The 142,098-nt window shown below is 34.0% G+C and overlaps 14 protein-coding genes, 1 long non-coding RNA gene, 1 other non-coding gene and 1 pseudogene across 28 annotated transcripts; 9 read left to right on the plus strand and 8 right to left on the minus strand.

Moving 5' to 3' along the window:
• The first annotated feature begins 20,435 nt into the window (after positions 1-20,435).
• On the plus strand, positions 20,436-26,115 carry LOC110643675 (uncharacterized). 6 transcript variants are annotated; one of them, XR_002492698.2, is made up of 10 exons: positions 20,436-20,772; positions 20,972-21,307; positions 21,457-21,529; positions 21,672-21,784; positions 22,195-22,279; positions 22,432-22,504; positions 23,689-23,744; positions 24,529-24,594; positions 25,574-25,644; positions 25,713-25,781. XR_002492698.2 is itself a non-coding variant. In XM_021796133.2 (10 exons), exons 1-10 carry the CDS (start codon positions 20,585-20,587, stop codon positions 25,791-25,793), a joined length of 1,185 nt encoding a protein of 394 aa, XP_021651825.2. In that variant the 5' UTR covers positions 20,436-20,584; the 3' UTR covers positions 25,794-26,115. The 6 variants fall into 6 exon arrangements, 3 of the variants coding, with proteins under 3 accessions (XP_021651825.2, XP_021651826.2, XP_021651827.2); XR_009140678.1 differs by lacking the exon at positions 25,713-25,781 and adding an exon at positions 24,088-24,237 and having other exon boundaries at positions 25,579-25,644; XM_021796133.2 differs by having other exon boundaries at positions 23,689-23,787; positions 25,713-26,115.
• A 1,511-nt stretch (positions 26,116-27,626) lies between these two features.
• Positions 27,627-33,378, plus strand: LOC110643662 (uncharacterized). The gene is made up of 2 exons (XM_021796120.2): positions 27,627-28,664; positions 32,649-33,378. The coding sequence occupies exons 1-2, from the start codon at positions 28,379-28,381 to the stop codon at positions 33,017-33,019; spliced, it is 657 nt and encodes a 218-aa protein (XP_021651812.1). The 5' UTR covers positions 27,627-28,378; the 3' UTR covers positions 33,020-33,378.
• A 91-nt stretch (positions 33,379-33,469) lies between these two features.
• On the minus strand, positions 33,470-36,031 carry LOC110643664 (putative pentatricopeptide repeat-containing protein At3g25060, mitochondrial; annotated as a pseudogene).
• A 505-nt stretch (positions 36,032-36,536) lies between these two features.
• LOC110643661 (probable methionine--tRNA ligase) lies at positions 36,537-42,053 on the plus strand. The gene is made up of 14 exons (XM_021796119.2): positions 36,537-36,676; positions 36,765-36,909; positions 37,996-38,149; positions 38,253-38,408; positions 38,504-38,734; positions 38,869-39,012; positions 39,274-39,364; positions 39,520-39,626; positions 39,699-39,813; positions 40,663-40,781; positions 40,871-40,936; positions 41,034-41,162; positions 41,257-41,397; positions 41,504-42,053. Exons 1-14 carry the CDS (start codon positions 36,553-36,555, stop codon positions 41,627-41,629), a joined length of 1,848 nt encoding a protein of 615 aa, XP_021651811.2. The 5' UTR covers positions 36,537-36,552; the 3' UTR covers positions 41,630-42,053.
• Positions 42,054-42,229: 176 nt separating this feature from the next.
• Positions 42,230-42,302, minus strand: TRNAK-UUU (transfer RNA lysine (anticodon UUU)). Its single transcript has one exon. It is a non-coding gene; the product is annotated as a tRNA-Lys (tRNA).
• Positions 42,303-42,384: 82 nt separating this feature from the next.
• LOC110643669 (uncharacterized) lies at positions 42,385-49,764 on the plus strand. The gene is made up of 13 exons (XM_021796126.2): positions 42,385-42,583; positions 42,663-43,368; positions 43,856-43,940; positions 44,067-44,156; positions 44,353-44,426; positions 44,800-44,884; positions 44,994-45,083; positions 45,524-45,654; positions 46,706-46,787; positions 46,865-46,912; positions 48,770-48,842; positions 48,957-49,060; positions 49,406-49,764. Exons 1-13 carry the CDS (start codon positions 42,406-42,408, stop codon positions 49,523-49,525), a joined length of 1,866 nt encoding a protein of 621 aa, XP_021651818.2. The 5' UTR covers positions 42,385-42,405; the 3' UTR covers positions 49,526-49,764.
• Positions 49,765-51,627: 1,863 nt separating this feature from the next.
• On the minus strand, positions 51,628-55,404 carry LOC110643673 (uncharacterized). Its single transcript, XM_058129114.1, has 6 exons — positions 55,106-55,404; positions 54,152-54,213; positions 53,772-54,041; positions 52,961-53,031; positions 52,807-52,869; positions 51,628-51,946 (listed from the first exon to the last, which is right to left on the minus strand). Exons 1-6 carry the CDS (start codon positions 55,210-55,212, stop codon positions 51,902-51,904), a joined length of 618 nt encoding a protein of 205 aa, XP_057985097.1. The 5' UTR covers positions 55,213-55,404; the 3' UTR covers positions 51,628-51,901.
• A 6,332-nt stretch (positions 55,405-61,736) lies between these two features.
• Positions 61,737-68,028, plus strand: LOC110672536 (RPM1-interacting protein 4). Its single transcript, XM_021835338.2, has 4 exons — positions 61,737-62,167; positions 66,632-67,207; positions 67,472-67,663; positions 67,769-68,028. The coding sequence occupies exons 1-4, from the start codon at positions 62,162-62,164 to the stop codon at positions 67,796-67,798; spliced, it is 804 nt and encodes a 267-aa protein (XP_021691030.2). The 5' UTR covers positions 61,737-62,161; the 3' UTR covers positions 67,799-68,028.
• A 1,155-nt stretch (positions 68,029-69,183) lies between these two features.
• LOC110672490 (uncharacterized) lies at positions 69,184-71,835 on the plus strand. Its single transcript, XM_021835282.2, has one exon. The coding sequence runs from the start codon at positions 69,854-69,856 to the stop codon at positions 71,639-71,641; it is 1,788 nt and encodes a 595-aa protein (XP_021690974.2). The 5' UTR covers positions 69,184-69,853; the 3' UTR covers positions 71,642-71,835.
• A 1,646-nt stretch (positions 71,836-73,481) lies between these two features.
• LOC110672533 (uncharacterized) lies at positions 73,482-76,298 on the plus strand. Of its 2 annotated transcripts, none has more exons than XM_058129115.1 (6): positions 73,482-73,651; positions 74,114-74,400; positions 74,484-74,556; positions 74,706-74,821; positions 75,383-75,635; positions 76,075-76,298. In XM_058129115.1, exons 2-5 carry the CDS (start codon positions 74,158-74,160, stop codon positions 75,608-75,610), a joined length of 660 nt encoding a protein of 219 aa, XP_057985098.1. In that variant the 5' UTR covers positions 73,482-73,651; positions 74,114-74,157; the 3' UTR covers positions 75,611-75,635; positions 76,075-76,298. The 2 variants fall into 2 exon arrangements, with proteins under 2 accessions (XP_057985098.1, XP_057985099.1); XM_058129116.1 differs by having other exon boundaries at positions 76,078-76,298.
• Positions 76,299-77,680: 1,382 nt separating this feature from the next.
• On the minus strand, positions 77,681-81,827 carry LOC110672534 (oleoyl-acyl carrier protein thioesterase 1, chloroplastic). Its single transcript, XM_021835337.2, has 7 exons — positions 81,257-81,827; positions 80,302-80,435; positions 80,099-80,212; positions 79,520-79,615; positions 78,420-78,507; positions 78,241-78,309; positions 77,681-78,153 (listed from the first exon to the last, which is right to left on the minus strand). The coding sequence occupies exons 1-7, from the start codon at positions 81,590-81,592 to the stop codon at positions 77,887-77,889; spliced, it is 1,104 nt and encodes a 367-aa protein (XP_021691029.2). The 5' UTR covers positions 81,593-81,827; the 3' UTR covers positions 77,681-77,886.
• A 10,334-nt stretch (positions 81,828-92,161) lies between these two features.
• LOC131169483 (uncharacterized) lies at positions 92,162-93,507 on the plus strand. The gene is made up of 2 exons (XR_009140423.1): positions 92,162-92,663; positions 93,239-93,507. It is a non-coding gene; the product is annotated as an uncharacterized LOC131169483 (long non-coding RNA).
• A 6,781-nt stretch (positions 93,508-100,288) lies between these two features.
• On the minus strand, positions 100,289-105,005 carry LOC110672530 (uncharacterized). 2 transcript variants are annotated; one of them, XM_021835333.2, is made up of 2 exons: positions 104,342-105,005; positions 100,289-101,851 (listed from the first exon to the last, which is right to left on the minus strand). In XM_021835333.2, exons 1-2 carry the CDS (start codon positions 104,578-104,580, stop codon positions 100,459-100,461), a joined length of 1,632 nt encoding a protein of 543 aa, XP_021691025.2. In that variant the 5' UTR covers positions 104,581-105,005; the 3' UTR covers positions 100,289-100,458. The 2 variants fall into 2 exon arrangements, with proteins under 2 accessions (XP_021691025.2, XP_057985100.1); XM_058129117.1 differs by having other exon boundaries at positions 100,289-103,098; positions 104,342-104,478.
• Positions 105,006-105,551: 546 nt separating this feature from the next.
• LOC110672537 (DNA-directed RNA polymerase subunit 10-like protein) lies at positions 105,552-108,886 on the minus strand. The gene is made up of 4 exons (XM_021835339.2): positions 108,679-108,886; positions 107,768-107,826; positions 106,443-106,537; positions 105,552-105,916 (listed from the first exon to the last, which is right to left on the minus strand). The coding sequence occupies exons 1-4, from the start codon at positions 108,712-108,714 to the stop codon at positions 105,891-105,893; spliced, it is 216 nt and encodes a 71-aa protein (XP_021691031.1). The 5' UTR covers positions 108,715-108,886; the 3' UTR covers positions 105,552-105,890.
• Positions 108,887-109,547: 661 nt separating this feature from the next.
• Positions 109,548-115,829, plus strand: LOC110672519 (FHA domain-containing protein FHA2). The gene is made up of 3 exons (XM_021835320.2): positions 109,548-110,307; positions 114,285-114,451; positions 115,399-115,829. The coding sequence occupies exons 1-3, from the start codon at positions 109,581-109,583 to the stop codon at positions 115,606-115,608; spliced, it is 1,104 nt and encodes a 367-aa protein (XP_021691012.2). The 5' UTR covers positions 109,548-109,580; the 3' UTR covers positions 115,609-115,829.
• A 590-nt stretch (positions 115,830-116,419) lies between these two features.
• Positions 116,420-119,188, minus strand: LOC110672483 (uncharacterized). Its single transcript, XM_021835276.2, has 4 exons — positions 118,911-119,188; positions 118,709-118,822; positions 117,443-117,547; positions 116,420-116,888 (listed from the first exon to the last, which is right to left on the minus strand). Exons 1-4 carry the CDS (start codon positions 119,011-119,013, stop codon positions 116,620-116,622), a joined length of 591 nt encoding a protein of 196 aa, XP_021690968.2. The 5' UTR covers positions 119,014-119,188; the 3' UTR covers positions 116,420-116,619.
• Positions 119,189-121,119: 1,931 nt separating this feature from the next.
• LOC110672518 (ethylene-responsive transcription factor-like protein At4g13040) lies at positions 121,120-129,154 on the minus strand. Of its 6 annotated transcripts, none has more exons than XM_021835315.2 (7): positions 128,884-129,154; positions 127,333-127,476; positions 126,886-127,022; positions 125,913-125,997; positions 123,175-123,355; positions 121,696-121,817; positions 121,120-121,613 (listed from the first exon to the last, which is right to left on the minus strand). In XM_021835315.2, the coding sequence occupies exons 2-7, from the start codon at positions 127,373-127,375 to the stop codon at positions 121,477-121,479; spliced, it is 705 nt and encodes a 234-aa protein (XP_021691007.1). In that variant the 5' UTR covers positions 127,376-127,476; positions 128,884-129,154; the 3' UTR covers positions 121,120-121,476. The 6 variants fall into 6 exon arrangements, with proteins under 6 accessions (XP_021691007.1, XP_057985102.1, XP_021691010.1 ...); XM_058129119.1 differs by having other exon boundaries at positions 127,333-127,445; positions 128,884-129,123; XM_021835318.2 differs by having other exon boundaries at positions 126,892-127,022; positions 128,884-129,123.
• Positions 129,155-142,098: the final 12,944 nt, after the last annotated feature.

Consider the following 142,098-nt stretch of genomic DNA (forward strand, 5'->3'; position numbering starts at 1 on the left):
TTGTGTCATTTTATATCTATTTTCTTCCCCAATTGGTGCCATATCAATTGGACTTGTAAAATTTCAGTTTTGGTCCTTCAAAGTTGACTTGGTCATGCTGCCAGCAGCATGACCATACACCCTCCGAATTTAGTTTCAATTCCAACAATTCAAACACAACTCATTTGGTCAAAAATGACCATTTTTCACTTCATAATAGGTCAAAGATATTATTTAATCATTTCTTATATTTTTGGTTCATAAACCCTAAGTCCCAAAACCCTAGTTCACAATTTCTTTGCATTTAACCAAATCTAAACATTTCAATCTCATTACCACATTCACATAAGCTTGCCTAACATAATAAATTCAATCAAAACACATGCTTTTCATCACAAACCCTAGCTCCCAGAATTTCCATCTAGTCCTCCAACAATTAATTTCTTTTCATTTTAAGTTTATTTCTAAGTTAATTAAGCTATAACACAACCAATTCAACTAGAAAATCAAATTTAGTTTATTAACCTTAGTGCATAATTTTCTTTCCCTTCAAACCTCTTCCTTTCTTCTTTCTTTATTCTTCAATCACCTCTTCTAGTTGCCAAAACAAGCTTTAACCATGGTAGAGTAATTTTCTATGGTAAGATTTTTGGTTTTTTAAGCTCAAAGATGAGCTTTCATGGAGGTTTTAAGGGTGAGAGAGCTTTGGGAGAAAGAGAGAAAGAGAGCTACGGGAAGAAGAAGATGGATCTCTTTTTTATTTATTTATTTTTTTCATTTAATGTGTATTTATGCAAAATTTGACTTAGTCAAATTGGTTAATTAAATTAAAATTAATTTTGATGTCATATCTTATGTCATTTGGTGATGTCATTATTCAATTTTCTTTTTTTTATGTGTTTTTTTTAAATATTTAGTAAGACAAAATTATCCTAAAATTTAAATTTTTAATTATTAAGTTTATTGCATCATGCATGATGTCATGCATGATGTAATAAGCTTTTTCACCTTTTCCAAATTTTTTTCTTTTTCTTTTTCATATATTTTTTTATTAGCTCTTTAATTTAATTATTGATCCCAAAATTTTCTTTTCTCCGATTTTATTTGACAGTTAGGTCAGGAGTCAGCTCTCGGGGTCAATTGACCAAATTGCCCCTCGCCGGTTCATCCCGGTTTGTAAATAATCCAATATTTCTTCCGGCTCCCTGACCTAATTATTTGGTAGCTTAACAGTTCTTTTCGTGATTTTCTCTTTTCCACTTTGTGTTCATAAGGGTCCTAAGGACCGCAGCGTCACATTTTACGGTTGAAATTTGAGTTTAAAATGACTTGTGATCGTTCAGAAGGTCACCCATCATTTGTGGCCTTTCGGCTTGTTTAACCTCTTATGTTCTGTTTTTCTTGTTTATACTTAACTAATTGAACATTACTAATTATTTGTATTTATGGCTTCTCTAGTTGTCTTAAGTATGGTTCTAATCCCCTTAATTGTCCAGACCGATTCCGATCACCGGAACAGTGAAATATACCAGGCTATACAAATAGGGGTGTTACAATTCTCCCCCCCTTAAATAAATTTCGTCTCGAAATTTTACCTGGTCTTAATCTCTGAACAGCTATGGGTGCTATCTCCTCATGTCCTCCTCTCGTTCCCAAGTAGCTTCTTGGCCCGAATGATGGTTCCACAACACTTTTACCAATGGTATCTGCTTGTTCCGTAGCTGCTTCACCTCATAAGCCAAAATCTTTATAAGTTCTTTCTCATATGTGAGGTCTGGATTCACTTCAATTTCTTCTACTAGTAGTACATGAGATGGGTCTGATCGATACCTCCTCAACATAGACACATGGAAGACATTATGTATCTTCTCCAACTCTGGAGGTAGTGCCAAACGATATGCCAAGGGACCCACTCTTTTCAAAACCTCATATGGCCCAATGAAACGAGGACTTAGTTTTCCCTTTCTGTCGAATCTCATAATTCTCTTCCAAGGAGAAACCTTGAGGAAAACTTTCTCACCCATTGCATACTCAATATCCCTTCTTTTCAAATCAATGTAGGACTTCTGACGGTCTGATACAGTTTTAAGTCGATCTCTGATCACCCTGATTTTCTCTTCAGTCTGTTGAATAATTTCGGGTCCAATCATCTTTCTTTCGCCCACGTCATCCCAACACAATGGGGTTCTACATTTTCTGCCATACAAAGCTTCATATGGAGGCATCCCAATGCTTGATTGGTAGCTGTTGTTGTAAGCAAACTAAATCAAAGGCAAGTGTGTATCCCAACTACACTCAAACTCAATCACACAAGCCCATAGCATGTCCTCCAAGATCTTAATTACCCTCTCTGACTAGCCATCTGTCTGTGGGTGGAATGCAGTACTGAAGTTCAATCTAGTTCCTAGGGCTCTCTGAAAACTACCCCAGAATCTAGAAGTGAACCTAGGATCTCTGCGATACAATGATAGATCGGCACTCCATGAAGTCTCACAATCTCATCAATGTACAACCTGGCCAATCTTTCCAAACTGTAGTCCATTCGGACTGGCAGAAAATGAGCAGACTTAGTCAGTCTGTCAACAATGACCCATACTGCATCATGACTCTTCTGTGTCCTCGGAAGTCCCATCACAAAATCCATTGTTATTCTTTCCCATTTCCATTCTGGCACTGGTAGTGGATGTAACAACCCAGTTGGTACTTGATGCTCTGCCTTTACTTGCTGACAAGTCAGGCATTTGGATACAAACTCTGCCACATCTCTTTTTAAACCCATCCACCAGTAATGCTCCTTTAGCCCTCTATACATTTTTGTACCACCAGGGTGCATAGCAAAAGGAGACTCATGTGCTTCCTTCAAAATGATCTGCCTCAAATCAACATCATTAGGAACACACATTTTGCCCTGGTGTAGCAATAGACCATCATCTCTGATTGAGAACTCTGGTTTCTTGCCCTGCCAAACTTCTTCCAACAGCTTATGATACCTTTCATCTTTCTGAGCAGTCATTCTGATTTGATCAATTAACATTGGCTGTACATGCCATGCAACTACTGTCTGCCCCTCATCATTAATCTCTAAACTGGCATGTAATGATCTCAACTCATGTACCAAAGACAAAGGAGTAACCCGTAGACTTGCCATAGTCTTGCGACTTAGGGCGTCAGCCACAACGTTAGCTTTCCCTGGCTGATAGTCTATTAAACAATCATAGTCTTTTATCAACTCTAACCATCTCCTCTGTCTCAAATTCAACTCTTTCTAGGTGCCTAAATACTTCAAACTCTTATGATCTGTGTAGATGTAGCACTTCTCCCCATACAAATAATGTCTCCAGATCTTAAGAGCAAACACAATGGCTGCAAGCTCCAAGTCATGCGTCGGATAATTTCTCTCATGCGGTTTCAGCTGGCGTGATGCATAGGCAATGACATTTCGATCTTGCATCAACACACAACCTAACCCATTGTGGGAAGCATCGCTGTAAACTGTATATTCTTTACCCGGTGTAGGTAAAGTTAGGACTGGAGCCTCAGTCAAACATCTTTTCAATTCATGAAAAATTTGCTGGCATTTGTCCGTCCACTGAAATTTCACATCCTTTCTAAGTAGCTTGGTTAATGGAGATGCCAACATGGAGAATCTCTTCACAAATCGACGGTAGTATCCAGCTAACCCCAGAAAACTGCGAATCTCTGTGACATTTCTGGGTGGCTTCTAATTAAGGACGGTTTCAATCTTGCTAGGATCTACCTTAATACCCTCTGCTGATACTATGTGCCCCAAAAAGGATATCTCTTTCAGCCAAAATTCACATTTCGATAATTTGGCGTATAGCTGTTTCTCCCTCAAAGTCCGTAGTATAATCTATAGATGTCTATCATGCTCTTCTACATTCCTCGAATAGACCAATATATCATCGATAAATACCACAACAAACTGGTCGAGGTATGGTCTGAAGATAGTGTTCATCAGATCCATAAAAGCAGCCGGAGCATTAGTTAACCCGAATGGCATGACCAAGAACTCATAATGGCCATAGCGGGTTCTGAAAGCAGTTTTAGAAATACTCTGCTCTTGTACTCTTAACTGATAATAACCTGATCTCAGGTCAATTTTGGAGAACACAGTTGCACCCCTCAACTGATCAAATAAGTCATCAATGCAGGGCAATGGATATCTGTTCTTTATTGTAACCTTATTCAACTGTCGATAGTCAATGCATAACCGGAGAGTGCCATCCTTCTTCTTTACAAACAACCCTGGCGCTCCCCAAGGTGAAACACTAGGGCGAATGAAGCCCTTATCAAGCAGCTCTTGCAACTGTATTTTCAATTCTTTTAGTTCTGCTGGTGCCATTTTGTATGGTGTTATGGAGATTGGGTCCACACCAGGCATAACATCAATTTCAAACTACACTTCTCTTTCTGGAGGTAATCCTGGCAATTTTTCAGGAAATACATCCGGAAAGTCACATACAGTAGGAATGTCCCTCAGTGCTGGACTCTCCACTTGGGTGTCTATCACATGTGCCAAGTACGCCTCACACCCTTTCCTAATCATTTTTCTGGCCAGTGCAGCTGAAATGATGTTTGAAGGCAATAACTGCCTCTCCCCGTGTATTACTACATCACCATACTGGGGGAGACCAAAAGTGACTGTCTTCAGTCTATAGTCAATCATGGCATGATGCCTGGCTAACCAATCCATGCCCAAGATAATGTCATAATCTCTGAAGGGCATTTCAATTAAATCAGACAGAAAAGTGTGTCCTTGGATCATCAAAGGATAATCCCTATATAACCTATTTACCCTGACCTCCTGGCCTAATGGACTAGTTACTAGCACATCATAGTCCATTGGTACACACTGAATAGCTATAGAACACATCACACTAGCACTAACATACGAATGTGTGGAGCCAGGATCAAATAACACATGTACATCTTGGTCAAGGATGGAAAAATTACCAGCTACAACGTCTGATGTTTCAGCCTCCTCCCTCTGACGCATGGTATACACTTTGACTGGTGCGCCACTGGGTACTGGCTGTTTAACAGTGCTTTGACTTCCAGGCATGTTACCAGGACCCCTACCTCTGCCTCTACCTCTAGCAGCTGACTGTGACCCTCTAGGTGCAGAGACTTGGGCCGATCCTTCAGATGTAGCAGAAGGTCCAGACCGGCGCGGACTAGTATAATCTTTAGCGAAATGTCCGCTCCCTCCACAGTTAAAACATGCACCGGTAGCTTTGAAATAAACCCCACCATGAGTTCTCCCACAAGTTTCACACTGTCGTATTGATAGAGCTCCTTGGGGTGCTTGCTGGGTCTGCTGACCAGACCGGGGTGGTCTTTGGCCAGAAAATCTGCCTCGGCCAGATCTACGGGAGCTGGATCCCCCAAACTGTTTCCTTTTGCCAGAACCACTCTCAGATGCTTGTTCCGTAGTCTTTTCAGTCTTTTCTTTCTCTTGTGTACCCTTCTTCACTGCCCCTTCTGATTCTATCCTTTCCAGTTCTAGGGCCTATGAGATCAACTCAGCAAAATTCTAATGTCGGAAATCCACAACTTGCATTCTCAAATTCGGCCTTAACCCGGACTCAAACCTCTTACATCTATCTCTGGGGGTGGAGACTAAGCTTCCAGCATAATGACTTAGCCTTGAGAAGTCTCTCTCATACTCTGCTATGGTTCAGTCCCCTTGTTTCAAACTCAAGAATTCTTGTAATTTCATATCCACATATGCATCGAGAACCCACTTCTGTCTGAATTCCCTCAGGAAGTCTGTCCATGTCAGCACAGGTGGCTCAACCAAGCTGTGGGGGATGGTCTTCCACCATTCATACGCATCCCCTTGGAGAAGAGATACTGAATACTCAAATTTTAATTCTTCAGTACACTGTAACTTTCTGAAAACCCGTTCCATTCTTTCCAACCACTGTTCTGCCTCCAGTGGATCCACAGTGCCTTTAAACTCGATGGCCCCAAATTTCATCAATTTTTCATATTGCCGAGCTGAGGGCTGTGGTTGTGCTAAAGGTGCTTACATCTGAACTTGGGGTGGCACATTACCCGCCATTTGTTGAAAAAACGCAGCCATCTGCTGTACAAAGCGAGGAGGCTGGTGGAGCAGAGCTGGAATAGTGACCCACTCACGTTACGGAGTCTTTGGGGCTTCCCCTTGAACCTCAGCCTCAATAGATTGTTCTTCGGAATGATCTCCTCCTTCCATTCCGTTTTCCCAAAATTTCTACTTCCTGAGATCAAACACAAGGAGGTTGACCTCTGTTAGTGCATATTCATGATGTAAATACGTCATATGTATCAATTAAAGACACTTGAGCAGTTGTACTTATCAAAGAAATATTCATACACATAGTCAAAATTTATTGAAAAACCATGCTCTGATACCACTAAAACATGTCACACCTTACCCCTCTGTAAGGCATAACATGATCCCGTAGAATACTTAATGAACTACCGAACTTCACCTATCGATAACTCATTAAGTACCCTATAAGGGATTTTAAAACAAATTTTTTTTTACATTTTGGGAGTGGTGAGCATTTTGGTAGGAATTAAAAACCATTTATTCAAAGTTTAAATACTAGTAAAATTTTTTGTCCATTTTAATTTTTGCTGTAAATTTTATAAAAATTTTGACAGAGTTCCGTTTGTAATTAGAGAAAACAGTTCTTCAAATACCTGAGAAAAACACTTTCAAAAATTTTTCACAACTCTCAACCTCCAATAAACCTCAAATCAACTCAATTCAATTCACTTCAAAATAATTCCAAAATTCAATCAAAATTTATCATCACAAAATATTTAATAATTTCAACACATGGCATAAAGTATGAAATTCACAAGTACAAATATTTATTTACAAAAGGAAATCCAAAAAAATAATATTATTATAATTTATTTTATAACTGCTCAACTTTATATTGATACATACAACATTTCTATATTTACATCAAAATTAGCTACAAGGGTATAAAATAATACCCATACGAAATGATCGATGTGGTCCACAATTCGATAGCAGCTCACTCTGCTGCTTTCTCCTTGCTCTTATATGCGACAGTAAAATAAGCTATCGCTGAGTATATAAATACTCAGTGGTGCACAATAAAAATTTAAAATGCAATACATAAATCGTTCATTGATGAAATACTATTTGAATACTTCTCAATCACATTTCACAAATATCAAAGCTCATAATAATACCATTTAGTCAAATAATCTATTAAACACAGTGTTGCCAAAATCATATACACTTAAGCCATGACACAAAATTTTCGATCAATACCGTGTTGTACACCACGACAAAGCAATCTACAGCCCCATTAATCAAAATCAATGAGGGAGGTGACTAGCTAGCTAATGAGTACTCATCCGATCTCAACCTCAACTGGCAAGCCAGAGAGGGAGAAAAATAAACGATCTCAACCCCATAAATGGAGGAGGAATAATGTGATATTGTCATGCCAAGTGTGAACATAAAATCAAATCAAAACAATTTATTCAAATAATTTATTGAAAATCTGGTAAATTTTCAAAGTCATATTCACAATCATAAATGGCAACACAATTCGTAATTAACTCAAGAAAAATCAAATTTTCAAGAATCATATATTTAAACAACAATTACTGTGCATAGACCTGACGTGAGTCGCCTCTAGGCCTTGACTCAGTCTCTCAGAGCTTCCAAGTCTTTTTCAGCTGAAACACACAATTTCACAGTGTTTCAGTACCATAACTTAGCATAAATCTAAAAATAAATTTCACTTCATTTTTACCTAGCTTTTATGTGCTAATTTCGACGTTCTCGAAGTTTTTGTGTTTCGAGTTACTATTCACTATACTATTCAAGTCAAATTGTTGACTTTTTAAGGCTTTATAGGTATGGGAACTCCAACCTCACCCACATACCACATTTTGGTCATTAACTTTGTTGGTTTTGGTCATTTTCTCAAAACTTAAGTCCTTTTGGCAAAATTGTCAAATTTTCAGTTTTGGTGTTCCTAATTACACTGTTCCATTGGTCAATCTACTATTGGAATTTGATAAAACTTCCTTCATAGAAAATGTTCCTTATTGTCTTAAGTTTATTCTCATTTTTGGATCACCCCAATTGGAGTTTTGTAGCTCAAGTTATGGCCATTTAAACCATGGCTGCCGGATTGGGAAACAACCCAGATTTTCTGGGCAATTTTGGTGCTGGCAGATTTGGGTCACCAACTTGGGGTGGCCAAATGGCTTGGTTGCTGACAGAATTTGGACTTGTGTTCTTCATGAAAGTTTTAGGTCTATATCTCATCTAACCACTGGTAAAATTTCAGGTCAATTTGACCTGCCTAGCTCGAGTTATGACCAAATGAACAAACACTGTTCATTTGGTCAGTTTGCACAGTGGCAGACTGCACTTATCCAAATTTGGTCAATTTGTTCACTAGGTTTTGGTCACTTTTTGGGCATGGTTCCTAAATGAAAATTGTGTCATTTTATGTCTATTTTTATCCCCAATTGGTACCATATCAATTGGACTTGTAAAATTTTAGTTTTGGTCCTTCAAAGTTGACTTGGTCATGCTGCCAGCAGCATGACCATACACCCTTTGAATTTAGTTTCAATTCCAACAATTCAAACACAACTCATTTGGTCACAAATGACCATTTTTCACTTCATAATAAGTCAAAGACATTATTTAATCATTTCTCATATTTTTGGTTCATAAACCCTAAGCCCCAAAACCCTAGTTCACAATTTCTTTGCATTTAACCAAATCTAAACATTTCAATCTCATTACCACATTCACATAAGCTTGCCTAACATAATAAATTCAATCAAAACACATGCTTTTCATCACAAACCCTAGCTCCCAGAATTTCCATCTAGTCCTCCAATAATTAATTTCTTTTCATTTTAAGTTTATTTCTAAGTTAATTAAGCTATAACACAACTAATTCAACTAGAAAATCAAATTTAGTTTACTAACCTTAGTGCAGAATTTTCTTTCCCTTCAAACCTCTTCCTTTCTTCTTTCTTTATTCTTCAATCACCTTTTCTAGTTGCCAAACAAGCTTTAACCATGGTAGAGTAATTTTCTATGGTGAGATTTTTGGTTTTTCAAGCTCAAAGATGAGCTTTCATGGAGGTTTTAAGGGTGAGAGAGCTTTGGGAGAAAGAGAGAAAGAGAGCTACGGGAAGAAGAAGATGGATCTCTTTTTTATTTTTTTATTTTTTTCATTTAATGTGTATTTATGCAAAATTTGACTTAGTCAAATTGGTTTATTAAATTAAAATTAATTTTGATGTCATATCTTATGTCATTTGGTGATGTCATTATTCAATTTTCTTTTTTTTTTATGTGTTTTTTTTAAATATGTAGTAAGAAAAAATTATCCTAAAATTTAAATTTTTAATTATTAAGTTTATTGCATCATGCATGATGTCATGCATGATGTAATAAGCTTTTTCACCTTTTCCAAATTTTTTTCTTTTTCTTTTTCATATATTTTTTTATTAGCTCTTTAATTTAATTCTTGATCCCAAAATTTTCTTTTCTCCGGTTTTATTTGACAGTTAGGTCAGGAGTCAGCTCTCGGGGTCAATTGACCAAATTGCCCCTCGCCGGTTCATCCCGGTTTGTAAATAATCCAATATTTCTTTCGGCTCCTTGACCTAATTATTTGACTGGCTTAACAGTTCTTTTTCGTGATTTTCTCTTTTCCACTGTGTTCATAAGGGTCCTAAGGACCGCAGCGTCACATTTTACGATTCGAAATTTGAGTTTAAAATGACTTCGTAGTCGTTCCCGAGAAGGTCACCCATCGCTGTGACTCTCGGCTCGTTTAACCTCTTATGTTCTGTTTTTCTTGTTTATACTTAACTAATTGAACATTACTAATTATTTGTATTTATGGCTTCTCTAGTTGTCTTAAGTATGGTTCTAATCCCCTTAATTGTCCGGACCGACTCCGATCACCGGAACAGTGAAATATACCACGCTATATAAATAGGGGTGTTACAATTACCTCCAGAGTTAGAGAAGATACATAATGTCTTCCATATGTCTATGTTGAGGAGGTATAGATCAGACCCATCTCATGTACTATCAGTAGAAGAGATTGAGATGAATCCAGACCTCACATATGAGGAAGAACCTATTGAAATTCTGGCATATGAGGTGAAGCAGCTACGGAACAAGCAGATACCGTTGGTGAAAGTGTTGTGGAACCATCATTCGGACCAAGAAGCTACTTGGGAACGAGAAGAGGACATGAGGAGACAGCACCCACAGCTATTTAGAGACTGATACTAGGTAAAATTTTGAGACGAAATTTATTTTAAAGGGGAGAGAATTGTAACACCCCTATTTGCATAGCCTAGTATATTTCACTGTTTCAGTGACTGGCGTCAGTCCAGACAATTAAGGAGATTAGAACCACATTTAAGACACCTAGATAAGCCTTGAATACAAATAATTAGTGATTGCTAGATAGTTAAGTATAAATAAGAAAAACAGAACATAAAAGTTTAAATGAGCTGGGAGTCACAACGATGGGTGACCTTCTTGGGAAGTGACTGCGAGGTCAGTCTTAACCCGAATTTTGAACAGAAAAATATGACGCTGCAGTCCTTAGGACTACTGAGAACATAGTGAAAAAGAGAAAATCATTGAAAAGAATTGTTAAGCAGGTTAAATAATTATGTCAGAGATCCGAAAGAAATCTTGAATTACTTGCAAACTAGATCAGACCGACGAGTGGCTATTTGGTCAATTCACCCCTAAAGGTGACTCCTGACCTAATTGTTCAATAACATCGAAGAAATGAAAATTTCGGAAGCGAGAATTAAGTTAAAGAACTATTGAAAAATTTAGGAAAATAGAAAAAAGAAAAGAAAAGTTTTATTACATCATTAGGTGACATCATGAATGATGTCAAAATTAAAATTATTTTACTCAAATTTTTTACTAAGTCAATTATGGCATAAATTGAGATAAAAACAAAATTAAAAAGACAAATTTTTTTTCTTCTTCTTCTCCAAATTTCCTTAGCTTTCTCTCTCCCATTTGTTCTCTCACAAAAAAACTCCATTAAAGCAAGAAATCAAGCTCTTTAACCCCTAAATTACCCATAAATTCCCCAAATCTCTTTGATTAAAGCTTGTTATCTTCACTTAAGAAGAAGATTGAGGAAGGAAAGAAAGGAAGAAAAAGGAAGAAATTGTAGAAGTAGAGATCAAACAAAGGTTAGTACTTAAACTTTACATCTTTTGTTAAATTTTCATATTCTTAGTTAAGTTAACCTAGAATTGAACTTAAATTCAAACAAAAACAATAATGGAAGGACCAAATAGAAATTTCAGCCAGCTATAGGGGGGGACTTGATCAAGATTTTGATGAACTTGAATGGTTAATTAGGTTGAATTAAGCATGTAGACAATGATTATAAACTTTAATTGCATTAGATTACACAATTGTGTAATTAGGGTTCTTAAGCATCTTGAAGATTGGGAAAAAAATTGGAGAAATGGTCAATTGGTGCAAATGACCCTAATTGAAGTGAGAAATGGTCAATTGGGACCATTTGTGGTATGTTTGAATTGGTAGAAACCAAGTGAAATTCGGATTGGTTAGGGTTACTATTCTGGCAGTTTGACCTAGGTCTCTTTCAGGGACTAAAATTGAAAATTTACTAACCCAATTGGTGTGAGGCCAATTGGGAGTGAAAATAGACACATGATGGCCCATTTTTCATTCATGGCCCATTTTTCATTCAGGAACCATACCCAGAAAATGACATTAACATAGTAAACAATTAGGTCAAACCCGAGTGTAGTGCACTGCCACTGTATCAAAATGACTAAATAAACAATGTTTGTTCATTTAGCCATAACTTGGGCTATACAGGTCCAAATGACCTGATTTTTGTGGCATTGAAAAGGTATGACATAGCACTACAACTTTTATGAAGAATACTAATCCAAATTATACCCATAACACAGTCATTTTGCCACTTAAAATTAGTGGTCCAAAATTACCAGAACCAAATTAGGTGCCCAAAAAATCTGGGTTAAACCAATCCAACCAGCCATGTTCAAATGGCCATAACTTGGGCTACAAAACTCTAAATGGAGTGATTCAAAGAGGGGAATTAAAGATAAGACAATAAGGAATAACTTTTATGAAGAACACTTTGTCAAATTTCCACAGCAATTTGACCAATGGAACAGTGCAAAATAGGACACCAAATTTAAAAATTTGAAAATGCAATTAGGAGACCTAAAAATTGAAAGGGAAACTAAAACCAACAAACTTGGTAACCAAAATGTGGTATGTGGGTGTAATTGAAATTTCCATACCTATTAAGCATAAAAAAGTCAACAATTTGACTTGAATAGAGTCATGAACAGTAACCTCAAAATGCAAAATTCAAATAACGTTAAATCAAGCATATTAGAGCTAGACATAAGTAATTATGAATTTATTATATGTTATAATGCTAAAACACTGTAAAATTATGTGTTTCAGTTGAAAAGAATACTGGAAAAGAACCTGAGATATCGAGTCAAGGCCTAGAGGCGACTCGTACAAGGTTTGTGCACAACATAAAATTTTTCTGTAAATTCTCTTGATAATTTGTTTTGATGCATAAATTGTGATTTATTTTTACTGCAAATTTGTGAATGAAATGAATATTATGTTTTTGACTTGAATTGTTGGAAATTTGATTGTATGTGTTTGAATTGTCAATAAATGTTTAGTAAAATGTTAAAATAGTTTTGAGACTACAGTGTCATGACCATATATCTGAATGCCTCACTAGCATGCCTAATGAGAGGAATTAGTTTTGAATTTTGAATTCCCTCTCTGGTTGAAGTGTTGAGGTGTGTGCCAGTAGAAAAAGAAATCGAATGGGTTCCCATTGTTTGAGCTAGCTAGCCTCGAGATTCCTCATAAGCCTTCGGCTATTGAGATGAACATTGTGCTGATGGCATGATATAACTGTGAGTTTTTATGAAATCTGTTTTGGGACTTCCAAAATAAGATTGTTTTGACTAAAATTATAAATTGTGTTTTGTATTTATTTTTCATTTTCAGTACCATATTTGAATAAATGTGATTGGATTTATGCATAAATTTTTATTTTAGTATGTTGTGCACCACTGAGTCATAGTACTCAGCGATGAGTATTTATCGCTGTCGCAGATAGAGAGACTAGTAGAGCAGCGGAGTGAGCTACTGAGGATTTCAGTGCTACTTTTGGACCTTTTATCGGGTATAATTTTATATCATGATTGTACATGTTTATTTTGATGTAATTGACTGAATGTACATTTATAAATTGGTCATGAGCAGTTGTACAGATTTTGTAATAATGTTATTTTGGATTTTCTGATGTAATTTAGACTGATGAATGTAAATTAATGTTTCTTGAATGGAATGTGAATGAAAACTATTTAGTATTATTTCTAAAATAATTGAGTTGAAAATTGATTTAAATTGCAGAGATTGGAGAAAATTATGTTGACTTGAGTTTTAATGGTGGTTGAGATTGGTTGAAGTGTTATATTGGAAGTGTTTTCTACAAGTAAAATTTTTGGTTTTTCTCAATTACAGCCGGCACTCTGCCGAAATTTTTCCAAAATTTGTGAAAAAATAAAATGGATAAAAATTTCACATAAATTTTAAACTTCAATTAAATATTTTTAATGCCTGCTAGAAATGCTCACCACTTTTAAAAAGAAAGAAAATTATTTTAAAATCCATTATAATGTACTTAATGGGTTATCGGTAGACAGAGTCGGTAATTCATTAAGTATACTACGGGATCATTTTATGCCTTACAGAGAGGTAAGGTGTGATAGCCAGTGTGAAGAAGACTTCCCTCCTTTAAGGCATAATGTTGATCCTATCAAGAAACTTTCTTGCAGGCGATTTATCCAGACAGTAGCTGTTTAACTTCATGGCTAGGTAATGCTACTGACATTTGCAGAAGAAGATTTGAATTGGCATACTCTTATTGCCAAAGCCTAGAACTCAATTATGTAAAACACTGACAAAAAGGTTGATATTGTAGTCAATAAAGCAAGGCAAATAAAATGCAAAGTGGAGACTTTAGAATAACAGTTCATTAAGATCTACATGGATCTTTAGATTAAGATTGACCACCTTGATAAGTACCTTTAATTACTCATACAACAAAAAAGCTTTGGCCAAGAATTTTTCAAAAGGAAGTAGAATTGAGGAAATTAAATGCCCAAGTAGTGCAAACGGAAGTTGATCTTTCTTATGCTCCATAGATGTATGCTGAAATGCCTCTCCAGTTTGCTCCTTCTAGAAAAATGAAACAGTCTTTATCAGCCTTTTCTAAGCCTCAAATTACACAATATATAGCATTAAGGCTATTATCCTATCCTTTGCCCTAAGAAAAAAAAAAAAAGAAAGAGATCCGACAAAAGACCAATGGATCCTCCTAATCCTCCTCCTGAGATGACTATACAACCAACCCAAGACAATTCTGATTCTTCTTCTGAAATATGCATATCAGAATTTGACTCAGAGAAACAGTTAGCAGATATTACAAATTTGCTTATGATGGATTCTGCATGAATTGGTCCGCCTGGATCAACCCAAGCGTCCAATCAGCCATTTACTCAGCCATCTACTTCCGAAACATCACAACCTACTATTTCAATAGATAATTCTGCAGTAGTTCATGAATTATTCCATTCTCAAGGAGGTCCATGGCTTACCTTAGATGATATTCCTCCTTCTCAATGGAGAAACGGGATAGTCCCGTTTGGCACATGGATGACACACAAAGAACAAAAGAGGGAACTACTATGCCTATTATTTTTCGAGAATTTACAGTAAGATTGATAGGAACTCTTCATTCTTGGTGGGTATCATTAAGAGAATACAGACAGGCTTACTTTTACACTATAGATAATACAGCAAAAGTTCTTGGCATTATCCACATGGAATTTCTTGGAGATGCAGGAAACATTCTTACTGATTGTCGAAGAGAATTCCATGAAAGGAAGTGCTGCTCATTAAAGCAAAGACATATTGAACAACATTATCAAAAGATGGCTTATCTTCTTCATATGCTAGCCAGAAGAGACGATATCAATCTCAAAACCACTTACATTTCTTTCTTGCCAGATAAACTAATCCCAGAAACTAATGAAAGAATAAAGGGAAGAGACCTGTCCGATGTAACCTTAGGGGAAATTCATTAATTCTCATTGGTTACATTGGAAAAGCTCTATGATCAGAAGTATAACTGGGAGATGTTTGTGACTAATTCAAAAAAGCTTGGAAGAATTTGCAATGAATCCCATTCACAGATCAAATGCAAGGAGAAAAATTGCATTTATAAGAACAAGAAGAAGCTTCACTATAAGAAGTTTAGATATGGCAAAGGCAATAAACAGAAGAAAGACAAATTCTAGTTTTTCACAAAAAAAGGCTAACCGAAATAGATCATCAAAGTTTGATAAATGTTACATTTGCAGGAAAAAGAGGCATAACACAAAAAATTGTCCTTAAAATCCCAAGAAAAGAGTAAGGATGATCCAACAAATACATCAAAGTTCATGCATAAGCTTGGAGGATGCTGATGTTGAATCTTTATTCTCAGAACAAAGCAAGGCCTATCAAGATACTGTCTTTACTCTTGAAGAGCTCCCAATGGATCATGAAGATTCGAATCCTAAAGAACTTTCTTTAGGAGAAGAATATGATTTCCATTTCAACAGCATAAATACATTACAACAATGCTTCTTAGCCCAATCAGCTGTTCAAAGTCCTCTAGTCTAACTTCATGTCCTACCATCTAAGTATGAAAGACCAATTTCAGTTATTGGTTTTATGGACACTGGTGCACACAGGAGCATAGAATATTTTAGAGCTGCAGACGGAAAGGTCTTTAGAATTGATCTTATCACTAAAAGTTCCACTGGAATTTAGTTCTTCCCATACTGCATAATCTGGATAAAAGTCATCAGAATGGATCTTCATGGAAAGGATTTGCTAATTGGATTTTATGCATATCAATAAGCATAGAAGCTATAAATCCTCCCTAATGGTTTAAAATTTAAAATATTTTTTAAGCTATACACTACAATTCCAAAGTTATTCTCTTTATGAGGCACTAGAAGATTTTTAAGAATACATAGACTTGTTTTTGCCCTTCTGTGATGACTCTCATGTTGATTTTCAGTAAGCAACACCTCTGTGAAAAAATTAAAATTTCTTTATTAAAATTCCCTTTAAGCTTAATAAAGACATCAATCCTACAAAAGCTACCCATCTGGGTATGACACCATTAGACCTCGCTCTTGCCCAACAAGAATGCCAACAACTTCTATAGCAATGTCTCATCAAGCCAACTGATTCAGAATGGGCGTGTTAAGCTTTTTATGTAGAGAAAAGATCAAATAAGATTTGTGGCAAGAAAAGGCTTGTAATTAATTATAAGCCTCTGAATCATTTCTTGCGAGATGATAAGTTCCCTCTTCCAAAGATTGGCTCATTATTCATTCATCTCCAAGATGCCTACATATTGTCAAAATTTGATTTGAATGTGGGATTCTGGCAACTAGGCATAGAACCAGCAGTTAGATACAAAATAATGTTTTGCATCCCAAATGCTCAATATCAATGGATTGTTATGCCATTTGGCCTTAAGGTAGCACCCTCGCTATTCTAAAAGGCTATGGTCTGAATCTTCGAGCCTATCTTGCACTTGGCCCTAATTTATATTGATTTTTACCCTTTGCAATAGATACTGCGGCCCATAAACAACATATGGACCAATTTCATGCTTTGGTCCAAAAATATCGAATAATGTTATCAGAGAAGAAATGTCATTTAGGCCAAACCGACATTGAATTTCTTGAAATGGAATTTAAAGATGGAAGATACCAGCCCGGTCCACATATTGCCAGAGAATTGCTCAAGTCCCAGATGAGGGTCTTATCGTAAAATAGATTCAACAGTTCCTTGGTATCATAAACTACTTAAGGGACTTTATTCCTCATGTTTCCAATTACACTAGCAAACTTTCAAAGATGTTGAAAAAATAGGCTCTAGCTTGGAACATGGAATAGACTACAACTGTTAAGACTCTCAAGCAAATCGCTCAGAATCTGCCACCTCTCAAGATTCCATGTACGAGCAAAAGTATTCTTCAGACTGATGCAAGTGATGAATACTAGGGTGCCATCCTCTTTAAGGAAATGGATGGGAAAAAGCATATATGTGGTCATGCTAGTAGACAATTCAAAGAATCATAAAAGCACTATCACACGATTTACAAGGAGATATTGGCCATTAAAATGGAATCAATAAATTTGAATTCCATCTTATAGGCCACTATTTTCTGATCATGATGGATGATTCATCTTTTCCTAAAGTGTTAGATTTTAAGAATAAGACTCTGCCTGCACCACAACTTTTGAAGCTCAAAACCTGGTTTGATAAATACAATTACACGATTCAGCATGTAAAAGGAGAACACAATCTCATCCCTGATCTCCTTACAAGACCAAAAACCTGTTCTCTTATCATCTCCAATCATTCCATCCCACTCATCCTCATGGCTAGTTCATCACCATCTTTTAGTTCCGCATTACCAAAATTTCTCATTCCTGCACTAGAAATATTTCCTCTAGGATTCACTCCAAACATGAGTTTGGCCCAAATCGTTGCGTATGCAAAAAACCACTTATTCCATTTCCAGAATCTGTCAAACGTCCTTTACCAAAAAAGGGATAATTACACTTATTTCCAGCTAGACACTCCTTTCCTGACAGTATTCAGCTTGAATCCTTAAGAAGAATTGCTTTTCAAAGAAAAATGGTTTCTGTGGTGAATGGTAACGTTTTATGCAATCACAGTAGAAGTCCTTGTTGTGGCACTAGACAACTTCCTATGTGATATGGCAAGCCAGAGGTCTCAATTATGGCATTTTTTTGAATGGTTTCAATCATTATCTGATTGGCACAATGACCTCATAAAAATCATAGAAGAAAATTATCTTGAAAAAAGATCACTCAAAGAAGCCACATAAGCCTACTCACTGTTTATCTTCCATCGTCCTTTCTTCAGGAATCCAGAAGGAATGCTAAGGAACCAAAACTCAATATATGAATGGCAATCTTATTCGCAGACCATAAAAAACAAGCTAATAAACTCTCCTCTTTAAAGAAGACTCTTGGCATATCTCTGCGAATTCAACAACTACCAACCCAAGGCCCAAATAGCAAGATCCATTTCCATAGGCCCAAAAGTCGAGCTCGAAGAAGTCCCTAATTATAACATCAAATTTCAAGCTCTCAGGATCCCACAGAAGAAGACGAGATCAATATAGTTTTGGCATCAGGAGACAAGGGAAAGACCCCATTGAAGTATAGTCTTGACAAAAGAATCTTTTTGGAAAAAGCATTGGGTCTGATGACTCAAATTATTACAATCTAGGCCCCAATCATGAGCCATCCAGCTCAGGTACAATAACCAAGAGCTGATAAAGTTTATGTGTCAGAGCATCCTATGCTCATTGTTTGTACTACCCTAGTGTGTTGTCACTATTCAGTATGTTGTTACTCTACTTTTTCTTTTTTAAAAGGTGTGTGTGTCCGAGTATCCAATGCTTACTGTTTGTACTACACTTGTGTGTTGTCACTTTCTCTTTATTAAAGTGATTCTTTTGAATCACGGGTGTGCTATAAGAACTCTAGCTCCTCTTCTATATAAGTAGTGCTTTGTATGGTTAAAATTCTCAGAATGAAAATAATATCAACTCTTCTATAAACTTTTACATGGCCTTCTAAATCTCTCTCTCTCTCTCTCTCTCTCTCTCTCTCTCTCTTGAAAATCTAAAATTGTATTATGTTCTTATTTCTTTCCACAGAGGCATAAGTTTGCTCTGCACTTACCTCCTTAAGAGGATCCTGAGCATCAGAAAAATACCAGCAACAAGATCCATTGCTATGGTTCCCATAATTAAATCTTAATATAGTAATACAAAAAGGGCACTGCTTGAGGTCTGTTATTTGCCATAGATGGTGTTATTTAATCTTGCATTACATGAGTATTATTGTACTAAGGTTAATTAAGGGCTCCTAGCAAGTTATAGTATCATTATACATTAAAAATTAAATTAAATTATCATACAATCATATTTATTTTATTTTTCAAATAATTTTTTATTTTAAATTAAAAAAATTAAAAAATTTCATTTAAAGCATGAAAATTCACAATAAAAAAAATTAATTAAATTAAATTTTATAAAATTTTATATTAAAAAAAAGAGGATAGTGGCAACGATGGCCATTTGATTTTGCATATGAATTACAGGAAAGACCCCATGTTTTCACGATTGGATGTATTTTTATGTGAAATTTTAAAAACTCACATTAAATAATTTGAAAAAAAATACACAATTTAAAATATGATATAATTTTGGCTATTTGACTATCTTTAAAAAGACTCGGGCTCTATTTGTTCTATTTGTTTTGAAAAAAATATATATTTTTTTATTTTTCATTATCTGGGATACTTAAAAAATATTAATAAAAAATATTTTTCTAATTAAAAAGAAAATTAAGAGAGTATTTAATTTGACTTATAAATTAATCAAATCTACTAAAAATTATAAATAGATTAGTATTTGATTTATCTTATAAATTAAAAAAATTATTTAAAATAAGAATAAAAAATATCTCTTAATTATGACTTATCTATTTATTTTAAAATTATATTTTAACTAAGCAAAAAATTATATTATCTTAATAATTTTTTAAAACATCAATACTATTCTTACTTTAATAATCATAGCACAATAAAATTTTTTTTTATCATTTTAATAAATTAAATTACTTTTAAATACATTTTAACCAAATATCTTAAATTATTTAAAAATTAATTTTAAATAATTTTATTAAATAATTCATTATTTATTTTTAAATTAATTTATAAATTAAAAAATATATTTTAAATTAAAAATTAAAAATAAGTAATTAAGTCAAACATTCAAGTTATTTTTAGGACTTTTTCTTTTAAAACAGAGATACTTCGGAAACTTTCACAATTTTATTGAAATTTTTAAAAATATTTATATATATAATATAAATATTTATTATTAATTTAATATTATAATTAAATAATAAAAAATATTTTTATAAAAAATATATTATAAAAAATAATTTTTATGTAAAATAATTTTTATATATAAAATTATTTTTTACAAAACAACCGAAACCCCAAACACTTAAAATTATTAATTTTTATAATGTAATACATCTCTCAAGATAAAAGTTTTTTTTTTTAATTTTAATACTTAATATGTTTAAGTTTATTTATAATTCATGGATCCATATAGATTCCTCCACTTACACTATAGAATATGCTTCTTCTTTATCCTCTTGCTGATCAACCTGGCCACATGGACCCAATATCCTCCTTACGTCCAAAACAAAGAAGCCCCACTTAAGCTGGTCCAGGTGCCAGAGAAGCAGAGGTTGAGTGCACTTCGCTGCCCCTGCCAGAAACCTCGCATACGCAGAGGGGAGCTCTATAAAAATGGCTCCAGTGTTGGTGTTAACACATGGCGATGGCGCTTCCTTAAGAAATCTCCCCAAACCATCAACTAATTCCTTCTACAGACGGCCATTCAAGCACACAAGCTCTCTCAATGTTCCTTGCAGGCTTTTACCACCGCATTCCACTAACGTTTTGCTTTCTCGCTTCTTTAGACCATCACTTCTCAGGTAACGGTACAGTTTCTGTTTCGGCGACTTTGATTGTTTGGTTGCTGAGAAAAGCGAGGAAAATATATCTATTGTGTCATGACTTCGAAATTGATGTCTGTGTTTGATTATAGAAATATAATGATGATTAATTGTTTTCTTTGAATTAGTGAATTTTTCAAGGCATTAATATGCAATGTGTCTCGTGTCATACAAGCAGGGTCAGGAGCTTTCAGGGAGAAGATGCTGACAATTTTGAAGTTACAGAAGAAAGTTTGGATGGACAAAATAAGGGTGCCAATGAGAAAATCGGAAATCAGAAAAATAATCTTAGTGCTGAGGGAAATTCGTTTCTATTAATATTAGCAATTGCTGTGGGCGTAGCTGCTATAATTACAATTACATCAATTGGTCTCAAATGGCCTAGTGTTGGGTCATTCTTTGGTGTTCAATCTCTGGCTGAAAGTTCAACATCTTCTGCCCTTGCTTCGCCCCCTGTGGGTTTCACTTTCAAAGCTTTTGGATACAGAATCATACTTCCTGAATATGCACCAGGGTATGTTGCTGTTATGCAACTATTTAGGTTGAGTTCAATTATATATGTCTTCAAAAGGAGAGAGATAGATGGCCTTGCCTCTCTGTGTATGACAAATTTCTGTTAAATGGCACTATTCTTAAGTTTCTCCTGAAATTGCTGCATTGAAGGTGGATATATTTTTGGTTGCTCATGGCTGCTGGTTGTGGACTATTCATCAGTGAGGAGGCTTTAAATATTTGGGTCTGTCCTTTCTACCGGTACTTCTGTTTTGCTAACTCGAGCATTTTCTTTAGCTCTTCAGATTTGGTTAGGTTTTTGAGTTCTGTACAAATAGTGTTTAAATTCTTACTTAAGCTTTTTGGTGATTTCCTTGGATATTTAGGTTGGCATAACCTTATCGCGGATGCTGTCAGTGGATGGAACATGGCAATCTTTTGTTGAGTCGTTCTCCAGAAATGCTCCATACATAATGTCTACAGTATTCTGGGTGTACTGGTTAGTGTCAACTTCACTTTTTTATTTTGTACATCACGTGCTATTGCTGTAGGATCAATAAATGGATTTTTCTGTGGCAATAATTCTACACCCAAATGAAGTTTTAGAAGGCTTTGTTGCACCTTGAAGTTCACTCGAGGCAAGGTTCAATTAGAGTACCTTTAGGGTTGAGCCTTAGCTAAAACAAGGATAAATCCCACAGTGATTATTAGTCATCAATTCAACAAATGGAGAATTATAATAATTTTAGATTGAACGAAGTAGCTGTTCAATATAAACAAACCAGATTTATGATTTTTGCTAATATGTTAGTTGTTTTTAATTTTTTTGACGCTGCTGCTCTGAATTTTGACTAGTTATGGTAATAATTTCCTTGTGAGTTATGAATATGTTGCAATATGACTCATCAGGGGAGTCTGTATCAGTGATATGATACCATTCTACCTTGGGAAGCTTTTCAGGGAAAGCGGGGCAACTGATGATATTTGTTCAAAGGTTTTCTCTGTTCAATCACATCTAGATGCTTTTCTTGGTTAATGAACAGATGTTACCTAGTTAATATTAAGCTTAAAAAATTCATTTTGCAACTAGCCTGTCTTCTGTTGTTTTCAAAATATTTGTTATGATAACATTGATGATGGCTATAGCTAGGGATTGGTGAAGAGAAGGTATCGAGCATTACACATACTGTGCAACAATATGGAAATCTTGCAGGCATTGGTGAGTTATAAGAGCCCAGTCAAATTTTGCAAATATTTGTATTCTCAATAATGTTAGGATCAAATGATGAATTATGAAATTTATGTATATACTCATTGCTATCAATGTTAACAAATGTGGATTATGGTATTCTACAATGATTTATCTTTTAAGGACATTTTAGGTGGTTCTTAGATGATTATACAATAAATAAATTTATTGTGGGCATTCGGCTGTTACACTGCTGTTGCTGTATTTGGACAGTGGCACAGGCATGTGTATGCAAGTGCAATCACCAGATGGTCCCTGTTTATTCAATCCTCTAAAAGTTACTTTGATCAGATAATTTTTAGATCATTTCATTTGGATGCTTTTGAAGTACATTGAAAATTTGACCATGCAGTAGAAGTTGGTTGGAGGGTGAGTGTTGGTGCAATGGTGAGGTTGCTTCTTTTTGATCAGAAGGCCATAGGTTCAAGTTGTGGAAAGAGCTTACTGCAAACAATGAGGGGAAGACTCTGTATAGCCTCACAAAGCAGAGAGTCCACTAGGGATGCAACCCCCCTCTTTCTCCTCTCTTCTCCCCCTGTTTTTTCTTTTTAATGGAAGTTAACTGTTTATAATGTATGATAGACAACTCGGTTTCTTATGGGGAAAGCCATAGTAATGCTGTAAATTTTCACTAAGTTCATGTCTTTTCAAGATGACATTGAATTGTTGAAATACTTGCAATTGTCTTGGGTTCTACCACATGTATTTCTTCTATGAAAGCCACTATTTTACAATGCCCTATCTGCTGTCTTCTGACTATCTTTGCTCCAGCCTAAGGTGCTTGTCCTTGTATCAGGTGCTTGATCTTAGTAGTCTCAAGACGATATTTCCTACCTATTTCTTGTTTCTTTCTTTCAATACAACTTGTATTCTTAAATCTAGAGAATTTTTTAGGCTTTCTTTGTGTTTTTCTTCCCCATTTTGATTTAGATCATCCTGTACCATCTGAGATGCTTTCTATTTAAGAACTTAACAGGGTGGTACTGCTTTTCTTTTTCCCTTTGGCTATTCACTAATGAGACATGAATTGGTGGAATGCTTTTGATGATTGGAAACTGATTTGAATGTTTTATCAATATTATTGTGTATGCATGATTGTACAATCTGTACTTCATATTTATTTTCCTTATCCTTCATTGTATTGTGGCTTGCAGTGGAGCGGTTTTCACTTGGAGTAAGAAATCCTACAGCTTTCCTAGCAGGGACGCTGGTTAGTGGTCATCATTTGTATAAAGACTGCGCTTGGGAAATTGGTTTTCATTCTCTTACCACTATTAAATTAATAATATTCCTTATGCTTGAGTGACTGCTGGTTTTGACTCAGTTTATAGATTTTCTTGATTTATCCCATGCTCTTAATTTTTTTCATCTATGGTTCTCTGTTCTTTTAATATGGCTGAGCTTGGCTTTTTGACATTTGCTTCATTGGAGTACTGCTTACTTTAGTGATTTATGAGCAAGCATGATGACAGCCAAATTTAAAGCCACTATTATGTTTTCGGTTCATATTATGTTTTCTTGCATTGAGCACACCTATTTTAATTCTTTCCTAGCAAGATGCATGCCAAATGAAGGGAAAAGGGAAGCAATTAATTCTTAATACACTAGAAGCTACTCTAGATACTCTTTGGATGCTATAATGAGTGAATTACCACTGTTGGAGGTGCTGCGTTCACATGCTGTTCATGTTTCTCAAGAACATGGTATGCTGCTATTATTCCATAGGTCATAAGATCTATGTAATCCTACCTAATGATGTGCTTAATATTTAATTGAGTTTTTGTTTATAAATAAATCCTCTCAAAGGCACTGAACCATTGAAAGATATGTTTTACAAAATATATAATAAAAATATTGTCTGATGATCATGATGATTCACCTGCAACATTTATCCTGTCTCAAATGGACATTCTTGCTATGAAATGAGGTTTATTCATCATATTCACATTTCAAACATGTTTTATTGGTCACCATGATCTGTTATCTAAATGCAGGGTATATCTCCGGAGTTTTTCTTTGCTGGAGTTTGCTGTGGTGGCTTGATCACCCTTCCACTACAGGTATGCCTATTTCCATAGAAAAACATGCTGTTTCTATAGTGTTGCATGTATAAATCGTTTTGCATGTATCTTTATAAAATATAGTCTTTAATTGTCTGATTTCTATCTAACAACCTCCAAAGTTCAAACGATAAAGATTACTCTATTTAAAGCACTAGAGACAGTCAGCATTCACATACAATGTGTATCATATGTATTGTTTTATCTCAGATATAGAAGACAAAAATTTATGGCAAGCTTGATATGCACCATGAGAGCTAATCTCTGAATTCTCTGTTTATTGTCAATCAAACATGAATAACCTCTAGTTCCAATGTGGTAATGTCCAGTTAGGTAGATACAAGCACTATGGCATTATGGATAGGAAAACATAAATGTAATAGGTATAAAAAGAATTCCTAAAATACTAATAATATGTAGGACTGATCACCTAAAAAGTCTGGAACTATATATCGATTAACAATATGACCTGAACAAAGAAAAAGCTAATTGTTACTTAATTTTTTTGTTAGTTATGAATAGCTACTATGGCTACAATTTGCTATTTTGTAATTCAGGATATAATTGCAAATTGGCATAAAATACTTAAAATATTTTTTATTCTTAAAAAAAAAATACAAAAACTCCAGATGACCTCTTAAATACTAATGCTTAAGAAAACCCTAAATATCATATATTAGTAATTATATAGGGATAGTTCCTAAATTCATTTCCTTATTTGCATAAAAATGTCTTTACATTTATCATGGTTTTATGCAGGCAGCATAATTGTCCTGCTTGAATCTTTGGTTTAACCTATTTTATTGCACTTAAGATGACAGGATTTCAATGGTTTGACGAGTTCTGACCTAGCTAATCAAATAGTTGGAATATTTATTTTCTTTAGTTGTGGTCTTGTTTTTCTCGGATAATTCCAATAGGCTAAGTCCTAACAGCAGCCAGGTGCATTGCTAATGCTGCCTGTTTCTTGTTTGTCAAGCTCAGCTAGGTATTGGATTTCTATTGAGGGAACGCCCGGTGGTTGCCCTTGCCACTGTTGCCACAGTAGTGGTAAGCAAAGTTCTTTGCATCATATCTTATTTTTATAATGCTGGTATCTAATTGGTAAAATTATGCAGGGCATTTGGACCATATTTCCATATGCTGTGGCTGCTTTGACAGCATTATTCCTTTACGTTAGACGCCGCCGCTCTACGTAGTAATTTCTTGGTCAACCCAATACTCTGAAACTTGGTAAGTGTAGAAGCTATGGAATTTACGAGTGCACCCTTACTACAGCCAATGGTATACTGAATGGTTTTGCAATGTCTGTTGAAAACCATCTTGTAGTTTTCTATTTTTAACTTTTTCTTTGTATGCTAGATATAAAATTACCTTCTGTATTTTTCTTCAGGAAGAATGATTTATATTTATTTAATTTATTAGCTCTAGAAAAGGATTATCAATGTAATATTGAAGATTCACTGTGGCAAGAACAATTATGGCTTGTTGGGTTGCACGTGATACAAATGCACTTCAGCATCTGCGAGTAGGGTTTGTCAAAATGATATCAGAAGCACCAATAGTATGCCAATGCTTGTCTGTATAACGTATGGGTGGGTGGTGGTTATTTTAGGCACTCCTCCAATACCATTTAGCTAATAATGGCAGCTACACCTGAATTTTCCTACTAGCTTAACTTGTTTGATGTGTTCTGGCCCTTTCTTGAGCCCTCAAATCCAATTCCTTTGATCCAACTTCATGAGGCCTAATGCAACCTCATGATATATGTCTGCGAGAAGGTGATTTCTTAGGCAATTTAACGCATTCTTGTTTGCCCCTTGTTTGGATACTTCAAAATTAAGGCAGCTAATCAATGGTCCTCATTAGCATTATCACCTAAAGTTTCTTTCGAATTACATCAGGGCATATGTAGCAAATAATGTGCATAACAAGCAGTCGATTTGAGTGTCCATTGGAGCACTTATTTATCAACGGTAGCAGAGTTTTCTTTCCATCAACGAGATTCTTGCTCTTTCTGTTCCTCAAACCATCAAACTAGGCGTTGTCATCCTGAAAGAAAGAAAGAAAGAAAGAAGAAAAGAGGATTACTGTTTGGAAGCTTGCAACCACCACCACAGTTATAGCTTGGGAGGTTAAAAACTTGATGAGTAATCTCTTAAGAGGACTCATCTTGGATAAAACAAAAATTTTCTTTTCTTGCCATTGACCGAACAGAGACATGTACTTGTATAAATACTCTGAAATGGCCTTCTGCTAAATAACTTACTTGATATCATCCATAAAAAGCTCCTTTCTCCAAATACGCCAAAAAGAACAAACTTTCACAAGGACTGCTAATATTTCTCATTTGTATTGATCTAGAAAGCGATTCACATGTCTCAAGCTGCAAGATATGAGACCTGAACATTGAAGGCTTCTTTCAGCTCTGCCAAAACCTCTACAACATTAGGGCACTTTGAGTTTTCATCTGTCAAGAACTAGTAGAGGGTAAGAATAAGATAACTGGCTATCATGATAGCCTGTAGTGCCCTTAACGACTATAGTCACATGACTTGAATATGGTTGCATCACTTGTTTAGAAAGGCCAAAGTCACAGACCTTTGGCATTCATGTCCTCGGCAGCATCAACAGCAATTTTCAGTCTACGAACCCAACTTAAAGAAACTTTTTGACAGTTTGAAGATAAAATGGTAAATTCTCAGGCACAGAAAACATTTAACTAATGCAGGATTCTTATGGATTCACAAATATACCATAAAAGGTAATGGGCCAATGATCCACCAGGTAGATTCTCAAAAACTAGTATTTGCAGCTTTGATTCGACGGCAAAAAATAGCATAATGTTTTTTTAATATCAATAAAGTATTATTCATTATTTTTTAACATTTTAATTAATATTTTTTAATAATAATTATGAAAAATTAATCAATATAAATAATTAAAAATAAAATGATATTTTTTAATTTTATACAATAATTTGAAAATTTTTAAAATTTGCATAATTTACGGGCGAATGATTTAGTAGTATTACAGGCTTCGAGACAAAAATCGGGGCATGGGGAGAGTGAAGATAGGGAGGTGTGCCTGGTCGCTAGTTGTCAGCTACACCCAGCCAGTTTTTGAGACCACAGCGACCACTCTTCCAGGTTTAAAAGCTTACTATCATCACCTTACCCATTACCAAACACTCCCTTAACATGCAGTCAGCCTCACATGAGCGTCTCTGCTTCTGGGTCTAATTGCTGCTGTCCTTTTTCACCTCCTAATGCCTTTTTTCTCCACTCTCATTGGATATTTTACCCTTTTGACGGATACCCATTTGGGCTGCCAAAAAGCAAATTTATATGCTAATTCACCTAATTATCCCTAAACCCCACGCATTAAGTTTTTAGTTTTCTGGGAGCAAAAGAAGCTTGTGAAAAGTTTCCATCTTTTTGCTTAACTGAGCTAATTGCACAAATCTGTAAACTTGGTACCTCTTCTTTTGAAGATTAAACCTGATTTTGTGAAGCAGGTTTCTTTTTTTTTTTTTTTCTTATAAAAAGTTCATATCCACAGTTTGTTCTGGATTTTTCTGGTGCTATTAAGCAAAGTTGTTCCAGTTGTTTCTACTCTTACGTAAAGAACAATTAGGTTTCAGTGCAAATAGCTTCATTTTGATTTCTGCCTGAATCTATGGATCTGTAGGCTTCCAGCACCCACTCCCCCCTCTCTCTCTTCTTTTTTTTTTTCCTGAAAATAGAGCTAGCTCTGTGGTTGGGCATTGTTTGTTGAAGCAGAGATGATTCAGTTGTTATTCTTAGTTCTCTTTGCTGAGGGAGTTGTGGCATTCTTATTACTGGTAAAGATTGGTCCCTTGAGAGAGTTAGTGATAAAGAGTTTGGATCAGCTGAAGATGGGAAAGGGTCCAGCTACGGTCAAGACCATTGCTGGTACTATGTCTGTGATTCTCCTTTCAAGCCTTATGAGTATTATTAAGATCCAAAACAAGGGTGCAAAGCTTGGCACCATGTCACCCATGGATCAGGTTCTATGGAGAACCCACTTGCTAGAGGCATCACTCATGGGTATGGTTTTATTCTTTTCTACCTTAGTTTACTGGTTTATTTACTGTTCTTCATTTACTTTATTATGATGCTTGTAGTATTGCTTTATATGGACAAGATTGTGCTTTCCAATTTAGCTTATTGGGTAATTGAACTTTATTGATGTTGAGTATGCACATTATTTATTACTGAACTATATACCATTGACACAAACGAAGAAAACTAAATAATCAGAGCAAAATATACAATATACGAGCTTCATTGACATTAGGAGTTTGAGGTTTAGCAAATTAAAGATGATAATTTTTTAGTAGACAGAACCTTTGATTATATCCTATTACGTATGAGGCTAGGACGTGGAAATTGCTGCTGGGAGTTAAGTTACTGAGAAATAGGTTAGAATGAATGTGAGTCCAGTCTGCATGACCTGTTGGATATGCTTCTTTGTCTAATTATGTCTTTAGATGTAGGGCCATGGCCAAACTCAAATGGCTAAAGGCTTCTTCAGGGGCGTGTATTGATCTTTGTGGTGCTGAAATTTGAGATGAGAATCATAGACGACATTTCAAATCAACTAGAATCTGTGAGATTCTGGAGAGATTAGATATGTACGGAAATTGGCAAGCATAAAATGACTTTCATGGAGAGAGAGTATGTTCTCCAATAGTATTTTTATGATTACCCACCAAGTTTCACTCTGTTTTTTGCTTGGAGAAATTAAAATTTTTCCATCTCGTATTGGCATTCGGCAACCATTCTTTTAGAAGAGTTACCATGCTTTTTAGCGGAGAGAGATCCAGCGAGGGGCCAAGGGGGGCACTGGGGCCCCCTAGAATTTAAAAAATTTTCACGGATATATTAGTCAATTCATGAACTCTCAATTTTTTTTTTGTGCACCATCTGTAGACTGTAGCGTGTGGTTCATGATCTGGTGCATTATGTTATTTTGATATCACAGACTGGTCTTTATTTTAGTCAAACTGAAAAATTCTCTGTTCAATAAATGATTTTGCCAATTGGCATTAAGCCTCTTCATTATGAACTCATCAGTTTTATCTTTTGACCTTATATGACTGTGAATTGTGTGGCAGTTCCTCATCTTTCTTAATATTGGCATTTCTTCTCCTATTTTGAACACTAGATGGTAAATCTTTAGCATCAAAGGTTCACTTTATTCAGTTTTTTTACTATTAGATAGATGGATTTGTCCTTGAATCAGATATAGATTTTACAAAAAAAAAAACTGATATAGGTTTTACATTTCACTTGTAACTGATACAAGAACCCTAATCGTTGCTTGTTTTACTTAGATGTTGAGAAAGTTGTGGCCTTATGTGTACTCTGTCGTTTCTTTTTTTCGGTCACGGGCTTCTTTATCATTTAATTTCGTAATTCAACAGTAATTTTACCATTAGCCTTAAAAACAGGACCTCTATTGTTTGGTTGAGAAATTTGATTGGCAAATGTGGAATTAGGAATACCCTTAATTTTTTGTAATTTAATTGTAACAACTTATTAACTTTTTGTAAGAACTCTCTCGTCGACTTATATTTATTTCTTATATGTTATTTTTATAAATTATATATTTTAATCCCGTCAATTGAATTTCTGCATCGGTCATTGCTTTCCAGTAGCCTTAAATTCACTTACTAGATATATCATTTGCCTTTGATCATTTATATAATTTTAAGTTATTTCATAGCTGTAACTAAATTCTTTTTGTTGGCATAAATGCTTTTTGTTTTTTGATGAATTTTCTGTCGATGGAGTGTGCAAAGAAATAATTGAACTTTGCCCCATAATGGTTTAACCCACTTTGGTCTTTGGTGATATTGACCAACTTTGAAATTATAATAGGGATGAAGTAGCCTATTCTAAGTATCCTCTGTTCTTCTTCGATGAAAAATGCCATTTAATTTTTTTATTTGAAAAGGAGAAAAATCAGTAGGATTTCACACTTTTTTTATTTGGCGAGGTAAAAACACAAATACAGGAGACATCCAAAGTTATATAAACTATCGAGGCATTGAATTGATGAGTCACACAATGAAGTTATGGAAAAGAGTGATTGAATGCAAACTTAGGGACACTACTAAGATATCAGAGAACAAGTTTGGCTTTATGCTTCATAGATTTACAATAAAGCCTATCTTTTTGTTAACAAGATTGATGAAAATTTATAAGGAGAAGAAAAAGAATCTATACATGGTATTCATTGACCTAGAAAAGGTATATGATAGAGTAACGAGTGAAGTTCTTTGGTGAGTAATAGAGAAGAAATTATGGGGGTGGTTACAAGTGTAAGAAAAATGGGAAAGGATACAAATGATTTTCCATAACAATGGGTTTACATCAAGGATTAGCTTTAAGTCCGTACTTGTTTACCTTAGTTATGAATGAATATTCAAAATGATGTCTCATGGTGCATGTTACTTGCAAATGATGTAATCTTTGTGGATGAAACCATTGAAAAAGTTAAATAAAAATTGTAGGTGTGGAGAAGGACTCTTGAGAATAAGGGTTTTAGCCTAAGTAGAATTATGATAGAATATATAAATTGTGAGTTTAAACTCTCATAGAAGGAATGGAATGGAGGTTCAATTGAATAGAATTTTGATACCAAAATACAACCAATTCAAGTATTTAGATTTTATCATCCATAAGAATAAAGTAATAGTTAAGGTTGTAACTTCTAGGATCAAAATAGGATGGATGAAATGAAGGAGTGTGATGAGCATGCTATGCAACCATAGGAAGCCCGATAAAGTGAAAAGTAAGTTCCATAAAACTATGGTCAAGTTAGCTATACTGCGTGGGAATGAATGTTAGCATATAAAGATCCAACATATGTACAACATGAGTGTGGCTGAAATGCGAATATTAAGATGGATGTCATGTATTATAATAATAGATAATATTAGGAATGGCTACATTAGCTAGAGAGTACATATAATACACATTAGAGATAAAATGAGAGATTATCGATTAAAATGTTTGGTCATGTCCAATGTCGAGCATCGAATGCCTCAATTTGGAAATGTGATGAATTAATTCAAAAAAGTGAGAAGGGAAAGGGGAGACTTAAAATGATGTGGAGAGAAGTAGTATCAAAGGATTTATAATTTTTGAATATTGATGAGGATTTTTTGTCTCAAATAGAGCCGAATAGCGGACCTCAACTAATTTGGGATTAAGGTTTAGTTGTTGTTATTTTTATTTTTGTAAAAACACAAATATAAGAGGGAAGGATAGCTGTATAAAAATCCTTCTGTGCTTCCAAATGTTGAGTACACTCTAGGTTTATGTAATTTATGCTTTGTTATTTGTTGCAGAAAGGGAAATTGTGGACTTTAATCCTTTTAGTTTTATAGCTGTTAGTAATGAAATAAAACATATATTGTGTTATCTGATAGATATTTTAAATTTAAACTCCCCTAACCCAGGGAAAATAAACCTGTTTGTTTTACCTTATTTACACCATTGTCTCTACATGAATGGGTGATAAGGCATGCCTCTCTTTTTTAGCCATATATTTGGCATATTAAAATTTTGTATTAGTAAGCCAGCTTGAGGACATCCCTGACTGTGAAAAAAAAAATATATATATATATATATATATCTTATTAGTCATTCATCATGGGCTTTTGGTTGATGTTCTCCTTCAATACGAGCTTTTCTGTTATTCTGATCTTACCAATTATGGCATGAAGCATACCTCAAGGGTAGGCTGCTTGCCTGCTTGTATCATATAAACAATGGAGTTTTTAGTTGATCACATGCATTCCATGATCAACTTGGGAGCATTTGGTTATCTGCGAATCTGATATAAATCAAACTTAAGTGAGGTACTTCACTTCAGGCTGATAATATAACAATGTTTATGATTGAGCACATTCAAGCCAACTCCATTGTCAGCAACTAATTATTCATAAACCGTCCCCCTCTTCACCACTCTATCTTTTAGTTAAGCCCATCATCCCTAAAATCTTGAACTTGATCTTGCAGGTTTTACACTATTTCTTGGCTTCATAATTGATCGTATGCACCACTATCTTTCAAAACTTATTGAGTTGAGAAGCAGCATTGGATCTTCAAAAGAGGAAGTTGAAAGGCTTCAGAAAGAAAAAACGGAGCTTAAAGGGAAGGAAGAGACAGCTTCCAAGGAAATAAAAGTACTAAAGGAACAAATTTCTAATCTATCAGAGAATTTGAAAAACCTGAAGTCGGAAAATGAGGAGAAAGACAAGCAGATTGAAACTGCCGAAGCCCATGTTGTTTCCCTTCAGAAACAATCTGCTGACCTATTACTAGAATATGACCGTTTGTTAGAAGACAACCAAAATCTTCAGGCTCAAGGTCTGGGATACAAGAGCTGAGGAAATTTTGAAAAAGTAATTCGGGTTTTATGAGGTATTTTGTTCACTGGTGGTTTTGCAGAAAACATCCCCATTTCGTGGAAATGGCCTTTAATCGATGCATCTTAATTGGGTATAAGGCGGCATTAGCATGGCTTCGATTGACCAAGATCAGAAATTTTGTAATTCTTCAATCTAGAATCTTTGGTTCTGCCATCTTTGTTTTCTATTGTTCATAGGGACTTTTCTTGCCATTTACTTTTCTCCAGCTGATATGGTTATGTAATTTAGATCGTTGATGGCATTCATATTTTTGAAACGGGTAAGAGATAGTTGGAACTATTCATAAATGTATCATGCTTCCTCTTTCTTTCTGTGCACCTGTTTGTTTTTTTTGTTAGTGTGCCCAAGTGTCTGCAATTACAAACAGTGGACTTTGGCTAGCAAAGCCATGGAAAAAAGTGAAGCAGATGACCAAATTTTTTTCCTTTATAGTGGAAGTCCCCATGTAATACCCAATAATTCAACAGAAAAAAAAGAAACCACTTTGTACCTATGTTGTGCAGCCCTAGTTATCAAGAGAACAAGAAAATCCCGAAAAATCTATTCTACAACTTGGGATTACACAAAGCTATAATTACCAGATAATTGGAAACAACGCTCCTTCAAGCCCAACTCACAGCAATCTATTCTACCACATCCTACAGGTTTTGAATGGGGATACAGAACCAGCAGGCACATCAATCTGTCTCCACGGTCTACCTGGCTACATATTCTTGATCAGTGTCAGACAGCAAGATAATTCCAGGACAAACATCAAAGCCTCAGTTTTCAGATGGAAAGCTGGCCCATATCGCATGGCAGTGAAGAAGTAAATGCCTTTCATTTGCATGGACTTATTTTCATTTCCCAGGCTTTGCTTTCTTTCTCCACCCACATAAAAGTTCCACTCAAATGAACGAACATCTGGCTGTGACCGAGTTTTCCAGTTCCAAAGGTATCCACTGTCCTCAGCAGACTCCTGTAACATGGGAGGCAGATTTGGAGATCAACAGTGTCAAATATCTTATTGACAACATATGCATGTAGAACTAAATCAGGAACTGCTAGAACCTGCTAGGGTTCAAGGACGGGGATATAATGTCCAAAGCTCCATAAGAAGCGTCCGATCATGTGATTGGAAATTTGGGCTTTCTGCTACAAGGATCTCAAAGTGATTGCACAAAAAAATGTCTTCAATCTTCTTCAATGTTATGATGCACCAACCCAGTTTCTGGGACACTTCTGATAGCTCTCATCTCATCATTCAGAATACCCAATATTTGCAAGCTGTATTCATATTGATAATGGCTCTTGTCTTTCATTAGAAAAGCTTGGTGCTTCCCATTCTCTTCTACTGCACTATAACCAGGCACTTTCCTCATTCCTGTGTTTTTCATGAACTTCCTCAAAACAGCTGCTTCATCTCACTTCTTGGCCATGGAAAAGAAGTTAGAAACCAAAACATAAATTCCCAAGTCATCCGGATTTGACTGAAGAATCTTCTTTGCTGCCACCTCTCCAATCAATAATTTTCTATAATTATGGCAACCTGACAAAAGAGTAGCCCAAATGGCAAGCCCCAGTTCAATGTGCATTGATTCTATTAGCTGATAAGCATCTTCCACTAGTCTGTTCGGCTCAAAAGATCAACCATACAAGCATAATGCTTCTTATCCGGCTGAATCTTAGATTCATTAACCATGAAATGAAACCAGTGTTCGCCTTCTTTTACTAGTCCTTAGTGGCTAAAAGCTGAGAGAAGAGAAGCGAAAGTTGCATGTGGATTTAAGTTTTTGTTTCTCTCATCTGAAGGAATAGTGAGAGAGCTTCCTTCCCCTCTCCATGGATTCCATAGCTGGCAATCATTGCATTCCACAATATGTCCCTACAATCTATTTGATCAAATAAGGTACGTGCATAAGAAAGTGCTCCACATTTTGCATACATGTTGATCAATGCAGTGACTGAAACTTGCTCAAACTGCCTTCTAACAATATATCCATGTAGAGATTTCCCCCATTTCAAATATCCCACTTGTGAACATGCCAAAAGCGCATTGATAAGAGAACCAGTATCTGGTTTGAACCCAAAACTCTGCATCTCGACCAACAATGCAAGGGCGATTCCTACAAAACCATTTTGAGCGAAGCCAGAAATCAATGCTCCCCAAGAAATAACATTCTTACGTGGTATTTTCCCTGAAGACACGTGAAGCGAGCTCCAATTGCTCATCTTTAGCGTACATATCAACAATGCTAGCTTCAAGAAGGACATTGTCCAGGGCCTTCTCTCTCCTAACCATATGCACATGAACAGAAAGAACCAATTTTGAATCACCAAGACCACCACAAGCCCGAATTAACCCCGCTATAGCAACTTCATCTCCTTGAATACCCTCTTTCTGCATCTTGCTATGACCATCAATGGCTTCCGATGCCCGCCTGCTTCGTAGAAATCCAGCTATCATAGTAGTCAAACTCACAATATCCTTTTTCAACATTTTATCAAACACCACCTTTGCTTCATCCATTTTCCCGCACTTAGCGTACAAATTCAAAACAGATGGCGCAACAAACACATCACGCCCATATCTAAAATGCATAACCTGATGTCAAATTTCCTCTCCCGCTTCCAGCTCCATCAAGCTTGAACAGGCCTTTAGTGCGACTGTGAAAGTGGAGCTATCGGGTCTGACCCCCTCAGTTATCATATTATCGTAAAGATTTGAAACTTCTCCAGGATAAATTCGAGAATATACGATGATCATAGAATTCCATGCGTCCACGCCTCTTTGAGTTAAATTGTCGAATATGTGGCGGGCAGAAACGAGGTCGCCAATGCATGCATATGATGCGATTAGGCGACCAACGGAATTCGAGTTAGCGGAGAAACCAGTTGTGAGCATGAAAGCGTGGATTTGGGCAATCTATATTTTGTCTTTGCAAGCAAAAGGAGAGGTTTGAGGCAATTTGGCCATAAAAGTGGCCGCATTTATGAATTATTAGGAGCAAAAAAACCTCACTTGTTTGCTGCGTCGGTACCTGTCAAGTAAATGAGAAATGAAAATAGAGAGAAACAGATTTCAAAAGGGATTTTGGATTTTCTATCATTATTAGGAAAAAAGGTCTTCTTTTTCTTTGTGAGAGAATTCTTAATCAATTTCCATGATTTCTTGTTAAAAGATGGAAAACAATTCCTTGTACCTGCTTTGCTGAGTGTTGATGGTTGACGTCAATTTCCCACTTGCTCAGCTACTGTTTTTCCAAAGTGATTGTGAAATGGATAAGAATCAATTCTCTCAACTACCCAATTTTCTAATTGGCAGGGACTTTTGTGAAGGAAACGCAAAACGCTTCCATTAAGACAAGCGAACAAAGCTATATTCTACTGGGTTTGGATTCCAGGGCTTGTGTTCTTAAGTAGTTGCAGATCCTTGGTTTGTCCTCAACATTTTACTGGGTCTGTTTTTATCGTTATCCTTCCGCTCTGCTGAAAGACTTGAAAACTCTAACATGGAAGATCAACAAGGAAGCAAAAATTTGCCGAAGCTTCCTATTCCAGGGAAAAGAAACATACTCATCACAAGCGCCTTGCCTTATGTTAATAACGTCCCTCATCTTGGCAATATTATTGGCTGTAATTATTTTGTTCTCTCCTTCCCTGTTTCTGTTTTATGATTTGTGAAGGGTAATTCTTGTATATTGAATATTGCTCGTGTTATCAGGTGTTTTAAGTGCTGATGTGTTTGCTCGTTATTGCCGTCTCCGAGGCTACAATGCTATATACATATGCGGAACTGATGAGTATGGGACAGCTACTGAAAATAAGGCTATGGAGGAAAATTGTACCCCTCAGGAGATCTGTGACAAGTAAGTTTTACAGATATTACGGAATTTTAGATTATAAAAAATAAAGAAAGAAAATGGAAATTGTTTAGTTGTGACTTGTAAGCACTTGGTAAGTTTATAGTGGATGATTATTTCTGATTCTGATGATTATACTTCAATCACAAAAGGCCTTTGATGGAAGAAACTGGGCTTCGGTTGTATGTAGATGAGAACTTGGAATCATATCAGTTGGTTTTTGAAGGAATTATCTTCCTGAAAATTTCTTAAAAGACTTCAGTGTTGTTAATTTTGCTTCCCATGATCCCATGCTCAATTTGAAGGGAATTTTTCCTGTGTCAAAGAATGCTATGCCTGCATTTTGGAGATAATAAAATTATTTTGAGTTTAACATAAATAGCTGTACTTAGACCAGGCCAGGAGCTGGTTTAGGCTCTAAACCAGAACTGGACCAGCTATAGGGGGCCGGTTTTGGTCCCTCTCCCAAGCTCTGAACCAGAAATGGCGGTTCAAACCATCAGTTCTGGCTTGATTCAAATCAGATTTTTTGTTTTTCAAAAAATAGGTGGTGGCTTTAGAAGGCACCATTTGGAACAAAATGTTTTCTAATTGAAACTGAAACCATCAAAACCAGAACTAGAATTGAACCAAACCAGAACCGGCTGGAACCATGGCCAACCGGTCCAGTTCCTTTTCATCCCCTAACCAGGTTCTGAACCACCGGTTCTGGCTTGAAACTGGCCCAGCCAGGACTGTCTAAGTGGACTTACCAAGAGCTACAGTGCTTGGGAAAGATGTTGCACTTGGATTTAGAAACAGTACATTTTCAGCTGACCTTAGGAGCAACAGGATGTAAAACGGGAGATGGTACTGTAGTTGTAACTGGAAACAACTTTGATAGTAAAATGGGACTCACTGAAGTATCATATTCTGTTTGATACCTAAAATTCTAAAAGATTATAATAATATCTATTGGTCTCACTGTGGATCTTCTGACAATCTTTGTTATTACCACATTTTGATTTTCTTACTGTAACACGTGGTTTTTTCTGCATAATGACAATTAGCTGCAGAACTTCTATTTTCTAACTTGCATTTCTTGCTTCTTAGATATCATGTAATCCATAAAGAGGTCTATGACTGGTTTGACATAAGTTTTGATGAATTTGGGCGCACATCGACTCCTCAGCAAACTGAGATTTGCCAAGCAATTTTCAAGAGGCTGATGGAAAACAACTGGCTTTCAGAGAACACAATGCAGCAGGTGTGTTTTAATGTCACAGCAGCAGAAGTTTCATCATGTGTTGCTGTATGTCCTTCAGTTTCACTGTATTCTACTATGAACTTGAAGTCCAATAATTATGCAGCTTTACTGCGATACATGCGAGCGTTTCTTAGCAGACCGGTTTGTGGAAGGTACCTGCCCAACACTGGGTTGTGATTATGCTTCTGCACGTGGGGATCAATGTGAAAAGTGTGGAAAACTTTTAAATCCCACAGAACTTAAAGATCCTAGATGCAAAGTATGAAACCTTGAACATATTTGTTCTTATACAAGAATAGTGTTCTCTCTCTCCTCTCCATTATTCTTTTTTCCTGATTCTTGTCTTGTCAACAGTTATGTCAGACAACTCCAAGGATTCGTGACACTGACCACTTGTTTCTAGAGCTCCCATTACTGAAGGATAAATTGCAAAACTATATTGATGAGACTTCAGTTATAGGATCTTGGAGCCAAAATGCTATTCAAGCTACATATGCATGGCTTAGAGATGGACTTAAACCTCGCTGCATTACTAGGGATCTGAAGTGGGGGGTTCCTATTCCACTTGAAAAATTCAAGGATAAGGTTGTCTTGTTTACACTAGAATTGACTCTCTTATAGTATAGCAGTATATTTTTCTAATTTTCTGCACCACGTCAAATTCATTATTTTTTTTTTTCAAATTGGTCATTTTTTTTCTCCAATCATATGGTTTTCAGGTCTTCTATGTTTGGTTTGATGCACCTATTGGATATGTATCTATTACTGCATGCTATTCACCTGACTGGGAAAAGTGGTGGAAGAACCCTGAACTTGTGGAGCTGTATCAGTTTATGGGCAAGGATAATGTGCCATTCCATACTGTAAGAATATATTGCATACATTCCTGAATTCATTTCATGTTACATGCAGATTTTTTTTTCCTTGTTCTCTTATTAATCTAGCTATTGTTAATTGATTTGTTCATTTATTTTAGACATAGTTAGAATTTAAAATGTTGGTATGAAACTGGTTCAGAATGAATTTTCATGAGACTGTAAAATTGGCATGCTTATGGGTTTATTTGGTTTCTATGCAAACAATTGAGGTCAAATTTGTGTCTTGCTGCTTGATATATTTTCCAGGTCATGTTTCCATCTACGCTTATCGGTACTGGGGAAAACTGGACTTTGATGAAAAGCATTAGTGTTACGGAATATTTAAATTATGAATCAGGTATTCCTTTCCTGTGCAGAAGTGGCTGGCTTTGCATAAACTATTCCTATAATGTTAGCTCATGGCAGTGATATGCAGGGAATGTTCCTTTTAAATGAAACCATGATGCTTTGATTCTTCAAAGCTTTTGATATTTATATTGCATGATGCTGCAGGAAAGTTCTCCAAGAGCAAGGGTGTAGGAGTTTTTGGCAATGATGCAAAAGATACAGAGCAGCCTTCTGAAGTCTGGCGATATTATTTGCTGGCAAACAGGCCAGAGGTGGGTTTTAATTTTTTTACTCCAACATTTGGATTTGTTGCTTGAAAATGTTGACAGATTTATTTTCCTCAGGTCTCAGACACAATATTTACATGGGAGGACTTTCAAGCAAAGTTAAATACTGAGTTGATAAATAATTTAGGCAATTTTATACATCGAGTATTGAGCTTCATTGCCAACACTTCAGGTTAGTAGCTTCTTGCAACAATCAAGTTCTTGAGTACCTTTTCAAGAGTTTGCTGGCTACATGAAAAGGTATAATTGTCACCTGGCAAACCTAGGTTCGAGTCCCCACTCCCCCATTCGCTAACTCAAAAAAAAAAAAATGTCAAGAAACATGCTTCAACATTTCTTATGTATGTTGCAAGATCTCTCTAAGTTTATTAGATTCTACATGGGAATGAATAGGACATTTTTTATCTAGCATTACTTTGTTAGCAAGTTTAATGGGATTTTAAGGTTTAATAATTTATGTTCTATGTTTTTACTCATGCCTCTCTAGTTCTTCAGTTTCTTTTAGGCATTGGCACACAATAGAGACCTCATTGAGTATCTTTTGGCTTGTAAATCTTTTGATGTGTCCCAGACTTCTGATCTGAACCCTGCAGAGAAGAGGAAGAGTTAGTGTGACACTGGAAGTGTCTCTGGCATTCACACTTGGATGGTAAAGTGAGTCACAGGGCTCATAGCTAGGAGAGAATGGAAATTAGAAAGAATAATCTTACCTGGGAACCCTGTCCATCTTATATATTTACTTTTATTTGCTCCCTACACCAGTGCTTGGTTTCTAGAAGAATCCAGAAGCCAGTATAGCTGGCCCCCTAGCTGTCTTTTCCTATTTCTATGGACAGATCACATATCGTCAGAGCATGCGTTTGTGTTATACTTGGGTTTGGCTACATTATCCTTTGGTATAGCTATAGTATTACCGAAGGATAGTGCTGTTTGGACTTAACATCTTTATTTCCTTCAGTATTTGATTCTTTACTTTCTTCTGTTGTTTATCACTAAATGTTTGAATTATAATTTTCTGCAGGAAAAGGATATGAAGCTGTCATTCCTGATGCTCCAGGGGCAGATTCACATGCCTTGACAGTAGCATTGGCAGAAAAAGTTGGTAACCAGGTGGACCAATATGTAAAATCCATGGAGCAGGTGGTTTCATTCACTGTTCTGTGACTTCACTATTCTGTGCTAGATTCTTTTACCAACGAAATAAACATATGTGCTCTGAGGTCATGTAGGTTAAGCTAAAACAAGGATTGAAATGTGCAATGAACATTTCTGGTGAAGGAAATGCATATCTGCAAGTAAGCTTGTAAAAGCTTTATATGTTTCATTGATATAATTACTGATTGTTCTGGCCATCTTTAAATCACTTGCTGAAATCTTAAACATGGCATGTAGGAGAGCCAATATTTTAGGATGTACGAGGAAGATCAAGCTTCCTGCTCTATTATTGTGAAAACTTCAGTGGGGCTGGTTTATCTTCTTGCATGTTTGTTAGAACCTTTCATGCCATCATTTTCTGTTAAGGTATGAATTAAGGCCTGCATTATGGACAATCTTAGATTGTGATAAATTTATCCAATGTTTCACAAGATATTTCTGTTTTCGTGTGAGACTAAAGGTGTTCAAGCTGCTTAAGCTGCCTCCTGAAACAACATTTTCACTTTGGGAAGAAAAAGATCTTGAGAGGGTACAAAAACCTTGGGAACTTATTCCTGCTGGTCAAAAAATTGAGAAGCCATATCCATTATTTAAGAAATTGGTAACAATGCCATATCAGTTTCTTCTTTTTGTAGCATACCTGTCGGCACTTAGCAGTTAGGTTGACAATTGCTAATCTATGCATTCATTTACATTTGGTTGTGTAGACAGACGATGAGGTGAAAGTTTTCAAGGCTAAGTATGCTGGAAGTGGGGGAGCTGATAGAGCAAAGATAGAAGAGGCGGCAAAGAAGATGACTGAGAAATTGAAGAAAATACATATTTCTGAATAAAAGAACTGATTCCTATAAATTGATATCTCATCATCTCATACTGCTGCAACTACATTTCTGCAACTAAGAAAATTTGTAAATAGCTATTACTGCCCGTCATAAGTAATAGAAGATGGAAGTGCTAATGCTGCTTGTTGACACCTCTCTACGGGCCACAGCTATTACCAGTACTAAAAGCATGAAACTATCAGCTTGGGGAAACATTCAAGTTCAACAGCTCCAGTGTTGACACATCTCTATAGCTCAATTCAGCAAACTCTGGTATTTAAATTATGTTAGTAAGAAGCTGCCGTGTGTAATCTGTAGAGTGTGCCAAGTAATGCCAAATAACACACTTTGTAGTTATGTTTGTGCCAAGTGGCACACCAATTTCTAATGATAAAGTGATCCTCCATAATTTTAATGTATGTTTTCCATTTTTTCAGCTATATTTTTATTATTAATTAATAATAATTAATATATGTTAAATAAAATTTATTAATTTTACTGAATGTATGCATACTATTATCATTAATTAATAATAGTTTAATTTTTTAATTCATAGCATTTCAGTGTAAATCTATGTTTATATGTAAATATTTTTAAATAAAATAATATTCACGCCGTCTGTGGGAATCGAACCCACGACCACATGGTTAAAAGCCATGCGCTCTACCGGCTGAGCTAAGACGGCTTGTTGATTTAATTACGAAATTTTACGATATACAGAAAAATGAGTGTACGTGCTATAAAGACAGTTTGAGCTCAAACCAGAAGGTCGTCTAGCTGCTTCGACAATGGCTGACATCTCAGAACCTCGTAATCCCGCCGAACCCTCATCTGAAATTTCGGAATCCCCCGAAACGCCACCGCAAGTTCCCGCACCGGATTTCGACCCTAAAACCATGCGTACCACAAAACCCGGATTGAAACGCCTCTTCCTCGCCGTCTCAGTCCTTCTCTCCTTCCTTCTAGGTCTTTCTCCTCTCTCTACACACTCTTATTCCTGTGTGATGCTTTCGCTGACAGTAATGCAATTTTTTTTTCTTTGCAGGTTTCCCGTTCTTGTGGAAATCAGTGGAAATCTACCGCTCACCGCTCCCATTTGAAGACATGGATATGCTTTCCAAGGAAATTGAATCGAATCCCTTGCAATTCCCATGCCAGTTCCAAGCCGTTTTCATCGATTCCAATCCTCAATCTTCTTTCTCTGTTCTCAATCCACATCGCATGCACCAGTCAATCCTTGCACAAATGACCAAACTGACCCCACAAACCCCTCAATGTGGTACTTGCTTTAGTAATTTCAATCTCTCTGTCACTGTAGACTTTATTGGTAGGGATTGCACCCAATCTCTCTCTGGTAATCCATCTTGCTTGTATAAATGTGGTACAATTTCTGCTGTTGGTTTTGATTTTGGTGATGAAGAGGGTGTTGATGATGTTTTGGAGTCTGTGTTGGGAGATCGTTGTTCGGGTTTTGGCGGGAAAGTGTATAGCGTGCTGGTGGTGAATCGGGATGATGTTAAGGGGGTAAGGACGGTGGTAGGGAAGTATCGGCATTCATGGATTGTGGGGAGGAACTTGGAAGCTGAGGCAATGGTGGAGAGAGTGGCAGAGATATTTGTGAAGGTGTTTGCCAATGGAGGCAGGGAGGAAGGATTGATTCCTGGGGAGTTTATGCCCGTAGGTGCTGATGGAAGGGTTGTTCTATCCTTTAATTTGCTCAATGCAAATCCACGTGATTGGATTTATGATTGGTAAATAAGCTTGTCATTTCTTTTTGAAAATGGAATTTAGATCACCGGTGAAATATTGAAACAAAATTTTCGTCAGATATTGGTGGAAATAGGAGCAATTATGGTAATTATGTATTTGTTTCTAATTTGGTAGAATCACCTTGGAAGTTATGTCAACATAATTTACTACTGAAAATTTTTCTTGTTTTTTCAAATCGCGTTTCACTACAGCTAGCTTGGATTATGTTTGTTTCATTAGGAACTGTTTTGTTTTGGAAGTACTATTTAAAGAAATAAACAGGAATAGATATCTCACTGACAAAAGAACTGGTGTGAATATTATACTGGGTATTATTTAGGGTAATAAGATAGCCAGCTTGTAAACTTTCTTAATTTATGATTCCAATTTCTAACTTTTAATTGGTAAAACATCTAGTAAAATTTATGGGACTTAGATATTCATGAAGTTTGTGCATTCCATTTGTCTTATACTCCCTTTTATTTGCAGGGATTTTCAGACAATAGATGAGACTTTGTTGGCCCCTGTGATTGAAGCATTAGGACCTATAGCCAACATAAGTGTGGAAAGCCAGGTAATAAATCATATCCAGTCTTGTGCAAAAATTAGTTTTTATTCAATTGTTTGTGTTATAGCAATTTTGTTGGTGGTTGTATCTAAAAGATTTTTTTTCCTTTGTAATGTTCTTTCTTTTGGATAGGTTCTGTACCATACACCAAAGTCCTCATTTTCTTCCTGGGATGAAAAGTTGGGCAGCTATATCTTTAGTGTGAACGATCTTCCTTTCTTTGTATGTTTCTTGTAACCTCCTGACAATGCTGTGATATATAACCAGACAAGTAGAAAACTGTGACAATTTTATTAATCTTAAAATATTTTTGTAACTCTTGGACGCTTAGATTCATTTATGTGAACTGGCTAACTCAATATCTAGATGAGAGAGTTCACAAATTTTTCTCACTAATCTTCTCAAATATTGTGAATAGGTGAACTCAAATGAGTGGCACTTAGATACTTCTATTGCAGCTGGTGGGCGATCAAAGATATTGCAATTTGTGGTGTATATTCTTTTTCTTTATTTCCTTTTGTTCTTTCAAATTAAAGCATTTGTCTTAGTAATATAGTGTGTTAATATATAGTGTGTTAATATTAGTTTCTGGTTCTTCTGATATGTGATGTGACCTAAAGATCTCAACATGTCTTTCGGTTGATTATATGTATTTCTTAAGGCAATGTTGACTAAGATCTTTGAGATCAAACTTTGATTTAAGCAAAGTTTCTTGTGGTACTTGTCATCACCTTTAAATTTCTGCTTCCGCCCATTATAGTGCTGTTAAGTCTTTCTTGAAATCTGCTGCTTTTATTAAAGGAGAAGTCCATCTCATTGAAAGCTGTTTACAATTTACATTAACGTTTGCCTGTTTTCTTTTCAGGTTTGTGCCATCTGCAAAGGAATGCCCTCTTCTTCTACAGCTTCCAAATGGACAGATTTCTGCAACAAATGGTTTTATCTCTCCAGTTAGTTATCATACCTTTGTTAGCTTCATATTTTTTTTATTAGCAAGTTCATTATTCTGGTGAAATCATTTCCTAATGCTACTGAATTGTTTCTAATGACTTAACACAGATGTGGGGAGGTATTATGGTGTGGAATCCATCAACCTGTTTAAAAGTTTCAGAAGATAAGCTTCCCAGGAGGCATATGATATCCACACAGGTTGAATGTTTTGTCCTAGAGTGTCCAGGTTTTTAAATGCTTAAAACTTTGTTTTACCTTGCCAACTTAAGAATAATTGCGGTATATCAAGTTCAGCGTTGGTCTTGTTTTAGTGAAACTTATTCTTTTTTCATTATATTTGTTTTATATTTTGTCAAGTTTGTATGATTTTGTCTTGGTTGCTAGTTGATTCATTCTCAATCCGGCAATAAAGATCAGAACATAAATATGTTTGCCATTTTGATGGTGTTCCAACTTTTTTAAAGGTGGAGGGTGGAGTTTAGAATGTGAGGTGTTAGGGGATTAGCATTAGTAGTTTATGCGGTCATCATTTATTATTTCTCTATTTGAATGGCTAGAAACTCATGTCCTATTAGTGTTGGTGGCTGCTATTAATCTATTTATGTTTCTCAAGTTTGATACATGCACATTGTGAACAGGATCTTAACAAGGTTTTTGAAGTTTTCATGGGTCAGTTCCGGCAACTTTTTGGTCTTAAATCTGAGAGTATTTATGTTGGTGCATATGGTGAATACAATCTATTAACTAGTGAAAGAGGCTTCACAGAATGGTAAGAAAATAGTCTTTTCACATGCATGTCTGATATAAGGTTCGAAATATGTTTTGACTACTAATAAGGAGTAAGGGGCTGTAATTGTATGTTAAAGAGAGTAGAATAAGAAGATATAGTTGAGATGAGCTAGATGAGGCAGTTAGATAAGTCAAATAGTTGTTAGAGTGATGGGAACAGTTAGTTAGGCAAGAGCAAGTTGTATAAATAACTGTTATGGCTGTAACAGAGGCTATCCAAAAAAAAACAAGATTTCAGTCAATTCTTCTCTCTAGATCTCTCTAAATCTTCTGCCCTTTCTGTTTCTTTTCTCAACCCAGTCTATTTTTATCTCTTTTTCTCCCTATTTATCTGTTTTGAAAGGCATTACGGGTCATGTTTGCTATGATGCTCATATTTGTTATCTATGAAATAAATTATTTAGCAATAATGATTTTACTGTGCCATTAGCTAAAATCTGCAAGCAGGCTCCAACTTGCCTTAGAGGAATTTTAAATCTAATTGGTTTTGTCAGAATGATTCACATTTATCACGTCACCTTGTGTCAAATGTATTGTTTTTGAAAATTACAAAAGGCACATAGGTACTTGCTTTTTTTCAAATTGAGTTTATATTCTTTGACTTTTAAAGTTTCTTATTTTTGTCTAGTTTGAAACAACTATTTCCCCAAGGTTACATATATTATACACTTTAGTCCAAATTTGTAGGGGCTAAAATTTTTTTTTATTTAAAAAGTGAAGGATTAAATTGTAAATACAATAACAAAAGGTCGAAAGGACTAAGGGATAAGGAACTTAAAAGAATTAAGGACCAATGTAATTCAATTTGAAAAAACTGGGAGCTTAATTATATTTTGCTGAAAAATGTGGGTTCTTTCTCCTGTAATATTCCCTGCTGTTTTCTTGAATTGTATGGCTAGTGCATTCCATTGAGCTTTTTTTTTTACCTTGATTATGGCTTCTTTTTTTTAAAAAAAAATAATTTTTTGTAATGTAAAATATAATTTAGCCCAACTTGACCATATTTCATACTGGTTATTATTCTTATGTAGGGAATTGGATGTCTTGTCAAGGCAGCATACTTGTTTTAATGTTCATTCAAGTGCCACAACCCTTGGATCTTTGTCTAGATTGGTATGCTGGTGCATTGATAGCATGGCACCTTGATTCAGTTTGATCCTTGTTAGAATCTGATAAATTTCTTCCTGCAGGTTCAATCATTACCAAGGATGATTATCATGGATGAGATAGGAAAGCAGGTCAGTTGTCAAGATGAATACCTTCTCTCCTTTTTTTTTTATTTTTTCCTTGCATTTTACATGCTTCAAGTCTGTGATTTTTGGTTCACTATTTTATATCTGATCCTGGAGCTTAGAGGATTGAGAACTTATTTTACATTCTTTTAAGCATTAAAGCATGAGACACTTCTTTTTTCCTCTCACATTTTTCTTTTTCACTTTTTCTGTATGTTAAGTTTTCTGTCAATTTCAAAAGATGGAATTGATCCTTCAACTGCAAACAAGGTGTCTAATGAACTTTGTTGTAAGAGGCCTGTTATGACTAAGGATCACAGTATTTTAGATAAATCATGTGAATTACTAGATAAATAGAACTCTTTGGGCTGTAATTGGATCCAGTCAAGATTAATGAATACAAACTCTCTCTCTCTCTCTCCCTCTTTTCCTTGATCTCTCTCTCTCTCTCTTCTTCTTCTTCTTCTTCTTCTTCTTCTTCTTCTCCCCTTTCTTCCGTTTCTCCCTCCTTTCCTCTGTTTGTTGTGACCAGGTCACAACAATTGTTATCAGAGTCAGAGCAGTGCAATCCTAAGGATTGTTTCTGAGCTCTTTCACTTCCTATATGTTCTCTCTGTTTCTTTTCTTCTCTATTTCCTCTCTTTTTTTCTCTTCTCTTTCCCTCTATTTCTTCTTTTTCTCTCCCTTTCTCTTCTTTTCTCATTCTCTCTTCTATAACCTGTTCTTCATTCCTCTCCTAACTAATCTGCAACAAGCAACCATGGATGATGAAATAACACACATGATTCTTTAGAATCAACTCAAAGAATAACATCTATTTTAATCCTTCAAGATGGAGACCTAACAAAATTTTGAAGATAATTGCAAGAAGTTTGAGGCGATTTGAGAAGAAAATTGATGGAGAATGTAAGAGTTTAATCAAGTGATGAAAGCAAGATGTCAACAAAGATTTGATAGTCCAATCCAAGAAACTGTTCCTCCCGTTGACAAGAAGGTTCAACAAGTGTGCCCACCAATCTTGAAGCCTTTGGAATGTTCCAAATTGAGAGAAGAAGAGCAGGGTCATGAACTTTTCTGAAATTTCCAATTTTATTATGGGAATGATGATCAAGACCTTGCCAATAATCTAAATTCTTGCATTGAAGAAGGGTATCATTAAGAAAATAAGTAACAAGGTAAATGCAATTTTAAAACTTGAGGAAATAGATCAAGTTTTGAGTGCAGCAGTCCAAGATGGTAAGATTAGCCAGTTAATTCATAATCTGGAAATTCTATATCAAATCGATAGGTTTGCTCTCTTTGGGAAAAATTTTGGAAAGGACAAAGAAAGATTTTGGTGGAAAAAGAACATGCATGCATTATGCTTATTGTTTCGAGTTTAAGTTGAGGGGCTATGATTTTGAGTTGTTATCCTTAGACATTATGCCCTTGAAAGAAAATGAGTATGAGAAGTGGAGAAGGAGGATGAAAATGATTCTATCATTGGAGAGGGAAGATGCACAGTAGGTGTTTGAAAAAATGCCTTACCAGTTGAATAAAATGGTTAAGTGCAATTTCAGCCATTTTAAAGTGCAGATTGGACCTTCACATCCAAAATGTTGCTGGGATGATATGTCTTTTATCCACTCTCGAGAACAACAATGGTTTCAAAGGGGAGTGTAATGTTGTGAGTGAGATTTTTGTTATGACTAAGGATCACAGTATGCTAGTTTTTGACATTTTGGTTATATATGAATTAAGACCTTTCATGCTGCCAGCGGTTCAGTCCTTTATAGCTTATTTCATAAGAATGTTTGAGATTTTTAGCTTCTATTGTAGGACCATACTAGAACTGAACGTTTGAATTGACACCTCTTTGAACAGGTGAAGTTCTCTCTGGAATCAGCAAAATTGGCTCAAATTAATTCCACTATTGGATTTTATGATGCTTCAGCTGGTATGTTCCTAACTCTACTTTGGCTAAATTTCCTTGTGACATCAAATGGAGCTTTGCTGTCTGAATTTCAACATATTGAGGCTAGGCTAACCATTAGAAAACTTGTCTTGTCAGTGTCCTCAAGGCAGGCAAGATCTTTGGCAGAAGATGCCTTTTTCCACCCATCCATTATGTCTGTCAGCTACTACTCGTTTGAGCATTGTTTTGCAGTATACTCGGTATGTTTTGCAAGAGCTATTTTATTGCCATTTATATGAAAGAATTCCTGAAAGCAGTCTGTAGTATATAATTAGATATAGCTTTGATATAGATGACTTGTAAGGGATTCTGATTGATTCAATGGGCATTACATTTCTACCTGTCGATCGTTGGGCCAGTATGAAAGTGTGAAAATCATGTCAATATTTTTTTTCTTCAAGCAATCTGGTTTTCCACCCTCAGTATTTTCTAAATAAAAGTATGTTCATGAGCGCATAGAGGTCTGCTGAAGTGATTGTGTTGCAGCTAGGTCTAATGCAGTAAAACAACTATTCTCACATTATGTGTTCTTCCTGTTTGAGCAGCCCTTCTTCCTGCCTGTTGCAATGCATGTTCTCCTTGCGGCTTTAAGAGAATGGAGAAGATACAAGCAAGAAAATGCCAAGTACTTACTGTGGAAGGCTAAAGTAAAGGTGGTGCCTTAGTTTCCCTGAACATAATTTGAAATGAAGGTGCCAGTAGTTGGAGAAGATGCTTGATGACACAGAAGAAGCAATTTTTGGCCACCAGGGGACTGCATTTTTGAAAGATACATACTTTTGCTAGCTTGTATACATTATTTGATGTTGTTTCAGAGGACATCAGAATTTTCTTGGCATCATTGACAGTGGCTGGTTCATTATACTGAGGATTCACGAACTAGTTTTTGGTTCCTTTTGCAGTATCTCTCTCTCTCTCTCTCTCTCTTTTACTTAATATCAATATTGGGAGTCTTGTTCACTTGTGGAGAAAATTGGGATAGTTTTCTTAAAAAGTTTTTTAAGAAAACTAAAGTTTCATGTTTATGTGTTGGAGAACTGAAAATGATGAAGAAAATCCCTTATCTGTGAAAGGGAAGAGGAGGAGGGCATGTCTTGGGCTGCACAAGATGCTTCCCCTCAGTTCGCTGAAAATTTATTGTGGATGGCACTCAACATTCACAACTTTTCTAAGAAGAAAAGGGCTACTTTCTGCCAAGCAGTAAATTCAATTAGCGTGGCAAGGTGCCTGCGAAAATTCGAATTTCGCATGCCTAGACGCAGCGATGGAAATAGAAGTGTACAGGCTTCAACTTCTACAAACATTTTTTTGTAAAAACCTAACATCCTTCCTCCAAAACAGGCGAGTTATCTTATGTTTCAAAATGCTCTAAGTTCAATGAAAGCCAATATGCATATAACAATCTTTCAGGATCTCATATCGGCATGTCTATGAATTATATAGAAATAAAAATTTTATTAAAATTGCTATGATTTTAATAACAGTTTATTCCTATCCTTGATTTAGTTATGCGTGTGTTTTGTTTGACCGAAAGAAAAAAATAAAGAATATGAGTGTATGTTCAATACAAATTTTCACTTGCATCGGCATTGAACTGGCTGATAATAAATTTATGTTATGGAAGACCCAACTTTGAAAATCTGTCTTTTACCCCTTCCAAATCTTCCAAGAGCTCTAATGATATTTACTTGAGCTATTTCTAAGAATGCAAACAACGGTTTGGTTTCAAACTGAAGAATTGAAAATCAAAGGAGAGGATAAAAACCAAATCGAATAGAATTAAAGAGATCAATCAAATTGAAATAAAATTGATTCATTTTGATTCCATCTATTGGTTTTGAAATGTGATTTTGCTTTTACAAATGGGTTTCTGATTTTCAATTTCATTAGTGCAATAATATCAATTTTCAATTTCGACAAAGCAACAAGAGTCGAGACCACCATTTTAGAAATCAACCATTTCAACAAACCATAAGCAACAATTTCAACAACTGACTAGGGCAATCAACAAAAAATTCAACAATTCATCAATACACAACCAATCAATAAAAAATTCACAATCAAAAATATATTTCACCAATACCAAATTTACAGGCAATGATTGTGATGGAAAGGCAGAGAATGAAGCTATTTCATTGAGGACACGAGGAGAGAGGAGAGGAACATATGGTGAGTAGAGAGGTTAAGAGGTTGGAGACTTGTTGATGCTGCAATGGTGAGCCAGGGTAGCAGGCGATGCCACGACTAGCGAGAGTTAGGGATTGCAGGTGAAGCGACGCCGTGAAGGTGGGTTATGGTCGCTGGTAACGCTGCGACTAGCCAGGCTGAGGAGTTGCGAGCGAGGCAATGCCGTGATGGTGGGCTGGTCTAAGTGCACCAGATCTCCTACCTGTTTTCTGGCAGTATTGCTCTGATGGGAAGAAAATAAAGGGAAAAATCGAAAACTTGAGAAAGGAAAGAGAACATAAAAAATAAATCTCATTGAGAGGAGACACTGGGAAAGAATTGAGAGGAAAGGAACATAAAGCAAAGCAGTAGCCCTAACTTACAAAACGCACAACATTGAATTCAGTATGATTTTACCAAAAATTTTACAAAAATTAAGTCAAGCTAATTAAATCGATTTTTCAAAAATTAAAATCAAATTGAATTTCTTATTTATTTCAATTAGATCAATTATTTCGATTTAAATTGAATTCAACTCTCCTCTAGCTATTTCATAACCAGACTATGAGTTCATACTAAATACCCTGGAAGTACCCAAAAATAGCAAATAGAACATAGAATTTCATTGATCTAAAAAGTTCCTACTACTAATAAAAAAAATAGAGACAAAGAAGAAGAACCTATGGTTGGCGCAAGTTAAAAATTCAAAGGTTTCATATCTATAATGAGCCAGTTAGGCCACTTTCAGCAATGAACCAAAGAGAAAAACCAACAGGGAAAAATGTTACATCCAGGCATATATCAACCACAACACAGCCCTGCTAACTGGACTGTCAAACCATAATACATGCAAGTATGCACTTCCCTTCCCAATATCAGCCCCTAGATTCCAATGCCAAAATTATCTTCTTTCTTGGGCCCTGAAACCACCAATGAACCAAAAATGAGTTAGGCATAGAAGTGACAGGAAGGGAAACAATGAAAACCACAGGTATGAGACACTTAATCTGGAAGACGAGTAGAATTACATCAAAGCACACTTGGTTATCATGCAACCAAAGTACTTTCCAATTTCTAGCATTCTAGACAAAAATTCACACCGAAGTGGCTAGGTAAGAACCATGTTTATATCAATCATTAGACAAAGACACTTGCTCTCCAAATTGCAAGTAAGCAGATGAGACAGACTCTTGGGTAGGCAATATATTTTTTGATGATTAGGCATGTGAAAAAGGGAAAAAAGAGAGGAAATTTAATTATCTTGATATTTTATTTGGCATAGTTCATAACAAACAAATCTGATTTAGTTAGATTATTTTAACCACTATAAGCTAGAAGCCCAGGGTTGGAGTGCCTATCCTGTGGCATAGAATGCAAGGAGCTAAAAATCTACATCCCCCAACCCATGGAATATATGTGCACATGTGTTCATGTATGAGAAACCCATGCTGTTCAAATAATCCATATTCCAATTTTGTTTCAAAATTTTGATGATACAATTACAGACGTATTGATGAGTGTTCAACTGGTCTTCAATCATAATGAATAGGTTAGGATAAGTCTAATTGGCGTTGAAATAGGTTAGTATAAGTCTAATTGGCATTGAACTTCTTGATATTGAACAAAGATTTGAAAAGTCAAGTTTGAACTTTCATATTTCTTTAGTTCATAAAGAAAAGTCCTAGCCCTTCATCAATAAAAAGAACAAAAACACATTGATATATGAAAATGCACCACAAAAGATATGCATGTCATGTCTGAGAGACAAGCTTAAGTTTACCATTGGTATTCCTATAGCCTTGAGATCCTCATCATTCATGTGAACTAGAGCTGTCATATCAACCTGTGGAGAGTAAAAATAAAATAGGCAAGTCCCTGAAGATAATGAACAGACTCAACAAAGTACACATATTTACAGCACATAATTTACTTACTTCCTCAGCTTGAAAAGTAATGAGATATTTTTCAAGGCCTATTGATTGCAGAAAACCTTCTATTGAAGTATCTGCCTGCACCAAACATGTAGAACTTAGAGAAAAGAAAAGGAAGCGGCAGCAACAAGTGCATCTATGTGCAAATGCAATTGTATTTTGGCACCAACGTGATAGTTGTAGCATCGTTCCAATTTAATTCCTTTCACTAAAAGGACCTACCTCCCTCCCTCTCTCACACACATGGTAAAGGCACAATGTGAGGGGAATGTAAAAGCTTACAAATATGAGCTCTTCTACAGTTAAGACACAGCATGAGAGAATTGTAAAAGCATATGAAAAATCATAAATGCATCAAATAATCAAAAAATTGCATGTCTTTGATAACTTTTGTTTATCTATTTTGATGGAGTGGATAAATTGCATATCTGTAAAACAACCTTCAACTTTGATACAAATGCTTGAGATGCTTTTCAAAAATAATAGGTTCACTACTTGCTAAACTCACTACTTTGCAGTAATCTCTTTTCACTCGCAACATTAGCTAACCAGTTGTTCCCCTTTTTCTTTAATTTTTATCAAAACATAAACTCCCAAGTCATATGTCCAAATTCACATTTTTAGGTCACAATCATTGTATATACATAGAGAAAAATCGTTAAAAAAGAAATCTCGTAAGACAACCAGTAACAGAACTGTTTTTCTAACAGATCATTTGATTAAGGCAGCACATTATGATTTACATGAACAAAACAGAAGATGTGTAACTAAGATAGCTTTTCGCAAAAAAATTGGAGAAAGAAAATTTTGACACATGCCTTTTGCTGAGACATTTTTCTAGGAGCCACCCTAGCAACCTTTTTAATCTCTGGCTCGGAAGCTTCAACTGCAACACTTCTCCTAGCTAGTTTAGCAGCCTCCAGTTTCCTTCTAGGTGGATCAGCATTCACTGGTTGTGAATTCATAGTCCCAGATAGCTTTTCACGTAAATCCCGCATGCCTGACCCCTTTCCAATTTGTGATGATTGTGGAAGAGTCTTCTTTTGAAGCTTCAGTCGAAGATCTTGACTACTGACTTTGCGATCTTCACAAGCCATTAACAAAAAGTCAAAAACCAAATATAGTTTATTTAGTTGCATCCAACAATAGCATCAATTTTTAGTTGCCTGTGATTTTGTCACAGTCAATCCATACTTGAAGAGCGTGGTTCATCCTCCTCATAGAGATCATGTTCCCACTTATCATCTTCCCTCTGCCTATAAAACATATGGAATCAACTTGTTAATAGAGTTTTGACCTCACTAAAACAGGAGCAGTAAAGGATAATGAATAAACAATCTAGAGTTATAGAAGTGGAATACCATGTGATAAAAAGGAAAATTGTACACCCTTATAACCCAAAAGCACATGCCTAAACTTGGAAAGCAAATAGCAACACATACGCAACTATAAAAAGCATACATATATTCAAATATAAGACGCATACTCTCATGGTACTGTTCTTGTAGCTTTCAGCAAAACTTATGACATGGCTTGCATAATGAACAAATTTAAATTTGCAAATAAGAACTACAAAATGCTTTCACCAATGCAGAACCTTCCACGACAGAATCTACTGCTCTATTTGGTGATGAAGGATGTCCATCTCTCATCTATCGTATGTTAAAGAGATTCGAATATCAATCCCAAATTAGACAATGTCTGAGTCAAATAGCTGTGACCAATGAAAAAAATACAGGCGAATTTGAATGTCATGTACTAATGTTCAGCATACTAAATAAAAAGCTAAAACTCATGAGTACCCTGCAGCATTCTTTAAATCTATATTCTATGGCATCACACGGAGGGGGAGGGAGAGACTGGGGAAGGCAAATACATCGATATATCACCTAGAGAAACTCAATTCTCCTCAACGAAACAAGCCCACAATTTGAAGTTATAGAATATCGAAGTGAATGGTTCCCAATGAAAAATGCGACCTAGAAGAATTCTCCTTTGATAAAATTGAAGAAAACAAAACAAATTACCAAAATCAAATTTCACACAACCAAGCGAACATTGAGAATCGGCAAAAAAGCCAAATTACAGTAAAGGAAAACAACCCAGAGAAGGAAAATGGAAGTTGCAGTGATTTCCGAAAGTACAGACCTTTTTCCAGTAATTTGCCACCGGCGAGTAAAATCTTCGGTAGAATTACCATTAAGACGCTCCTTCACCGACCTCTTCCCTGCAGCCTCCACACGATCAGCATACATGTCTCTGAAATCGTTAAACCCTAACCCTAACTGAAGTATTGGAATTGATTTTGCGCGGCTCGGAATGGATGGGAGAGAAAAATCAAAGCCTTAACCCTTCATTGTAGGGGTAGAGGCACACACTAGTAATGAAAATGCTCTAATTCTAAGCCTTTTGGAATTATTGGACGATGCTCTGACAATTTTTTTTTTCTTTTTTATCATACTTTTATTTTAAAAAAAAATAAATAAATAAATGAGAGAAATTATTAATATTTAGATTTTTAATCTTTTATATTTTGCACCCAAAAATATTTTATATTTTCAAATATATTATAAAAATATATTAGACCATAAATTTTTTCCCATATTAAAATATTTTATAAATTAATTAAGTATGAAATTATAAATAATATAAATATATAAAGTGATAAATTAAAATTTAAAATACATGTAAAAATTTAATTTTTTTAATCATTAAACTTTTGATTAATTACTTTACATGGATCAATAAAACATGACATATAATAGTATTGCATTCATAGAAGGATAAAAATAAATAGAAAAGAAATTTGTGCATATGAAAAATAGACAAATGTGATATAGTTGGATTAATTTAATTAAATTTTAAGTTTTATATATAAAATGAGAAACAATATTTGTGGGTTGAAAAATATATATAATTTTTTATTTCAAAATTTTTTTTATAAAATTTATAATCTATTTTAATATAATACTCTCTCTATTTACTTTTATCTGTCATTTTTTTAAATTATTTTATGTATAATTATATGTTATTTTGAGAATACCAATGAGTATTAATTATATTTTTTTAAATTTTACTCTTATCTTTACTAAATACAATAATTATTTACAAAATTTCTTAAAATTTATTTTTTAATAACTTTTTTAATTTAAGTAAAATAAAAAATATCTTAATCAAATTAATAAATATTTTATTTTAATTTAAAGTTACATTTATTTCACATAAAATATTTTTTATATTTTTTTAGTGTTTAAAACATTCAGAAAAATTAGTCAATAAAAATATTTTTTTAGTCATTTTTAAATAAAATAACTTTATTTTAAAAAAATATTTTTATTTTTTAAATTTTAATAATTTTATTAAAATATGAATTATCATATATACATAAAATAAAAATATATTGTTAATTTAATATTATAATTAAATAATAAAAAATATTTTTATAAAAAATATTTTTTATTATTTAGTTATAATATTAAATGAAAAAATATTTTTTAAAATAATATTTTTTATAAAAAATCATTTTTTAAATATAAATTATTTTTTTAAAATAAAACAGAATTTAGATGAGTTAATTGCTGTGAAAAAAGACAAATGCAAATCAACGGAATGAATAATATATATTATTTTATAATATTTTAATAGACAAAATACTTATTTAGGTACTTAAAATTTGACCTAATAATCAAATAAACTTTCTAATTATTTTGAAAATAAATAAATTCATCAACTATTTAGTATGAATTGTATAACCCTAAACTTAACAGAGTTACACGGCGTTTAATATGAAAATTGCGTTTTCTCCATTTCCTTGCCAAGTGTCAACTATATTATGTTACAATTTTCATTTATGGCAAGGCTTTTTCTTTTTCTCCTTTTTCTCTAGTCTTTTATCAAATATTGAATTAAGTCAGTCAAATTTGACTCCACCATCCTTTTAAAAAATATCTTTTTTTTTTTGAAAAATAATTTAATTGCAGTAAAATTTTAGCCCAAAAATAGATAATTTTGTTGAATAAAACTTTGCATCGTTTGAATATTTAATACTCATTAAATTTATATATATTTGATAATTTTTAACTCAAAAGTTAATTTTCGAGTTAGATTCAAATTACGAAAAAAAGTAAAAAGCGTCTGTAATAAAATATAATATTACTTGAATATTTTACATTATACCCTTTTGAGGATTTTCAACTTATGAGTTAATTTTTTATTAGACTCAAAGACTATATAATTGATATATTAAATATAGTATTTTGTTTCTTTTATAATTTTTAAATGATTTTTTTTTCTAATATAGCTTATATATATATATAGTAAAATTAATTAATTAACTTATAATTTGAAACATATATTAATTAGTCTCTGTAATTTGATTTTGTTATCTTTTTAGTCCCTCTAATTCATTTTTTATACTAAAACTATTTTGACATTTTCCCCCTCATTTTCTTTATCTTTTTCATCTTTTAATAAAAAATAGTATAAGTGGTTTAAGTAAAAAGATTAATTTTTTTCTATATCTCTACATAATTAAGGCAATAATCTAGTAAAATTATTTTTAACTGAGAAAATATAAAAATAATATCTAATGAAATAAATGAAAATAATTTAACAATTTTTTAAAAATGCAAATTTATTTTTATTCTCTACGCAATAAAATTTTTATCTTCATCCAATAATATATTTTTCCAAATATAAGGACTAGTTATTTAATTTACTAAAATAGAGTGATCAAATAGCATTATTTTTTAAAATATTAAAATTGACTAATTAATTTTATTAAAATAAATATACTAAATAATAATTTAACTGACATTAAAATTTATTGACTAATTACAGATAAATTGACAAAGAATTAAATAGTTTAAAGAAAAAAAAGAAATAAATAATACATTTTCGTCCTTTTATCCTTTTTTCTATACATTTATCATTAATGATAAATGAGAAGACCTTAATATGCTTAGGATAAATTATCATTTTATTATTAAATTTTATCACTATAAACACTTTTATTCCTAAATTAATATTATTAATTTTTTTTCTAATTTTAATAATTAACCAAAAATGTTTGAAAGTTTTATTAAAACAAATAAATTTTATATTTAATTTGTGCAATGAAGATTTAAGTTTTTAATGCGTGAAAATGAACTTAAAAATATTCAAATGTAAATATCAAAATAAATAAAAGAATTAAATAGAATTTTTTGAAATTATTATTTAATTTTTATATTTTAATAAAATTAATTATTTTAATAATAATTGGCAACGATGGTGAGAGATTTTATTTAAAATAAATTTTATTTTAATAAATAAAATTAAATAATTAAAATAAAATAAATACATAAGTTGATACCTCGAGAAAGTGCGGCGGAACGTGTGACGGTTAACGAAAGAAGACGACGTCAAGCGAGGCATTACTGTTGCTGCATTTCGGCCAGAATAAATGACAGCATTTCTAACTGGCTCGGCTCACGTTTTAGGTTTAACGTTGCTGGATTGGGGCTTGGTCAAAAGTCCAATCTAACTTTTCAATTTTTTTTATTTTTTTTTTCAAATTTCAAAAATTGATAAAATATTCTTTAAATTAAAAAAAAAAATGAAAATTTCATCAAAATTTTTAATTTCATTTTTGTAGAAACCCTTGAAAAGTTAGGTCATCACAATTTTTCCCAACTAACCCTAACGCTTATAAGTATGATCTGTTTAGTGTTGTTGTTAAATTTATTATTAAAAAAATTATTTTTTAAAATATATTAATTAAAAAAATAATTTAAAATTAAATTTAATAAATTTTAATTATAAAATTATTAAAATAATAAAATATTTTTTTAAATTATTATTAAAAAAAATAATTTCAATCCTTCAAACTCAAAACCAATCAGATATTGTGAGTATATGTATGAATATACATATATGTAATTTCACCAATTCCATTTCAAATTCCATTTCAAATTTCACAAATTCCATTTTTATAAAAATTCCATTTCAAATTTCACCAATTTTTATAAAAATTGACCATAAAATTATATTTCTAAAAATAAATTTTATTTTTTTAAATAAAACAGATAAAATATGTAATTTAATTTAAATTCATGAATAAAATTAAATTTCATAAAATTTTGTGAAATTAAATTAACCAAACATAGTCTAAGGGCTTTTTTTTTTTTTAATGGGTCTATTCTATAGAAAGAAAAGTTGGAGAATGACAACTGAATATAATTATAAGCAAGTAGAATTATAAGAAAATAAAAGTCCCCATAGAAATAAATATTATTATTTTATTATAAATCCCTTTTCATAAGAAATGAAATAATTTATTTATTTATTTTCTAAGTAAAGAGATTTATAAAATTACTATATTTTTATTATTATATTTATACTTAATATAAAATTATATTAAAAATAACTATTTTCACTATTTTTCGCTACATTTCAAAATGTTCATTGAATATTTTCTACATAAATTATTATTATTTTTTATTTCCCTTTTTTTTCTTATAAATATCTCTCTCTATGTATATAATCGATGTGCTAGACACTTCTTCTGTCTAAATTTTATTTCCTAAATTTATATTTAAAATTAAAAGAAAAGGGAATCTCAAAAGAAAGAAAATAAAACAAATATATTGTATTTTTTAAAAGTTTTAGAATCAAATTTTTAGAAACATAAACAAGCTTGTTGACATCCTTATTGCAACTATTATTAAGAGAAATACATTTTTAAATATATTAATTAAAAAATATTAAAAAATTATTTAAAATTAAATTTAAATTAATAAAATAAAATTTGTCAAGTTATTGTTTTAACTACATCTTAAATATAATTTTTTAAAAAGTAAGTTTGGCCTTTCAATTTTTAAATGATTTATTTTAAAGAAAGTTAGAATAAAAGAATTTAATTATTTTTAACTTAACAAAATTTTAAAATAAATAAAAATAAATATAATTGTGTGAGAAATTCAATTGATTTTTTTTTTATTGCAAATAATTTATTCAAAAAAAAGTCTTACCAGGATAAGTGTCAAGAACTAATGGGGAAGGGTCAATATTAACATCAACCTTCCTATACCCAAGGTCCCAAGTCATACGCAGGCCATCAATTAACGCGCGAAACTCGCCTTGCATCGAGTTACAAGTACCAAGTCTAACAATAAAACCAGAGATCTAATATTCTCTGCTATCACGAAGAACACCTCCCCCACCTCCTCTACTTGGATTCCCCTTCGAGCTCCATCAACATTAAGTTTAACCCAATCATCTACCGGAGGGTTCCATGAGGCCGCAACAATAGTTTTGTATTGTTGGAAGTAGACAACCAGGCCGATTAAAATTTTTAATATTGAGTAAAATTCATGATTGTATTTTTATTTTTTAAAATTAATTAAATAATCCTTGAATTTAAAAAAATACACTTTAACTCTTTTATTACATTTTACTCTCTTTTTAACTAAAATTACTTTGAATCTCTTATTATAGCATTTAAATTTCTCACATATTTATATATAAGAATATAATTTATTATTTAAAAATTAATAAAAACATAAAAATTATATTCAAGACAAAATGATAAGGAACAAAGTATATAATAATTTAACTAAAATATTAAAATATTATGAAACTAAAAGAGTTGAGAATAGTGTAATTAGATTTTACAAGAAATAATAATGAAAATTTAAATATTGCTAAATATCAAAAGGATTTTAATAATTTTTATCAAAAAAAATTTTTTTTTGCTCATTCTATTTTTTTTTTATTTTTTATATTCCACACTTAATCTTGAAAGTGTTAAACGACTCGTACTTTACTTATTAGTTTTACTTATATTAATTTTTTTTTGCTCATTCTTTTTCTTTTTTTTTTTTTATATATATATTACACGCTCAATCTTGAAAGTGGTAACCCACACATACTAAATATTTGTTAATTTTAATTATAAGAAAATGACATATCTGATTATTGAGGTTTAACCTTTTTATATAGATATTGAATATAATTTTATTAGGGTTTAATTGAAAGAAATTCGATTAAAATGAGTCGGTTAAGAAAAATTTATTAAAGTTAGATTTAATTAAAGAAAATTTGAGTAAAATGAGATTTAAAATTTTAAATAAAATAATATGATTATTTTTAATAGGTAAAATTAAATAAAATATTTTTTAAATATTTTAGAATAGCACTGTATCAGATAGTAATATATAATCATAAAAAAATATTAATAAATTATAATTTAAAAATATTAAAATAAATTTATATTAACATATTTATTAATAAAAAAATTCAAATTTTATAAATTTTTATAATAACATTTTTAAATTTGTTTATGAAAAATTTTAAAAATAGAAGATTAAATTAATTAAATAAATACTATTGAAAAATATGAGATTATGAATTTAAAATTTAGTTAGAATTTAATTAATAAAATACAAAAGTGATGAAAATTTATTTATTTGTTGTTTTTATTGTTTACTTACTATTATTTATCAGAATTAATTTTTTTGTAATTAATAATTTGATACGTAATGATATTTAATTTAAAAAATAATTTTGGAAAAAAAAAAAGAAAGGTCAATAGAAATGTTTCAACAGAAGCAGACAAAGACAGACTATTCACAACTGACAAAGACAAACGCAGCTTTATTGTGAAGGTGGTCAGCCGCCATTAACAGTCACGCCGTTAGCTCTAAACCGAAACGGACAACTACCAGAAACAGACCAAAAAATGAAAATTTTAGCAAAAATTGCTATTACCAGTGTATGAATCGTTTCTTCCACACCAAACTGGCTTATTCTATTGGCTATTGAACAAAATTCAATAGTGGAGAAAGAAGATCGTATGTACTGGAACATACAGTGACTTGGTGAGGGAGACACTTGAAACCGAGAAGAAAGTGAGACGTTTCTGTTTTTTACAGAGAGAGGGAGAACATAGAGAATGGTCAAACATCACCGATGGCTCCCGTCAATGGTTTATAAACCTCTCTATAAACAAGCTCTTTCCCTGTCAAAAAGTCTCTCTGGACTCTCTCTAAAAACTCTCTCTCTCTCTCTCTCTCCGTGTGGGTAAAAATCTCTCTTTTTCTTGCTGGGTCGTTGAAGGCTTCTTTGATGGAGCTTTGAGCTTCTTTTGTCAGGAAAAGCGCTCAATTTGATTAAAGTTTTGTTCTTTGCTTTCTGGGTTTCCTTCCAACCTTGGTGGAGAGAGAAATGGCAGTAAGTTTAGCCCGTTCTCTTTCTCTTTTCAAACTATTGGTTATTAGTGTTTTTATGTTTATTTGGTTGGGATGTTTTTGTTGTTTGCTGTTTGGTTGCTCAAAAAATTGCAGAAGAGAAAAGAAAATTTGCCCTTCTGGTTTTTGAGGACCAAAGAGATCATCTATAATATTTGTGGATTATGTTAATTTGTATTGCCTTGATTGGCAATGTTAGGCTTTCTAATCAGGCGTTGATTGTTATATGGTTGGACTGGTTTTCTGTTAATCTGGGCTTGGTTTAATTGTCTGTTCATGGGTATGAATTATATGGATTGGAATTAGTACTGAATTTTTAACTGTACACCTGAATGAAAAAAATATAGCTTTGATGAATCCTTATAATATTGTAGAATAAACAATAATTTATGCAAATTATTAGGTAAATTGGCAGTTTGTCTGTCCAAGTTTTGTTTGTATTGCTTGATGTATTGGCTTGTAAGGGAATCTTGTAATGCAAATAAATTAAACTGAGAAAGTACATGCATACAAAATTACAAATTAGGTAGTTATCAACATCAGGCATAACCATATCACCATAATTGGGAAAGTATTACCAATCTAAAGAGCGTACATGATAATCCTAACCTAGAATATTGTGGCTGATAAGATGTACTTGTTTTGATTTGGTTTGTGAAAATGCTTAATACACATTTCTGTTGGACCATGTTGGCTTTAAGTTAAAGGAATTTTTTTCCCCTTGGACCTTTATTCAATATGGGGTATGCAGCCTAGGGATATCACATCAATGAGATAAATGAATTGCATAATTTTCAAGTTCAAGTTCATGCTGAAACATTATTGGACATGTATCAACTTTACTTGAAAATTTGAAGTCAGCTGCCCTTGTTTACAATAAAAGTTTAACTTGAGTTCCTTATTTAAAATGTCTTTTTGTTTAAGTTTTATGCAAGAAAACTGAATTTGCCTTTATATACACCTGTTAGTTGTCTGATATATCTTATGTTATTGGAGGGCAAAATGTGATTTCATTTGGGCATGTTAGGGTTATCATTTTTTTTAAATTGCAAATGTGCATGGTAGCTGCTTCATCATCTTCTTATTATTATTGTTATTGTTATTATTTCAAAATACACCTCGTTGGTTTATTGGCTGTGAATTTTTTTGCGCGTAGAACTGTGAAATTTGATAATCAAAAGTCTTATATCCCTTTGGTGCATGGATGTCTGAACTCTTTATAGAATACAATTTCTATAGGTATTGAGGAGAAAACAAGGGTTCTTTTTTTTTTTTTTTTGTGTCTAATGAAAATAGTTCTGCCTTGTAATATCTATTGTCAATAGCAAACAGCATGCCCTTTAGTTACATTTCTCTTTTAACATAAGTGGCATGCTTCTTTTCCTGGTTTAGTTTTCTGTATTCACAACTGGAGCCAGGGGACCTATCGCCTTGTTTCATTCACAGAAAGATGAGAGGAAGAAGAGATGGCATAAAAGGGGTTTCTCTTAGACACTTGTATAGTTTACTTCTTTTATCCTCTCAGTTCTTTTATAAGGATTAAAGAACATGTAAGAGTATGACAATTTTTGTGTTGTGTTAGAGTGATGATTGCTTGATTAGTATTTGATTTGATTGTTTAGGGACTTTAGGTGACGGTTACTTGATTAGTATTTCCTCTTTTATTTGTGAATATTACTTGATTAGTATTTCCTCTCTTATTTGTGAATATTGGTTAAGTCTAGACGATTGGATTCATTCCTATGCTTCACTAATTAGCAAAAATAGTATGTACTTTGGTAAACATGTTCTTCACTATTTATTTGATGGTTCTTTTTTCGTATTTGTTGAATTATGGAATTTCTAAAATAAGATAGCATCTCGGCTTTGGTGATTGGTATGGTTGTCTTTCCATTTTTGGTATTTTTCTGTTTCTGAGTAGTCTTAAGTCATTTGGCATATGTTGACAAAAGGTTGGATTATCATTTTCCTCCTAAAATTTTATGGTTTTGATGTTAGGGTTGTGTCCATGGTAGATGGTTATTGATGATCTCTTGTGCACTCAGTTTGTCTTTTTTTGATGTTTTATAACTTTGTTCTAGCAAAGTACCATATAAATTTTACTGGGTTCAAATAGTATATAGCCTATGGATGTGCGCAGAAGAACTTGTGAATCCCTATTTTTCTCAGCCTTAATTTTCCTTAGAAATTCTTTCATACGAAACTTCTTTTTGTTAAGAAGATGATGATTGTTTCTCTTCTAAGAGGATAACTTTTAAAGAAAGTTGAATTTTTTAGGCCTATGGGTTAAAGTTGGTTTGGTTTAGTCCGATGGTCCAACTGTAAGAAACACTGCTGGTGATTTTTCTGGAATGTCAATAATCAGCGATGCAACTGAAGGTTAGTTGAAATTGTCAAACTACCTCAAAACTAAAAATTAATGAAGGCATGAAATTGACAAGATTTACCATTGTGTTTCCCTATAGAAATTTATAATAAAAATATGGAAGTAGATCAATGATTTTGGATTGGATTTCCATACATCACCAAGGGGGCTGGGGGATGACTTATTTTCTTTTTAATAATTTTGAGTTTGCTGTAGTTATGCTTCTCCTCAAGCAAAGCAAAGAACATCATTCTTATATGGTATAGGTACTAGGTCAACATAATACAGATATTAGCAAAATAAGAACGGTAGCAAGAATCCAAATGCACAATGGGCAAAAGGGTCAAATGAAAGGATTGAGATGGTATGATTCAATTCAAGATTATAAATTTTATTAGTGGTAGAGAGAGAACGAAGATACATGCAACTGTGAACTTCAATTCATAAGTTCTCTAAAATTTAGCCCTTTGTTGATGCATTTTTGTCCTGGTTGCTAGTTCGCTACCTCTGAGGTGAAGCATGGATAGTGTAGATAGACCACGTATCTATCAGAAGGTGAATAGACTAATTACGCTTCACGGTGCACAAGCATACTTGATGTGTAGACGAAGGATTAGTTCTTTTACTATATTAGATGGATTTCTTACATTGGTCGTGCACTTGTAATTCTAGCTAAAAGAAGGTATTCATATGTTGACAGCCCAAATTTGGTCAAGTACAGTTAAAATGGTACTTGTTTAACAATTGAGTTATAATTTTGTCATCTTGATCCCTAATTTTAGTTTGATTTGTTTCTTTAACCATTTCTAATGTTACACTGATGAACGAATTTAGTTTGGAGACCGAGCTATATTAAGTCCTACATCTGTTGGGTATTGGAGAAAAATGCTTCATATGTGAATTGGGTAATCCTCCTCCCACAATTTGGCTTTGGGTTGGAGTTAGGTTTGGTCCATTTTATCAGCATAGTATCAGAACCAATCCTAGTCTCAACATTGTGTCACCAATAAATGCAATTCTGCAAACTTCAAGCTCTTGATGCTCAGTCCTGACCTCCTAGGCGTGAGAGGGGTGTGTTAAGTGCCACATTGGCTGGGCAATCCTCTTCCCACAAGGTGACTTTTGGGTTGGAGTTAGGCTCAGTCCATTTTATCAACATGCTGAAAGATTTTCAGGGGCCTAGAATAGGAGATATCTATTGAATTCCCTGGATAGAAAGCCTGACTTGTTTTTCTTTTATTGGTTTTTCTGATAAGCTATTTGAAATCCTGAAGAGGACTACACAATCATAGATTGCATATTAAAATACATGTTACTTATCCTCATCAGTACCTTTTTCTCCTTTTCAAGCTAACCGTTCCTGCTGACAAGAAAAACACAATCTCAGCTCAAGTTCTGATGGCACAGATGTGTGGAGTTGTCATCAAACTACAAGTTGAAGTAATATTGATATGTATTTTACAAGTACAGACATGAAATGTCTAAAAGCTAATTTACTAGATGGTGTTAATATTATTGTATAATCTCAGTTCAAACATATTTTCTAGCTATAATTTATTTTAAATTTTATTTTTTATGCATTTATGCACACCATTTCCCATAAAAATATAACATATTCAATCATGCATTCCTTATTTATTTTTTCTCCTTGCTTGCAACATTTTTCCTTCAATAGCAAATAAGTTATTCCGGCCTAAGTTGAGCTGTGAGCATGATTTGAATTGTTTTATTTCTGAGGCTTGTAGAGAGATGTAGTAGTTTTAATTTTAAATCATTAGCACAAACAGAATAAGACATGAATAATGTTCTGCATTGGTGGAATATGGCCTATATCATATTCTGCACTCTGGAAATAATATGGTTGTCATGGTGGCGCAATGCATTGCAGCCTCTCTGGCTCTTTCATTTTCAAATATTTGAAGCTACTTTGTACATGACTCACTGATCCTGGTAGATGAACTGTTATATTTTTTCATTGGTGAAAAAATAGTTTCTCTCTCTCTCTCTCTCTCTCTCTCTTTTTCTTTTCTTTTTTTTTTAATTTGTATTCTGGTAGGTAACAATATCTTGTTATTGTGGCAGCAACGTTCACATGTGCCAAAGTTTGGCAATTGGGAAAGTGAAGAGAATGTTCCTTACACAGCCTACTTTGAAAAGGCTCGAAAGGGTCGAGGTGGGGGGAAGATGATAAATCCAAATGATCCCCAAGAGAATCCTGATTTAAGCTATGATTATGCAGCTCCAGCTCAAGTTCCCCCTTCTGGAGGCAGAGTTGTATCAGAGGAACCAACAGGGCAGGGAGCTGTTAGACAAGCACATGAGCGTCAAAGGAGCAGGGAAGATGGTGAGCTCAGACGGTTTACTGAGTCTCCAGCACGCCATGATAACGTGAATCGGAGAGCTAGCAATGAGCCAGCACCCCAGCGTTATGGTGGCCGTGGAGTAAGCTATGGTGAAACCCACAGACGAACTGGAATACAAAGCGTACAAAGCATTGGGTCCGATAACAGCATGGAGCATTCCCCACTCCATCATAAGGCCAAGATCTCTGGGAGAGGTAGTGGGGCTCCATCTCCTGCTTGGGAAGGAAAAGGTTCATCTGACAGTAGCTATGGTACTCCTGGAAGATCCCGGTTGAAACCAAAAGGCGATGAAAGTGTAATTCTTCTTTCTTCAGCCCCATACTTTCATTATTTAAGTAGTCATATTTGAACTTGGCTTTTCTTGTTGACAATCTGACCTTTTCCTTTTGGGACAAATTTGCTTCTTAAGGCTACTTTTATGTAATGCCTTTCCTCTTGTCAATACTAAATCCTATACAAGGAACAAGGCTTATAATGAATTAATTTTTTGTTTTATTTTTCTTGGGTATCTTAATCTCTTACTAAAATTTGTTTCTGTCTGTTGTTTCTGACGTGACAGCCTGATAAGGGTGCTGCTGTTCCAAAATTTGGTGAGTGGGATGAGAATAACCCTGCATCTGCTGATGGCTATACTCACATTTTCAACAAAGTGAGGGAGGAAAGGCAAATTGGGGCAGGTAAAGTGCCTGGCATGCCAACTGAGTCATCTATGAGCAATGCTCGCAAGCAAACCCCCAGCAACAGCTCCAAGGTATGCCATCACTCTTTGTCTATATCTAATTGCACTGGTTCACATACTTGCCGATTATCTTATCATCATATGTGTTTTATTTTTTTATCTTTTTCAAATTTTCAGAGTTGCTGCTTTCCTTGGGGCAGAAAGTGATGTCTTGAGTACATTTGTGAAAAATTATGAGGTGTGTGGAACTTGTAAATACATTGAAGGCTCTCTTCACGCAGAGTAACTTCGAGTATATTCTCTCTATTTGCTTGGCATTTTGTGATGATAAGCAGTGTTTTGCTAGAAATGTGTTCCTGTTCTTTTTGGTTTATAGTTTCCACTTACTTGCAGATACAAATTCTTTAATTCTAATCTAGATATTATGTTTTCCTTTTTGTCTTGCTCTTCCATTGATTTTGAGAGATACATTGATGAAAACAGCAGCCTTGCGTCGTCCTACCAAATCTTTACAAGTATATAAAATTTTCACTTTTCACAGGCTTGTTGATGTTCATATTTGTGGTGAAGTGCTTTGCCACAATCTATGGCACAAACTCGTGACGCATCGCGACTCAAACAGGGAAATATATGTGCACTTGGGGCAAAAAATTTATGTTTCTGATGAACTTAGTTTGATCTGGATGTGCCATAACCATATTGAAAGAATTAAGAGTGATAAAAGTAGTGAAGCTTGGCAGTATAGCATTTTCACTTTAGAAGGGTCAAGTGGCCTCAAATTGAATAGTGCAATTGAGAGCTCAAGAGTTTGTTCAGTAATCACTAGTGTTGGACTTGGAATTTCATTAGTCCAAATGCTTGTAAAACTAGTATGTGTGGTAACTTCATGGCTTTAAATTTCTATCTTCCCTTATGATCAAATGAATTCTATGAAATTTATAGAATTAATTTGCATATTTGATTAATGAAACTTGGCTTTTAATTAAATGATGAATACTTGTTAAAACTTTAATTTTTGATAACATGTTTATTTAATTTTAATTGAGATTCAAATTCAAATATTACAATCTTAAAAACTATTGAGTAGTACATAAATGAGTATAAATTTTAAAAATAATACTCGTTTTGAGTTTTAAGTTAGTATTGAATATTTATTATTTGAAGATATTTATATAAATAATTAATTAAATATAAAATATATATTTTATAATAATATTTATAAATTTTATATATTATACTTTAAATAAATATAATAAAAATATATTTTATATAAATTATTAATTAAAATATATAAAAATATATATATAATTAAAAAATTTAGGTATTACCCAAATAAAGATAATAATAATAATTGAATTTAGAATTAATTCAAATAATTTATGATAAATTTAATCAAATTTAAAAGAAATTTAATATTAAATATAATAATTAAATTTAAATTTGGATAAAGTAATTTTTATGAATATCCTATGCTCATTACTTAATTTGAAAATTAATTTCAGAAAAAGTATATCCTAAAATCGATATCAGTTTTAGCTGGACCGCACATCTTATGTCAACCATCGGATGAGCATACTTTTGGTTAAACATGACGAGTTTTTAAGATGTTGACCCAATAATATATCAGGCCGACGCCGTACAAATACAAATAATAAGCTGGCGCCAAAACCTGGCGCTAAGTTGAAAATTTTAAATTTCATAAAACTAACGGTGAATTCAAAATCAAAACCACACTCTTAAGATAATTCCTTTCAAAAACACACGCACACTCTCTCTCTCTGCGTAAGATCTGGATGTTAGAGTTGAAAGGAACGGAGGGTTTCTCATTTTATGCACAAATCTCAGGTACTCCACCTCCATCTCTACCTCTAAAATTCAGTATCTTTTGTTCATGGGGGTTTCTATTTTAGTCCATTTCAGCTGCTATTATGTTGTTAAATTCGAAGCAGTTTCTGGGTAATCTTGCTTCTCTCGTAGTTTTAATGAAATTGAGTTATTTTTTAGCACTATCAAACATGACCCAATTCAACGCATTCTCTGAAGTTGCCCTTTTTTCATCTTCCCCTAAATTTCTCTTGGCTTAATTGAGCAGTTAGGGCTTAAAATTCAAGAAAAATGAGTGGATTATGACCTACCCATGTTGATCTCAGCTCTAATTTTCAATTTGAGCATCTGAGATCAGAAAAAGGACAGTTTCATATCCAGTTTTAGCCTCTTAAATATCAATCTTTTCTCTGTATTTGTGGCGCCAATTGTTTAATTATGGTGAGAGAGCAAAGGTTAGAGTCTTTTTACACTCGCCTCCGCGAATCAGTCTCGGCTTCATCACTCTCTCCTCTGCTTATATTTCCCTCAACTTCCGATGTTGATTCACTATGTGCTCTTAAAATAATATTTCACATCCTTGAATCTGATTCTGTCCGCTACTCTTGCTATCCCGTTTCTTCTTTTCAAGAAATTCATAAATATGCTGGCCCTGATCTGACTTCACCTTCAAGTGAACCCATTTCAATCCTCTTAATTAATTGGGGTTGCCAGCGTGATTTGCGTAGGTTACTCAATTTAGGTCCAGGGGCGCGTGTTTTTGTCATTGATAGTCACCGCCCCATCCATTTGCATAACCTGAGCGAGCAAAATGACAGTGTGATTGTGCTTTACACGCATGATGATGAAAATCAAGCTGATTTAGCCTATGATTTTGATGTTTCCGCTTTGGCTAATGCGAGCGAGTTGAATAGTGATGATGAGGGTGACGACAGCTCAGATAGTGAAGAGGAGGAAGACAGTGAAAGTGAAGGTGAAGAGGATGGGAGTGGGGAGTCAAGGAAGCGAAGGAGGGTTTCAAAGGAGAAAAAAGATGATCCAGTTCAGCTTTTCAGGAAATTAAAGAGGGAATATTATAACATGGGTACTTTCCATGGAAGGCCCTCAGGGTATTTGATGTTTGATTTGTCACATTCTTTGAGGAAGAACACAAATGAATTGCTTTGGTTGGCTTGTGTTTCACTAACTGATCAGTTTGTTCATGAAAGATTAACGGATGAGAGGTATCAAGCTGGGGTTATGGAGCTTGAGCAGCATATCAACAGTTCAGGTAATTTAGAGGCTGTTTCTATGGTGACTCTCAAAGATGGAACAAAGATTCGAGCACCTGAATCATCAAGGATAGCATATGAAGATGAGCCAAGACTTATGTTGTTAAGGGAGTGGAATTTGTTTGATTCGATGTTATGTTCTTCATATATTGCCACAAAATTAAAGACATGGAGCGACAATGGAATGAAGAAGCTGAAGCTCCTCCTTGCAAGAATGGGATTTGCGCTTGTGGATTGCCAACAGAAGTTTCAATACATGAATCTTGAAGTAAAGAGGAAAATGAAAGATGAATTTGAACGGTTTTTACCTGAATACGGGCTTACTGATTTTTACTACAGGAGTTTCTTGAGGCTTCATGGGTATAGCTCCAGGGTTTCTGCGGCAGATGTGGTCTATGGGGTGACAGCATTGCTCGAGTCATTTGTTAACTCTGATGGCTCTTGTGCTTCTAAGCAGTTTGGAGAGGCATATGATGCACTCTCCTTGAATAATCTTGACAAATTGAAAGCTGGAATGCAACAAGCGATCAAGGTACAGCGAGCAATTCTTAGACAAGGAAGTACAGCAATCACAAAAAGTGGTTCTATCAGAAGTGGAAGGAAGTTCAGATGGGTAAAGCTTGAGGATTCAGTGGATACAAAGTTGTTGGGATACCCACAGGCTTTGACTAAATTCTGCTATTTTCTAATGGATGCCTTGAGAGAGAAAGGAGCTAGAGCAAAGCCCTTGCTTTGTGCATGCTTATCACAAGAGCCAAACAAGATGTTGATTGTTGGGGTTTGTGGAAAACCTCGACTTGGAGCAGTTCAAGGAAATGCCTTTGGCGTTGCATTCAGAAATGCAGCTGAGGAGATTGGAGCTGAGTTCTTTCATGAGTTGTTTGAATCTTCATGGATTGTTTTAGATAAAGGTGCAGTTAATAATTTTATGATCAGATTAACTGAGAAGCTATGATGGAGAACTTTGTCTACCATCTAGATAACTCTCCCTTTTTTTTTTTAAGTTTTCCGGCTCTTTCCCTACAAAATTAGCTGTGTTCTTGGGGAAGGATATCATCTATGTTTGTCTCTGAATTTCTTAATCCTGCCATGTTTGAAATGACTCATAAATGCGAAGTCAGAATTGATTTCAGTCCAAGAATTTTTTTCTTTCTTTATTTTCTTCTAAAAAATTAGTAATTTTTCAGTGCAAAGTTTGACAGAAACTGCCACTTTTGTAGTTTTTTTTTAATCGGAAAAGAAGACTTCATTGATAAAAACACGAGTCAAAATATAAGCCCATGCATATATTGATCCCCACTATAATTTCAGTAGTCAAGCATGACCAAAGTCCAACAACTAAGAAACTTATTATAATTGGGCAAAGGATTCGAAAGAAGCTTTAGACCCGGCACACCTGAAGCTTGATGATGCCCTAGTCGACGCACTAAACTTTTAACTTACAGCATTAGGAGAAACTCACAGTCCATAACAAGATTGTCAAAGAACTTTATTAAAGAAGCAGAGCTTCCTCAGGAAAGATGTCTCCTTCACAGCAAGTAAACCAAGCAAGCTACAACAACTAAAAGAAAGCTAGGACCCGTGTATATGATGGTGGGAAATCGCGAGAGGGATGACAAAGCTCAGGACTCTCAATCTCATGTAGCCCTTAAGAAGATCGGTGCCCAAGATGAACTACAACCGCTTATTTGAGATGCCATCCAAGTAAGGAAACTCTTGATGCAATATGCACTCACATACAAAACAAAGAAATAGAACAACAAACTCCATCCAAGGAGGGAAACTAAACTTCGGATCTGGTAACAGCACTACAACAAAAATACAAGCTAAAAAAAACTAAAGAAAAGAGATAGAGGGGGAGGCTCGACGGCTAAAAGGCCGGACCTCCCTTAAAACTGAGAAACTAAAGATCGAGTTTTTGAAGTTTTAGAGGACAGGGAGAGAATTAGGTTTAGAGAGAAGTGAGCATCCACTTTTGCAGTTCAAAGTCAAGCATTTAATGTGTCTCATAATCCTTGCACTAACACGGTTGTTAAAGGTGAAAATTTTTGATGACATTTACGTAAAAATGTCCAATCTCTATAATCCTTTGTGTTGAAGTATTGAATAGTTTGTATGCATTGAATTTATCAAGTGACGGGGAATTAGGATATTTTGTCTCTCTCCAGTGTGGGTAACTGGGCCTGCAGTAGAAGTCTTTAGCATATATACTTTTATGAAGATCAGAGTCTAGTTAGTGTTGATCAAATGTGGTTAGCATATATTTTTATTTATATTTTTTAAAATTATTTTATTTATAATTATTTATTATTTTTAAAAAAATTAGAGTATTAATTATTTTAGTTTTAATTTTAATTTTATTTTTATTTTTATTAAATATAATAATTATTTTTATAATTTCTCAAAATTTATCTTTATTATCTCTCTCTTAAAAAGTTTTTAGTGACAGATTAATAAAAAGAAAATTATTGATATTAAATTATGTAAAATAAAAGATAATTTAAATAAATTAAAAAATAATTTATTATAATAATTTAATTATTTCTTAATTATCATAAAAATATTTAAGTGAGATGAGTTAAAGACTGTGGTTAAAATAATAATTCTTTGAAGAAAAACGTTTCACGGGGTCAACTGGCTAAGGCAGAGCAAGAAGCGCCGACCAAGACTATAAGAGATGTTGACAAATAACGCGCCGTAGATGCAAGGATATACGTAACAGCTTACGACTGCCGCCACGTGGACGTTGATGAGGTCTCACCGACCCGCTTGTCATACATAGACAAAACCCCAAAAGCATGTTTCTTTGCGTTTCGTACCCTTCGGTTTTTTCTTCGTCCTTTCCTTCCCTGAATCCCTGTTTTAAACCCTAGAAATTGGACGACGAAGAATTCAATCTCTTTCTGATCATCGATCTTTTATGTGTATACGCTAATCGATTTGGTTTGCGAGTGTTAGATTGAAGGTTCGATTTTCTGATTCTAGTTCTTTTAGTTCTAATCTTTTAAATATCTGTTATTAATCGGCGTAGTGGACTTTCGATTTGCTTTTTCCCCCTAATTTTCTCTAATTTGTGTATTTTAGATTAAGTTTGTTGTAATTAATATTGCTTCTTTGGCTTGATTAGGTCTCAGCGTTTTTCTTTCTTTATTTCTTTCTTTCTTTTTTTTTTTTAAATGGAAATCATAGTTGATTAATAGCATGATTTGTGAATGTTAAGTTCATTATTGAATTTCTAAGGGGAAAAAAAAAGATTTTGTTCATATTGAAATTTTAAATTTGGGAAGCATACAACATTAAAGGTAGGAACTTTTAGTGTAAATTGTACTGGGTGAATGATTCTTTCTGACTGTATTACTGCGCCATTAATCTGCGTTATTTAAAAGCCTTAATTGTTTCCCCTTTATTTGGATTTATGCATTTTTAGGTGTTGAAAGCTGGAAATTTTGATAGCAAGATTATAGATAGAGCATGAGTACTCAGGCTCAGGGAGTGAGGGGCCCTACCTTAAGGGGGTATCGCAGGAGGAAGGCAATGCTTGACTTGAATGTGCCTCCAAGTGAAAACAGGGATCAGGAAGGAACTTCAACTGAGGGTGTGCAACATGGAGAGGAAGCAAGTCAACAAGGGCAGCCTGTACCACCTGCTACAATCGATGTTGAGGCTATTGATGATGATGATGTTATTGAATCTTCCCCGAGGGCTTTTGCTGAAGTATGCTTTCTGTTTCTCTCCCTCTTCCCATTAGTGTTCCTATTCTTAATGAAAATTCTTGATTTTGTTTAATTTCATGTTAGGCTAAGAGTAATGCTCGAAGAAACAATGCCCAAAGAACCCATGGAAGTACTGTTGTAGTCGATGTAGATTCAGGTAATATGATATTTCCTTCACCTTTTGTATATTCTGTTTCACAGCAGTTATATGGTGGCATATAGTGCTTGTTCAGTGACATTGATTGGTTATGATGTTTCTATGTTTACTTGTTCTGTCAACTGAAGTGTGTATGTTGCTTATTCCAGGACGAACAACTAGGTTGACTTATAATAACCATAACAAGCGCAGACGAGTTCTACCAGACCAAACAATTATCAATTGTGAACATTATGTAAATTTGGAAGGCAGTAGCAGCTCCATGGTAATACCTGAAAGTGTATTCCTATGCTTTGCTTGTCTACCTCCTATTGGTCATTGTTTTCTTGTTGTCAGGTTTTAGATCGACATACTGTTGTTAAAGATGTATCATCACGCTTAAATACTGTTAAGGTTAAGGATTGGCTTGAGTCACTCCTAATTTATCTATCATGCTTGGTGGTTTTTCTGTGTTTCCTCTATATTTTTCTTTGGTGATTGAGTTAAAAGCTATTGCAAATAAGATTTTATTTGGGAAACTTAAATATGGTTAAAACATGCTAAAGTATGAGGAAGTGTAGCTTTTATGGCTGTTCAACTAGAATTTATGTAGGAATGTTGTAGCTTTCATGCATCTTATTCAATCTTAATCTTTGCATTAATGGAATCACTTTGGGTTCCTGGATTTGCTGCTGGAGTTATAATTGTATTTTATTTATCAATTTTATAATTAATTGCATTAGAGCATGGAAGAATATGGTATGACTAGTGATTGGACATGTTCATCTCACTCATTTTAAGGAATTTTTTTAAAGGTTTGTGGCTTACTGTTATAGTTCATTGGCAGAGAGATAATGTACCGTCACCACCTCCAGTTCCAAAGGAGCCAACCTTCAACTGTCCGATTTGCATGGGTCCATTTGTTGAGGAGACATCGACAAAATGCGGGCACATTTTCTGTAAGGCTTGCATTAAGGCTGCAATTAGAGTAAAGGCAAAATGTCCTACATGTAGGAAAAGAGTCATTGGTAAAAACCTTATTAGGGTGTTCCTTCCTGCAACCAGTTCATTGTGATGCTCATGACCAATTGCTATTTTATGTAAGTTTTCTTTTTTAACTGATGTATTTACTGTGGTCATTAGTTAAAGAAGCAGCATTATTTCACTTATATGATATATTTATATTTCAAGGATTTGTTGTATGTGACATGATAGTATATCCACATATGAGCACATGCACTCACCTTAAGGAGGTGGATTTCAAAATGAAAAATGCTTAGCTTCAAGTTTATTCTGTGGGATATGTTGAAATAATTAGGCAGAAGAAATGATGGTATGCTCAAGTGCATTGTCTTCTCTCTCTCTCTCTCTCTCTCTCTCTATCTCTCTCTCTCTCTCTTTGAAAAAAGGTGTTTATATTATGAGAAGTACCAAATGTGCTGTGTGTTTGTTCTTGCCATGAGTCCATGTATATTTCTTTTTATCTCCTTTCTGTACATCTCAAAGTGATGATAAATTCATTTTCTCCATTTTCTGCAGCAGGTTTGATAGAAACATCTTTGAGATGGAGAGATGAAAGAATGGCAATAGCATGTTTGTGGATACTTATTTTTTTACTTGAAATTTGAACTTCGTTTAACATGTGCACTTCACATTGATTTGCCAGAAATCAATAGTGGATTTTGTTTTTGGATCAAATTTACTTCAAATGGTTGATTAGCTAAGGCATATGGCAATCAGATGACAACAGAAATTTTATGAAATGGATGTTTGTAGTTTATTTTAATTTTATAATGCTATTCACACCCTCTAAAAAAAAGTTTATATTCCTATTCATGATAATTAATATAATCCTATTGGATACTCTTTAACAATAAAATAACCATAATTTATTAACTTATTTTTTTTTATTTTAATAGCGTTTTAAAATTTTAAATTAATTTGTAGAAAAATCATCTTCGCACTAGCTCTTGATTCGTTGTAGTTGGTCCTTGAATTATTATATTATAAAATAATTTTAATTCTTAAGATTTCTGTTTTATCAATAATAATAAAATTCTAATATCAAAATGGAAAATATCAAAATATGTATCAGTAGAAATTTTTATTCAATTAAAAAAAATATTAAACAAGTTTTAATAAATAAATTTTATTGTAGTCCACCAAAAAAAAAACAAAATAAATTTTATTGTACATTGTTGACTTACATTTAATTAAAAAAATATATATTTAAATTGCATATATAAATAAAATACGTGTAATTTCTTAACTTATCAATTAAAAAAATATACATAAAGGAATGATTGAATTATAAAATATAAAAATGAATCTATGCAGTTTTTTTACATGAGCTGGAATAAAAATAAAATTGGAATTGAAAAATTGATATGTATCCTCGTAGCATTAAAGAAATCAAAGTTCAAATGATTCTCTTCTCTATTATTTTAGATAATAATAATAAAAAAAATCAACTTTAAGTTACTAAAAAATATTTATGTGAGGCAAACCAAAATTTTTTTAAACAAAAAATAATATATAAAGTTTAGAAGAATCTAATAATAATTAAATAAATATTACATATAAATAATTAGATTAATTATAACATATAAATTTTTATAAAATATTACCTAATTAAAAATATAATAATTTCTAAAATTTATTTGAAAATAATTTTAAATCAACAAATAATTTTATTTATAAAATTAATTAAATTTAAATTTAAATTTTAATTATTAAATTTAATATTAATATACATAATAAATAAAGATTTGATGTAAGTGCGCCGCTAATATTTAAATTTTGTTGTGACAGTCGCATACACAAAATGTCATTTAAAATTTTCAAGAAAATTAATATCGTTCTCGTACTATCATAAAAATATATAATTATTAAGTTATTTATTTTATAAAATTACACTTAATTTCTATCTCCACAAAATAGTTTCTTAATATTGAAAAATTTTAATTGAATCTTTTTAATTTTTATTTGATGTAGGCACTCGATTAATAAACTATTAATTTAATGGGATTTCACTTGCCCTATCATATTTGGATGGACCATTTCCATTTTGCAACTCCGTGAAAGATTGGACATTGCAAAGTCTCCAGTAGTAGAGCTTTCATGTATCTGGACTAAAAGCTAAAGAGACGCATAACAATTGATTATTATTGTAAAAATAAAGTACATTTTCTTCATGGTACAAACAATGTCTCTATGTTCTCAATACAATCTCTTACCGAATACAACAAAATCATAACATTACCTGGATGAGAAGAAAGAAAAACAGAGAGAATTATCTCAAAACTGGAAGAGGTAGAGAAATATACCACCTTTTTCTTCTTCTTCTTCACTTTATCTTATGGATTTCTTTCTCCACTCAGTGCGGCCGCGGTTTATTTCAAGCCCATTACTTGACAATCTGAGTAAATGTAAAAAGTCTTGGCAGTCCTGGTCGCCAGCTGTTGCAGTGGCAGAACCATTTGTTGGTTGAAGCTCTGAATCCTCAGTAGGTTCCACACTTGTGAGGGAATCAACTACATCATCATGTTGGCATTCCCTTCTGTAATCCAAGGTGATTGTTTGCAGTTCATGGGTGTCAATGATTTCTTGAGGCATGCTCTGTCATGAAGAGAAATGAACTTGCTAGACCAAGTAATGGAGGCCAAAAGCCAACACAACCATTCAAGAATACATTCAATTACCAACCTCTAGAACCCATCCAATGTAAGTGACATTATTAACATGTTGATTCATGTCCAAATCTGCTCTTCTAGGCTGCAGATTTAAAGCAAGCTTACAAGTCAGAATAACACGAGAGACTTGAGATGAATAACTTGGAAGTTTGGAAGGAAGTTGATAGAATCTAGATGAACCAAATAGCTTACCACAAGTCCTAGTTTGGAATGTTGAGCAGGATCTTCTAGTTTCAAAATCTTCTTCAAGCTGCGATTATTATCCTCTGGAAATGCCAATCTGTCGATGTACAAATCATCCAATCATATTATGTCAATCACAACCAAAATATTCTAAATGGCACAGAATCATTCAGTTATCCACTTATTCTATACAATCACAGAAATTTCCTGGAATTTGCACCTTTCATCCTGTAAGCTATAAGGTATACCATCATCTTAGACATTCAACTAAACATGTAGCGAGAACAATACAAGGAAAATGAAATTTAAAAAAAAAAAAAGAAAAAAAAAAAGAATCCTGAGTCATAGACATATCAAGCAAACTCAAATTCGCTAAGATATTTGACCAATCAATGATTTGGTTGTGTTTCCATGTAACTTAAGATTTCCCACAACACAAAAATTTTTTTCTTGGATGAAAATATAACAAACATTAGAACATCATCATTGTATTCCAAATGGTCATTTTTGCAATAGCAATGAAGAAAGAGTGGAGCTGGGAGACATTGAAGCATAATAATATGGCTTAGAAACTTTATAAACTTTGGATTCTTATTATATTTTCCAAAATGTTCTCATGCATTTCCCTTTTTTTTTTATGTTGTCTTCACGGTCTCAAAATCCTCCAAAAGGTCACCTAAAAAACCTGCTACAATAAAATATCCAAAAGAACCTTCTCATGGTGCATATTCCTGGAAAATTGAAGAGCCTAAATACAGCCATTTATAACTTGGAGGTGTTTTTCCAATCATTTCTGGAGGGAGATGAATTCAAGATTCTAACACATCTATATCCCCATCATTTTCTGAATTGAGTAGTTTCAAATATTGGATGAAGACAAGCCAAGAATTGTTTGATAGTATTTGCAATACTTCTTAAGTTATCAAGCTTTAATTGTATCAATGATGTAGTAGTAGGCACAAGAGCTTCAATAATCACATAAAGGAAAACAAAGGCACCTAATGTAGTGAATAATATCGCTTTCTAGTTGTTGATTATGAACCAGGATGCAGAAACATGAGACAATAATCAGTGATAGTTTAGGCCTCATGAAATGAAAAGGTGCCTACCTGAGTTCTCGTGGGCAGTAAACCATGTACTCATCTCGGACATCATCAGTTACTTTTTGAAGCCGCCTAGTATCTTGGTTCATCATCACCCACTTGCTGAAATCAAATTAAACATATAATCAACTGCCATAAAACAACTTGATTCGGAAAGATATCTACGAAGTTCAACTTTTGACATAGATCTGAAACAGATAATACAAACCTAAAGAGGAAAAGCGCTACAGGCATATTATTTCATGCAACCAATATCTGGTTCTTGGAAAAAAATGCAATGCTTTTAATAGCTAAAATTGATCAACCTAGGGTATTTAAATGTTCATCATTGAATTTTTGTTTGCAAAGCAGCTAGGACTGTAAGGAATTAAAAGGTAAAATATATAAATGATCAATTAAGTCTGAAAGTGAACTCAAGGCCCTTGACTTGAGTTCCAATTAAATAAGTACGCACATCTGCAAAAGACTCTGGTTTAACAGAGAGTTGTCTGTAGCTATTATCCACATTTCTTTTTCCATTTTGTTTCGTTTATTTTTTTTTCCCTGCAAATAAAAGAGGAAAAAGAGAGTAGCTTAGAAATGCACCTTGTGGCTCTTCCTATAAGCTGACCAGTGGCACAGTCTGTTAGAATCCAATCACGTCTGGTTCCAATTCTTCCTTCATTTTGGCACCATGTTTCCACTTCAACTACATCACTCCTGTTTGACATTCCATATTTTAGCAGCTGGGGGAAATTACAAACCCATAACTTTCACAAATGTCATTGAAAAGAGAGAATAAAACCCACCAAGCAGGGTATTTGTATATTTCAATGTGCATGCGAGCGGTTACCCATATGAGATGCATCTTCCTCATTGTGGGTGTTGTAGCAAATCCATCAGTTGAAAATCCAACACTTTGAGCATGATTACAGCCAACCTCCTAGAGGACGTATTTCCCCATAAGTTATACAAAAACATAAGAAAAATACATGATGAAAATTAAATTTCATTCAGAGTCATTTTGATCCTCACATAATGTTATTATTAGCAAAAGAAAAGCTATCTGGATACCCAAATCAAGTTTAATGCTTAAATGTGACATACCAAATGAAATCCAGTCCTTTAAAACTAATCAACCAGATGCCATTTCTGTTGAGCAATGACAAAATTGGCATCTACCACAAATTTCTCTTTACTCATCATTCAGTAGTTAATACAAATACTTTTACTAAAACAAATAAAATTTCTACCAAGAAAGTAAGGATTTGAATCTGTTTATCAGCATTCCTCTGGTAGCAGAAGAAAATGCAATTCAAGGAAATGCAGATAAAAAGATTGACAGGTAAGAGTCATGGAATCCAACAAAGCAACCGGGAAAAAAATGACAATTTTAAGGGAGGTGGTTAAGCAAATCAACAAAAGAAGTTATGCACCATCTGATGACAACCAAATTTCACATATTTACAAGTGCAAATGAGAGAAAATGGCAAAACCAAACATACCCAGATGCCAAAAATCTCAAAATTTGTCAACAGATTCCAGAATTCAATCGAATAAATAAACTTAATGCTACTAAGGGGGGAAAAAGCAAAAGCAAAAGCAAAATCCAATGAACACTCCCTCAAAATTCCAAAATGCAAATCAAACAAAATGAAAGGCATGAATAAAATTAACAAAGAAGAGGAAAAGGGAAAAGCCAAAAGAATAAGAACAAGAAAAGTAATTGGACTTGGCGAAAAGAAACAAAATTGAAAAGAATACCTGCAAAAAGTTAGCAATGGTCTCAACAGTGGCAGTTTTATTAATCCCAACCTCATAGCTCCTAACGATAAACTTCTCCTTATAAGACAAGCCATCCTCCGTCAAGCTCCCCAAGCGGAGGCGGTTGGTCAAGCTCTCACGGACAGAATCGACACGGGTAGTCCCTCCCTCAGACACAACAGCCTGAACGACGGAGCTCTTAGAGACAGGGGAGCATAAAACGACTACATTGGGGCGGCAAGTGAAACGAGGCCTGTTATGGTGATGGGTAAGGAATCTACATTGAGAAGCTAGGGCTTGGATTTGGTCCGCAGAATTACAGGGCAACTTCAACATCTCGTTTTCAAGCTCAGTCCAAGAGCTCTCTCTCTCTCTCTCTCTCTCTCTCTCTCGTTGTTTTTATAAAAGAAGATCGACTTTCGTCGATGGGAACGAGGAAATGAGAAGAGAATGGAAACGCCACCGGGTTTGGATAGAAATAACGAGAATGCCACTGCCAAGCCGTGTGTAGCTTTTGCTGCATCCCGTGCCCTTCGCCGCTTTCCGTCGCAAATAAGCAGAGAAATCAAGCATACGACAGAGTTGCCGGGGACATGTGGGATTACAAACGCCCACACGTGCTTTGAATTTCGGGCAAATTTTACGATGGATTAATTCTTGCTTTTTCATTCACATGGATATAAATCCATTCTCCCAATTTATAGAGGAATTTACGTTTATACGAGTATAAAAAAAAAATTAAAATTGAAAATTCTGAATATTTTTTATAATTTTTTGAATTTCACCTTTTTTATACTTTATTTAAAAAATTTAAAGATAATTTTTAAAAAAATATATTTTTAATATGTGTCTCATGTTATTTATATTCATTATATTTATTTGTATTTTTTTAATAATTAATTAAATTTAATTATTTATTACCATAATAAATTACTAAAACTATATATTTTACACTTAATGGAAGTTGATTTACATTTAATTTATAAATTCTAAGAAAAGTTGAAATGATTTTTTTTAAACTATCATTTTTTATTTTAATAGTTAATTAAATTTAGTCTTTCATTATCATAATAGTAAAATACTATGAATTTTTTGTTCATCTCATTATTTTTTTTATTTCCACTTTTATATATTACAAAATTATAGATAATATTAAATATTAAATTAATATTTAATAAAAATAATAAGTAAACATGGTTATAACAATATTGTTATATATATTAAATACATAATCACAATTTCATCCTAATTTAAAATGATTAAATCAAATAAAAATTAATTATTATTTAATATATTTTAGATGAAAGGCATAAAAAAATTGCTTTTATAAATAATATTAGCGAGGCATGTATTAATTTAATAATATTTTATTAATTTCCTATCTATAAAAATTAAAATTATTTATCAATTTAATTAAAATAAAAAAAAAATAAGGAACAAAACTCAACTTTCTTCTTCCCTGCAGAATTCCTTCGCTCTAGCCAAATTTAGTATTCAAGCATGGATCCATTCCTTTCTCCAAATATGAGATTCATTTATGAAACTCCAATAATCCAACTTTCTCAAGCTGAAAATTTGTTCCCTGTTCTCCCCGAAATCGCATTATCAAAGAACAAAGTTTTCTCTCAAATCCAAGACCTTAGATACCCATTACAATACGTAAAATTTCTCCTCTGTCACCCATCAATGGTAGACCCATATACATAGCATCACCACCCAACAAATCATAATACCTTCCTCAACACATTACAGAACCATGTCCACCTAATGCTTGGTAAGAAGAAGAGGTCTTATTGCAGATTTTGAGGCAGTGGTATTGCAAGCAAGTAGAACAAAGCAAAGATTGAGATACCGTATGAATTTCTTCTGAGGTAAAAACCAATGCAACCCCATGTTCAACATCACCTAATCCATTGTCTTCATGCTCAACACCTCTTCAGGAGCCACTCCTTCTAGCATCAATAATAAATTAGCATACGCGTAATCTTTGAATCACTCTTGGTTAAAAATCTTAAATTGGAAGGTAATGGAGACTGTTAGGTTTGTTGAAGCTTTGTTATTTGATCTGTGTTTGTTGTTTTAGGATTCTTACTGGTTTAATTGCAGGGGTGAATCTTATTGTTTTAATGTATGGTGTTTTCTTCTTTAATTTGGGTTCTAAAAATGGAATCTGCCATCTTTTTTCTATAATTTTCATTTTTTGACTAAAATTATAAATAGTTTGTAAAATTTTAAAATTTTAAAATTAATATTTTATTATTAAAAAAATAAGAAGAATAATATTTTTAATTTTTTCCCCAAAAATTGGATTTATTTGACCTTAAATAAAAACTTGTGGGTTTTTATGAGCTAAAACTTCATTTTGGATTTATTTGGTCTTAGAGTAAAGCATGAGGGCATAATTGAACCTTTATCTGATAAAAAGAAAAATGTTAAAGCCACACAATAAATTTTTCATTTCTAGATTGGCCTTCCTTTTTTAAATTGTCTATTACAGAATTACAAATTTTAGTGTGTGTGTCTATATATATATATATATATATATATATATATATATATATATAATGCCCTAAAAATTTAAAGAAAATAAATAATTTATTAATTACATTATTTTAAGATTTATTTTATTATTTAATGATGCTCTTATTAAATTACTTTGAAATTCTAAATTCAAGTTTTGAATTTTAGTTTTGAATGCATTTAACTTAGAATTTTATTATGATATTATTTTCTATTAATAACATAAATAATAAATATATTGCTATACTCTAAAATAAATAGTATCTTAACTATATGAAATTGAACTTTATTAAAATTTTATGATTTATGTAATAAATATATTTTATATTGTTGTTTTAATAAATTGTTATTTTAATATATTGTGTGTATTATTATTATTATTATTATTATTATTATTATTATTATTAAACTTAATTTAATTGTGATATAATATTTTGGATTGCATTGAAAAAAAAATTTAAACCTTGTTAAAATAAAATAAAAAAAATAGGAATTTAAAAATAAAAAGTAAAAGTAAAAGTATAAAAAAAAATCAAAATTTTAAAACTTGCAGTACCAACACCCTTACCAGGTTCTCTCTCTTTTTCTTTTTTCTTTCTTCTTTATTATTTTTTTTTTCCCATAATTCCCTTTTTCCATCACCATTTCCTTGGTATCAAAAAGCTCCTCTCCTCATGGGCATCGCATAGATACCAAATTTGCGCAATATCATTTTCTGATTTATGCAAATCGAGCTTTTAAAGTTTTAACCCATTTTGAATTTCCAATAAGTTTCTCCTAAATTAGAATTTTTCTTAAAAATCCGAATATATCAACATATTGTACAATCTGAGAGCTTCAAAACAATACTAATTTGAGAAATTTTCAATGCCAAAAATTTTTCAAGACCCACAAGCTTACTGGTGAGATTTTGAGTCTTTAAAGTTCTTTCAGGGTAAATAAAATTATTTTCTAACCCTTTATGACTTAGGCTTTGTGTAGTTACTTTCATTTCTGTAACACCCCTGATTTTATATATTATTATTGGGCTTCGTGTAGGTATCCTCAATTCGCGGAAATTCGACAGTTGACCAGGTCTGTGAAATTCCGGCCCGACAGACCCGTGACCGGAAAAGTCTCCGAATTGGGCCGAGGTTTTGGCTAGCCCCCAATTGTCAGTCGTCCCGAGCGCGTCCCCGAAGTCGGAATCGGCAAAGGTAAACCCGAACCTAGTTTTTACGTAATTTTCTAGTGCTTAAATAGGATTAAAAATCCATAAAATATTCGTGGTAGCTTAGAAAATTACGATTCTTTTTGCAATAGCTTAGTAATATTGCTAAGGACCGCGGGGCAAAGTTTTATAATTTTTAGAGCTTGTTTGGGCAGTTTTTGCAAAAATGATCAATAATAAGGACTAAATTGAAATTTTGCGTATTGTGATGGATGATTGATTTGATGGGCCCAGGAGGGGCTGTGTGATATGATTGAACTGTTGATGTATGGATTGTGAGTATAGAAGTGCGTTTTTAGCCCTTTTGCAGGTTGGGTAGGTCCTAGGTATAGGGGAGACTCTGCCGGATTTTAAACTACGACTTATGACGTAATTGGTCTTTTCTTTATTTGTATTGAGTCGATTGTATTAAATAAATGTAATATGATTGTCAGTGAGCCGATACCTTCTTCCTCCGCCGCCACGATAATTTGTCGTCAAGTCCGTGAGTAAAATATTAATTTTAATTATAATTTCGATATTATTATATGTTCAAGATGCCCATGCATCACTTATATGCATATATTTATGTAGTTAAACTCTAGGCACGATTTATGTTGCATTCATAACTGTTGATGTACCATGGATGTTGTTGTGGTAATTTGGAGCAGTGTGCGTGCGTTGGCGTGCGTGTGATGTGGTGTGGACTATGGATAGGACGGGGTAGTCACGGCTTGAGTAATTCGCTGGGACGTTCCTTCGAGGGGTAGTCACGGCTTGAGTAATTATTTGAGACCCTCGATTTGGTTATTAAGTGGAAGTCCGAGCTTGAGTAATTCAGGCACCAAAGTTGGATTTAAGAGAGTCAGTATAGGGATCGGCTCCCATATGTTATGATTGATACTACAGGTGTGTGAGTGCTCCAAATTACCTTTTGATGTTATGATGTGAAAATGTTGTGTATGTTGCATTTCACTCTACAAGTTGCATTAGTTTGAGATAGTTATAGAGATTATAGTTAAGATTGATATTTTACTCTGAGTCGAACGCTCACTCTGTTCAAAAATTTTTACAGCCACGGAGGATATTTTGTTCAGGTTAACTCGCCTTTTTACCTCGCAGTTGTTTATCAATATTGTGTAATTTTAATTACTCCTAGAATTTCCGCATGTGTTATCAGTAATTATTTGAAATAGGTCATAAATATTATATTCATGTTGGACCTGTAAACTTAATATTTTAAGTCTGTTTGATGGATTGGATGAGGGAGCTGAGCTCCCATTTATTATTATGTTGATGAGTATGTGGAGGGTGAGCTGAGCTCCCCAATGGATTGTTTATTGTGTTTACAGGTCGGGTGAGACGAAAACTCCCCGTTGGAAAGTCAATTTTATGGCGGACTCTGTCCGCTTGTTTTCTTGATATTGGGCCCAAATGGGCCTTAGAGTTGGGTTAATGAATAGTTAAGGCTTACTACGGGCCTCGGGGGCTTTAGGCTGGCCCAGGTCCTAGTGCCGGTCCGGCCCATAGGTTGGGTCGTGACAAATGTGGTATCAGAGCTTAGGCTCCAGATTCATAGGGAAAAATTATCTAAGTGTTGGGAAGAGTCTACTAGGAGTCTCATGCGGAGTATAGGATTCTTGTTCGTATTTTACTGTAATTCTTTTTTTCTAGATTCTACGTTATACCTCGGGAAGTATAAGATTACCTCAGTTAGTGTCTTGATTTTCGTGGAGTACACAGAAATGTGAAATAGAGTTAGTAGACATGTGAGGTCCATCATGAGGATACGTACTCCAAGAAATGCTATGTTTCTGTCTGTATGGGTTTAAATGGTGTGCCCATTTCGTGCAAGGCACGAGTACATAAATGTGAGTCTTGAAAGTACAGTTGCCCTAGATAAGGATGAGGATACCACTGCAGGCAGTCATCAGTGGATGACCCCGTCAGAATAAGTTTATGATAATAGAAGATTCGAGAGAGATAAGAAATTAAGAGGCCTAGTCGGTCCGGACGTATCGTAGTAACTATACAATGTTCTCGATGTCTGCTCTGTAGTCGCAGACATTCTGATGCAGACATGAGATTATTGTATAGAGCTGCGTGCATCCCCGTGGTGCTCCATAATGAGGGTGTTTGCGGGTGGCTTCTGTTTTGGTACAATTATGCCAGAACAGAGTTCTATATCTGCAGAGGAGTTGGGAACTCCTGGTTAAGAGTCTAGAGCTAGAATATCGAAAGGTCACAGTTGGGTGGTAACTAGAGTTAGTGACTCAGTTACCCTAGCATGAGCTAGAGTTACAGTAAGAGTTGCCATCAGACCAGAGGTTTCGGACTAGTTGCAAAGTAAAGTTGATACCTATAGAGTGAGACCATCTAGTCTTCGGTATGGAATTTTGGATGGTTTTTGCAGAACGATAGACGTTTTGCTTAGAACTTAGTGAGAATAGAATACCTTGTGTGTATTAGCAAGGTGTAAAGTGCAACCCTACTACCTAGGGAAGGTCGAAACTATGAATTGATGATTCACAGAGATATGATATGATAGGAGAGTCATTAATTTGACATGGTTTGGGCAAGGTGGTAAATGTAGTACCTTTGATGCAGAAGTTAGGTGTAGTCCTATCTTTCGTAAGGGATCGAAAGTTATTACTAATAATGGTGACCAACCAAATAGTGCGGATGGGACTGTAGAGTGTGGTAGAGAGTAGTTGGTCAGTATCCTGCAGATGATACAAGTTCCATTATAGGAATCATATATAATCAGATCATGATGGATGTAAATCCTTTGAATTGGATGACGGGTTTGGGTACCCGGAATCTTAAGTTTTGGCTAGTTGAGTAAACATGGAAAATAATAATAATAATAACAAATAAATAAAATTACTGCAGAATCAGTTCTCGAGGTAGTAAGGGTATTATGTAAGCTAAGAATATAAATCATACAAAAAAAAAGTATGACTGTAATTTCCTGAGTTCCTTTCTAACTTCATATCGTTCAAAACAATAGTATAATCTAATTATAATAGTGTCAAGAGTAATAAATTAGCAAAGATAAATTATAGAAGGCCAATGGATAGAGAAAGTGCAGAATGAAAGTTTGGACAATTGATTACAGATGCAATATAATCTAAATGCTAGTGGAAGTACTAGCTAGAGTGGTCAAAGGACCAAATCTGAGTAGCATAGACATGTGATAACGTGGTAGAAACTCTGAAAGATATAGTTTGCAGGTACAGCTGTCATGTTAGGAAGAAGAATGGAACCAGGGATAGAATAGTTAAGTTCTATTTTGGGTAAGACAAAGGAGATAAACGGAAGGACAACCTGAAGAGCGCATAATAAAAGGAACAAAGTTAAGATATAGGGTAGGCTAAGTGTTATTCTTGGCAAGGTGAATGACAAGGATGGAAAACCCAAAATGGGACCACATTAGTGAGAATAGTGATGGAGGTATGGAATAACATAATAATGAGTAAATGCTAGAAGGTGTGCGATGGTATTGCGGACTACCTAATTAGGTAGAGAAAACGAAGTTAGTAAGTAGTAAGTTGAATAAAGGTCAATCTAAGGGATCAAATAGGTATGATGAGTGGAAAGAATTATAGATAATGACACATAAGCTTTAGGTTAGACTTTTGAGATAGTGAGAAGGTAGTTAGAGGTTCGTTATGAATGTTAGGCAAACATTTTTAGTGTGATCAACCGAATCACTTTGCAGTGAAGCAATAACGACAGAACAACGATAGGAGTAGAGCGAAAAGTGACAAGTCCGGTGGTTATAAATCACTAGAAAGTTCAAGGATCAAATTAATGACCATAGATAAGGGTGGAATTGGTGTTGGAAGAATTTATTAGTGAGAGAAATCTTTCAGGAATCAACAAAAGTTAATGGCACAATATAAACGATGATAGATATGAATCATTGGTCGAGTATAAGTAAAGTTAATAAATTATAAAATATTATGTCAGGAAGGACAATGGTACGATAAAGTGTTCATGCAGATGATATCTTATAGGTAGAGCACAATTGTGCTAAGAGATGATGAAATTTGAAGAGAAATACCAAGAAACATAGGTTAAACGTTATTATATGGACAATTGGCGTAGTTGAATATAAGAGGATATTTTTCTTTCTTTTCAAGTTTAGCTTGTGCTTTTGGTTTTAGAAGGTTATATAAGGAACAGAAACTGAGTCAAGGAGACCTAGTTATTGAGAGTTTGGTAGGCACAAATTCATACATAATTTCCTGATATGAGAATGACAGTAAGTGCATACCTAGTATTAAGTATGAAAGGACGAACAGAGTAATGACATGAGTTAAATTGAGTTAGCTACTAAGGCTTGCAACTGTTTTAAACTATGAGCTGGAGGAAATACTAATTGTGGATGAGTTTCAATAGATGAAATTATTGCTAATGGGTAATTTGAGGTTGAAGTTTGGAAAGTTGTAGGCACTATATGTGATTATATTAAGGAGAATAAACACGTGAAGTATCTTATTTAGAATTAAGGCATGACACACATTTCCCACAGCCGTGTTAGTTCAGATGGAACTTATAGTTTCTGAAGCTCCTATCCATCCAGGATGAGCAATTTCCTACTAAGGCTGGTAGGGAATGATAATGTTCTGATAGTTAAGTTGGGAAAGGGGTTACAAAAACGAATTTTCTATGGTTAATTATAAGTGTTACAAAAGGTGAAGAATGTCTTTGGTAGGAGAAAATCGTAAGGTTAGAATTCCAAGTAATGAAACTAGTAATTAAGATAAGACTAAGAAATAAAAAGAAAGTTAAAGTTGATGATGGGATAGACATCTTTGAAGGAAAAGGTGTAAGGATGAGATAGGACTAAAATTAAGGAATAAGTACAGCAGGTTGAAAAGATACCAACAATACCAAAAATAGGAAAAGGGAAGTGGATAAGATGCAAAGGACAGGAAGAGAGCTCGATAGAGTCAGTTATAATAATGAGGATAAGGAGTGTCTAACCACTGCCCCTGTGTTAACACTACCTATGAGCGGTGAAGGATACACCGTGTCTTGTGGCGCTTGAGTTGGCCTAAGGTGTGTTTTGATGCGGAATGGAAAAGTAGTGGCTTATGCTTCAAGGCAGCTGAAGAGGCATGAGCAGAACTATTCCACCCATGATTTGGAAATGGCGGCTGTAGTCTTTGCACTAAAAATCTGGAGACACTACCTGTATGGTGAAGTGTGCGAGATATACACCGACTATAAGAGTTTGAAGTACATCTTCCAACAGAGGGATTTAAACTTGAGACATAGGAGATGGATGGAGCTTCTGGAAGACTATGATTGCACCATCCAGTACCACCCTGGGAAGGCCAATGTAGTAGCAGATGCTTTAAGCAGAAAATCTTCTGGCAGTTTGGCGCACATTTCAGCAGAGAAGAGACCGTTGATTCAGGAAGTACATGAGTTGATGGATCAAGGTTTAATCCTAGATCTTTTAGATGAGGGGGTTTTGTTGGCTCATTTTTCAGTGAGGCCAGACTTGCGAGATAGAGTTAGAGTTTCCCAACGCAGAGACCAATAATTAATGAAGATCATAGAAAGAGTATAGCAAGGTGAAGGTGGTGAGTTTGGATTTGCCAATGATGGCGCCCTAGTGCAAGGTTCTAGGATATGTGTGCCCAATGTGGACAACCTCAGAAATGAAATCATGCGAGAGGCACACTATACACTGTACAGTATCCACCCAGGTTCCACCAAGATGTACCATGATGTGAAAGATAGCTACTGGTGGAATGGCATGAAGAGAGACATAGCAGACTTTGTGTCCAAGTGCTTGACTTGTCAGAAGGTGAAGTTTGAACACCAGAGACCGTCAGGGAAGCTGCAAGAGCTCCCTATCCCAGAATGGAAGTGGGAAATGATTACTATGGATTTTGTGACTGGGTTGCCTCGTACCACGCGAGGATATGACTCGATATGGGTAATTGTAGACCGCTTGACCAAATCAGCTCACTTCTTACCAGAAGACTACATACTCGTGGCACAAGATGCCGGCTCTACATTCGAGAAATAGTCGATTGCATGGAGTTCCGCCCATAATATCTGACAGAGGGCCCTAGGTCACTTCTCGGTTTTGGAGAAAGTTGCAGGAGGCACTTGGCACACAGTTGAACTTCAGTACAGCCTTCCACCCTCAGACAGACGGACAGTCCGAAAGGACGATCCAAACATCGAAGACATGCTTCGCATGAGTGTCTTGGATTTTGGAGGTCGATGGGATGAGCAACTAGCTCGTGGAGTTTGCCTACAACAACGATTATCACTCCAAAGATAGGGTTGGCACCCTATGAGGCATTATCTGGAAGAAAGTGTAGGTCTCCTCTGTGTTGGACAGACATGGGGGACGCGAAAGTGCATGATGTAGACCTAGTGCAGTACACTTGAGAGATAGTTCCTTTAATCGAGAACGATCAAAACTTTCGATGGCGTAAGAGTTATGCAGACCCCAGACGGCGGGATGTGGAGTTTGCAGTGGGCGACTATGTATTCCTGAAGGTTTCTCCAATGAAGGGAGTCATGAGATTTGGAAAGAAGGGCAAGTTGGCACCTCAGTATATTGGACCTTTTGAGGTTACCGATAGAGTTGGAGCGATTGCCTCAGGTTGGAGCTACCACCCAACCTTTCTCACGTTCATCTTGTATTTCACATCTCCATGCTCAGAAATACATTCCGATCCTTCTTATGTCTTTATTGGATGTGATAGAGCTAAAAGAGAATTTGACATTTGAGGAGCAGCCTGTAGCCATAGTGGACTACCAAGTGAGACAGCTGAGATCAAAACAGATCCCTATGGTTAAGGTTTTGTGGAGGAGTCAGTCAGTGAAAGAGTGCACCTGGGAGTCAGAACGGGACATGCGTAGCAAGTACCCCTATCTGTTCAATGTATAATCATGTGCTTTATTCTGCCTTGTGTAAAATTCGAGGACGAATTTTTTTGTAAGGGGGGAAGAATGTAACACCCCTGATTTTATATATTATTATTGGGCTTCGTGTAGGTATCCTCAATTCGCGGAAATTCGACAGTTGACCGGGTCTGTGAAATTCCGGCCCGACAGACCCGTGACCGGAAAAGTCTCCGAATTGGGCCGAGGTTTTGGCTAGCCCCCCATTGTCAGTCGTCCCGAGCGCGTCCCCGAAGTCGGAATCGGCAAAGGTAAACCCGAACCTAGTTTTTACGTAATTTTCTAGTGCTTAAATAGGATTAAAAATCCATAAAATATTCGTGGTAGCTTAGAAAATTACGATTCTTTTTGCAATAGCTTAGTAATATTGCTAAGGACCGCGGGGCAAAGTTTTATAATTTTTAGAGCTTGTTTGGGCAGTTTTTGCAAAAATGATCAATAATAAGGACTAAATTGAAATTTTGCGTATTGTGATGGATGATTGATTTGATGGGCCCAGGAGGGGCTGTGTGATATGATTGAACTGTTGATGTATGGATTGTGAGTATAGAAGTGCGTTTTTAGCCCTTTTGCAGGTTGGGTAGGTCCTAGGTATAGGGGAGACTCTGCCGGATTTTCGGCACGACTTAGGACGTAATTGGTCTTTTTCTTTATTTGTATTGAGTCAGATTGTATTAAATAAATGTAATATGATTGTCAGGTGAGCCGGGACAGCCTTCTTCCTCCGCCCAGCTACCACAGTAATTTGTCGTCAAGTCTGTGAGTAAAATATTAATTTTAATTATAATTTCGATATTATTATATGTTCAGCATGCCCATGCATCACTTATATGCATATATTTATGTAGTTAAACTCTAGGCACGATTTATGTTGCATTCATAACTGTTGATGTACCATGGATGTTGTTGTGGTAATTTGGAGCAGTGTGCGTGCGTTGGCGTGCGTGTGATGTGGTGTGGACTATGGATAGGACGGGGTAGTCACGGCTTGAGTAATTCGCTGGGACCCGTTCCTTCGAGGGGTAGTCACGGCTTGAGTAATTCGCTGGGACCCTCGATTTGGTTATTAAGTGGAAGTCCGAGCTTGAGTAATTCGCTGGCACCAGGTTGGATTTAAGAGAGAGTATAGGGATCGGCTCCATATGTTATGATTGATACTACGAGGTGTGTGAGTGCTCCAAATTACCTTTTGATGTTATGATGTGAAAATGTTGTGTATGTTGCATTTCACTCTACAAAGTTGCATTAGTTTGAGATAGTTATAGAGATTATAGTTAAGATTGATATTATACTCACTGAGTCGAACGCACACTCATGTTCAAAAAATTTTACAGGCCACAGGAGGATATTTTGTTCTCGGTTAACCTGCCTTTTTACCTCGCAGGTTGTTTATCAATATTGTGTAATTTTAATTACTCCTAGAATTTCCGCATGTGTTAGCAGTAATTATTTGAAATTGGTCTGTAATATTATATTCATGTTGGACCTGTAAACTTAATATTTTAAGTCTGTTTGATGGATTGAATGAGGGAGCTGAGCTCCCATTTATTATTATGTTGATGAGTATGTGGAGGGTGAGCTGAGCTCCCCAATGGATTGTTTATTGTGTTTACAGGTCGGGTGAGACGAAAACTCCCCGTTGGAAAGTCCATTTTATGGCCGGACTCTGTCCGTTTGTTTTCTTGATATTGGGCCCAAATGGGCCTTAGAGTTGGGTTAATGAATAGTTAAGGCTTACTACGGGCCTCGAGGGCTTTAGGCTGGCCCAGGTCCTAGTGCCGGTCCGGCCCATAGGTTGGGTCGTGACAATTTCGAAGAAATTTCACTGGCTTCCAGGACTATAATTTTGATCTGGACTCACAAGCTCTGGCTCTTAACTTGGAAGTACGTTAATATTATAATTGTTCTTATTCAGACGCTCTGAATGTGTTCCAAGTGTTAGAATTAGCATAAATAATCCCAAATGCAAATTCACTCTTTTTGCCTTAAATTAAGCTATAGTTCAATAATCAATAAAATGTAATAATTTCAATTGTAATATTAAGATAATATTCTTAAGGACCTCTATGAATATTTATAGAAATTTTGAAAGTGAATTAGATATTTTTGGACAATAGTGAATTTTAGGCTTTTAGCTGAAATTGAGCAAATAACACTAGTTAATTGGTTTTGGTAAGTCCTGAATGAGCATTGTATTATGTTGTATTGTGGGTTTGAGGCCTTTAGGTTGTTGAGATATAAATTGTGCTTTTTTACGGGAAGGTTAAGTCCTAGATATAGGAGAAACTCTATTGAAATTTTGACACAAACTTAGGAAATCTTTTATTTATTTTTAATTAATTATTATTGGTTTATCATTGATAGTTCTTTGGTATGTTTGCTTAAGTGATCCAAATCAATTATTATTTTTTTCTTAACAGAACTAATGAGCATTAGGTTGCACTCTGAGTTAGATATTGATTATTTTTATAATTTCAATATTATTTATATTCTTGGCATGCTTATGCACTATATATATATTCATACTTAATTGAATAAATTAGAAGTATTCTTATTATTGCATATTTAATTATTGTTAATTGTTTGTGATTGCTGCTCTAAGAATGATTTGGAGTTGTGTTACATACGTGTGTGTGTGTGTGTGTGTGTGTGTGTGTGTGTGGTGCATGACGGATATGAATTAGATGAGTAGTCATGACTTGAGCTAATATCGTTGGAATCCAGTCCTTATGGATAAGGAAAGTCTAGGTGAGGCATGATTTTAAGTTGATTTCGCTGGCTCTTACACTTGGATTTAAGTGAAAATTCGGCTTGAGTTGAGCTCGCTAACGGGTCTTGAATTAAGATAGTTGGATAGTAGATCAACTTCTATAGTTATATATAAAAATGTTATTCTGGATGCGTGTGTAACTCCAAATTATTTTTTCATGCGAGAATTGAGTGAATTGCATGATATAAGTGCTTAGTGTATATTTCATATATATTTCATATTTAGGAATGCATTAATCTTAGATAGCTATTATAATTATAATCAATATCTAAACTCTTTGAGTTGAACACTTACTACTGTTCAATTATTTTTCCCCAGATGATAGGCAGATATTATTTTGGAGTTAATCTGCTTTTTTTATCACAGGAAACTTGAAATAGTTAATGTATTAATTATTAATTTTATTATTCAAATCTAGAACTCTACAATGACTATAATAGTATTTTTGTAATGTAAAACTAATGTATTTAACTTGCTTATGTGATATTGGATTTAAAGTAAGTTGAGCTCTTTATTTTGATATTGGATGTTGATGTAGTTTGTGAGAGTGAGCTGAGCTCCACAATCATAGTTTTATTTGTGATATAAGTCCGATGAGTTTTCTCTCCATTGAATTGTCCATTTTATAGTTAGATTCTATTCGTTTATTTTCTTGATGTTAGGCCTTCCTTTTTGGGCTTTGTTAATGAATTGTGGACTACTTAAACTTATTAAGAGTTTTAGAGGTTTTATGTCAATCCAAGTTCTATTACTGGTCTAATCCAGAGATTGAGTGGTGACAAAAAAAAAAAAAAAAAAAAAAATATATATATATATATATATATATATATATGCAAAATTTTCTCTGAATATCATGGAGAAGAGCTTAAGGAAAATATTAGTCGCATCTAAAATAATCATGCACAATAATTTTATTGATTCTACAATTCAGGCCAAAGAGAAAGAAATTCAAAAGCGGAGGTCCTAAGAAAATCATGATTTTAGCCTCACAATTAAATCCCGCGGTTTCAAAAGGTTATTTTTTCTTATGTTAAAAGAGCGGCAAATGAGGCTGCTTATGTTCTAGCTCAGCTAGGTATGCAAAATTATTTGCCATGTAATTGGCTTGATGTTTTTCGTTGCCTCTTAGCTTACCCTGTTGTAAAGATGCCCAAGGGGCTTGCTAATGCAAAATTTTCTGCTTTCATTGTCAAAAAATAAAAAAAAATAAAAAAAATAAATAAATACATTACACAATATATATATATATACCTGCTTAGTACATATAGACTGAATAATAATCAGTATGAAGAAGAAAATTCAGATTTGACATCACATATGCTCTATAAATGAATATTTAAATTTATAAATATACTTTAATAGAGATTACTATTATAATTAATTAATTATTTGTCATAAAATCATTTACATTAAAAGAATAGTTTTATGGCATCCAAATTAGAATAGGATATTTATTATGAAAATTCTGCTAAAAATTAGAGTTTATATTCTTATTAGGATTTTATTAATTAAAATTTATTAAAATATATTAATTAATTAAATTTTTATTAATCAATTAAAATAACAATGAAGGTTATTTTTGTATATCCCAATATTCCTTTTCATATATATATATATAAAGTAGGCAGAGTTTTTCTTAGTACTATCATGTAGACAAATTTTTCTTAGTGTTGTCAGATGGCTCTTAGCATATAAGATTGTCATGTTCCATAATTATAGTAATAATTATTATCTATTATGCTAAGTATTTAACTCTAACTATTTATTTAATTTTCTTATTATTATTATTATTATTATTATTATTATTATTATTATTATTATTACCTCAATTTAAGAATATTAGATATATTTAATTAACATTTATTTAATTGTTACATTTTTATAAATTCCTTATTTAATCTTTCTTAAATTTTTTAACATTTCATTTCATTATGAAAATTTAAGAATTGTATATTTTAAAATAATTTAAAATTATATTACAAAAATCTAATCTCATGAAGTATTTAAAAGTTTTACTCTCTCTCTTTTTATTTAATAAATTTCAATTTACTTTAATATTATTTTATTTTTATTTACCTTATTTTAATATGCATTTAATAGAGATATATTTTCAATATATATATATATATATATATATATATATATATATATATATATATATATATATATATATATACCAAGTGGCAATTTATTAATAAAATATAATTTTTTTATTTTTTTATTTTTTATTAATTAATTATTTAATTACTTTATACTATGATTAAGTTATTAATTCTTCAATTATGTATAAATTATAAATTATTTAATAATTACTCTTTTAATATTATAATGAAGAGCTATTATTATTAGGTAAAGTTACAATATCTATAATTTATTCTATATACCTATAATTTTATATACTACATATAATTTTTAAAAGTCAATATTTTAATTTATAAAATTTTAATAAACTAATAAATTAGCCTTTATCGTTTGAATTATCGTTAAATTTCTGTCTAAATTTCTGTCCATTTATAAGAAAATATCAAAATGCCCTATTATATGTCTCTCTCGCTCCATCCCTCTTTCAAAAAATTATATAATATCATAGTAATTTTAGAGAAGTATACAAATGCCCTTTACTATATGATTTCTCCCCTCTCTCACACTTTCCAACCCCCATAAAACCTTCGGCGATTTTAGTCCATCCCCACCTCCATTGATTTCAAGCAATACCCAGGTTGTGGGAAGCGAATAAGAGATTGAATCATCATCGTTCTTCTTCAAAGGAAGAATGAATCATCATCTCCTCCTCCCACCATGGACTTCCTTCCTCTTACGGCATCCAAATTTTAATCTCTAATTCCAAGACCTAAAATTGTGATTTTTAAAGACGAATTAGAAACAATAAGAAGTTGGGAGATTCAAGAATGGAGAACGCTGTTTTGAAGGGATGCAATTTAATTTGTTTTCCATCAAGCTCAAACAAAAACTCATCCATTTTCCGGCCGCGACACTCCCTTTGTGTATGACTTGACATCCGTGAATGACAACCCCTTGAAGGAAGGTAAATCAGCTACCCACCCGCTCCTGTTTGTTTTGAAAACCACGGTCAATTAGCTGTAGTAAGGGGCAAGCACTATTGGGTTTAAATAAAAAAATCGAATGAATCACGTTAATTTAATAATTTGATTTGATTCGATTTTATATTTTAAAAATTTTAATTATTTTAATTTGATTTGATTTTAAAGAAAAAAAATTGATTTGAATCGAGCCGAATAAAATAATATTTTTTATTTTTGAATTAATTTATTTTTATGGAGAATTTATGAATTATATGTAATTATATATATATAAATTGCTTAATTTCATTGATTAATGGTTATTAGGTTTAAACTAAGGTTAAAATCAAACCAAATAACTTAAAAATCAAATCTAAATTAAAAAATAAGTAAAATTCAGAACCCATCGATTTAAACAGAACCGAACTAAAATAAAACGGTTCAATTCAATTTAATTTTTTTATTTATTTCAGTTCAATTCGGTTCTAAAATATAGTAACTAAATTTTGGTAATTTAATTCGGTTTGGTTCAGTTTGAATCGAATGCTCACCCCAGCTATAGTCCAAGATGTGCACCGATTATTTTTTTTTAAGAGATAGACACATGCAAGGCTCAATGACGGGAATAGACTCTTGTTAAAATAATGACAATTTTAACAAGGTCCTTATTCTCATATAAGCCAAACACGCACACTGTTCACAACCAATGTGGGATCTCGAATGACTAATCTGGACACACGTCCGACTCTTTCGCGGACCTCAACCAGGATGTGCACCAAGTTAACTCAACTAGCCATTTGCGTTAAGCATATTATTTATTATTTTATTTTGATATAATTTAATATTTTTTATATTTTATTATTTTAAAATTATACTATTTTATTAAATAGAGTAAATGTAATTTAAATTTGATTAAAATTTTAAATAATTACATATTTATCTAAATCAAATTAAAGTTTTAAATTTTAAATGATTAATTATTTTGTTCTAAATATTCTTTTATTAGAATATAATAATATAATATATTTATAGTATAAAATGATAAAAAAATTATGTAAATTATTAATTAAACTAAAAACAACAATGAAACCGAAATCTCAAAGCTGATAATAATACTGAAAAAAAAATGAAAGTTTCATATAAAAACTGAATCGGCTACTGATCTGGTTCCGATTAAACTGAGTTGCTGTTCGCTACTCCATAATCGACGAACATACAAAAGTCTAGCAGGTAATCTGTTTGTTCGTTTCTTTTAACCGTGAACATGCAAGTAATGTTGTGTTTGCTAGGTTTCAGGCCTCTCCCTATTATTAAAGGATTGGGAATTGGCTTTATTGGGATTGAATTTGATGGGGAAGGGAGGGGAGGACTGTGGTAAAAGAGAGAAAATTGGTTTGGAATCAAAGTATAAAGATTATTTCCTTGCTTGGTCGAGAGATATTAAAGAATGTGAAAAGCACTACCAAGGGAACCATGACTTTGGATTATCGCCTGTAGAAGTTGAGGATAGGCGGCAGATCTATGAATATAATGAATTGGAGAAACATGAGGGTGCATCCATTTTTAAACTCATATTTGAGCACTTTAATGACACGAGTTAGGATTTTATTAGTTGCTGCCATGAGGGACGTTTTAATTGCATTTTAAAAGTTTGGGGACTAATTAATTAATTTTGACATTATACTAAAATCTTCTAACAACATTAGTTGTTCTTAGTAGCTATTAGTTGTTTTAGTAGTTATCAACTGTTTTACTAGGTTTGCTTTATATAAATCATATTCGGTAATATTAACTATTTTAAGTAATTGTCAGCTGTTTTAGTAGCTGTTAAGTGTTTTACTAATTGTTAACTGTTAGATATTAGCTGTTAGTAATTAGTTATTTATATTTTGATTTAAAATAAAAGTGTTGGTTAAAAAAAAAATTAGATTAGCTGTTAAATATAAAAAAAAATGATATTATCTTGCTGTCTATAATCAAAACATCTCCTAAATTTCTAATAGTTATGAGAGGTAACTATTATGAATTACTCTTTCAATTTCTAAGAGTTAATATAAATACTATACTATCAAATAATATAAATAAGAGAGATAATATTTTAAATATGATTAAAATATTAAACATTATTTTAAAAATTGTTATAAAATAGGATTTAAGACCTCATAATAATTGACCATTTTGGTAATAGAAGTGTAAATTAGCTTTTTTTTTTATTGATTAAAAATAGAAGAATTAATTTATAGTTTCTGAGTACCTCAATTATCCACTGTTTAAGTATTCGATAACCATGAAGCTCTTGATACTTCGTAATGCAGGGAATTCAAGTTGATTTGTAAGGAAAAATTTTTTAAAAATTCTTACAAAATTATGAATATATATTTTTTTAAAAAAAATAAATTATTTTTTTAAGTTAAAAGAATTGAATTCTTTAATTTTAAATATAAAAATTAAAAAAAAATTAATTGAATTAAATTCTTATAAAATTATAATTTCTAAATAAAAGATTTGACGTTCGCTTCATCATATACGAAAAAAGGAAAAAAAAATTAACTAGACAAAAAATAACAAAAATGTGAGGAAGACAAAACTAACCTTATTGAATTTTCTTATTTATCTTAGATTGGTCTCCACATGGTATCAATAAATTAGTTACACTATATGCAATTGAATGGACCTGATCCAAACAAGACAAAAACATTGGATTTCTGTTGATCCCTCTTGGTATCACATTAATCTATAATAATCAGAACATCCATCTTGGAGAAGAGTGAACTGCACTTTGCTTTGGTTTGGTAGGCTGTTCCAAGTTGTTTCTCTTCTTCATTATTGAAGACACAGTTGGACTGAAGTAGTCATTACTCCTTTGAGATGTTGCGCCTTGTGAATGCATCTTCTTCCCATGGATAGAGCTTCTCTGCTGTTCTAGCATTGACCTAGGGGCCACTGGGTTCCTATGGGAAGCATTCTTCCATCTATTGTGACTCGCACAACTTTGGCTCCTTCCCACGTGCTGAAATCTTCCCTCTATAGGACTCGGATAGTTTCGGCTCTCAGCAGTTTCGGCAGAGTACATGGTCTCTTCCTCGCTGCCATATCCATTATGCATTCCTGAAACCACCACCGGTGAGGAACTAGACTGGACCTCACTTTGGGCTCCATTTACAGAACCAGTAGATGCAATCTCAGCATCTGCTTCAGGACTTTCAATTCCTCCATCCGTGATTTGATCTCCACCTGATGGGCTCTGCACAGGAAGTTCCTTAACACAATTCTCATCAGAGTTAGGGCGCAGTTGATTGCATGGTGGTGGTTGAAAGGCAGCTTTGGTGATCCTTGGGGGGAAATTTATATCCAAAAGCTGAACTTGGGCACTTTCCGTTTTCCTAATGGGAGCTGCAGTCAGCTTTCGTGACTCATAAATTTCTGGAGTCGAGATTCCCTGAACGTGGACTGCATGAGGTTCAGTGGTTTGCGTTCCTTCTTTTGCAATGTTTGCCACACCTGAACAACCTGGTCCATGTTGGTCGCCAGGTTTGGAGATTGTATTTGATGACGAAGGGGTTCCGTCATTATCCACATCAGTTGACTTGAAAACCTGTCGGAGTGTGAAGGAAGCACAAGAATGCTCACTCTTCTGGCCTGTGGACATCAATCTAATGATTGGTAATTTGGGTTTGGTAAGTTCATCAAGGCTGCCTTCCCAATGCTGGTTTAACCAATCACAGATGATGGGAATAGGAATACCAAATTGCATAGGAGAATCCTTCTTCAAGGATGTTGAGGATGAGGATGAAGTTGAAGAAGATTTGGTATTTGGAGATGTGGCTAATTTCATAGGATCACAGATCATGAAAGCAAGATTTCCTTGTACATCAAATCCAGCAGACCCAGGGCTCCATGTTATTCCATCGGTTGACAGTTTTATGAGATTGTCAGTGGCAATTACCACCTTTCCCTCACCAACTGTCAGTTCTTCCTTCTCCGTGTAGCCCAAAAAGTAAACAACACTGCCGAGATCCAGATTTGGTTTTGAACATGTCTTCAAGTAGTGATGTTGTCCTTGGGCATTGGGGTCTCCATCCATGTCATCTAAACCCACTATTGTAAGGTCCAAAACAGAACTGGTGATGAAAAACCTGAAATTAAATAGTAGACATGAGAAAATTCATTGAAGAATGCCTAGAACCATGAGGCTATTTGGAATAAAGTCACCACCTCTTTCCTTTCAAGTACAATGTCACTCTACAGGCATAGTGGCAGCATTAGTTACAATAAGAAGTATAAACTAACATAACTATGTAAAGCAAGGCACGATATGAATCAACAATCATCCCAAAGTAAAACTACAAGGAGACCAAACAAACCAGCTAATGTAAACATCATAATTGTTCATAGACAACTAAACATGTCATTATACAAGATGCTGCAGAGCACCCACCAGGCCACCACACAGGCCCAGCTAACCACAACCACTAGCCAATAGACTCTTTGATCAAATTAGAACATCATCAAGAACTCCCAGCTAACCACTACCACAAGGCAAAAGACTGATAAAATTAGAACATCATCAAGAACTCCCAGTCATGTTCAATAGTACATTTCACATTCAAAACTTTCCAACTTGGAGCAGACATAAAGAGACATAACGACTTCCTTCAGGCCTCCATAGCACAAGGTCTTAAGAAACAAAGCCTGTTATGCATATAGCCAGGATGAGTGCTGAAAGAATTGGCCCATAAAAGGAAAAGAACTTCTATTAAATTTGGAGTTGGCATCTAAGCCATTTCTCGATCACAAGTCAATATACATTGAAATCCATACTTATATTGTTGTCAGAAAGGATGAAGGTGATCCCCCGAGAACCAATTACCATTAGCAAAAAAGACTAAAAAAAAAAAAAAACTAAAAGCCACATTTTCCTCAATAGAAATAGCAAACCGTTATAACAAAACAAGATTTCTGAATCTCCCACATCAGTGATATTTGGTGATAAGGATTCCACTGGGAGCCCAATTTGTTTCAAATAGTCATTATTGCTAATAGATTCTTCACACAGGGATCCAAATGAAGTCAACAATTCAGCTAAGAAAAATTTTAAATTCTTCATTTATGAAATCAGTTTGATAGTTAAATGTCCACCAATAAACCATAAAATCTAAACATATTTGCCTTCAATATATAAAGAAATGGAACACAGATTATAATCACAAGTCATATTCAATGTGTATGTAGTCATCATTAAAAAGATCATAACTAAGCTAATTAGGTGATGTTAGCAGTAGCATGACACAGTTTAGTAACTGTGGCAATGGAAGTGGGCAGTATTTTTTGGGTAGTTCCAAGCAAAGCTTGTGATTTTTAGACTCAATCCTAATTTCAGCCCCTGCAAAAATTGTACTGCAGATGTTAACAACAAAGAAAGGATAGCACACTTTTCTAAATAACTAAGAAAGCTTAAACTATGGAAAACATGGGTTTCACAGAAATTGATAAATCATCAAAACTGCATGCATGCATGCATGTTATGGAAAGGCATCCACATAGGAAAGTAATTCAGTATGCATACAACAGGCATACCCTTAAGAGAAAGCTATTGCAAGCTAATCTCACCCAATTTTAGAATCTGGCAACTGGGAGCATTTTTTGTGTTGTGTAGGACCCTCACGTTTACATCATTTGATAGATTGAGACATATTGAAGCTTATTCTGGTTTTATTTTCAGTTATCAAATTTGCATGCCATGGCAGAATGCAATTTCCAATTAAATAGGGATAAGTCTTAGACATTCCAAGTGTCTTGCTTTTAGTTTTCATTGCAGTCCAAGTTTAATCTTCCAGTTCTCATCATGAATTTACTTTTATAGGAGTACTATCCCTATTGGGTGAGTTGCCTAATCTCTATGAATATCCGTTTAATCCAAGTATTTTGGGAGGCTTATGATAATAGAATTATGAGTAATTGGCTTCAGTTTTAAGGCACATATATCTAGTGAATGCAACAAAATGAGAGTTACTATCACAATTAAGCACCCTCAAGAAAACAGAAACTATTTCACACTACCTCGGATACGATGCAGACACATATAGTAAATGCAACAAAATGAATAACGAATGTTCTCTGTAGTAGTTGCATGTATATTGAACCTGAGAGATTCAGGTTCAACTTCCCCCTCCAGCCCTCGCCCTACGTATGTAATCGAAAAAGGAATGCTCACTGTTGCTCAGTTAGCAGGAGCTAATATCTAAGCAAGTGTAAATTCTCATACACAAGCATATATATGTATCAGATCCAGTGATTACACAATCATGTTATCCTTTCGTGGACATGACCACCCACCAACACTAACACAATCCCAACTGACAAAATCATTTCCACCAATATCACTCTCCCTCCGAATCCGCCAAAAAAATCCACATCTCAAATTCACTTATCCGATCACAAACCATTGGCCCAGTTCAAACGGAACTTTTTTCCACTATTTCAAAATCAATCTCTATCAAGCACTTAACTTCCATTATTAAAGATCCCACTTTTTCCCATCAAACAAACACATACCCAGGAGATACAATCAGATAGAAATGTCAACATGAACAACAGCGATGATAAGGAGAAACACAAAAAAGAACCTGTGAGGGACGAGGCTAGCGGCAACGCCATTTTGGAGCCGGATCTCCGAACTCTCAGCAGCAGCAACGGAAGGAATATTAACATGAGAAGTCAAGAGGAGATTCCGGTGGATCAGGAATCCGGTGCCAGATGTTCCGTTGCCGGAGCAGGAGATTGTGGCCATGGCTGGACCCTTACCAGAGAAAATGTTGGCCTGCATTCTCTCCGACTTGCCCACTCCTTTGCAAAAGCACCCCATTCTCTTAAAAGCTCTATCACTTGTTATCCTTTAAGAAACAGCAATAATGGGTTGTGCTTGTTCTTGGTAAAGAATCAGAACATCGTAGCAGGGTTGGATCTAAAGAGAGTGGCCCTTTGAGCCTTTAGTTAAAGAAAATGGGAAATAGGTATTGAATAATATCAGTGCATTGTAGAAAAGAAAGTGAAAGAAAGGCAGTGGAGAGGAGTAAAGGGTATGTGTCCTTTGAGCTGGAATTTTCAGAAAATAAAGCGCTTATGCGCCTTTGCCTACGCTAGAACTACTGCGAGAAACACAGGAAGACGAGAGAGTTTTAGGAGAAGGGGAAACGCTGCGTTTTGCCCTTGGGATAAGCTTAGGTGAACAGTGGTATCATGGAATTTTGGTGAGACAGTAACATTTGAAATCGGTAGCCACGACTTTTTAAATAATGACATTATTATTTTATTTCTCTAGTAAAAGAGACTATCAAAATTTGAGTAATTAATTAATAATGTATAATTTAGTTTTATTCATATTTTTTAAGTTAAAAGAACAATTTTTTATTTCAAACATAAAAATAAAAAAAAAATTAATTGAACTAAATTCTGACATGTTAAAATTTAGCAGCAGAAACGCTCACCATAACTTGGCTAAAAGTTGTAATGATTTCCTATTGTTTAACAGGAAGCATACTGTTATACATAGTGTTACATGAATAGGCAAGTCACATGGATAAGGGACCATAAGTAACCAACCTCTCTTCAATTCCAAATGATGGGATTGGGAACCTCCTCGGTTCTCACTCCAAGTTAAGAATCATTGACCAACCTCCACCTGTAATGATAAAGAAATGGCTACACGCATCTTTTGGCTTCATTAGAAAATACAAAAGTTGGCTGCATTGATAGTGAAGACAGGGACAACATACTAATAGCTAATTTACTTCACTCAAATCTGCAAATGAAGCTAATTATTAAAACGCAAATCCAAAATTTAATGGGGCATGATAATTTCATGCATTTCCATAGATCCTAGAAGCAAGGCTGTGGCAGGACCATCCTGATCATTAGAATAGTGAACATCACTATTTTAAAGAAGATTTCCTACAGTGTCGGACAAGAAGCAGACAATATGATTTCAACAGTTCCTCACAACACCGACACCAGGTTAATGTATAGGTTTTCAAACGGCAGAAAAACGACAATGATTAACATTCACATAATATTTAAACATTCCCAAATGTCTTCTCCATTGTACACATTTCCACAATAGTCACCACACATCTTTGATAGCTAGTTTGAGAACACTTGTAACCTCCATGGCCTCCTTCAACTGCCCTCACTTCTCTCCAGAGCTGCAAAAAATATTCTGTCAGCAACAGAAATCATATCCATATCCAAAGAGAATTCAGAAACAAATAAATGTCCAAGTTTGCAGGTAGGATCACATCAAAGCTCAGTACATGCTTAGATAAATCAAATCTCTCATTTTCTTTATGTCAGTTTTAAAATCTAAACCCAAATCAATTGGTAGCATTTCAAAAGATTAAGTGTCACAAATATAGCAACAAAATTTAATCATAAAAAGCTAGAAGCATGATCAAAGTGCATAGGTGGATTTAATCAAGAAATACTTGGAGCATGATCAAATCAGATGGTTGGGAAGATTCAGAATTATTTTCCCTTGCTAATCCAGTATGGCTTAGAGCAAAGATAGTTGACTAGATTGTTAATATCACTACTGCCACTCAGCCACAAAATAGTCTTGCATGAATGTGTGTTTCAAACTCAACAAATAGGCTGCAACACAAATACACAGTACACACACACACGAGAGAGAGAGAGAGAGAGAGAGAGAGAGAGAGAGAGAGAGAGAGTTACTATTGTAGTTCAAAAGCTTCTCAATGAGGTCAACATGAGTCATAAGCATTCGCCTACAGCAATAGCGGACCAACCCCAATGCATCAAGAGCATCTCTGCATGCCAAACAACAAGATGTCATTTCTAGTCTTCAACACATCCTCTACAAGTTCTGTTTGTAAATGTCATTCAATTTCATATAAACATGAAGCATGTTAACAATCAGCAATAAGCTCTGCGCAATGCTCTTTATTTTTCTTTTGCAAGTCAAGCCAAAAGTGAAACGTGTGGAAAATCAACAAAAGCTCAATGATTTATCAAACTTAAGACCCATAGCTTATGCATCAAATTTAGACTATTGCCATTTCCCAAATCCCAAAACATAAAATTATATACTTAAATCTTCCAAACTTCATATTCACACCCCTAAGAGGCATTCCAGCATACACAAAAGTATAATTAAAATGAAGTGAAAGAAATAATAACAGGAAAACCATAACTCAGCTTGCATTTAGATATATGCCTCATTAAATATCACATGATTCTTAAAACTATCTTCAAATGGAAACAGGGCATATGGATAAATGCATCATTACACACAATAACAAAGCTACAGTTGTTCGCCTTTCTGTCTTAACTACCTGACACTATAGATAAAGCCAATAGTTGTTCTATAAGGTACATGGCACATAGGGTACCTAGGGCTTAAGCACAAGGCACAAGCACACACCTAAGGGATATGAGATGCATATTTATTAAAATGTGTATATTACATTTATAATGCTTTTGATTTTCAAATAGACGTAATTGAATAAAAAACCTCAAAATTCACACTAAAATGAAATACTACATAAGAGATAACTACTGAGAGTAATTCAAAATAAATCATGAAAAGGCTAGAGTATAGAAAATAGAAATCATATACACACAAATCACAACAAACTCTAAATTCTACCTCAATCTACATTGAATAAAGGAGATAACTACTAAGCTTAGTTTAATAAGAGGCATAAAAAGTTGATTCCATCTAATTGTACTTGCTTTGATTAAATATAAAGTACCATCCAATGAATCACTAAGGCGTAAAGTAAACACATCAAGCAGTGCTTTACAATTAAAACCAACGAATAAAAATGAATTTTTGACAATTGTGGATGGTAAGCCTCTAGCCCAGGTTTACCAGTGGTGTGCTTTTGACAAGCATGGATCCAGATGAGTTAAAAAAGAAAAAAAAGGAGTTTCAATGCACAGGCCTTCAATTCCCCTGATTCCAGCAATTCTACAAACATAAATTGAACTGTGAACAAAAAACCAACAGAAAAAGAAATGGTCAATGACGATCTCACCCTTCTGAGTAATCAGCTTGAAGGAGATCCAGATATGTATCCCATTTGTTACCAATCACCTAAAACAAATCACAAAACCAATGCCATAACACATCAAATACAACATAAGAACACAGACAAAAAGCTTTTCTTTTTCCCCTCTTTCTCATACCAAGTTGAAAAAGGCACAAGGAAGCATTTATTAATGCTCCATTTGTTTCGCGTAAAATAACTTCTATAAAATAACTTGGACATGGAAAATGTTTTTCATGAAAATTATTTCTAAAAAAATGTTTTCCATGAAAATATTTTCCATTGTTTGGTTGTAATATTAAACTAATGGTATGTATTAGTTATGTCATAATTTTCACATTTTAATAAGATTGTCCAAGTTGAGAAAATGACTTCCCCCTCTGAAAAAGTTTTCCCTCCAACCAGCAAAATAAGTTTTTACCTCAAACATTAGAAAATGCGAAAAAGTATTTCATTAAAATATTTTTCACAAAATAAAGGAAGCCTAAGTTTCAAAATTTTTAGTAACAGATTTTTCCAAAAATAGTCTCATTAAACTTTCAATTGGTCCCAAAAGAAATTAATCATGATTTTTTTCCTTGACAAATTCTAACTGTGGAAACACTTCACTGAAACAATCAAAGCCAAGGAGAAAGTAAATTCCAGCTGTGAGAAAATGCACCTGCCCTAAGCTAACTCAACCAGACATATGAATTCCATTAGGATATTATATATCTTCATCAAAGGGAGGAAAACCACACACACACACACACACACAATATGCGGTGGCAAATAGATTATAAAACCCTAGAAGAAAAGGGTTAAGCCATCTTGTGAAAAAAGACAGAAAACCCTTGAAATCATAGGCTTTGGGCTATTGAAGAAGTAGCTAATAAATAGAAAGCGAGCATTAAAATTACCTTCCCGCAAGTAAAACAACGAACTGGTATAATCATCTTCGCTTGCCCCTCTGCCTCTGTTCTCTCTCTGTTTCTTTGTGTTTCCTCTTGTTGGTCAGCGAGTCTCTGTGGAGGAAGGGTTTATGTTTGTGTAAGAGCTGTTGAGCCTAGGCCTATTGGGTTGTGGGCTGAAGAGAAAAGGTTCACTTTTCATACTCTACACTTATATGGTCCACTTGCACCGCGTTTGGATCGAAGGATTATGACTGTTTAATATTGCTGTTGGAACAATTAAAATTTTTAATGTATTAATTAAAAAATATTAAAAAATAATTAAAAATTAAATTTAATTAATTTTAATTATAAAAATATTAAAATAATAAAAAAATTTTAAATTATTTTTTTTAATAACATTTAAAATAATATTTTTATTAAAAAAATTATTTTAACTTTTAAAATTCAATATTAAATAGACCGCACATGAAAAAAAAACTTTATTTTTCATTTAATTAGTTAAAAAAATAAAAAAAATATTAAAAAGAAAATAAATATTCAATATCATTTTATTTCCTCTTCAAATTTAGAGAAAGAAGAAAATATTTAAAATTATAAAATTACCTCAATATTCCTAACATATTTTTGAATATTTGAAAATAAAATTATAATTTTATTATTTAAAATGTAACTTCTTTTTTAATATTTTTTTCTATATTTAAAAATTAAAAAAGTTATTTCCTTAGTTATTTTATTTTATTTTATTTTTTTATTTAAATATAATATTAGAATCTATTTGAATAAGGATGAAAAAAAGTGTAAATTAAGATAAAAAAAAAGGTAAATAAAATAAATTAATGGAAAATAAAGGTGAATAAGGTAAGTTCAATCCTCACTTTCCTCGCTTTGCCCTTTCTTACCATTTCTACATGATATTCCATGAACCAAACAATATTCTTCCCTCAAAACAGGTCACTGTCTCTATCTTCTGTGTAGTTCAATTCCCCAATCAGCCAATTCCAATTCCTCTCTGCATCATGGGGACGACAGGCAGCGACGTCGAAGCCGGCTTTGCAAAGCTTCAGGGCGAGGATTTCGAGTACTACATGCAAACATACTCCATAATACTGGGCCGCAATTCCAAGAAATCTACCGTCGACGTTGACCTCTCCAGCCTCGGGGGTGGCATGAACATCTCCCGCCACCACGCTCGCATCTTCTACGACTTCACTCGCCGTCGTTTCGCCCTAGAGGTTCTTGGCAAAAACGGTTGCTTGGTCGAAGGCGTCCTCCATCTCCCGGGCAACCCTCCTGTCAAGCTTGATTCCCAAGATCTGTTGCAAATTGGGGATAAGGAGTTCTATTTTCTGCTTCCAGTGAAGAGTATTTTGGGCGGCCATCTTGGGCCCAGGCATCATGTGGCGGTGGTGCCTCAGTACGGTTATCATTCCGCCGGTTCGGAGAGGATGGTGGGGCCAATGGCGGTGGGGGCTGTTAAGAAAGGGAGAAGAGAATTTTACGAGGATGAGTATGATGATGATGAAGAGAATGGTGGTGGTAATGGTGGAAAGAAGGTCAGACGTGAGGGGTTTGATGGGCACGGATACGGTGCAGGTGGTGGCTCCGGTGGTAAAGTGGGATTTGCTGGAGGATTAGGTTAGTCGCAGTTATTGTTCTGTGAATTTTGTGTTGGACTAAGCATTTGTTGCTGTTGTTTAATCTCTCTCTCTCTCTCTCTCACTCTCTGATCATTTGAACTTATGGCGTAGACTATGGCTTGGGTTTTGTTTCTTTATCTATTTGGTTTTAATGTATACAATAAAACATGGTCGTTAATAGTTTTTCAATTGCTCTTTTTCTGCATTTGGATTGGTGGTTGTCTTTTGAGGATAAAATGCTGGTCAGGAAAACTCGATTTTAAATGCAATGATAGGTTTCAATTGTTGCGTTAGGATCAAATTCTAGTAGTTTTTTTTACCAACCGTTGATTTGGGTTATTGAATTTGTTGCAGCCTGTGTAGGAATGTTTGTTGTTTTGCAATTGCCGTTGACTTGTCAGGATTTCTGCAGCTCTTTTATGGATTAATTGGCCTCACAACTCTGTTAGGGCATGAGTTTGCTGTTTTGTTTTAGTTTTCTTCTTACTTGTTCGTTATTTTCTCCTTTTCTGTTTTGAATCATTCACCATATTCTATGCTTGTGCGTGTGTGTGACATAATAACATAGAAACTCATGCATATGATGAGTTGTTAAAATTTAATTTTTAGTGGATTATAAGTAGCTGTCGTTGAGCCGTTGAAGAATTTATTTTGATTACAAATATAGTTATAGGCAGCATATTGATGCTCATTTTTGCCAGTTTGGTGTTATTTGATCCCACAGTCTAGTGAATCCACTGTGTTCAGTCCTGGGATGTAATCATGTATTTCGACTTCCCATAGGGTTTGGCAACTGGGCATCAGTTAGTCCTTTAAGCACATTTAGTTTAATCATTATAACAGATTAATGATCTTGTATACACTGAATCTGGAAGGGAAAAAAAAAATCCTCTATCTATTGCATTCCTTTGGTCAGGGTTTGTCCATGTTAGTTCTGTTTGTTAGTGATTCTTTTTTGTTCCTCCAATTCCTTTTTTAATTTGTTTAATCATAGTATTTTGATATCAGTTTTAGTATGTTATGCTCCGATGTCTTTCATCATTTTCTGTGATGTGTGGTTTTCCGACTTGAAATGTTGTAGGAACAAAATATTTGATGGATTTCCTGACCAGTGTTACCATAAATAGTTGCATTCCTAGTGATTGGTGCTCAAGATCACAACCTGAACTATGGATCATTAGCAATTTGGAAAAACCTTAAAATTATTGTTCCAAAATGCAAACAACCAAAGGCTAAGAATAAAAAAATCTCAGTAACACAAATCTTAGCTAATTTCATTACTCTTAATATTCTGCGAATTTTGGGATTTGGATATTTTGGTAGCATATTCAAGTAGTGAACATGGTTTTTTCTTTTATTGATACTAATTTATTATACTCAAAAGATATGAGAAAATCTATCTAGTTATTCTTTTTTCGTTCTGGTAAAAGATATTTTGCGTATATTTTATTACATATGAAATACTAAAAATATTTTACATTGTGGGTAATTGAATAATGTTCCCACCATTGTTGTTAGAATCTTATGATTCTCGATTCGATTTGTACAATTCAATTCTCCATCCCAACAATTTGAATATGTGGAGTGAATCGCAAATATATCTGAATCGTGACCGAATCTTAATCAGGTGAATCGATACAAATCAACTGATTTGGTTGATTCTTTTTCTAAAGGATTGTTAGAATCTATAGCTTCAAATTTTAATATTTTACTTCTTTTTTACTATGAAAAATGCACACAAAATCCTTCCCTAGCTATTTTTCTTCCACCAGCTATTCCTTTCCCTTTTTTTTTTTTGGTTATTTTACTCTAATTATGATTGTCAAATTATGATTGTCAAATTATGACATTTTATATTAACATATTCTGAACTTTTAATTTAGCCCACTATCGTTATTTATTATTTAATTATTTAATCAAATTTAAACGAGTTTCAACACATGCACAATGATAATCATTGTCTACAATTCAATAGTTTATAATTTATAACATAAAGCTATATAACATAATAAAATATATTATTTTATTATAAAGCATGCTTCTAATTAGCTAAATGCATAGTTGTCAAATTAGGATTCGAATTGAGAATTGAAATCTTCATATTGTGAATTGAGAATCGAATCAAATGATTCGATAAAAAATTCTCAAAATTATTAAAAATTATATATTTTCTAAAAAATGAGTAAAAAAAATGTCACAATAACTTATAAATATAGAATTATCATTTAGCTAATTAGAAGTGTGCTTTATGATAGAACAATATATTATTATTATGTTATATAGTTTTATGTTATAAATTATGAACTTGTAGACAATGATTATCATTGTTCATGTGTTGAAACTCTTGCTTAAATTTGATCAAATAATTAAATAATAAAAAAGGATAGCGGGTTAAATTAAAACGTCAGGATATATTAATATAAAATATCATAATTTGATAACTATAATTAGAGAAATAAATTAACAATAAAAGAGAAAGAAATGGAAAGGGAAAAGAATGGCCGGTGGAAGAAAACTAACTAGGAGAAGGTTTTATGTGCACTTCTCATCGTAGTTTTAAATTGCAGTCACGACCGCGTACGTGGTCACAAAAACAAGCCTATGACGACCGTAATGTAACGGTAACGGCCTGTGCTACGTAAATTTTTTTAAAAATTTTGCAAAATTCATAAAATGAGTAGATATTGGTAGATATAAGTAAAACTAAGATGTACAATTATATAATAAGTATAAATACATCAAATTAGATGTTATTAATAATGTATTTTAATGAAATTAATTCTGGAAATAATTCAAATTAGAAAAAAATACATAAACCTATAGATCGCGCAAACCATTGCTTCATACTATAAATTTAACAACGAAACTAATATCAAACAAAATTTTTAACAAATATTCAAAATAATAATAATAATAATAATAATAATAATAATAATAATAATAATAATAATAATACTCACATTTTGCAAGAAGTAGTTGTGAAGAATGAAAATATTTGATGATCTTATCTTCAAAAGGAATAAGGGAGAGATTTGTAGAAAGAAGAAGTTTAGGTGAAATTTTGAGAGAAAATGAGCTAGAAATAGTAGTTGAAAGATCAGAACACACAGAGAATGAAAAAAACTAAAGAAAACATTGCATGCATATATTTTTTGTCCACTGAATTATTGACGTAACGGCCGTTACCAATACTTAATGGTAAATAATGGTCATTACCGTTATGTAATGATGGTAATGGCCATTACCAATGCAACTGAGCATCAGCTTTTAAATAACGGGTTAAAAGGTAACGGCCCCTTGAAAAACCCTATTTAAAACCATGCTTCTCATTGTGAAAATAAAATGAAATCTTAAATTTTGAAGCTATAGGGTCTAACAACCCTTTAGAAAAAGAATTGGCCGAATCGGTCGATTCGTATCAATTCACTGATTCACTATCGAATCGTAACATTCGGTCACGATTTAGGTACATTTGCGATTCACCCCTAGATTTGAATCGTGAAGATGGGGAACTAAATCGAATCATACAAATTGAATAGAGAATCGTACGATTCTAACAACAATGGCTAAATGATATTTCTATATTTACAAAAGATGTTATTGTGATTTTTGTTCACTTATTTGTTAGAATATATATCATTTTTAATTAATTTTGAGAATTTTTATCGAATCTTACGATTCGATTCTCTATTCACAAAATGAAGATTTCAATTCTCAATTTGAATTTTAATTTGACAACTATGGTTCCCAGTAAGCAATCTGAAGATGCCTACAAAATCATTTTATGGCGATGAAGTCATCTTCCCTTATTGCTTTCGTTTCATGCCTTTTAAAATCCAAATATCATTCATCACAACTGGGCATCAATAAATTGCTTTTCCTTCTCAATTTATATTCCAGAATGCCAAGAGTTCTATTAAGTATAAACATTCTGCATGATAACTGACTCTGTAATTGTCATGATGTCGTGGCCAGTTCCTGGAGAGAAGAAAATAGATGGAAGATCAAGGGTCGATCGTGATTCCGACAATCAACAACTTATGCAGTTGGAAGAAAAAGATGTAGTATCATCTGTTGCTACTGTGCTGTCTGATCTTTGTGGTCCTGGAGAATGGATGCCCATGGAGAAACTCCATGCAGAGGTTAGTTGCCTTCTTCAAATTCGTATTTCTAGTGATTTGAATTGTCTTGGTCTCACAGCTTGCAAAAACCACCTCAACCTCTTCATTACTGAATCACTTAATAATTCAAATATCTGAAGTATTTCAATTCAGTTGTGTTCAAACTTGTTGCGTATCCTTAATCATTGTCCACATAATTCAGATGGGGGTTGATTGTGATGGAAAACTTTCTTACTGGCTTTCTGCTTGATTACATCAGTTTCTTTGATGGCTATTTCACTTTATAGAAAGGGACACTTATTGCTCCGTGGGACATTTGGAAGAATTTAAATTCTTGAGTCCATCTCTTCAATCTCCTCATTTTTAGATGCTATTATTTTAGGCAACTTCAATGGCTTTGGATGGAGGATGTCACTCTTATGTTTGGGAATGCTACTTACAGCAAATTATTTACTGGATAAGGCTGCCTAATTTATGTGATGTTTCCAAAAATTATTCTGATGATGTACAAATGAAATATTAAAGTGTTCCCCCTTTTAAAAGGATTTCCCAGTGCAAGATATCACACTATTTCATTAACACTAGATGTTGTTGGAGCAAAGGATTGTCAAAAATGGTTGTGCAAATATTCAAGACTTGTATCATTTGATGAACTGCTTAACAAGTCATTCATGCTAGATTCAGATCTAAGGTTTTTCAACTTGAGAATGACATGTATTCCCTATGATCAATTTCTCAAATTATGTCACCAGAGGTTGTGTCTTTCTGTTAAAATGTTGTGGATCATTTACCGGTGGCCCATTGTATTGCACATGATGTCCAACCGACAGCTTTCAGTTATCAATCCATATTTTCCAAAGCTTGCTGTTTCCTGCCTTACTTTCTTTTTATTCCTGGTTTTGGTTACTTCAGTGTGTGATTTCTGAGCCTTGGGATGCTTTCACTTACTCGTGTTTTTACATGTTCAGTTGGTGGAGCAATTTAGCAATGTCTGGCATCATACTCGGATAAGAAGGTATCTCACATCTGAGGACTGGCCTGGTCCTGAATCCAAAGGGAAGCCCTGGTATGGCTTGCTTATGTTATTGAGAAAATACCCAGAGCACTTCGTCATCAACACAAGGTCCAAGGGACGTGTGACACTGGAGTTTGTCTCTCTCGTCTCTTTGCTATCATAGGATCCTGCGAACATAACTAGGTTCATCCCCTCGCATGGTCTTGTTGCATGCACTTTATCCAGAGTGAATTATGTTGTTGATTGTTGATCTCAAGTCTTGGATTAGGTCTGTACTAACTACATGAACGAATGTAAATGTGTTTCTGTTTCTTGTTTTTGTCTCTCTCTATGAATATTTTGTACATGATGCTTTTAGTAATGCAATTTTCCATCTTCAGGACAGATTTTCAGTTTCATGTGCACCTGTCTGGTTTGGGAAATCTCGTTACCTCCATTTCGACCAATCTTTGTACGCCCATGAATATCCATCCATTAGAGTTGAAACGAATTCACATACACTATCCACCAAGGCAACAAAGTTGCTGGAAAATCTAAAGCATAAAATGAACCATGTTCGATCATTTAGCCCAAATTCCATTTGAAATTAAGAAATTATTATCTTGTTTCCGTATTATAGGAAAAATTAATGACTCAATCTACGTAAACTCCGATTCTATTATACATAATCGTTAATGATAAATATTTCTATCTCTGATTTTTTAACTTTATAAATACTTTGAATTGTTACCATTATTACCACGTATGTTTTTCATTAATCACCTTTTAATTCCTTAGAAAAAAAAGGATGAAAAAATTAAATAATTAATAAAATCTGATGTGAGAGACTAAATCATATATTTTTAAAAATATAAAAATCAAATCATTAATTTTAATATAATCTAATTTACCCTTGAAATAAGGATGCGCCATCAACAAAGCTTATAATGAACAATAAAAAAAAGGCAAGCAAACAATAAGGCCAGATAACCAGATTGTCTCGAGCACTTCTGCCGGTAAATAGCATTAGTATAGTAATGAACATAGAAGTTGAAAACACAATCCCTGCCTCATAAAAAGCTTCAAAATTAATTCATCCTAGCCAATTCTAATCAGCCAAAAAATTGCAGGCCAAACAAATATATTATTGGTAACTATAAGTCAACATATTCAGGTTCAAATAAAAAGAGTTTTCTCAAGATTCTTCTTTGCTTAATTTACCAAGAGCTCTTTGTGCATATAGTTGTTTTTCCCTAGCTTCTTTAGCTGCAAGAGCTTCCTCATCAAGTACTTGAATGGGAGACCACTCAGGTAACTTCAGCCAACCACCTTTCTTCTCTTTGTCCCCATATATGGATTCTCTGAAGCTGGTCACTGTGGGTCTTAGCTTAATCGTAACAAAATCCACCATTGTTCCCACAACAGTAAAGATGATCGAGTAACGGAAGGCACCGAATTGACCACCTAAAACATCAAGGGCAAAAAAAACCCAACATTTTAACTATAACAGCCAAAGGGAGATTAAACAGACGAAGATGCAGATAAGTAAAATATGACGAACTAAGATTTTCATTGCTTAAAGGCATCAAGTTGAAATGAAATAAATGTACACCCACATAACCACTACTTTCTTCATCTTGATCTTGAATAGATATTATCGGGGAGTTCCAGCTCAGTTGAACTTCAATATCTAGATCCTGTCAGTCTATATCCCAATCCAATGAATTCATCCTATCCAAGAAAAAATGTTTGGGATTTGCCATTATATGGGTGGAACAAGGATTTCAACCTTCAACCTTATAGATGGATCACCATAAAACAGACAAAACCACATGTAAAGCCAGAGAAAAATACCACTCCATGATAAGGGAGAAACCAAAGAAGATAGTTTTAGGCATTGAACTTACTCATTTATGGCCCCTATCTAAATTGTCTAACTTTAAATCTAATGCAAATTAAATATTCCAAAATTATTTACAAAATAATACATGGGGAAAAAAATAGCATCTGCACTTAACCTTGAAGACGTCCAAGAAGAGCACCACTACCAAACCCTGCAATTGCAGAGTTCATTAGATCATCAGGTTCAGATTTCCGTGTTACCCTTACAAATTCACGTGCCCCTGCAGGATTACAGAAATCGCAATTCTCAGTCAAACAAACAGGTCAGAAAAATGGCTTGACCTTCTACAAAAATCCAGTTGCAAATGTGTTTTTCCAACAACTAGCAGTTTTCACATTTGACCTACAAGGTGATGAACCAAACAATGACCATCCATATTCAGATCTACATCATGCTTTTCACACCAATGCTAGGGTAAAAAGCTTAATCTAGGCTGATTTGAGCGCTTACATTTATAGTATTAGGATTTGCATGTCATGCAACAATCAAAATACCAAGACATTCTCCAAACCATATTGTAAGTTAGATAATCAACTCATAGCAAATGATAATGAAGAGGAATAAGCTATTCCCATAAGCTTTTATGATTAGAGGCCTCTAAATGTTGATTGAAGTTTCAGAGAACCAAATCTAAAAAACTGTCTACTAAAATGCGGTGCAACAAGTGTCTCTCATACAAAGAAATAAATGACAATTCCTAAGGGTCAAAGGATCTTCACCACGGAAGAAAATCAAACCATCTTATGGGTATTACATATTAATCGGAATTCTTGAAGATGTAAACACCAAAAATGTAAACCCACTTTCAGTCTTTACTGGGATTTCAATGAAATCTGGAGTAGCAATTACATGGTCCTTTGCAATCATAAAACATCCCGCATTTGAACAAGAAAGTAAATACGTATAGGCTTCCTTTAAAACAAACCATATGTAAGAAAAGAATTGAATTGAATTCCTTGGTATGATTTCTATTTCTTTTAAAATCATTCATTTTTTTAAGTTGAAAGAATTGAACTCTTTCACTTACTATGTTTCCAAATATGAGAATTGACAAAAAAGAAATCAATTGAATTGAATTCTATTCTTGTAGATTTCTAGTTTCCAAACAGGCCCATAGTAAGCTCTTCAAGGCAAAAGCAATATTCAAACATGGAGAGCGTAAGTGCGAATACATTCTTTCAATCCTAAAAGTTGAAGTCAGAGCGTCTAACATGCAATTTATAGGTACAAATGTATCACATCGAAAATCCCACAAAAACAAACTGGGAGATGATGCAAGTTCACAACCCATGGCGTAGAATTAGTACTAGCATCACCATAAGCGAACGATGTTTTGAGTTGGCAACTAGATAATACAGTGAGAGAGATGAGATACGATTACCGCAATAGCAACCAGTGACAATGGCAAAATTAGTAGCATAAGTAGCAGAAATGTTAGCGAGTCCATGAACTTTTCGATACTTAGACACCAACCCAACTCCTCCACCCGCAATCCCTGCATAGAGAAACTCCAAAATTTCCAAATTAATAAACAAAGAAAGAGATGTTTACCATTAAAATAGCAAGAAAAAAAAAAGGATAACCTCCAAGAAGAGTGGGTATGAATATACGCTCCTTCCAATTTTCAGAGAAGGAAGAAGATGAAGCTGGAGGCAAGGGCCGTTGAGGTGGATCGCCTGATACCATTTTTAAGAAAGAGAAAATCTATTTCAGCTGATGACTCAATTGGGCAAATCGGTGATGATTTCGTGAAAAATCTTGGCAGAGAATAGAGATGGAGGGAAAAGGCAGAGTAGAGCGAAGGAGTTCAGGTCAGGGAAAGAACAGTAATCAATGATTATAGAGACTGGATTAGCCCATTTTCAGGTTTGGCCCAAATCCCCTATATATAGACAATTAGTCGCTTAATTTAAAGACAATCAACTTATTTATATTGATTATAATAAATGAATAAAAAAAATAATATATTTTTGATATATTTATATTTTGTTATATTTATTCATATATTATAGTTGTGATATTTTTCTTAATTGACTTGTCAAATCATGCTAGTATACTAATTTTGTTAGACAGATTATCATGAAATTCTCTAAGCCGATTTGTACTGAAGGAGTTCAAGCTGAGTCAAGTGTCACACAATCTCAAAGGCGTTCTTACACTGACTTGATATATATATATATACTTCTCCTCTCTCTATCTTTGATCTCCTTTTTAGTGCAGTAATTCTTTCTTTTCATTTTTATTATTATTTTTTTTATATATAACTTCTAGATTTGTGTTGGTTTAAATTTTAAATATTTTTTTATATTTATTATTATTTATAATTTTTAAGTGAATAAATTTTTAGATCTATCGGTTAATGTTTTTTATCTTTCAATGAAGTTATTATGAGCTTTTATTATTATAATGTTTTTTGTTCTTATGACTTGTAAAATCAACATTATTGAATTTTTTTAAATTCAATATTTTTCATTTTTATAAAAAAAAATTAAAGAATTACTTTTCTAAAAAAGCTTTTTATTTCCTTTTGCTCCACAATAATCTAAACAACTAGGGCATACACTATTCAATTGCAATATAAAAATAATTTAATCTAGTTAATTTTATAATTTTAAAAAAATTAACTTATTATTAATTTAGTAATTTTTGGAATATTAATCTAATTAATTAGCATTTTTAGTAATGATATTATAATAATTTTGTTAGTAATATTTTATTATAATATTTTTTTAGATAATAAATATTTTTTAATATTTTTAATAATTACAATTACTTTTATTTTTTAAAAGTTATATTATATAATTTATAATTTTGCAGTTATTTAAATTATAATTAAATAATTAATTAAATATATTCAATTATATTATCAAAGTGGTTTCCAGAATGATAAAATTTTGAGTTTGAGTTTTTTAAAAAAATAAAAAAATTCTATTAATTAAAAAATTTTGATTTGGTTAACCAATATGGAAGCCATCCATTTGTTTTGTATTTTTTGCCAAGTCTTCCAGATGGATGAAAGCAAGGGATTGAAACTTTCAAATTTGCAGAGGTCAGTTGACAAATGATTATTGACAATTACTATGATATGAATATCAAGAAATACCATCAATATGCCATTTTTTTAATCTTCTTATTCAGGACTTTTATTTAATTATTTTTTTCAATTTCAATTTCAAAGTTTTAATTATCAATAAAATTGACCAATTGTGCAGCTGAATCCATTAGTAAATACAAAAGGTAATTTTAAGTTTAGGAATTACTGGGTATTTAAATTTAATTTAATTTAAATTATTCATAACTACTTATAAATAATCAAACTAAATTTTTTATACTTAATTCATAACTACTTACAAATATTTGCATTAATTACTATTTTATTCAAATCTTTTAATTTTAGATAATCAAACTAAATTTTTTATACTTAAAAAAATTATTCAATTGCTAAAATTAGAATTAAAGATTTTAATTTTTACCACTTGAATATCACGTGACTTGACATGTCATAATTTTTAATTTTTTTAATAAAATTCATTTCACATTAAAAAAATTTAAAAATTGTAACATATTAAACCACTTGACATCACAGTAAAAGTCGAAATCCCCAATTTTAATTTTGATAATTGGATAAAATTTTTTCAATTACAAAAATTTTAATTTAATTATCCAAAATTAAAAGTTCAGATTTATTAAAATAAGCAGTTCCGAGAATGTAACATGTAATCTACACCTGAACTGAACCATCAACATTTCTTAAGCCATGGCAAGTAGGCAACATCACTCACACACAGTACATGATGATCCATTAATGATACTCATTGGAACTATTGTGCAAAGAAATTCTGCTGTTTTCCAACATTCACAATGGAGGCCCAAAAAGGAAAAGAAGAAAAATATAAAAGACAAGTAACCAAGTATAGCTATGTATTTAAGAGGGTCTGCAGATGATGGTGATTGCAGACAGTGGCAGCCATTTAATATTTGCGCTTTCTGTCTCTTTATTGAGTTAAAAGTGTAAAGATCTGCTTGCTAAAAGATGATGTCTACCATCATCTGTCCTAATAGGGGACTTTGTACAGCAAAAATGGAGGACAAGCTAAAGCTCCACTGTTAGAAAAGGATTATTCAGCCTCATTTCCGAAACCAAAATATTCAGGAGGTGGATGAGTCTGGCTCCACATCTTCTGAAGCTGAAAAGCTGTTGGCTCCTTGCTTGTCATCCCAGTCACCGTTCTGCAATTCGGGTTCAGATCTCTTGTGCAACTCAGCTCCATTCCGTCTCTTGTGTTCTGAAACAATTATTAATGATAAATCCATCAAAGATTTCATGGGTTAAGATATAACCAACAAAGGCTATTAAGAATAGCTTACTTTTATTATTAATTGCACTGCGAGTAATTGCCAAAAATTCATCCCATTTGAATTTTCCAAGTTCTTGCTTCTCCTCCTGAGGAAGCTCAAAGTTGGGTTCCCTCCCACACATGAAGGCAGCCCTGCAGATACAAAACCCTTAGGTGAGTTTTAGAACTTTGTTTAGGTGAACCTACCAAGGGTATGCTGTCCCTATAGATGATGCCATGATAATATATTTCCAGATATGATGTTCACATAAAACCATCATAAACAGCGGCAAAAATCTTCCTCTTAACTTGTTTTATTAGCTTAGCATATGAAGGGATGCATGGAACACCAACACAAATGTGAGAGAAATAGTGCACTAAAAGCCTAACCATGATAACTTAGAAAGCAATCTACCAGAGGTGTTATTTCTTTTTAGATATATATGGAAAGAGGCCACATTATCTTTATCACAAATGTTGGATAACAAGTTTCCAAAGTTTCTTGTTCATTGTCGTTTGAACATGAGCACATGGAAATATCAATATCTCATTCGTTCCTACAATTAAACAATACAAGTTTTCATTCTATTCATTGACTTCAATAGTTTAAATACACCTCAGAGTTGCCCACCACCTTTTTGCAGCTTATAAACTATGTGCATGCATGAGGACTCCCCATTGTCAGATAACTGTGACAATCTTTAAGCATGAACATTCTGCATATGCAACATATTATAATCCAAGAGGACTAAAATTATGCATTTCAAACAGTGTTGTCAAAAGCGCTAGGCAGGGAGGCGAGAAGGTGCTCTATCGCCCTAGGCGCTAAGCGCTTGCCCGAGCGAAGTGAGGAGCTAATTTATTCTGAAATAATAAATAATTAAATATACAATGTAAAAAAGTCTTACATATTACACAATCAATAAATTGCCAAATTTCATATTCATATTTCATAATATATTATATGATTTAACTTTAAGATCAAAAGCATTCCTCTAATAACACAAAATGTTAAAGCAAAAACCATAAAGCACATAATATAATTTAAAATTTTAGATGCATTGTTCAATTTCATTCATTATGTCATGCAAACTCAAAATCCTAATTCTCTGGTCAACTTGTAGATGCCAAAAGGTGAAAACATATCAGGTTAGCTTTTTTTTTTTTTCTTTATCAACTTTTTTTTTTCTTTTTTTAAATTTCGTGCCTTTTTCTCACATAGGGGGACCTAGTGATGCCTCGCCTAGGCACCTAGGCAGCGCCTAGTTGAAGGCGCCTCGGCTGGAGCCTTTCCAGGCGAGGTGCCCAGATTTCGCCTTGCTCGGGCGCACCCGGGTGCCTAGCCGAGCACCCGGGTGCCTCTTTACAACACTGATTTTCAAAAGGCGCAAGACTTTCTGGAAAAATCAACAAGATTTTGATCTAACAATATTACTTTCATCTTTGTAGCAATTAATGCTCATGCAAATAAAAATCATTATTGCAAACGCTACAACTTTCAGATCACTACCTGTCATACAAATGGGCAGCCTCTTCTTGTGAACCAACAGTCCCCAAGTGGATTTGCTTCTTGTCAACTTTAATTGCTGCCTGCCATTTCATATTTTTGAAGTACACACCTCTCATCAGGCATGGTTCCTGGTTTTGAACATGCTTTCTCCTGTGTCGCTTTCTGCGTTTAACTGGCTGCCCTAAAACCACAAAAAAATGCGCAGCTCAGACAGATTCCAAATTTTGATGTTTCCATATTAACAAATCAGTTATCTACCAGAACCATACCAAGTACTTGGTTCTGAGAAATATCAGATCCACTTTATTGTTACCAAAACAAGAAAAATCCATTTAAAAAAAAATGAAATTAGTTAGATGCCAAATATAAAATAAAATGAATGCCACGAATATAAAAAGAAATAATGTGAGTACTTGTGTATGTAAGCTCTTTTCCTCCAAGAGAAGAAAAAAGAAATGGAACCAAAAATGAAGCTCCCTAAATATAAGCCCATACGGCAATGTCATTGACAAATGAATGGTTGGACTACTATTACTACCAAAACTTATCAATCACGTTTAGTCCAGACACATTGCACGAGATAAAGGGCTTCTTTCAAATTGATTCTTTCAAGGAACATCAAAGGTAACATTTCAAGGAAATCAAACAGCATTCAACAACCATCTAATGAGTGGTGACACTTGAATGAACCTCATTTATGGTAATCGCAGATTATTTTTCCCCCGCTATTAAATTTTCAAATTTATGAACCTCTATGAATTACTTCGACTTGAAGTAACTATGAGTGATAAAATCCATATGGGCTCCCAGTCGGTTGCAAAATTACATAGCTAGGAAAAATAAATAAGAATGAAGTCAGAATATTTGACATGTCCAGTAGTTTTCGTATGGATTACGAATAAAGGACAGATGGAGGTAAAATTACTAATTAAGCCTATCAGAGATTTCAGTTACTGATTTGCTAAGCTGATGCTTATTTCAACAGCCTTGATTTAGAGAGACATTAGACCGCAAAAAGATAAAAGTTATAAAAAGAGGGCAAAAGGACAAACAGTAATGCAAAGAAAGCAAGATGCTCCAAATTAATTTGTTGCTGAGGATTATTGTCTCATCTGCGTAGCTAAGCCATTCAAGTGCAACCATTCACGTGTGTTCAGGTTGGAAGACAACAAAAGTTAAGCTTTTGCATGCACGCAGGTAATAGAGGATTGAGTATATGATCATGCACTGAGATCCCTATTATTATGACAAAAATAAGATGGAACACACTGGTGAAATAATAAGCCTCCCATTGTAGAGTTTTGCATGGTTCAATTTTTAAAGTTTATAAAGATACAATTAAGACGAGAGAAGATGTGCTCACTTGCCATATAAAAACAATAAAGCACATTGACAAATCAATATTGTGTAGAGTTCCTACAAAATACATATAAACAGAACAAACTCATTGAATAACAATTTCTGTTATCTAATTACACATCTGCACCCTGCTCCTCCCAACCTCAGCCCCCAGAGACCTTAGATTAAAGAAAAGAAAGCATGTCGAGCAACATAGACAAGGGGAAAAAATCCAACACAAAGTGGTCTCAAAACACCAACCGGTACTTGCAATGACTGTTGACGTGATGAGAGGAAGAAGTAGAACATTACGGTTCACATGATAAAAGAACATTTTTTTTCAACCATAAATTAATGCAGTCCATGACATGAAACAACCAATGACAAATGTAGCAAACATTTTTAATCTTATTAGCTGGGCAGCCCACATCATCAATTTACATGTAAGCAGTGAAAATTTGTAGCTTTAGCAAAAATCTTTCCTTTGACTAGATGATGAGCGCAATTACATTGCATCACAATTATAATATGGACTTTAGTCCCCCCGGCCTGTGAACCTGGTACATTACTTAGCTAGTTGATTCTCTTATTAGCTTTGCTCCACATTCATTTCAGGAAACACTTCCAGATCTTTTTTTCTTTCACCAATATCGGAGTTATTCTCACAGTCCTCACTCAAAATATATCTTCCAAAACAGAGAGATCTTTAGTAGTTCATATTACCAAGATCTTAAACGCAGCCAACCACTTGGACAACTTAGTTTATTGATACACAATCATGCATTCAAATGCTCAAATTCTTCCAAGAATATAGCAAAGGCCACAAAAAGTCAGAGATCATGATTTTGTCTCTTCATGAAAATAAACTCTATGAGGAAATTATGTGTTGAGATTAGACAAGTGTTTGAGGAAAGAGTTACAGCTATGCTGTAACTCTTCCTTCAATAATTGAGGCTTTATTAAGTAATCCTGATTCATGAGACTACCGTAAACAAAACTTTAGATTGTAAAATGAGCTTTCCACTCATTGGGGGTATTATGAAATGAAGACTTGACCTTGATCTGAGTGTATCATGCTAACTGTAGGAACCTATTCCATCATTTTTGTTCCTCTCTTTACCATTTTCATTCTTATCCCACCTCCATCTTCTTCTGCATAATATTGTTCCCTAACACTGCAATTAACCCTTCTGAGAATTACACAAAGGTGGCAAATGTCACATGACTTTGTCTATGGTATTGAGCTAAAAATGATTCATTTTATATTTTAGGAACTCATTTGCCAGAAGAAACCAAAGAGCAAGTAATAACCAACACAGTAGCAATCAATATTTAATTCTGCATCTGATTGTTCAAGATAAGCTCAGAAACATAAGGGATATTTCTCTAAATTGACAAACCTGGATACGGTTGAGATTGCTGCTCTTTTGATGAGCTAGAAGCTGACACATTTGACAAACCAGCTCCTACTTTGAAAATGCTTTTCTGGCAAACAACATTAAAAAATATAATGCAAATATAAATAGAATTAAAAACAATATATATGTGAAACAAAATACAAAACTTTCTATCTTCTCTATCAATAAAGCAAATAATCTTATTCGTCTAAATTATGTAATGCATTTAATAAGGGCAATACAGGTTTCATATCATAGATCATTACGTGAAAGTTAAAGCAACCCCCTGGATAAATGAAATGGTTGCCGACGAATCTGGAATCTCAAAATTCTTTGCTCAAGTAAAAAAGCAACTCAAATAAAAAAGCAAGTCTCAAACAGACATAATTTTCCATCCTTGTCAAACCTTGAGAACTCAGAGGGACAAGTGTGCCAAATCTTTGGGCTTGACAATTTTTACACACAATTTATGAGTAAAATGTATCAAGAACCTATAATTCCAATGCATCCAGCCATGACACCAATGATTAAACATTAATGGACTCGATATATCCTGAATTCACTCTCTCACCAGATGGAATTGCACAAGTGCATTCCTTTCTTCTTTGTATTGGCTAAGGCAACTCATGAATCCCATAATTACACATGTGCACATGCAATAAAGTTAACAAAAGCAATCCTATCTAATGCTTTCCCATAAGGTTCTAATGAATTAATGACTCTCCAAAATAGTAATGACATCAATAAGTGACGAGATTTATTTTGAGTTCAAAATCTATCGATATCCTATTTTTCCACACGGTAAGTATTCCTATTAACTTCAAGCACTCTCCAGCATTTTGGCCGATAAAAAAAAATACTACCCCTAAAATTATAAAGCCCACATAAATTGGTATTAGATATATGTAAATGAAAATTTATATGACAGAAGACCCAACAACATTTCATCTAAAATTTAACTGAAATAACATGCTACCTTTACCTCCCCTGGCTGCTTGACATCATCTGACGGCAGAGGATGTACACTGACAAACCTGGCATTCTGAGTAGAGCTTAAAGGAGCTGTTCCATGATCAAAAAATCGAGGAAGTGGAGTCAAGAAAGAACTTCTCCCTATAAAAGCCAATAAAATTTGATAAATAATACTGTTCAAGCTTAATATAAAGCATTAAAGACTTTTAACTTAAACTATAAATATAAAGAGTAATTTAGTTGAAGACACAATAACCTTTTAATTGAATAATAAACATCAAGACATTAATCTACTTAAGAATGCACTTGAAAACAGCAAAAGAAGAAAACAGAATAACAATATCTAGGTACGATTTCCAATTGAAAAATGTGCTAACTACAAAGGACCATTTGGCTAATCCAAATAAAGAATCAATCATTTCATATAATATGTATTTCTGTTAGTGTTTACCAGCACACAGTCCCAAGAGTTTACGCCTTCGTAAGCTAACCATTGAGGATTACAGTCTTTGTCTCAGTCCACAATGGCTTAGACGACAGCCTTTAGCATTTATCACCTTGCTCCTTGGATCAAAGAAGGCAAGATCAATTACAACTGAAGACAAATATGCAAAGGTAACAAGATTAGATAGAAAACACTTGAAGGTTAAAATGACCATTAAAGGATAAAAATCACATATATTTCGCTTATAATTATTTTAAAAGGAAATTATTACAAGAAATTGACATGACAAATATCAATAAACATAAAAAATTTAAAAATAATAATAATAATAGAATTGTGAGGCCAAAGCAGCTCTTTTCTGAGCTCAGAAACATGAAAAAGAAGGCTATCAGTCTCTTCAAACTAACAAAAGAAGGACAACCTCAATCAACTATTAGCCACTAACATAAGACGGGAATTCCTTTGTATGCCCATATATAAACACTGATAGAACTTGTTTTAAAGCATGTGATAAGCTTAAAAAGTGCAACCCATACAGCAAAATTTCGTTCTAACTAATGGCTGATAAGCAAAATTCCCAGATGTCGATTGGCGCGACGTTACCGTCAAAAAACTCCCAAAGAATGTGAGTGAAGTTCATTTAAGTGCCAGAAAATGTATCTGTTTGGATGAAAGATGAACTATGTAGATACCATTGGTTCAATTCAAGTCCTACCACCTTTATCAACGCATACGAACAGGAAAAAGAAAAAAGATTCACTGAAAGTAAGCTGCTAACTAGTGCTACCGCCTAACTATAGCAGAAAAACATTAACGAAAGAAAGAATAATGATTCCCTTCAAAGTGAAGCTAAAAACCCAAGCCTAAGCTAGGATATGTAGAGTTCAATTATGGATGTACTTACATAATCCATTCCCACATTCAATTTACAGAATGTGAACAAGAAAGGAAAAACACAACTTCTTTGGCTCAAGAATCCTTTAATAACAGAAGACAATCGACCGCAAACAAAAGGCAGGGTGACAGAAAGCCCAGCAACAGCCAAGCAAAAGAAAAAACAGGAAAATTCGTGTGTTGATAAATTGGCAATAGAGAAAACCCACACCACTCATAGCACTAAACGGGGATTAGAATTATAGAATTTAGAAGAAACCAACAAAAACGCCCAAAGACTTGGTTACGAAGAATTCCAATTCTCTCTCTCTCTCTCTCTCTCTCTCTCTCTCCTTGGAAAAGAAGTCAACCCCCATCAACCTACCACCTTTCATGGAGGATTAGATGAAGGCGAATGACTAAAACCCTGACGCTAAAAGAGAAAAGGAAATTAAAAAAAAAAAATCTAAGAGAAACCAACAAAGCCCAACACGAGAAAGCACAGCTCCTGCTCCCTTTCTAGGCCCACAAAAGCAAAATGCCCCTGACCTGCTGAGAGTTGACACACCAACTAAACCAAACCATGTACAATCTTGTAAAGCTAAAAGCAAAGCAAAACAAAACAACACAACAGCAAAAGGAGCAGCCAACCACAAGGAAGAGATAAAGTGATGGTGTTTGTACCTTGGAGGAGGTGGTGATGATTGTTAAGAGAGAAAGAGAGAGAAACAGAGAGATCAGTTGAGAGAGAAAAGGGGTTATGGGATTTTAGGAGGGGAAGATGGTGCAAGCAAAGAAAGAATAGTCAAAGGAAAGAAAAAGAGAGGATAATATATTTGACGAAGCTCATGCATCTACCACCACCTCTAGTTGTTTTTATTTAGGAGATGGTATTTTTATGAAGGGTGGTGGGGGTGGGGGTGGGGGTGGTGGTGGTGATGGTGATGTGGGGTGGTGGATTGGTGGTGCTAAATGGTAAATTGGCAAATGGAAACGGAACGTATGCTTCTTTGTGTACTTTTTGTTAGGTTGGATTCCGTCATTGCCCTTTTAGGGCCATCCTAATTCCATTTTTGTTTGCCCCTGCTCTCGGTACACTCATCATATTTTTAACCTTTTTTTTTTTAAATGGGCGTTTAATATAAAATTAACATGGATAATTATCTTATAACTTTTAATTAATATTATTTATATACTTAAAAGGATTATATTAATATTAATTTTAAGAAAACTACACTAATAATTATTCTGTTAAAAGATTAAAATTTATAAAAATAGCATTTAATTTTTAATTTTTTAACATTTTATTAAATATATCAAAATTTAGAGAAAAAAAATTAAGATTGAGAAATAAATCTATTAAGTAAATGATATATTTTTAAATAAAATAAATTAAATAAGAAAAAATATTATATTATTTAATTATTTTGTGTGGATAAACGAATTGAATATATAAGTTTATAAAATCTACTTTTATTGTATTAATTTTTTTTAACGTGCGTTACACATCATGTTATTCGTATTTTATAATTTAATCTTTTATATGTAATTTTTTATTCTAATTTTTCATTTATAATATAATATTATTCTACTATATTAATTTTCATTAATTAATTAAATTTAGTCATTTATTATCGTAATATCAAATTAGCATGATTGTGTTTTACTCATAATTAAAGTTATTTATATTTTTTAGTTTTTTTATGTATTTAATTTATTAGTCCTAAACAAAATTAGACTGTATTTTTTTAAACTATCTTCTTTGGTTTATTATTTATTTATTTTAAAATTTCTTTAGTTCTACTATTTATATTATCTGCTATGAATTGAGTTCTCATAGTTTTCTTTGTTCAATTGATAATGAGTTATCAAATAGTTTTCCTAATTTGGTTAATTTAATGTTTGTGATTTTTACAATAGCCGCAACACTTAATGATGTAAATAAAGATTAAATGGCTAGACATGTTACTTGCAAACAATTAACATTTATTACAACAAATACTATTAAATAAATGTACTTTGCATTTGCCTTGTAAATCAAAAAATAAGATTAAACCACTATTTATTTTTTTAATTTTTAATATTCCTTGTTTGCTTAAAATATATTAGTTTTTAGTAGCCACTCAAAATTATTAATTATCATAATAACAAATTACCATGAATATTTTTGTCCACCCCACTATTCTTCTTTCCCACTCTTATTTATACGAGGTTAGAGACTTAAGATGATTAATGACATGACTCGATCCCACAGGCTAAATCGACACTTGGACCTGGGCCGATATAAATTTCCCGAGGTCCATAGTAAACCTCATTATCCCTAAACCCATAACCAGGACTAAGATTAAGGTCCAACATGCAAACAAAATAAAATAAAATATTATAAATTTATTTGGGTTAACTAAATCTGATTTCTATTAGAAATCTCTTATTAGGGTAGTCTAGCTCAACCCTGATATACAGCATGTACAAACAATTTCATATCATTAATTTTTCATTAATTAATACAATATATTCATAAACTACTGTCACAGCGGAGTTCTAGTAATTAAACAAATAGATAAATAAATAAATAGACATAATAAAAATAATTAAACTAAGAAGTACAACCTGTAGAGGAAAATACAAGTTAGACTCGAAAAAATTAAACTCGTTCCTCCTGCAACTTAGGAAAAATATTTGAACATGAATGAGTGTTCAACTCAAAGAGTTTAGATGTTGATTATAGATGCAATTTCTATAACTATCTAAGACTAGTGCAATCCAACCATGAAATGCACATCCATCACATATAATGATAATTTATTCAATATTCATACGAGAAGATAATTTGGAGCTACTCACACACCCAGTGTATCACATCAATACATAAATATAAGAGCTGATCTCCTATACAGCTCTCTCAATCCAAATTCTGTCAGTGAGCTCAACTCAAGCAGGACTTTGGCTTAAATCCAAGTACAGGAGCCAGCAAGATCAACTCAAAGCTGTGCCTCACCCTGACTTTCCTTATCTATAAGGACAGTGAGACTAGCTCAAGCCGCGACTATCCATCCAATCTATATCCATATATACTGTATATAAATCACACACTCAGCTCCAAATTATCCTCAAGGCGGCAATCACAAACAAATAACAATAATTAAATTTGTAGATAAAATGCCTCTAATATATTAACTATTTATGTGCATAATTAAATATTTATAAAATACATGAGCATGTCAGATATATAATTAATAATTAAAATTATAAAAATAGTCAATATTTAACTCACAGACTGATCAATCTGATTGCAACTGATCTGGCTGAAGAGGAGAAAGGTTAGTTGGTATCCATCACTTATACAGATACAATTACCTCTATCAATCTACTAACAAAATTAACCAATTAATTTAATTAAAGAAGCAGAAATAATTTCTAAGGTTTTGCAAAAATTTTGGTTGAGTTTTTCTTATAACTGGACCTAACCTCCCTGCAAGAAAATGTAACAGCAGCAACACACAAGGCCTTAGGCCCACAACAACAATTATAATGCCCATCCGGAGTCTACAAGAAACCTAATCTAGGCCTAATCTTTCAAACTCCAACTCAGGTCCCTAACTCCTCTATAGTCTAAATAATTATTTTCAACACTTCAAAAATTATAAAAATATATTCGGAGGTCCTCTACATCATTTTTGTATTAATTAAAGTCATTTTACTTAATTTTATTAAGCCAAAAATATTTTATAGATTTAACCAACTAACTTAATCAAGGCATAAACTACACAACTTGAGTTAGGGACTACCCTTACAAATTTTGCTACCTAAAATATGTCTGAAATGTTTGAAAATGTTGGGATCAACTATAAACACGACCACCTTTTGAGATAGCCTACCAGGCATCTAGACTAGGCCGAAAACTCGGTCTAGAGTGCCAATGAGATATCACCGATCTGATCTCACCTAAACAAAGCCCATAAATTGTTAATAATTATCATATAATTATTTTTAATTTATGGGAATTGAAAAGGCTCCAAAATCTCATTGTGCAATCTGAATCGTTCGATGATCGCCTTTTTCAAACGGTGTTTGATCAGAGTGAGGTTGGTCTCATCTTGAAGGTTTCGTTGCTCTGAGTTTAATAGTGGTCTCCGATCGCCAATTTGACAGTTGAATCGTCGAAAAATTAGCCAGAAAGTTGCTGCCTAACTTGTCACACCTTACCCCTCTGTAAGGCATAACATGATCCCGTAGAATACTTAATGAACTACCGAACTTCACCTACCGATAACTCATTAAGTATCCTACAAGAGATTTTAAAACAATTTTCTTACATTTTGGAAGTGGTGAGCAATTTGATAAGAATTTAAAATCATTTATTCAAGTTTAAATACTAATAAAAATTTTTGTCCATTTTAATTTTGCCGCAAATTTTATAAAAATTTTGACAGAGTTCCCTCTGTATTTTGAGAAACTAGTTCTTCAAAGACCTATAAAAAAGCACTTCCAAAAATATTTCACAACTCCCAACTTTCAATAATTCACAATTCAACTCAAATCAATTCATTCCAAAACAATTCCACAATCCAAATCAAATTTGTCAACTCAGAATATTTAATAATTCCATTCACAAAACATAAAGCAGGAAATTCATATGTACAAATATTAGATTTACAGAAGAAAATCCAAAATAATATTATTACAATTTATTTACAACTGCTCGACTTTATATTGATACATACAACATTTCCATATTTACATCAAAATTTATCTACAAGGGCATAAAATAATACCCGTACAAAAGATCAATGTAATCCTCGATTTAATCGCAGCTCACACTGCTGCTTTTTCCTTGCTCTTATCTGCGACAGCAAAATAAGCCATCGCTGAGTATAAAAATACTCAGTGGTGCACAATAAAAATTTAAAATGCCATAAATAAATCATTCATAGCCAAACACAATTTAAATATTTTTCAATCACATTTCCTCAATATCAAAGTCCATAATGATACCATTTTGTCAAATAATCCATTAAACACAGTTTAGTCAAACAATTTCATAAACACAGTGTTGCCAAAGTCATACACAACTTAAGCAATGACACAAAATTTCCGATCAATGCCGTGTTGTACACCACGACAAAGCAATCTACAACCCCATTAATCGAAACCAATGAGGGAGGTAGCTAGCTAGCTAATGAGTACTCATCCGATCTCGACCTCAACTGGTAAGCCAGAGAGGGAGGAAAATAAACGATCTCAACCCCATAAATGGAGGAGGAATAATAAGTAACTGTCATGCTAAGTGTGAATCAAAAATCCATTTTAAACATTTCATTCAAATATTGCATACAAAAATCAAATCAATTTCCAAAGTTACAATTTGGTCACAAGGTGGCAACACAAAAGTTCATAAATTCATAATACGTACTAAATCAATTTTTCAAGGATAAAATGCTTAAATAGGGTTTATTGTGCACAAACCTGACTGGAGTCGCCTCTAGGCCTTGACTCAGTCTTTAAGGGCTTCCAAGTCTTTTTCAGCTGAAACACACAATTTCACAGTGTTTCAGTACCATAACTTAGCATAAATCCAAAAATAAATTTCACTTCATTTTAACTAGCTCTATTGCATTAAATTCGACGTTCTCGAAGTTTTTGTGTTTCGGGTTACTATTCACTACACTATTCAAGTCAAATTGTTGACTTTTTAAGGCTTAATAGGTATGGGAACTCCAACTTCACCCACATACCACATTTTGGTCATTAAACTTGTTGGTTTTGGTCATTTTCTCAAAGCTTAGGTCATTTTGGCAAAATTGCTAATTTTCGATTTTGGTGCTCCGAAGTTGCACTGTTCCATTGGTCAATCTACTGTTGGAATTTGGCAAAACTTCCTTCATAGAAAATGTTCCTTATTGTCTTAAGTGTATTCTCATTTTTGGATCACTCCAATCGGAGTTTTGTAGCTCAAGTTATGGCTAAAATACTATTACTGTTTACGTGCACTGTTCATGCTGAGATTTTGGTTCTGGCAGATTTTTAATCCAAATTTGTTCAGTAATTTGATTAAGTTAAGTTCATAATTTGGTCTAACTTTCTTCATATGAAATGTTCTACTATGTCTTAGGTTTCCATCGGTTTAAGAATCGCCTAAATCGGAGTTTTCTAGAGAGAGTTATAGCCATTGGAACTTTACTGCTCAATGGCAATTCTGCAGAATCGCAGGTACAGTAACTCCACTTTGCTTAATAATTTGACTAGGTTAATAGCATAATTTGGGATGGTGTTCTTCATGAAAGTTTTAGGTCTATATCTTATCTAATTTCTGGTAAAATTTCAGGTCAATTTGACCTTCCTAGCTCGAGTTATGACCAAATGAACAGTTACTATTCATTTGGTCAGTTTGTGCAGTGGCAGCCTGCTCTCATTTCACTTTGGTCAATTGGTTCACTAAGTTTTGGTCAGTTTTTGGCCATGGTTCCTTAATGAAAATTGTGTTATTTTATGTCTATTTTTATCCCCAATTGGTGGCATATCAATTGGACTTGTAAAATTTGATTTTAAAATGACTTCGCAATCGTTCCCGAGGAGGTCACTCATCGCTGTGACTCTCGGCTCGTTTAACCTCTTATGTTCTGTTTTTCTTATTTATAGTTAACTAATTAAACATTACTAATTATTTGTGTTTATGGCTTCTCAAGTTGTCTTAAGTGTGGCCCTAATCCCCTTAATTGTCCGAACCGACACCGGTCACTGGAACAATGAAATATACAAGGCTATACAAATAGGGGTGTTACAATTCTCCCCCCCTTAAATAAATTTCGTCTCGAAATTTTACCTGGTATCAATCTCTGAACAGCTTTGGGTGTTGTCTCCTCATGTCCTCCTCTCGTTCCCAAGTAGCCTCCTGGCCCGAATGATGGTTCCACAGCACTTTTACCAATGGTATCTGCTTGTTCCGTAGCTGCTTCACCTCATAAGCCAGAATCTTTATGGGTTCTTCTTCATATGTGAGGTTTGGATTCACTTCAATTTCTTCTACTGGTAGTACATGAGATGGGTCTGATTGATACCTCCTCAATATGGACACATGGAAGACGTTATGTATCTTCTCCAACTCTGGAGGTAGTGCCAAACGATAAGTCAAAGGACCCACTCTTTCCAATACCTCATATGGCCCGATAAAACGAGGACTTAGTTTCCCCTTCCTGTCGAATCTCATAATCCTCTTCCAAAGAGAAACTTTGAGGAAAACTTTCTCACCCACTGCATACTGAATATCCCTTCTTTTCAAATCAATATAGGACTTCTGACGGTCTGATGCAGCTTTAAGTCGATCTCTGATTATCCTGATCTTCTCTTCAGTCTGTTGAACTATTTCGGGTCCAATCATTTTTCTTTCACCCATGTCATCCCAACACAACGGGGTTCTACATTTTCTGCCATACAAAGCTTCATATGGAGGCATCCCAATACTTGATTGGTAGCTGTTATTGTAAGCAAACTCAATCAAAGGCAAGTGTGTATCCCAACTACCCTCAAACTCAATTACACAAGCCCGTAGCATGTCCTCCAATATCTGAATTACCCTCTCGGTGGCCATGCATGCGTGGGTGGAATGCGATCAAGTTCAATCTAGTTCCTAGGGCTCTCTGAAGACTACCCCAGAATCTAGAAGTGAACCTAGGATCTCTGTCTGATACAATGGATACTGGCACTCCATGAAGCCTCACAATCTCATCAATGTACAACCTGGCCAATCTGTCTAGACTGTAGTCCATTCGAACTGGCAGAAAATGAGCAGACTTAGTTAGTCTGTCGACAATGACCCATACTGCATCATGACTCTTCTGTGTTCTCGGAAGTCCCATCACAAAATTCATAGTTATTCTTTCCCATTTCCATTCTGGCACTGACAGTGGATGTAACAACCCAGTTGGTACTTGATGCTCTGCCTTTACTTGCTGACAAGTTAGGCATTTGGATACAAACTCTGCCACATCTCTTTTTAAACCCATCCACCAGTAATGCTCCTTTAGCCCTCTATACATTTTTGTACCACCAGGGTGCATAGCAAAAGGAGACTCATGTGCTTCATTCAAAATGATCTGCCTCAAATCAACATCATTAGGAACACATATTTTGCCCTGGTGTAGTAGTAAACCATCATCTCTGATTGAGAACTCTGGTTTCTTGCCCTGCTGAACTTCCTCCAACAGCTTCTGATACTTTTCATCATTTTGAGCAGCCATTCTAATCTGATCAATTAACACTAGCTGTACATGCCATGCAACTGCTGTCTGCCCCTCATCATTAATCTCTAAACTGGCATGTAATGATCTCAACTCATGTACCAAAGACAAAGGAGTAACCTGTAGACTTGCCATAGTCTTGCGACTTAGGGCGTCAGCCACAACATTAGCTTTCCCTGGCTGATAGTCTATCAGACAATCGTAGTCTTTTATCAACTCTAACCATCTCCTCTGTCTCAAATTCAACTCTTTTTGGGTGCCCAAATACTTCAAGCTCTTATGATCTGTGTAGATGTAACACTTCTCCCCATACAAATAATGTCTCCAGATCTTAAGAGCAAACACAATAGCTGCAAGCTCCAAATCATGTGTTAGATAATTCCTCTCATGCGGTTTCAGCTGGCGTGATGCATAGGCAATAACATTTCGATCTTGCATCAACACACAACCTAACCCATTGTGAGAAGCATCGCTGTAAATTGTATATTCTTTACCCGGTGTAGGTAAAGTCGATCGAGCCTCTGTCAAACATCTCTTCAATTCATCAAAACTTTGCTGGCATTTGTCCGTCCACTGAAATTTCACATCCTTTCTAAGTAGCTTGGTCAATGGAGATGCCAACATGGAGAATCCCTTCACAAATCGACGGTAATATCCAGTTAACCCCAGAAAATTGCGAATCTCTGTAACATTTCTGGGTGGCTTCCAATTAAGGACAGCTTCAATCTTGTTAGGATCTACCTTAATACCCTCTGCTGATACTATGTGCCCCAAAAAGGATATCTCCTTCAGCCAAAATTCACACTTCGACAGTTTGGCATATAGCTGTTTCTCCCTTAAAGCCTGTAGTACAATCCGCAGATGTCTATCATGCTCTTCTGCATTCCTCGAATAGACCAATATATCATCAATAAATACCATAACAAATTGGTCGAGGTATGGTCTGAAGATAATGTTCATCAGATCCATAAAAGCAGCCGGAGCATTAGTTAACCCGAATGGCATAACCAAGAACTCATAATGGCCATAGCGGGTTCTGAAGGCAGTTTTTGAAATACTCTGCTCTTGAACTTTCAGCTGATAATAACCTGATCTCAGGTCAATTTTGGAGAATACAGCTGCACCCCTCAACTAATCAAACAAGTCATCAATACGGGGTAATGGATATCTGTTCTTTATCGTCACTTTATTCAACTACCGATAGTCAATGCATAACCGGAGAGTGCCATCCTTCTTCTTAACAAACAATACTGGCGCTCCCCAAGGTGACACACTAGGGCGAATGAAGCCCTTATCAAGCAACTTTTGCAATTGTACTTTCAATTCTTTTAGTTCTGCAGGTGCCATTCTGTATGGTGTTATGGAGATTGGGTCCACACCAGGCATAACATCAATTTCAAACTGCACCTCTCTTTCTGGAGGTAATCCTGGCAATTCATCAGGAAACACATCCGGAAAGTCACATACAGTAGGAATGTCCCTCAGTGCTGGACTCCCCACTTGGGTGTCTATCACATGAGCCAAGTACGCCTCACACCCTTTTCTAATAATTTTTCTGGCCAGTGCAGCTGAAATGATGTTTGAAGGTAATAACTGCCTCTCCCCATGTATTACTACATCACCATACTGAGGGAGACCAAAAGTGACTGTCTTCAGTCTACAGTCAATCATAGCATGATGCCTGGCTAACCAATCCATGCCCAAGATAATGTCATAATCTCTGAAGGGCATTTCAATTAAATCAGATAGAAAAGTATGTCCTTGGATCACCAAAGGACAGTCCCTATATAGCCTATTTACCCTGACCTCCTGGCCTAATGGACTAGTTACTAGCACATCATAGTCCATTGGTACACACTGAATAGCAGTAGAATACATCACACTAGCACTAACATACGAATGTGTGGAGCCAGGATCAAATAACACATACACATCTTGGTCAAGGATGGAGAAAATACCAGCTACTACATCTGATGTTTCGGCTTCCTCCCTCTGACGCATAGTATACACTCTGACTGGTGCGCCACTGGATACTGGCTGGTTAACAGTGCTCTAACTTCCAGGAGTGCTACCAGGACCCCTACCTCTGCCTCTACCTCTAGCAGCTGACGGTGACCCTCTAGGTGCAGAGACTTGGGCTGATCCTTCCGATGTAGCAAAAGATCCAGGCCGGCGCGGACTAGTGCAATCCTTCGCGAAATGTCCGCTCCCTCCACAGTTAAAACATGCGCCAGTAGCTTTGAAACAAACCCCGCCATGAGTTTTCCCACAAGTTTCACACTGTCGTACTGATAGAGATCCTCGCGAAGCTTGTTGGGTCGGCTGACCAGACCGGGGTGGTCTTTGGCCAGAAAACCTGCCTCTGCCAGATTTACGGGAGCTAGATCCCCCAAACTGTTTCCTCTTTCCAGAAACACTCTCAGATGTTTGTCCCATAGTCTTTTCAGCCTTCTCTTTCTCTTGTGAACCCTTCTTCACTGCCCCTTCAGATTCTATCCTTTCTAGTTCCAGGGCCTGTGAGATCAATTCAGCGAAATTCTGATGTCTGAAACCCACAACTTGCATCCTCAGACTTGGCCTTAGCCCGGACTCAAACCTCTTGCATCTGTCTCTGGGGGTGGAGACTAAGCTTCCAGCATAGTGGCTTAGCCTTGAGAAGTCTCTCTCATACTGTGCTATGGTTCGGTCCCCTTGCTTCAAACTCAGGAATTCTTGCAATTTCTTATCTACATATGCATCAGGAACCCATTTCTGCCTGAATTCCCTCAGGAAGTCTGTCCATGTCAGCACAAGCGGCTCAACCAGGCTGTGGGGGATGGTCTTCCATCATTCATATGCATCCCCTTGTAACAAGGAAACAGAATACTCGAACTTCATCTCTTCCGTACACTGCAGTTTTCTGTAAACTCGTTCCATTCTTTCCAACCACTGTTCTGCCTCCAGTGGATCCACAGTGCCTTTAAACTCGGTGGCTCCAAATTTCATGAACTTTTCATATTGCCGAGCTGAGGGCTGTGGTTGTGCTACAGGTACTGGCATTTGAACTTGGGGTGGCACATTACCCCCATTTCTTTGGAAGAAATGACCATCCGTGTACAAATTGAGCAGAAGCTGCGGTCTTTGGGCGAGGCTGAGTGGCTGACCCACTCATGTTATGGAGTGCTGGGGCTTCCCCTTGAACCTCAGCCTCAACAGATTGTTCTTCGGAATGATCTCCTCCTTCCATTTCGTTTTCTCAAATTTTCTACTTCCTGAGATCAAACACAAGGAGGTTGACCTCCGTTAGTGCATATTCATGATGTAAATATGTCATATGTATCAATTTAAGACACTTGAGCATTGTACTTATCAATAAAATGTTCATACACATAATCAAAATTTATTGAAAAATCATGCTCTGATACCACTAAAACATGTCACACCTTACTCCTCTGTAAGGCATAACATGATCCCGTAGAATACTTAATGAACTACCGAACTTCACCTACCGATAACTCATTAAGTATCCTACAAGGGATTTTAAAACAATTTTCTTACATTTTGGAAGTGGTGAGCATTTTGATAAGAATTTAAAATCATTTATTCAAGTTTAAATACTAATAAAAAATTTTGTCCATTTTAATTTTGCCGCAAATTTTATAAAAATTTTGACAGAGTTCCCTCTGTATTTTGAGAAACCAGTTCTTCAAAGACCTGTAAAAAAGCACTTCCAAAAATATTTCACAACTCCCAACCTTCATTAATTCACAATTCAACTCAAATCAATTCATTCCAAAACAGTTCCACAATCCAAATCAAATTTGTCAACTCAGAATATTTAATAATTCCATTCATAAAACATAAAGCAGGAAATTCATATGTACAAATATTAGATTTACAGAAGAAAATCCAAAATAATATTATTACAATTTATTTACAACTGCTCGACTTTATATTGATACATACAACATTTTCATATTTACATCAAAATTTATCTACAAGGGCATAAAATAATACCCGTACAAAAGATCAATGTAATCCTCGATTTAATCGCAGCTCACTCTGCTGCTTTTTCCTTGCTCTTATCTGCGACAGCAAAATAAGCCATCGCTGAGTATAAAAATACTCAGTGGTGCACAATAAAAATTTAAAATGCCATAAATAAATCATTCGTAGCCAAACACAATTTAAATATTTGTCAATCACATTTCCTCAATATCAAAGTCCAACATGATACCATTTTGTCAAATAATCCATTAAACACAGTTTAGTCAAACAATTTCATAAACACAGTGTTGCCAAAGTCATACACAACTTAAGCAATGACACAAAATTTCCGATCAATGTCGTGTTGTACACCACGACAAAGCAATCTACAACCCCATTAATCGAAACCAATGAGGGAGGTGGCTAGCTAGCTAATGAGTACTCATCCGATCTCGACCTCAACTGGTAAGTCAGAGAGGGAGGAAAATAAATGATCTCAACCCCATAAATGGAGGAGGAATAATAAGTAACTGTCATGCTAAGTGTGAATCAAAAATCCATTTCAAACATTTCATTCAAATATTGCATACAAAAATCAAATCAATTTCCAAAGTTACTATTTGGTCACAAGGTGGCAACACAAAAGTTCATAAATTCATAATACGTACTAAATCAATTTTTCAAGGATAAAATGCTTAAATAGGGTTTGTTGTGCACAAACCTGACTGGAGTCGCCTCTAGGCCTTGACTCAGTCTTTAAGGGCTTCCAAGTCTTTTTCAGCTGAAACACACAATTTCACAGTGTTTCAGTACCATAACTTAGCATAAATCCAAAAATAAATTTCACTTCATTTTAACTAGCTCTATTGCGTTAAATTCGACGTTCTCGAAGTTTTTGTGTTTCGGGTTACTATTCACTACACTATTCAAGTTAAATTGTTGACTTTTTAAGGCTTAATAGGTATGGGAACTCCAACTTCACCCACATACCACATTTTGGTCATTAAACTTGTTGGTTTTGGTCATTTTCTCAAAGCTTAGGTCATTTTGGCAAAATTGCCAATTTTCGGTTTTGGTGCTCCGAAGTTGCACTGTTCCATTGGTCAATCTACTGTTGGAATTTGGCAAAACTTCCTCCATAGAAAATGTTTCTTATTGTCTTAAGTGTATTCTCATTTTTGGATCACTCCAATCGGAGTTTTGTAGCTCAAGTTATGGCCAAAATACAATTACTGTTCACATGCACTGTTCATGCTGAGATTTTGGTTATGGCAGATTTTTGGTCCAACTTTGTTCAGTAATTTGATCAAGTTAAGTTCATAATTTGGTCTAACTTTCTTCATATGAAATGTTCTACTATGTCTTAGGTTTTTATCGGTTTAAGAATCGCCTACATCGGAGTTTTCTAGAGAGAGTTATAGCCATTGGAACTTTACTGCTCAATGGCAATTCTGCAGAATCGCAGGTACAGTAACTCCACTTTGCTCAATAATTTGACTAGGTTAATGGCATAATTTGGGATGGTGTTCTTCATGAAAGTTTTAGGTCTATATCTTATCTAATTTCTGGTAAAATTTCAGGTCAATTTGACCTTCCTAGCTCGAGTTATGACCAAATGAACAGTTACTGTTCATTTGGTCAGTTTGTGCAGTGGCAGCCTGCTCTCATTTCACTTTGGTCAATTGGTTTACTAAGT

The sequence above is a fragment of the Hevea brasiliensis genome, chromosome 10 (genome assembly GCF_030052815.1).
Source record: "Hevea brasiliensis isolate MT/VB/25A 57/8 chromosome 10, ASM3005281v1, whole genome shotgun sequence".
Classification (NCBI taxonomy): Eukaryota; Viridiplantae; Streptophyta; class Magnoliopsida; order Malpighiales; family Euphorbiaceae; genus Hevea; species Hevea brasiliensis.

Coding starts and splice junctions, on each gene's coding strand:
- LOC110643675 (XM_021796133.2), top strand. CDS start 20,585: ATGGCTCCAGTGTTGGTGTTAACACATGGCGATGGCGCTTCCTTAAGA. Junction 20,773..20,971: donor TTTAGACCATCACTTCTCAG/GTAACGGTACAG, acceptor TCATACAAGCAG/GGTCAGGAGCTTTCAGGGAG. Junction 21,530..21,671: donor AGGAGGCTTTAAATATTTGG/GTCTGTCCTTTC, acceptor TTGGATATTTAG/GTTGGCATAACCTTATCGCG.
- LOC110643662 (XM_021796120.2), top strand. CDS start 28,379: ATGATTCAGTTGTTATTCTTAGTTCTCTTTGCTGAGGGAGTTGTGGCA. Junction 28,665..32,648: donor GCTAGAGGCATCACTCATGG/GTATGGTTTTAT, acceptor TTGATCTTGCAG/GTTTTACACTATTTCTTGGC.
- LOC110643661 (XM_021796119.2), top strand. CDS start 36,553: ATGGAAGATCAACAAGGAAGCAAAAATTTGCCGAAGCTTCCTATTCCA. Junction 38,150..38,252: donor CAGAGAACACAATGCAGCAG/GTGTGTTTTAAT, acceptor ATAATTATGCAG/CTTTACTGCGATACATGCGA. Junction 38,409..38,503: donor TTAAAGATCCTAGATGCAAA/GTATGAAACCTT, acceptor TCTTGTCAACAG/TTATGTCAGACAACTCCAAG.
- LOC110643669 (XM_021796126.2), top strand. CDS start 42,406: ATGGCTGACATCTCAGAACCTCGTAATCCCGCCGAACCCTCATCTGAA. Junction 44,885..44,993: donor CAAATGGTTTTATCTCTCCA/GTTAGTTATCAT, acceptor GACTTAACACAG/ATGTGGGGAGGTATTATGGT. Junction 45,655..46,705: donor GAAAGAGGCTTCACAGAATG/GTAAGAAAATAG, acceptor ATTCTTATGTAG/GGAATTGGATGTCTTGTCAA.
- LOC110643673 (XM_058129114.1), bottom strand. CDS start 55,212: ATGTATGCTGATCGTGTGGAGGCTGCAGGGAAGAGGTCGGTGAAGGAG. Junction 54,042..54,151: donor GGATGAACCACGCTCTTCAA/GTATGGATTGAC, acceptor TGGCTTGTGAAG/ATCGCAAAGTCAGTAGTCAA. Junction 53,032..53,771: donor AATGTCTCAGCAAAAGGCAT/GTGTCAAAATTT, acceptor TGGTGCAGGCAG/ATACTTCAATAGAAGGTTTT.
- LOC110672536 (XM_021835338.2), top strand. Junction 67,208..67,471: donor AACCAAAAGGCGATGAAAGT/GTAATTCTTCTT, acceptor CTGACGTGACAG/CCTGATAAGGGTGCTGCTGT. Junction 67,664..67,768: donor CCCCCAGCAACAGCTCCAAG/GTATGCCATCAC, acceptor TCAAATTTTCAG/AGTTGCTGCTTTCCTTGGGG.
- LOC110672490 (XM_021835282.2), top strand. CDS start 69,854: ATGGTGAGAGAGCAAAGGTTAGAGTCTTTTTACACTCGCCTCCGCGAA.
- LOC110672533 (XM_058129115.1), top strand. CDS start 74,158: ATGAGTACTCAGGCTCAGGGAGTGAGGGGCCCTACCTTAAGGGGGTAT. Junction 74,401..74,483: donor CCCCGAGGGCTTTTGCTGAA/GTATGCTTTCTG, acceptor ATTTCATGTTAG/GCTAAGAGTAATGCTCGAAG. Junction 74,557..74,705: donor TGTAGTCGATGTAGATTCAG/GTAATATGATAT, acceptor TGCTTATTCCAG/GACGAACAACTAGGTTGACT.
- LOC110672534 (XM_021835337.2), bottom strand. CDS start 81,592: ATGTTGAAGTTGCCCTGTAATTCTGCGGACCAAATCCAAGCCCTAGCT. Junction 80,213..80,301: donor ATATACAAATACCCTGCTTG/GTGGGTTTTATT, acceptor AATGTCAAACAG/GAGTGATGTAGTTGAAGTGG. Junction 78,154..78,240: donor ACATTGGATGGGTTCTAGAG/GTTGGTAATTGA, acceptor TCTTCATGACAG/AGCATGCCTCAAGAAATCAT.
- LOC110672530 (XM_021835333.2), bottom strand. CDS start 104,580: ATGGGGTGCTTTTGCAAAGGAGTGGGCAAGTCGGAGAGAATGCAGGCC. Junction 101,852..104,341: donor GCTAGCCTCGTCCCTCACAG/GTTCTTTTTTGT, acceptor ATTTAATTTCAG/GTTTTTCATCACCAGTTCTG.
- LOC110672537 (XM_021835339.2), bottom strand. CDS start 108,714: ATGATTATACCAGTTCGTTGTTTTACTTGCGGGAAG. Junction 107,827..108,678: donor GTTGTTTTACTTGCGGGAAG/GTAATTTTAATG, acceptor GATTTGTTTTAG/GTGATTGGTAACAAATGGGA. Junction 106,538..107,767: donor CAAGCTGATTACTCAGAAGG/GTGAGATCGTCA, acceptor TTTGGCATGCAG/AGATGCTCTTGATGCATTGG.
- LOC110672519 (XM_021835320.2), top strand. CDS start 109,581: ATGATATTCCATGAACCAAACAATATTCTTCCCTCAAAACAGGTCACT. Junction 110,308..114,284: donor GGGATTTGCTGGAGGATTAG/GTTAGTCGCAGT, acceptor TGTCGTGGCCAG/TTCCTGGAGAGAAGAAAATA. Junction 114,452..115,398: donor TGGAGAAACTCCATGCAGAG/GTTAGTTGCCTT, acceptor TTACATGTTCAG/TTGGTGGAGCAATTTAGCAA.
- LOC110672483 (XM_021835276.2), bottom strand. CDS start 119,013: ATGGTATCAGGCGATCCACCTCAACGGCCCTTGCCTCCAGCTTCATCT. Junction 118,823..118,910: donor CATACCCACTCTTCTTGGAG/GTTATCCTTTTT, acceptor TTCTCTATGCAG/GGATTGCGGGTGGAGGAGTT. Junction 117,548..118,708: donor TGTCACTGGTTGCTATTGCG/GTAATCGTATCT, acceptor GTAATCCTGCAG/GGGCACGTGAATTTGTAAGG.
- LOC110672518 (XM_021835315.2), bottom strand. CDS start 127,375: ATGGTTAGCTTACGAAGGCGTAAACTCTTGGGACTGTGTGCTG. Junction 125,998..126,885: donor AGCAGCCAGGGGAGGTAAAG/GTAGCATGTTAT, acceptor GTTGTTTGCCAG/AAAAGCATTTTCAAAGTAGG. Junction 123,356..125,912: donor GCAATCTCAACCGTATCCAG/GTTTGTCAATTT, acceptor TTGTGGTTTTAG/GGCAGCCAGTTAAACGCAGA.